Here is a 119,377-nt window from a genome sequence, read left to right on the forward strand (position 1 = left end):
GTTTGAGCACAGCTGTAAAATATGGCGCGTGAAGTGAAACAGAATCGTAGTTCTAATTTTTCCTCCTTCGAAGAAGAGTTGTTAATTGAATTAGTTAGTAAATATATATAAGTTATTGAGTGCAAGCGCACAGATGGCTTGACGATAAAAGAAAAGGACGAGGCGCGGGAAAAGTCCGCGAGGGTTTCAATGGGGTAAACAGATACATTTTTTTAGCGGGTATCCGCTGTCACCTAACAAAATCCTTCGTTAATTGTCCCACTTCAAACTGTGCTCCGATATGGGAGTTATTAAATATTGTATTGTCGTGTGCAGAACCAGACCACCTAGCAAGTATATCCCTGATTTGGAGGTTAGGCTCACTAATCACCTGAACATTAACATTAACAGAGAAATATCCCTTTCGATTACGATATATTTCGGCCCAATTTCATCCAGGTGATTGGATTCTTACATGTGTGCAATCTATTGCACGTAGAACAAACACCAGGAAAATGGCTTATTTCGTAGAAGTAGTGGATAATTTGCTGACGCTCTTGTACTGAAGGGAATGTTATATACCTCCTTCTCATGGATGCTATTGCTGCAGACACTCGACAAACAACTCTATTAACAGTGGCTTTAGAAATTCCAGCATTGTCTCCGGCCATTATGTGAAAATAACCAGTAGCAAAAACTCGTAATATTATCAGTACCTGCAACATTGGAGAAAGAGGCAAGTTTCTCTTCGTAGGATATTCTAACCTCACTTGAATTTCGTCAACAACCTTAGCAACGACTGTTTTCGATAACCTGTATCTATGAAGAAATTTCGGATCCGTCAAATTTTCAAAGTCATTACGTCGCTGAACTCTTCTTCGATCAGGATTGTTTTGTAAAAGATCTAAATAGAGCAATTCCACCTCGAAAGCGAGATTCACAGCAGCCATTTTGGAACAGGTTGCTAAATGCTAATGTTAGCCATTTAACATTGGAAATGGCTGATGTTAACTTTAATACGCAGTTTAACATTTGTTAATGTTAACATTTGTTGATGAAACGCAAATTTTCTTAAATCGTATGTTAAAATGATTTAACATCTTGTTAAGAACTAACATGTGTTGATGAAACCGGGCCTTAAAATCTAATTTGTAAAGTCTCTAAATATTATTTCCAATCATACTCCCTTAGGTACTGTTTCCACTTAAATTTGCTTTTTTTCATTTCCTTTTCATTTTATATTACAACAGGAACTGCAGATGTTCCCGTATTGAAATCATTAAAATAATATTACATATAATTTGCAAACTTCATTCCACCTACTCAATACTGTAAAATAATTGCAATGTCTATAAATACACTACAGTATGTTATCAAGGGACTAGCTTCAACCCTATGTGGCTCATCATCAGCCTAAGATACACTTATTGATTTGCCGATGTCCTAAAACAAAATTGCATTGTGGAAATAAAAATTAAAAGAGTGAACTGTGTGTGTGATGCAGTAATGTACATATAAAATGGTGGAGTGATGAATGTTGATAAATAAAATTATGTTGTACTGATCAATGACAGATAATATTTCAGGTTTTACATCAATTACAATTAGACTGTAAGGATAGTATCACATGATTTTTCACAATGATTATAAAATATGCCCTTGTTTAGTGAATACTCTAAAATTGCACATTAAAAGTATAAAATGCCGGTTGAATGCAAAGTCCAGATACTTCTATTGAGTTCTATGTTTCAAGTGCATCTTCAAGTAGAGAATTGAATGGTGAACATTGGCGCAGAGGGTGTCTGTCTTGCTTAAGATCCAATATTTCTGATACAGAAATTAAGTGTAGATATAACCATACGACATTCTTATAATATAATGGATTCTTGCTGTGATACGAGGAAAACTCCCAATCCAAGTTGGAACCAATAAAACCTGATGATGAAAAAGTTAGAATTAATGCAAGATTCTTTAAAGGAAAGGAATGGCAAAAAACGAAGAAAGAATATATGAGTACTCACCTTGCGTGCAATATGAATGACCTGACCGGTAGAGTGCAGCTAGGGTAATGGGATGGAATAGGAGGGGAAGAAAGTTGGTGAAGGGAGGAGCAACCTGGTGGAGTGGGTGGCATGCGAAGGGAGGAAGTGGCTTAAGGCGGGGCAGACAGGTGGGGGAATGATGGTGATTGTATCGACGGAGGACCTTTAATTAAAGAAAGATTTTTGATCCGCTACATTGTTTTTTCTGAAATAGTTAATGAATAAATCGAATAAAATATTGGACTTTTCCATTATTTTGTTAAGGTTATAGTTAGCATTAAAATACTGGTCCAGATGTATATAAAAATTCTCAATTATATTAAGCAGAAGGGCCCTTGTTAGCTATTTCGAGAATGTCCATGTCTAGTTTAAATATTCGTGAATTTATTATTGTAATCGGCCATATGTTGGCCGATAGCCGAAAATTTATTACCTCTATTTGACTGTATTGATGTGTTCCAAATATCTTATATTAAAACTTCTTCCGGTTTGCCCTACATAAGAAATATTAGTGCATGAGTTACATTTGAGCCTGTAAACACCTGATTTTGCGTACCTGTTTACCTTTGTTAATGTGTGACGTGTTATGTGGAATGTGTGTACTGTTGTTATTGGTCTTGAATGCTATTTTTACGCCTTTTCTCTTGAAAATATTAGTGATCTTATGAATTTCGTTATTAAAAGTGAAAGTGGAAAAGGATTCGTATTTAGGTAGTTCTTTCTTAAGCGTTGTTTTGGGACGAACTTTATTTTTATTGATAATACTTTCTATAAAGTGGCTACCGAAGCCGTTGAATTTTGCTACACCACGAATAGTATTCAATTCAATGGAAAGATCCTTCTTGGCCATGGATATGTTGAATGCTCGGTGAACTAGGCTATTATATGTTGCTCTTTTGTGAGGTTGGGGGTGAGTTGAATCTTTACAAACCATCACACTCATTTTTGATCCATATTGAAAACAGCGATCTCACTTAGTTTACCAAAAGAGTACATTTATTGTTCCACCTATTCAATACAATCAGTACCATGTTATGTGGTCAATTAGACATAGAAAGTCTGAATATTATGGGGACATGTTTCACCCTTCTTATTGGGCATCATCAGCCATATTAATTTAATCTTAAAACAAACATTAGTTAGAGGACAAATACACTTTATAATTTCTAAAAATTAAACTATGATTTCCTATGATATTAACTTTACAGAATAGTGGTTATAAAATATGCTGTTGGGACATGGCATGTACGAAACATGCTAAAATTATTGTAAAATTTAAAATCTTGTCTAAAAGAAAGTTTGTGTCTATATAAAGTTCTAAAAACGGCACATGTCTGGTCCTGAAATGGATCCTCTTCGTTATAAAAGTCAGCATATATCTGCTGAGGTAGTTGTCAACATAAGTTTTTAAAAAGACTAAAATGGTTGAAAACTTGAAGATGTAAACTTTTTCACATGTTGTACCATATGGAATTGAAATCTTAATACACTCTCAAAACAGCTGAGTTTAGGCGTGAATATTATTCTTTTCGCCCATAAAATTGACCAAACTGATGCGCACTGTAGATTATAGATTATGAATTTTGTCCTACTTTAAATATTTAACGTTGAAATTTGTCGAATTCACAAATTGCTTGTAGTCTTAACCAGAGTAGGGCAATACTATATACGTAAGTAGGGACTCAGTCAAATGGTGACAGACAAGCTTTGGTGATATGCAAGTGGTAATTTCATCCAAGTTTATGTAAGTAAGTCTGTTGACATATCTGTACCGGAATGTTTTTTCGTAAGAATATGCTGAATGGTTTAAAAGTTGAAGAAACTAACGTTGAAGGATCAGCACTTGCCCCTCTTATTCCAGCCTGCATTTACACTAGTGCACTCAGCTGTTTGACGACTGTTGTTCTACTTGCGCTCCTCGTGTTGTATACGTGTCTCCGCATCTGCAGGGCATTGGGATGGGATGGGAGGTAACAGAGGGCGACGTTCTAGCAAATGGCATGATTCATGGAGGGAGTGTTCAGAAATTATGTAAGGTGGGGTTGTGTATTCTAGATTGACTCTTATTATTATCCGGGATAAAATTGCTTGTAAATTTTGTGCTATCAAGTTTGAATATTCGTATTAATTTTGGTATTTGTTCTATTAATGGGTTTTTTATTTCTATTTCGTCATTCAGGTTATTATCTCTATTGAAGTGTTTGTCTAGGTGGATATGTATGTTCTCCAGCTCATTCCTTAATTTTCCTTTATCAACCTTTCTGATTATTTTTAAATCTTTTTCTGCCCTTTTTCTTGCATATGATTACTCATAGCAGAAAATTTGTTGTGTTTAGCAGCATTTACATGTTTTAAATATCTGGTTAGAAAACTTCTGCCAGTTTGGCCAACGTAAGAAAAACCATAATCTGAGCAAATCAGCTTATAGATTCCTGAACTTTGGTATTTGTTGCTGTGTGAATTTACACTATTATGGTTGAAAAATATTTTTCTATTTGTATTTTGTGTTCTAAATGAAATATTAATTTGCCTTTTTTTGATCGGATTGGTGATTTGATATACTGCTGGGTTGGTGAATGTAAATGTTGCGAATTTTGGTTTTTCAGTTTTGATTGGAATAAGGTTAGTGGCCAGTTTCGATTTCACTCTATTAATAATTTTGTTAACAACATCTATTTCATAACAAGTGACAGAAGCTAAGTTTAAAAAAAATTAATTTCTTTCTTTAAACTATTATCAGAGAGTGGCATTTTGAAGGCTCTGTATATCAGACTATAAAAAGCGGCTTGCTTCTATGATTTTGGGAGTAGGGAATCTCTTTTGATAGCTATTGGAACATTAAGATGGCTTTCTATAAATCTGAAAGTCAAATTTCTTTTCTGTTTGTGTTACTGTAATATCTAAAAAGTTTAATGAATGATTATTTTCTTCCTCCTTAGTGAATTTTACTCTTTGGTCTACGTTATTTAAGAAGTTTAATATATTGTCGCTGTCATTAACCCTTTCCCGCCCGCATTTTCACTCCGCTTATCCTCAGGTTTCAACCTATTATTTAGCAAAAACTGAAACAGACCGTATTGTTTCAGAAAAAGTTAAATACAGTAAAAACTATTGATCACAATGAATTCAAATTTTCAATAACATCAGAACACAGAACACAGAGACAGTCTGCATTTGTCACATTCCCATGTTGTCTGAATCTCTCAAAACCAATAATCACGTGATTTTGGAAGTGGAATGATGCCCATGTATATAAGATTTTATTTCATCTGGGCAAGGGTCTTCCCAATCTGTTTTTATCTTACCGGAATGTGACTGTTTGAAGGCTGCATTGTTATATGCGCAATAGGCTATGTCACTGAATAGTTTTTCTCCTCCTAACATACGTAAAAAAACAATCTCGTTCCCCTAAAACTCTTTCCGAATTATGCGCAGGTTCAACATCATCCATTTAATCATTCGGAGTAACGAAACGTAATATTTGTGTTACCTGAATTGCCATGCCATCCCCATCAGGTCCGATTTATCGATATTCGTTTTCATTCATATCACTGTTATCACTAAAATTATCTTCGTTGATACATTATTCACTCATTAAAAATTCACATGCACCCCTACTCAAGGATTCTGTGTCACTTTTTTCACCCATATTCAGCTCAGTTTCAATATATGCGATATTCAATCCTGCCATGTTTACGAATGAAACAGCTGACCTGCGCTCGCGGAAGTTCAAGACCGTTGCCTAGGCAACGTCAAGACAGATTATCTCTCTTCCTTTATTCCCTAAGACTTGTAGATGGCACTGCGTGTTCATAAATGCCTTATAAACACTTCACTGATGATAAAAATAAAAAAACTATTGCACAGATCGCAGACGAATGCAGATAATGCAGCCGGGCGCTAAGCACCAGAAGGCTAAATGAACAGTCGGACGCTAAGGGCCGGAAAGGGTTAAGTTTATAACAAATATTATAACAAAGGTATCATCTACATATCTCAACCACAAATATAGTCCTTTTATGCTTGTTTTTATTTTGCTGTGCTCAAGATGATCCATGTAAATATTGGCTAAAATTCCAGACATGAGGTCTCCCATCCCCAAACACATCTGTTTATAAATTTTATTGTTGAATGTGAAATAATTGTTGTTTAAAACAAAATTTAATAGATATATAAATTCTTCTACTTTGCATGTACGTAGCTTGCCCTGTTTGGTTAGATTAGACTTAATGATTTCAACGGTTTATTTAATAGGTATGCTTGGATACATATTAGTTCTATCATAGAAACACATCCTGTGATGCGATTTTAAGCTGAAACTATTTAATTTTTTGCAAAATTCAATTGAACTACTGATCATGGAGTCGCTGTTAAATTTGTAATGTTTCTTTAAAAATTCGTGTAAGAATTTTGAGATTTTATAAGTAGGACTTCCTCTACTATTGATTATAGGTCTAACAGAAATATTTGTTTTATGGATTTTAAGTAGAACTTTAGCCATTGGTAATTTGGGATTCATATTGATCATTTTTTGATACTCTTGTTCGTTAATTAGAAAAGTGGAATTTTTAAGTATATTCTTTAGGTTCTTCTAAATTTTATTTATAGGGTCTTTGTTAGTTATTACATAATTATTATCCGAAAAAATGCTTTTTTTTTTTTTTTTTTTTTTTTTTTTGCTAGTTGTTTTACGTCGCACCGACACAGATAGGTCTTACGGTGACGATGGGACAGGAAAAGGCTAGGAGTGGGAAGGAAGCGGCCGTGGCCTTAATTAAGGTACAGCCCCAGCATTTGCCTGGTGTGAAAATGGGAAACCACGGAAAACCATTTTCAGGGCTGCCGACAGTGGGGTTCGAACCTACTATCTCCCGAATACTGAATACTGGCCGCACTTAAGCGACTGCAGCTATCAAGCTCGGTCTTCTGTTTTGTTAATGTAATCGTGTTTGTTTAAACAAACTGTAGTTTCAACTTTGTCTGCTTTAGTTACTATTACATTGCTATTCTTAATTTTGGTTCTTAAACTATTGATTTGTTTAGATAGAGTAGAATCTGAATTGTTAATTCATTCTTCAACTAAGGTAGGAAGCTTCATTTTGATATCATACCTAGTACCATTTTGTGAATCTTCTGGTACTTGTCCTACATTCGACTCTGCTTCTGCTATTGTAGTTATCAAGTCTTCCATTATGTGTGGGTTAGGCCAGTTGAATTTAGATCCTTTATTGAGTAAACTTATTTCGTTCTCAGTGAAAGTAGTGCTAGACAAATTTATGATAGTGGGTACATCTTTTAAAGCTGGAGTATTTATTCTTGTTGGCTGATCCCTCAAATTTAATTTACTCTCATTCAAATGGAAAAGTTTGTTTTCTACAGTCTGTTTTTTCTTATCTAGTTATCTAGTATGTCAACAAGCTTCTCTCCAGCATACAGTTGGATTGAACTCCATTCTAAAGGGGATAACTGATGAGAAATTTCTAAATGCGTGCAGTATAGTTGTAGGTTCAAAAACTTTTTTTTTTCTGTAGTGCATTTTGATTTTGTCCAACTATATTTCATTCACCTTGCTTTGTGAGTGTACTAAGTTTTGTGTTGATAAACTACATCTTGGTGTAGGCTTTAAAAATGTTGGTATAAGTTTGTCTTTTAAACATTTCTTCAAAAACCATATATCTTTCGAGATCTTACCTATTTTAACCTTGAGATTTATGAATATGTTCTTAATGTTTACCTTAGTCTGGTTGGCCATTAGAGACTATCCTCAATTTTTCTGTATTGTAAGTCTGTTAAAAGGAGAACAATAAAACTTTGATTTCCACCTATTCAATATATTAAAAGCAATTATAAAATTAGGATCTCATCCTTATTTTATTGCTTAATTGTTAAAACATGGGACATGTTTCATTCATATTTTGAACATCTTCAGTTATAAATATTCTTACAAGGTTAAATTGATAACATTGTTCTAAAACTTACATTTATGGTTTGCTATTAACAAACTTATCCATACTAATCTTTAAAAAATCTTGTAAATATAAAGCGTGTATATATTACGTAGTCTTATTGAAAATAATATGACTAGTTTGAAACTTTAAAACCTTATTCTAATATTTAAAATACAATGCCTTTAGTTAGTCTCTGTATAAATACATTTACAATCTGTTAAAATGCTGACTGTCTTAAAATTATTTGTTTTATACACATTAAAACATTTCGTTACATGTTGTACCATATGGAATTGAAATCTTAATACACTCTCAAAACACCTAAGTTTAGGCATGAATATAATTCTTTTTGTCCATAAAATTGACAAAACTGATGCGCACTGTAGATTATAGGTTATTAATTTTGTCCTACTTGAAATATTTAACGTTGAAATTTGTCAAATTCACAAATTGCTTGTAGTCTTAACCAGAGTAGCACAATACTATAGACGTAAGTAGGGACTCAGTCAAATGGTGACAGACAAGCTTTGGTGATATGCAAGTGGTTTACGTAAGTCTGTCGACATATCTGTAAGGGAATTTTTTTTTTTTTAAGAATATGCTGAATGGTTTAAAAGTTGAAGAAACTAATGTTGAAGGATCAGCACTTGCCCCTATTACTCCAGCCTGCATTTATGCTAGTGCACTCAGCTGTTTGACGACTACTTGTCGTTCTATTGTGCTCCTCGTGTTGTATATGTGTCTCCGTATCTGCTGGGCATTGGGAGGGGAGGTAACAGAGGGTGACGTTCTAACAAATGGCATGATTCGTCGAGGGGAGTGTTCAGAAATTATGTAGTGGGGGGTTTGTGTACTCGTAGATTGACTCTTATTATTATCGGGGATAAAATTGCTTATCACAAAGTTTACACAAGGAGTAATTTTAATACCACCTATTCAATACAATTCAATACAATTTTCAATACGAAATAATGATGAGAATAATGGTTTGTAATAAAATGCTTGTAAATTTTGTGCTATCGGGTTTGAATATTTGTATTAATTTCGGTATTTTTTCTATTAATGGGTTCTTAATTTCTATTTCGTCGTTCAGGTTTTTATCTCTAGTGAAGTGTTTGTCTAGGCAGATATGTATGTTCTCCATCTCATTCATTAATTTTCCTTTATCGACCTTTCTGATAATTTTTAAATCTTTTTGTCAATTTTATGGACGAAAAGAATAATATTCACGCCTAAACTCAGCTGTTTTGAGAGTGTATTAAGATTTCAATTCCATATGGTACAACATGAAAAAAAGTTTACGTCCAGTTGCAACAAAAATGTTTTAATGTGTATACAACAAATAATTTTAAGACATTCAGCATTTTAACAGATTGTAAATGTATTTATACAGAGACTAACTAAAGGCATTGTATTTTAAATATTAGAATAAGGTTTTAAAAGTGTGAATCTAGTCACATTATTTTCAATAAGATGACGTAATATATAAACGCTTTATATTTAAGAGGTTTTTTAAAGTTTAGTATGGATAAGTTTGTTAATGGCAAACCAAAAGTGTAAGTTCTAGAACAATATTATCAATTTAACATTGTAAGAATATTTATAGCTCAAGATGTTCAAAATATGAACGAAACATGTCCTATGTTTTAACAATCAAGCAATAAAATAAGGATGAGATCTTAATTTTATAATTGCTCTTAATGTATTGAATAGGTGGAAATCAAAGTTTTATTGTTCTCCTTTTAACAGACTTTCAATACAGAAAAAATGATGATAGTCTCTTGCAACACTGGCGACGCCGACATTTGGCGAAAAAGTGTGACTCATATAATCAATTCATACGCACCAAACAATATTGTCAGTGCCGACAAAACTGCAGTTTTTTACGCCAAGCCCAGAAGGACTTATGTTTTTACAGGAGAAAAGTGCCAGCAGGGAAATCGTACAAGGGTGGGAGTTACTGTACTGTGTTGCAATGCACACGGAAGCGAGACACTTCCTTCCCTCGTCATATGAAAGTTTGATAGCCACAATGTTTTAACGGCGTCAGGCACTTTCCGTGCAAGTACAAAACAGACTTTAGAAAATGCAAACACTACAGTAATCCAAGAGGTAAAGTATTTGCACAGAGGAGCCAGTATAATTTGTCCTCGTCTTTGAATCTTTTTTTTTTTTTGGTTGCCTGCGGTTATGTTTGCCAGTGTTTTATCCAAGTGCATTATTTTAATAATATAAATGCACCTTGTTGAATATATTTTGGAAATAGTGTTTTCCATGGCATTTGAAAGGTTTAAACTGAGAATCAAGTTGATTGCATGCATTAATGGGTCCTAGAATACTTTGTGATGCAGCAAGGGTTGGCATTTCTGAATTACGAGAGAAATGCCATGGCGGGAAATTGTACAAGTTTAGTCACTGTACTGTGTTGTGAGAGACTTTCTCCCCTCGTCATACGAAATTTCAATAAGCCACAATGTTTTAAGGGCATTGGGTACTTTCTGTGCAAGTCCAAGACATCTAAAATGCATACAGTATAGTAATCCAATCAATAAAGCACTTGCACAGGGGAGCCAGTATAGATTTCTTCTCATCTTTGAATCATGTTTTCTTTCTTTTTATTTCATTGCGTGAGGTTGTGTGTGCCAGTGAGTTATCCAAGTGCATTATTTGAATACTGTAAAGGCACCTTGCTGGATGGATACATTTTGAAAATAGTCTTTTTCCATGGCATTTGAAAGGTTTATACTGTGAATTAAGGTTAATTGCATGCAGTAACGGGTCTTAGAATATTTTGTGACACCGCAAGTGTTGGCATTTCTGAATTTCGAGTTGGCGGTTAATTTAAAATTACGTAATTAGAAGTCCGATTTTTGCATCGCAACGACTTTGAATTAACAAGGTTTTACTGTACTTGTCTGTTATTAGTAATTTCTACCATGCATTGTCAGCCTGTTTCGTTACACTCCGATTCACTTCACGAAAAAATTGTTCTCTCTATCAAATCAGTGAAGTATCAGTTTGTGGCAACACTTGTCTGTCGTAACTTGTCATCACATCTCTGGGCTACCCTTCATACTTCTGCTGTCATACTGCGTTAACCTTCAGGGTCATTGCTACAAAGTCAGTCCATGTCGTGTCACTGAGACCCAAAATTGCCAGGCAATATTGTGTCATTTCTTTTACTATTTCTTCAAGTCTGCCACATTGTGTGAACATTCCAAAAACCATCCAGCCATTCTTGTTGTGGCTTCTTTGTTTTTGATATTCAGGTTAACTTCAGTTATTGGCCTAAGCCCAATGTCCCGGTGGGGGAACTGCTCCTTACCATTTAGAGGCATACAAGTTTATGAGAATTTTCTGTGGGAGTTCCCTTCCATAACGTTTTGGGAACCCCTCCCTCACTCACAAGGCAGCGGTTGCTCTCCTATTTATTCAGAAAAACTGGGGTGCCTCTTCCGCCTGCTCCACCATACCAATATCCACTCCTTCCACCTTCACCAGAGCCTCGTTAGCCATCACGTTTGAGTTGAGGATTCCTGTAGGTCCTTCACAGCTGCTGTAGCAATCCCAGGGCACACAAAGTCCCTGCTTGCTTCGCCCTCGGAGGCACTTCCCTACATCATGCCATTGCCCGTCTCCCACGATGTGGATGAGGGGCTGGACTTATGGGAGACAGTTCAGGCAATGCCTGCAGTAATTGTCAGCTGAAAGATCTTGCTGAAAAGGATGCTGTTGACCATTGGGAAGTTCCTGTATGTATGTATGTATGTATGTATGTATGTATGTATGTATGTATGTATGTATGTATGTATGTATGTATGTATGTATGTATGTATGTAATTTATTATTATTATTATTATTATTATTATTATTATTATTATTATTATTATTATTATTATTATCATTATTTTCCACACAGATTATCATTCCATTATTTTCAATAATCACACTCAATATGTTGAGTTCCCCTCATACTTCCTCTGTTTGCTCTCCACACCACAATATTGTCTGCAAACAGCTTTTCCTTCAATTTCCTGTCCCCACATTTTACCTTCGTCTAATTTATAATGGTTATGGATGAAATTGTAACACTGGTGACATCACACTTCCTTGTTGTAGTCCAGTTTCGTTCCAAAACCACGCTATCCTTCCCACATATCTCGACACTGCTCTCGTACCCTTTCAAATATTTTTGCTATCTGAAATTAATATGAGTATGATTCCTCGATACTTATAACATTTCTTCTTGTCCCCATTCTCAGATACACGTATATTACTACAAATATGCTTTGCTCTCTTGAACCAAGAACACTTGGGATGGGAGGTGGTGGTGGTTATTGTTTTAAGAGGAAGTACAACTATGCACCCATCCTCTATTAGCATTAATCGGAGTGGGAAAATGGAACGGGTCCCACACTTTGAAAAATGAAGGTATCGGCCAAAGAAAGATTAGGGCCACAGAGGGCATGAAAATGAAAGACTCCCAAGCATTCGCAAACCTAATACTGTCGGGGTTAGGAAAGAGCAAGAGTTGCCCAAGAGAGGTCAGGTAGGATAGATGAAAATGAGGAGTAAGTAAGTGGAAGCAATGCCAGGACTCAGCTAAGGGTACCGTGGCTGCCAACCCACAGTCCTAAGTTAGGAGCTCCTGAGGCCTATTTTAGTTGCCTCTTATGACAGGCAGGGGATACTGTGGCTGTTATTCTACTCCCCCACCCACAGGGGCTTGAGTTGGGAGCAGAGTGGTTAGATCTTGTGTTGGCATGCTTCCTGAAAATTGATGCCTCAGTTTCCTCTCAAGGTAAAATAAAGTTTCTGCAATGTTAAGTAGAGAATCCATCCTTGCTCTCAATAATTTCCAGAGATTTGTCTCACTCAGAACAGTTCAGTATCACTCTAACTGTGTTTGATGTTGAAATAGTCAGTGAGAAAGAGAAGATGACAGTCCCACAATATTATGGAAGTTGGTTACAATCTACCAACATTGTATACCATGTCTTGTACAAAAGAACATTTTGTGCTGCACTGCCAGTTGATTGTTACTATGGGTGTGTGGGCAGGCAAGTAATAGTGTAGTGGTAATGATATTAATCATACCTCTTTCAAACACATATACTAGTTATGAGTTTATATATTGCTTGTCTGTTATTTCTTAAGTTAATTGTATCTTTGTGCAGTTGTAAATGTTAATATTGTATCATCTTGGACAGCTGTTTTAGCATTAAATGTTAATGATGAAGTGGTGGCACCTATGAGACATTTTAATATTTCAAGAGTACTAGATCTTCTCAACAAATAATAATTTATATCTAAATTCTGCTTCCTCCATCTGGAGGCTACTATGTACAAAGTATACCACATAGAAAAAACAGAGATACAGAAATGATACGACATTTAAATTATTATTTAAACTGATAAAAGGTGTTTCTTTCTAAACAGGATCCATTTCCTACTGAATGCCATAATTTGATTTCTCAGAATTCAAAATGATCTTTTTAGAATACATAGGACCACTCGCTTGATGAATGAATTGTTCCTCAGGCTCCGATCAGCCATCATTGAACGCCTGCTGTTTCTCAGGGTATCGCCAAATGGACAGACCCTAAGGACATGAGCAAGTGTTTCAATCTCATGCAACGACGACGGCAGTGGCGACTGTCCTCAGACCTGTCTGGCACAGCCCTTACAGGCTTCAATGAAACTAGGTGGTATGTAAAACAGGGAGAGACAGATTCTTAAACTAATCTCTTCTGGAGGATAGAAAAGGAAAAGGAATAAAAGCTCAAATGTATAGAAATTATCTTTTGTCAACTGTAGAAACAAAGACATTTTTTCTAATTAGTTTTTCTTTCTTTCAAACTCATGGTTTTTATTAACTATCTCTTGACTAGCAGAAATTTATACAGGATGGTCGATAGGCTTAACTAGAATACACAGTGATTTTACTATGGGCGAGCATGCACTCGTTTGACGCATGCGGGTCAAGGTCAGTTGAGAAAGGTAAACCATACAGCAGATGGACCAATGATGAGAGGAAGCACAGTAGGAGTACATCATTAATATAAGTTCAAACATTTCAACAATTATTAGGAAGTATACACAGAATTTTAATATAAATGTTTTTTACATTTTTACCACTATCTGATCTGCAGTGAACTAAGTATCTCTAGGCCTAGGGTAGAGAAAGTGAAATCTGTCTGCAAACGAATAAGGGTAGAAAATCTCCAGGACGAGGAAATTAGACAGAAGTACATGGATATGATTAGTGAGAAGTTCCGAACAGTAGACAGTAAGCAGGTTCAGGATATACGAAGAGAATGTGTAGCATACAGGGATGCTGTAGTAGAAACAGCAAGGGAATGCCTAGGAACAACTGTGTGTAAAGATGGGAAAAGGCGAACATCTTGGTGGAATGATGAAGTGAGAGCAGCTTGTAAACGTAAAAAGAAGACTTATCAGACAGGGATTTGTATGTAGATGAAAGAAACAGAGCAAAACAAATAGTTGTTGAATCCAAAAAGAAGTCCTGGGAAGATTTTGGTAACAACTTGGAAAGTCAGCAGGGAAACCTTTCTGGACAGTAATAAAGAATCTTAGGAAGGGAGGGAAAAAGGAAATGAACAGTGTTTTGAGTAATTCAGGTGAACTCATAATAGATCCCAGGGTATCACTGGAGTGGTGGAGGGAATATTTTGAACATCTTCTCAACGTAAAGGGAAATCTTCCTGGTGGTGTTGTAAACAGCCAAGCTCATGGGGAGGAGGAAAATGATGTTGGTGAAATTACGCTTGAGGAAGTGGAAAGGATGGTAAATAAACTCCACTGTCATAAAGCAGCAGGAATAGATGATATTAGACCTGAAATGGTGAAATATAGTGGGAAGGCAGGGATGAAATGTCTTCATAGAGTAGTAAGATCAGCATGGAGTGTTGGTAAGGTACCTTCCGATTGGACAATAGCAGTAATTGCACCTATCTATAAGCAAGGGAACAGGAAGGATTGCAACAACTATCGAGGTATCTCATTGATTAGTATACCAGGCAAAGTATTCACTGGCATCTTGGAAGGGAGGGTGCGATCAGTTGTTGAGAGGAAGTTGGATGAAAACCACAGAGGGACTGTCAGGATCAGATTTTCAGTATGCGCCAGGTAATTGAAAAATGCCACGAGAGGAATAGGCAGTTGTGTTTATGTTTCGTAGATCTAAAGAAGGCATATGACAGGGTACCGAGGAAAAACATGTTCGCCATACTGGGGGACTATGGAATTAAAGGTAGATTATTGAAATCAGTCAAAGGCATTTATGTTGACAATTGGGCTTTAGTGAGAATTGATGGCAGAATGAGTTCTTGGTTCAGGGTACTTACAGGGGTTAGGCAAGGCTGTAATCTTTCACCTTTGCTGTTCGTAGTTTACATGGATCATCTGCTGAAAGATATAAAATGGCAGGGAGGGATTCATTTAGGTGGAAATGTAGTAAGCAGTCTGGCCTATGCTGACGACTTGGTCTTAATGGCAGATTGTGCCGAAAGCCTTGGAACTTGAAAATAGGTGCAATGAGTATGGCATGAAAATTAGCCTTTTGAAGACTAAATTGATGTCAGTGGGTAAGAAATTCAACAGAAATGAATGTCAGATTGCTGATACAAAACTAGAACAGGTGTTCTCCCAGGATGGTAATTTAGTAAGCAAGATTGAATCAAGGTGTAGTAAAACTAATGCAGTGAGCTCGCAGTTCCGATCACAGTATTCTGTAAGAAAGAAGTCAGCTCCCAGATGAAACTACCTTTACATCGGTCTGTTTTCAGACCAACTTTGCTTTACAGGAGCGAAAGCTGGGTGGACTCGGGATATCTTATTCATAAGTTAGAAGTAACAGACATGAAAGTAGCGAGAAGTTTTGCTGGTACAAACAGGTGGGAACAATGACAGGAGGGTATTCAGAATGAGGAGATAAAGTTTAATTTAGGAATGAACTAGATGGATGAAGCTGTATGCATAAACCGGCTTCGGTAGTGGGGTCATGTGCGGCGAATGGAGGAGGATAGGTTACCTAGGAGAATAATGGTCTCTGATATGGAGGGTAAGAGAAGTAGAGGTAGACCAAGATGACGATAGTCAGACTCGGTTTCCAACGATTTAATAGAACTAAATGAGGCCATAGTACTAGTTGCAAATCGAGGATTGTGGCAATGTTTAGTACATTCACAGAGGCTTGCAGACTGAATGCTGAAAGGCATAACAGTCTATAATGATAATGTATGTATGTCATAATATTCATCAATTCTTAATTTTTTTAAAAACTTAAAAGGTGATTTGATAGAATCCAGAACAATACATCATTCTATTTTTAAATATATTTTTCAGGTATAATCTGTTATACATTTTCTTTTTGTGTTTTACAATCATTTTATTAACCCTACAGGGACTGGGGTGGGGGGGTTCAGAGTCATAAGTTAACTCCAATAGTACTGTAAACTAAGTAATTTTGAAGTATTTTCTCACCTTAAAATGGTAGTTTTTTTTTCTCACCTTAAAATGGTAATCAAAACTGCTATTCTCAAGAATGCAGCTAAAGTCTTCCAACTAAGAAGATAATTTTTCATCCTTGAATTTTGGGATCCATTGCACGATAATGGTATACAAAGACATTACTTCACTTCACTTACGAAAGATGAACATATTCATCTTTGGAGGTGCTCCAGCAAGACATTTTCTTAACCCTCAAGAAGTGTAGTGAAGTCAGAGTAACTAACTACTACAATTTTCCCCAAATTGCCATCCCCAAAGGTTTTCATCACTACATACTAATTTATGTTACCAGTGGAGGCATGAGTATACTGTATTTAGTAAATTTAATCCTATAAGCTCCGTGCGTCAATGGGAGAAATGTATCGCTGCACTGCGAGTGGCGAATATTGTAAGTTACTGTGTGTCACTACGCAAATATCTGGTGTAGTCTCACCGTATGTTGACATGGCCAGCTAAATAACAACAGTGGGATTTCAGAGCATTTTATATGACAACAATTAGCCAAATTCTTCCAAATTGAAATAATTGGTCATGTATTACATTTACAAGAAAAACCGTTCAAAGGAAATAGCAATGTGATAAGAGAATCATCGGTTCACTAGATCCCTACCATTTTACAATAGAGGCAATGTAGCGATTTAGTGTAGTGGTGGTAACGAGATTTATGTTCGTGTACACATTCAACAATGTTGTCTTCAGGAAAATATTTTAGGCCTATTTCTAATACAGTATCAAGTTATTGTAACCTCCCCAGCAGCATTAACATACGCTGAAATTTTGTAAAGAGTTTTGTATTAATAAAATATGAAAATCCCAAATTACTTCACGATTTACTGCTAAAATCTACCATCTTTTCAAATCCTTTTTGTGACATCATAAATGAAAGCTCTATACTACAGTGTCTCTTACCGCAGCCAACAAGATTCACATAGTTTTGCAGGAACGTTATGACATAAAAAAGTAATCTGAAGATAGCACTATAAAATGATTGAATAAATTAATGTAAACATCACATGTACTCCAGCTTCTTACATGTACAAGTTGCTACTGTAGATCTTTAACAACTTGCTATACCTAGCATTAAGTTTTTATCACCATTATAATTAAATTATGCAAAATATTCTAGTTATCAAGTTGCTTCATAGAATGAACTTAACTACAATTTGTGTGTACTAGAACAAACTGTATTATTAAATAACACTCAGTGAATAAGATACATTCATTCATAATGTCTGTGAACAAGCAGATTTCTTCATTCGAAGAAAAGCTTAATGACATCCAAGCTCGCTTCAAGAAGGCAACGTGTGCCGTCAACAACAGTTCTACCAACCCTGGCGATGTTTCCCTAGATGCACTCACCCTTGAGTTCCAGTCTTTCAGAGCTTTGGTCACCGAGGAGGTCAAACAGGTGAAGTCTGAACTTACTGCAGTGCATAACCAGATCTCCAAACAGGACGATCAAATCGAAGAAGCCTGCCTATTACTCCAAGGGGTGGCAGAAGTTCCGAACGAGGGCGTGTATGATAAAGTGTTCGGTGCTGTGAAATTCCACCTAGGGATAGACTTGACATTGGACAATTTAGGTCGTTGTTACAGGATTGGGAAACCAAGGAGGAACAACAGCTGAGAAAGCGACGGGAGTGAAAAGGCACATCATAATAAAGTTCACACGATATCACGAATATGACCGTATCTGGCGTGCAAAGAAACCACCGAAGGGATTGGGTATGCTAATAACGGAATCGCTAACAGTAGCGAGAAAGGACATACTAAACGCTGCACGTGACCACTTCGGTCAGAAATCTATATGGACTCAGGATGGACGAATAAGTACAGTATTCTAAACTCTGAAGAGAATAAATTAAAAGTGACCACACGAGTTGACCTTAACAATGTTATTCATGCAGCTAGGGGGTGAAACAGTGTAATGAAGTAATGACAATGGGGATTAGCTTAAGTTTGTATTATAGTGTTTTATTTTCGAGTGTGAATGTGATTGATTCCATGAAAAGCCAGTGTGACATCAAAGGAGATTCGAAGGTAAGAATCATGTATTGTACTCTGTATTCTGCTTTGTGTGATGAGTACCGTTACAACCACTACCAGTGGTTGACCCGACTGTCCCTCTACCCTTAACCTCTCCTATCCAAGACCGGAGACACCCCGCTGCCAGAGTTCATTAGTAAAAGTATTTCAGGCCAACTCATGATCATTGAACTGCATTCACTTAAATTCTCAATCCCTACCTGCTCATCATGAGGAGCTAACAGCTCTCCTTGAATTTACAGGCATGACCGAATTAGATAAAAGAGGTGGAGGAGGAGCCTTCTTCTGTAGAGATGATATTAAATGTAAAATTGTATGCACTTCTGCCCACTGTGCTGACCCGAAACCTGAGTTCATTTTTGCCGAGATCACTGTGACGACAGTTAAAATCCTAATAGGAGTTGTTTATTGGCCACCACGGGTAGGTCACCTCTCGGACATTGAAGACATTCTACACCTGCTTATACACATATTTTGATATTTGGAGACTTCAGTACTAATTTACTGGAACAGACTGGAGATACTAAACAACTGTTAAGTATTTTCCATGTGACATGACAATTCTTCCACAAAAAAACGACAAATCATACCTCATTTTCACATACACTAATTGACTTAATGATCACTAACAACCCACAGAAAATAGTACCACAAGGTCAGATCCGTACTCCCAGCATATCAACACGACTTAATATATTTGTCTTACTTGCTCAAAGTACCAAAGTATAAATCAAGATACATCACATTCAAGGACATTAAACATACAGAGGGACCCAGAAAAATCTAGATTCTCTTTGATAGTCAGTATTAATGGAACAAAATGACATACCGTTACAATTCTTGCACAGGGGAAGGTTATCTTATGTGTCCAAAGTGACCCCCATCAACAGCCAAACAATGTCGATACCGCTGAACGGTTGTCAGTGTTGCTGGTGTGATAGCCACATAGGATGCCTCGATGGTTTCTTGTAGCTCGTTCAGTGTAGCTGGCTTCTGTCAATAAATTTCACTTTTCAAGGTACCCCTATAGATAGATGTCAATATGTGAAAGGTCTGGAGACCATGGTGGGCACTCACCAGCTCCTTTTCAACCTATCCATCGTCCAGGTAGATTTTCATCCAAGTAGGCTTTGACATCTTTGTGGTAGTGAGGTGGAGCGCCATCTTGTTGTAGATAAAATCTTTCATTTTCACACACCTCTCAGGTGGCAGGTAAAATCGATATTTGGAGCATACGAAGATATATCTCACCCGTTACAGTACCTTCAAAGAAGAATGGAATCAAACTGCGCAATGACAGACCACACTACATATTAAACCGGGTTGTTTGTCCACATGAACGCGAGGATTTTCAGGAGCCCAGTACACGCAGTTGTGGCGGTTTACAGTACCGTTCAGTTTGAATTGCACCTCATCAGACCAGATAACCATCCCTGCAAATAGTTCATCCTTGCGAAGCATGTCTTCAAACCACTCACAGTATTCCATCATTCGATCGGGGTTGTCCTCGTTCATAGTGGAACGTACACTTTCCTCTTTGTAACCTTCAGAATTCGTCATACAGTTGATTGGCTTACCCCGCTTTCACGTGCACCCTGCTTCACAGATTTTTTAGGTGACCTAGTAAAAATGCTGCAACACAGCAGCGCTGGAAGGTGGACTTGTTAATGTTTTTGGTCGGCCAGACCTTTCCTATGCATATCCTGAACAGTACCGTCAGCTTCAAATGTATCCTGAGTACAATAAATTTTTGTACAAGTTGGTGGCTGAGTTCCATACACATTACACCATTGCCGTTGTACCTCCATCGTGTTTTCGTACATCCAGTACCACTTCAGTACGGCCTTGATGATAAATTGTTCGATGTACTATCCAGGAAACTAACTTTAGATAGAAAGCTCAACACACTCAAAAACAACTCTAGGTCAAGAAAACCTGTTGAAAAAGTATCCAAAGAACTGAATAATCCTGACAATATGATAAGGCAATTCCACACCTCCCCCCCCCCGTAGTCAACTCATCAAAAACAATCATAGATTAATATAACTCAATCCTATCAAAGGGCCCCAAGTATAATTGGCGTCTTTAATATAATATAATATAATATAATTACTGAATCTGAAATAGCTATCAGTTAAATGCCCCTAGAATTACAAGATGAAATTAGACTAGATTTTAAAAGAAAACTTAATAAGATTCACACCTCTAATAATAAAACATCACACCCTAATGACAATAGCAACAGCGATTCCTTCGTTGAACGTGAACGCATTCTTAATCTTAAAAAAGAAAATTAAAGATTACAAAAGCAGACAAAGGTAACACGACAGTAATAATGGATAAAATTGAATACATCGAAAAAACCAAAAATTTCTTCAGTAACAGTTCCTTTTCTATAATAAAGACAGACCCAACTCAACAGATTCAACATCTCCTTAAACAAACTTTAAGAACTCTTCATTCCTATTTACTGAGCATGAAAAGATAAGGTTATTGAACATGAATCCAGGCCTGCCAACTGCCAAAGCTCCCTTAAGATTCATAAGGCTGATGTCCCCATTCACCCGATTATTAATTACAGACCCAGCCCATTATATAAATTTCGTAAGAATAATTACAAATTTATATCGAATAAATCTATAAAAAAACACCATAGACCTAACAGAGAAATTAAACAACTTTAAAATTCAACCATACCATTCTATACACTCTTTTGATATTGTCAACATGTAGGCCAGTATTAATATTGAAAAATTATTTCCTATTATTGAAATGAACTTAAACACATATAGTCGCCTAAGTAAACTAGAGATTCATGATTTTTTTGTTATTTGCTTTACGTCGCACCGACACAGATAGGTCTTATGACGACGATGAGGCAGGAAGGGGATAGGAGTGGGAAGGAAGTGGCCGTGGCCTTAATTAAGGTACAGCCCCAACATTTGCCTGGTGTGAAAATGGGAAACCACGGAAAACCATCTTCAGGGCTGCCGACAGTGGGGCTCGAACCCACGATCTCTCGAATACTGGATACTGCCCGCACTTAAGCGACTGCAGCTATCGAGCTCGGTATTCATGATTTTAGTACCATCTTAAAATTAGTAGTCAATAACAATTTTTTCATCTTTGACAATATAATGTATCAACAAACTGGCTTGGCAATGGGTTCACCAGCCTCAGAGATCTTAGCGGAGATTTACTTAGACTTTTGGAACACGCTGTCATCGATAACAACGATGATTTTAAACACATATTATTTTTGGCCAGGTATGTAGATGAGACCATAGTGATCCTATATGATAAATTGTTAATGCAACCTCCACTCTGAATAACCTCAACAAGATCGATTCACGTATTAAATTCACCCTTCAAATTGAGTCTAACAAATCAATCAACTTTCTTGATATAACATAAACAGGCTACCATCCTCATTATCATATATGATTTACTGAAAACCCACACAAACAGCTAATACCATAAGACAAGATTCTTTGCACCCACAAACCCATAAATGCTCCTCTTACAACAGAATGGTTAACCACGCTTTCAAAATACCGCTTTCCAATGAAAACTTAAATAAAGAACTGAATATCATCCGGTCCATCGCCAAATTCAATGGTTATAACAGATTTTTTATTGAACGAATAATTAACTAATTTAAACACCGTCCAAAAATGACACTCTTAGAAGATAATTCTAAACTAGTTGCTTACCCCACTTTTACCTTCAATGAAAACGTCTTCAGTATTGCTAATATCTTCAAAAAACATAATACCAAAATTTCATTTTGAACTAACAATAGAAGCTTGGAAGTATTACAGAACTCCAATTCAATAAACAAAACTAATGTCTTTTCAAAGTAAGGCATATACCGGTTTAAATGCAATAACTGCAACTCTTCTTACATAGAACAAACTGGTCGCAACTTCAAAATTAGATACTAATAATAATAATAATGTTATTTGCTTAACGTCCCACTAACTACTTTTTAAGGTCTTCGGAGACGCTGAGGTGCCGGAATTTAGTCCCGCAGGAGTTCTTTTACGTGCCAGTAAATCTACCGACACGGGGCTGTCGTATTTGAGCACCTTCAAATACCACCGGACTGAGCCAGGATCGAACCTGCCAAGTTGGGGTTAGAAGGCCAGCGCCTTAACCGCCTGAGTCACTCAGCCCGACAAATTAGATACTCTGAACACATTAATGCAATAGAATATAACAGGTTTTCGGCAGTAGGGTAACATACGCATGACGTAAAACATAGTTTCACTGCGATAGACCAAGATATCGAAATTCTCAGCACCCTAAAAATAGGCCCTCTCCTTGACATCACTGAAAACTGTTTTATACACCTTGATCAGTTTTTCAATCCCAACCTTAACCTGAATGATATTTCTGAGAAGCCAAACACCCTTTTCGAATTCCTCATCTCAATTTTGAATAACCTCAAGTTGACAAGTAGTCTATCGATCTTTCACGTCTTACACAACACTTTTTCATGATACATTCCCCTTCCGAAAAGCCTGCCTGAGCCACCTTAGACACCACTCTCCTATCCGCCACCCCCCTCACAAACTCTCCTTTATCCCTCCCCTATCTCTACTTATTCCTTACTTTCTTATTTGCTTCACATTTTGCCTCCCCTACACGTGTCAATCATCACGGCATGCTGATAAAGGTGAGCCTCATAATTTAACTTGTTCTAAATTTCTTACTCCCTTATTTCATTTCTATTTAAGTCTCCTTTTCTTTAGGCTTCATATATCCGCATCGAACTGAGCAACTTAAGCCCTACACTGTATCCTAGGACTTCATGTATGTCGCTTTCCACTCTTCAATGTGCCGATAAAACAAATGCCTATAAGACCTTGCTTAGCAACAACTGTACACAAGCTGCATCTCTTAAGATCAATCTTTTAACACATCATCCTTCAAGACTTTATGTTGGATCAAGCTTTTTAACTTATTATTGACCATCAATTCAACGTCTTTTTACGTGATTACAGCACAGCAGGAGAGGCTGTCACGTTACAAATGAACTTCAACTGAATTTACTTCTTTATAAAAAGTTATTATATTTCCACGTACACCCCTTTGACTGTGGATAACATCTTGTACTGAATAAATAGTGATTTAAACGACATAAACAATCTCTTTATTGACAGTCGCCATTACATCCAAAGCATAAACAACAATTCTCTTCTCCCTGATCATACAACACACACATCGCTCTCCTTCCTATCGATAGTACAGTACATCACTCCTTTTTTATTTTAAATCGTAGCCTGACAAAAATCCCGGGGGTTTCCTCTCCCGTTGACTTTATCTCGGTCCCGATTCTTGGGTCCCTTCTTCTTCTTCTTTCTTCTTTGGTTGATTTTCTTCTTCTTCTGGTTTCTCTTTCACACTCTCCGACTAGTCTTCAGACAACAGCTCATGAAAAGGCTGGAAGAAGGTAGAGTTGCAAGTTATTTGTCTACCATCCAAAGTCTCTACTATCACAGCGTTGCCATTCTTCTTGATGACTTTTAAAGGTGTGCGTCCAAATGTGGTTGACCCAGATTGGGGTCGAAACCGGTACCGCTTCCGCTTATAATTAAATAGGAATGTAATACTACATTTCTTATTTATTTGTATTGAATAGGTTGAACTATGTTATTTGTTATTTCAATTTAATTGTGATACAGTTCAATGCGGAACATCATGAAATTTTTATCTTTAAATACATCAAAACCTTGTCGCTCTCTGATAATTTATTTTCTCGGACTCCACGTCTATTGCCCGCGTATTCTCCCTTGGTCTCGTTCCACAACCTTTTCTAATGTTCTTTTCTGTTTTGTATGGGGCCAGACTGGGAATTTCGTCCCTCAATTTTCTGTTAAAAAATAACTCTGCCGGACTAACCCCTGTAGTCTGGTGCTCATGGTTCCAGTACATCAGTAGGTACTTGTTTAGTTCTAACTCTCAATCTAACTTCATGGCATTGGCAATCTGTAGTCGTTGAGTTATCCCTGAGTTCAGTCTTTCCACTGTGCCCATTTGCTTGTGGGTGTAACGGGGTAACTCTGTGGTGATGAATTCTGCACTGTTGCAGGTAATTTTCCGTCTCTGCGCTGACAAAGTTCGTGCCATTATCTGTTGAGAGAACCTCAGGATACCCGTATCTTGCAAAAATACCATCTAGGGCCTTTATTATGCTTTTAGTCAGTACTACTTAGTTTTGTCACTTCCATGAAACAGCTAAAATAATCTATCACGATCAATAGTTGTACCCCATTAGGAAAAGGACCCAGAATATCAGCAGCTATTCGTTCCCAAGGCTTTTTAGGAATTATTGTCGGAGATATTTTTTCGGGCTTCTCGGGTTTACTGGTAATTTGACAATCTAGACGTGTTCTCACTGTCCGTTCTGCTGCTTTGTCCATTCTGGGCCATCCTACTTTAGATCTGAGTTTGTTTTTCATTTCCATAATTCCCGGATGACCCTTGTGTACCAAACTAAGGACCCTAGTTTGTAAACTTTTTGGAATTACCAACTTAGTTTGTTTCAGAAATATATTGTCCATGACGCATAATTGCAACATCATCGCCCGAAATGGAAGGAGGTCAACGTCATTACGATCCCAACACCCCGTTTGTAAATGTGACCGGACCTTTTTTAGAGAGGTCAAAAACATATCAGATGTAAGGCTTTTCAGGCGTTTGCTCTATTACCCAGCGTTTTGTCTTAGGGTCTGACACAATTGACATGCTCTATTGGTGAAAAATATCTAATTCCCTCCATGGGAATTTAGAATTTTCCATTCAGAATTGCTAGGCAGGCAATGATTCCATTGTGGAGATTTGTCTCCCTTATGCAGTTATCAGACTGTGCCTCTTATAAGGGATTCTGATAAGTTCACCTCCATACACCCCAGCATCAGTGGGTAGGGTCTGACACATCCCACTCTGATGAGTCTAGTGTCAGACCTAAGACGAAACGCTAGGTAATAGAGCCAACGCCTGAAAAGCCTTACATCTGATATGTTTTTGACATTTTTGACGTGCTGTATTGGTGAAAAATATTTAATTCCCTCCGTGGGAATTTAGAATTTTCCTTTTTTAGAGTGCGATCAATTTTTGAAGCTTCATTTATTTCCTCCAAAGACAATGCAACTGGTGCCAAATACATAGCCAAGTGCATCTGATAATTGTCTTTCTTAGCTTCACCGATTGAATTCTCACTTAACCGTGATAAAAGATTTGCTATGTAATTTTTCCCCTTTACATACTTAACTTGGAAGTCAAAAGATTGGAGTCTCAGAAGCCAAAGTTCAATTCTCGCGCAGGGTTTTGATCTAGGCCCAAAAATTACCTCTTAGTGGTTTATGGTCAGTATATATGCAAAACTGCTTACCCGTCAGGAAAATCCTTAGACGCTCACACGCCCAGACAATCCCAAGTGCTTCTTTCTCCGTCTGAGAGTACCTATGTTCAACGTCCGACAGGCTGCGATTAACATGGCAAATTATGCGTGGGATCCCTTCGTTGTTCCGTTGTATCAGCACCGCACCAAGTCCTTTTGGGCCAGCGTCTGCCATCACTACCGTTTTGTCTTTGGGGTTGAAATATCCTAAAACTGAGCTAGATGTAAGTACTTCTTTTATTTTATTAAAAGACTCTTGGTGTGCTTGTTTCCATACAAATTGTGCAGATTTATGTGTAAGCTGTCACAGTGGTTCTGTCATGGTTGATATGTTAGGAATAAATCTACTTACGCAGTTCAGTAGGCCTAGAAAACCTCTCGGCTCAGGCACATTTTGCGGTCTTCTGTAATTCTTCAGAGCCGCCACTCTGTCTTCAATAGGCCTAATGCCATTTGCTGATATGATGTGACCCAAGAACTTAATTGAAGTTTTACCATATTCATACTTTTCCTCATTCAGTTCAATACTGTGCTTGCAAAAAACTTCAAGAACCTTTTTAAATCTTGAATCATGTATTTCTTTAGTTTCCCTATATACCAGAATGTCATCAATAAATACGTAAACTCATGTAGGAATCTTGTTCCTTATCAGATGTTTCATTATCTTTTGGAACTCAGGAGCTGCCCGATTCAAACCAAACATTAGCTGCTTGGACCTATATAAGCTTAAATGTGGTAATCTCCTGTGAGTCTGGATGCAACTCCACATGGTGAAAAGCTGACCTAACATCCAACTTTGAAAAGTATTTGCTTTCACTAATTTCAGGGTGTAGGTCTTCCATGGTTGGTAAGGGATGACTAGCCTTTAGTACAGCTTTCTTTACCATTTGCATATCGACACACAATCTAACGCTGTCATCTTTTGGAATAGGTACAAGAGGGAAAACCCATCTTGACGGTCCTTCAACCTTTTCAATTATGTCAGTTTGCTCCAGCTCAAGGATACGTTGTGCTACTTTTTGTTTCAATGCCAATGGCACCCTCCACAGAGGTTGAATAACTGGTGGGACTTTCGGGTCGATTGGTAATTTAAGCTGAAAATTCTTTATTTTGCCCACCTTCGATGTGTCAGAAACCACCATCTGGTTAACCTGCTCAGAAATTTGTAATATTCCTAGTTTTGTAGCCGAGGAATGTCCCAAAATAGGGGGTCCTCTACCTTTAATGACTACAACAGTTATACTAATTTTTCTACTGGAATGCGTTATGTCCGCCTCGAACTCTCCTAAAATATCCAACGGATCAGTTCTACCATAAGTGAAAAGTATTTCTGAACTATTTAGTAATTTTACTTTATTGGTTACCTGCTTTCTTTTAAATTCCTTCCAAGTTTCTTGGTCAGTAACATCGCAAGTAGATCCCGAGTCAATAATAAAAATGAAGGGTACCCCTGTCAATAGACAAGTGGTCTTCCCCGTTGTCTCCAGTTTTTGTCATTTGTAAGAAAGGTGTAGTCTAAATCACTACTACATCCAAGGCGACTTCATATTTGACGTTGCGCACGTAAGAAACTTCGTCATCAACAGTTGACTCCCACGATTCTAACGTATATGTCCTTTTTGTTCCACAACACTTCCGATAGTGCCCCGTTAAATTACAAGCCTGGCAAACTTTGTTTCTCGCAGAGCACTGGAGGTCACTCGCTAAGTGATTTGTTTCCCCACAGTGATAACATTTCCTTTCTCCTCTATTTTGATAACCATTATAACTAGTTTTCGGTGGAGCACCAGTGTTTTTGCCACTATTGGAAATAGTTCTTTGTGAAGTCCCATATTTCTTCCTATTTGACATACTATACACCTCTTGCTCAGAACCACCGTCCTTACTAAAATATGATGTATGCATGTTTATCATTTCGTGAGCCCATCCAATGTCAACCAAATCGTCTAGTGCAGGGCCTCTCAGGGTGCATGCGCGTGGTGCATGCACTGTGCACGGTGCAAAAGACGACTTCGCTTGGTTGACCAGAGTGCAGACCCCCCACTCCTCTCTCCCTACACCTGTCTCAACGTTCGGCCTGTCTCCGCGTTCCTCACCTTCACTGCTGTTTCTCCCCCACTGCGAAATGTTTACATGTGGTGAGCGGAGACGCACAGTTGTATGGGACAAGGTTACCAGTGTTATTAAAAAAATTAAAAAAGTGAATTAGAAATACACATACATGTTTGAGAGGAATGTAAACATAATTTTTAAAAAATGCAGAACCCGTAACCAAAATGAAAATGCTACAGTACTGGAACAAAACTCATTTGTGGATATAGAATGCTCTTCTTCAAGCTGTTTCAACTTCCTTAATTCTTTCTCTCTGACGTCTCCTATGATTTCACAATAATTTTCCGAATGTAGTCTGTTGTAGTGTCTTTCAATAGATGATTTTCTTACGCACGTAATTATCGTCCCACAAATTAAACATTTGGCGTTATCGTCACGACAAACAAACAAACAAAAAAATACGAAAGTTCCCAGTTCGATTGAAATGGACTTTCGGAAGTCTTTGCTTTCTTCGAAACAGGTTGCTCCATTATTATGTTGTTGTCGTGCGCTTGTCTATTTCACTGATAAACATGTCGTCTACCACCAAACGCTTCGCCGCTCTCAGCACACTACACCATCCGAGTCAAGCCGAGTTGAGGCGAAGCGTACCGATGCACAGTGCACAGAGCCTATGCACCTCGCTCTGCACGCGTGAGAGTTTGGGCGTTTGAGAGGCCCTGGTCTAGTGTGACAGAGGATTTTTCCAATATTCTCGACTTCAGCTGATTTGCAACCTTCTACGAACTGGTCACAAATAAACATGTCTTCCAATTCTCTCTCTCTCTCTCTTTTTTTTTTTTTTGGTATCGTTAAATTCACATTTGACAACTTGTTGATGCAACCTAGATATAAAGGCGTCAGATGTGTCATTAATATCCTGTTTCGTAGACTTCATAATATGCTGCTCAAATAGCAGATTGCTTTTCGGTAAAATATGCTTATCTAACAATTCTAAAGTATATTCATGCACAGCTTTACCTGTAGGAATAGTGTTGTGTTCAGGGATAGAAAAAAATATGTCTTGCAAGCTTTCTCCACCTGAATGTAAGTAAATTGCCTGTTTTCTAGCAGAATCTGTTATTCCTTTTGCAGCAATATACAATTCGACCGAATGTTTCCATTTTTCCATCTAGAAGCAAGGCTGGTTACATCTCCATTTGCATCGAAAATTGGTATAGTACTGTTTCCTTCCATTTTAATGTATTCTGAAGGTTTAGTTTATGGATTTTACCGACCGCCAATGTACTGAATAAATAGCGATTTAAACGACATAAACAATCTCTTTATTGACAGTCGCCATTACATCCAAAGCATAAACAGCAATTCTCTTCTCCCTATCGTACAACACACACATCGATCTCCTTCATATCGATTGTACAGTACATAACTTATATTTGTTATGTGTGTTTATAATTGTTTATGATTTAGTCCTTTTGCCCTGTTCTCTTAATCGGCTGATGATGACACTTTAAATGTTTAGTATTAAAAACTTCATTTTTTGTCCATATTGACTCAAGATTTGACAATGCTTGGTAAAGCTAAAGGTTCCACCTATTCAATACATTATCATAATGGTCTGTTTAGAACATCACATATTTATTTAACTTATTGTAAAATACATCTTTGGGACCGGTTTCGGCAATCCACTATGCCATCATCAGCCACTGAAAGTTTAATAGCAAGGAACATTCAAAAACATGGTCCGTGCTTGTTCGAGATTAATACTAATTACTGCCCACTTCCACCTGGCATATAAAATAATATTCAAGATCTCAACCATACTTTCGGCCTCAGCCATACAGTTATATATCTTGAAAAAATACTAGGAAGCAAGGTTTAAATACTAAAATAAGATCAAACATATCAGAAATCTGCTTCTCCTTATATTAGTCAAACATAAACTGTTTTGTCAATAATTTTTAAGAAAGAAGAACCTGTATATACTATCAAACAGTATAAGTCGCATATCATGAGGAACCAAAAAACTGTGCTTTAATAATGGCAGATGTTTTGTAGAATCATTTATCAATTTTATATGAACTTCCTGTACATCAACTACACCAAATTATAGACTTTTTCAATCACCTAAAAAACAATTTTAGATGCACCAAATAATACTGTATTTTTAAAAAGACATGTTACTTGTATAATACAATGGGTCAATGTTATCTAGCCATTTTTAATGTTTTTCATGTAGAATAGGACTTGCTGTTAAAAAACTGTGGTTTAATATGGCAGATGCTTTGTAGAATCACTTATCAATTTCATATGAATTTCTTGTACATAAGCTACACCAAATCATAGACTTTTTCAATCATATACAGTTACTCCCATAAATATTCGGTCAGTCTGATTTTTCACACACTTTTAATGGGTAGTTATTCTTACACTATAGTGATGACGTTTAATACAATGAAACATGTAGGAAAACATAGTAACACGTTCTACAAACATTGTGATGTAATTCAAAATCTTCTGACAGTCATCAGTACGCCCTCTGTCGTACATTAAATAAAAGCAATAATTCCAGTGCCACCTCAAAAATATTCGGCCACTATACAAAAACCAACATAAACTTGCATAATTCACAACAATGTTACACATTCAGTACTTTATAGGTTCACCTTGATGTTTTAGGACATATTCTAGTCGATTCGGCATACTGGCGATAACTTTCTTGATAGAATCAAGGCTTAATGCCGCCCATTCTTGTAGCAGTCTCCTCTTCAAGTCTCTGAAGGTACTTGGCCGCCGCAATTGCAGAGCTGCCTTCATTCGACTCCATACCTTCTCGATGGGGTTCAGGTTGGGTGACTGTGGTGGAGTTTCAAAACCTTCGGGCAGTTGTACAACAGCCACTCCCTGACAAGTTATGACTTGTGCTTGAGGTCGATATCTTGGTAGAACTTGAAAGTACAGTGTATACCAAGTTGTTCCGCAAATTGTTTTTGAAGATAGCCAAATACCCCCTTTTTTGTCAAAGTATCTTCAATGAAACTCAGTGCACCAACCCCGTTCCATGCTACACATCCCTACACGATTGCTCTTCCTCCACAATTTTTTTACCGTTGCTTGTAAATTGCTTGTTCTCAATTCCTCGTGACGTTTCCGCCACACAAATTGCCTTCCATCGGACCCGAAGATGTTGAACTTTGACTCATCAACAAATAACACATCCTCCCACCAAGCACTGGGTTTGCGTACGAAGGTTTTTGCGAACTCTAGCTGCTTGTTTTTATTTACTGCACTAATGTATGGTTTCCTCCTAGCTCTTCTCCGAAAGAACTCATTCCTTCGCACGGTATCAGTACCCACTTTCTTTCCACACTCCTCTGAAACAGCTGCTGCCAGCTGATACCATTCCGCAACACTGCAGCAAATGATTTCTGCACAACGCGTCTCGCGGCACGCACTCCTGAGCTGAACATTTTGCAACGCTATCTGCCCTGTCTCTGTCAATGAACACAACGACAATCCCGGCCTTTTCAGGTGACCGAATATATTTGAGGCGTGTCATTTCACCCATGTCCACTATGTCCTTTCTTTTACAGCATACTGTACATCAATGTTCCGTGATTCCTCTTCGGCCTAAGCAACCAAATATAGTTTCATTACTTGGACACATTTGGCTCATGGGTGCGTTATTGTCATCACTTTTTCTCATCATATCCTCCCACCAAGCACTGGGTTTGCGTACGAAGGTTTTTGCGAACTCTAGCTGCTTGTTTTTATTTACTGCACTAATGTATGGTTTCCTCCTAGCTCTTCTCCGAAAGAACTCATTCCTTCGCAGTGCTCTTCGCACGGTATCAGTACCCACTTTCTTTCCACACTCCTCTGAAACAGCTGCTGCCAGTTTCGGAGCACTAATTTTCGGATTTCGTTTTTCATTTTGAAGCACAACCGCTCCTCTCGTTGTGTCAGCCTTCTTGGTCTGCCTGTCAGGGGAATTGAATCAATTCTGTCTTCATTTTTGCATCGTCTTATTATATCTCCAATTGTTGTTCTGGTTATGTTAAGCATCTGCGATATCTTTCTATGCGATTTACATCGAGCATGATGGAATATCACGATCTGCGTTCTTCAAAAGTGGTATTGTGTTGTCTTTTGCACCCCATTTGATACCATTCCGCAACACTGCAGCAAATGATTTCTACACAACGTGTCTCGCGGCACGCACTCCTGAGCTGAACGTTTTGCAACGCTATCTGCCCTGTCTCTGTCAATGAACACAACGGCAATCCCGGCCTTTTCGGGGGACCGAATATATTTGAGGCGTGTCATTTCACCCATGTCCACTATGTCCTTTCTTTTACAGCATACTGTACATCAATGTTCCGTGATTCCTCTTCGGCCTAAGCAACCAAATATAGTTTCATAACTTGGACACATTTGGCTCATGGGTGCGTTATTGTCATCACTTTTTCTCGGATTTTATCAGTGGCCGAATATTTATGGGAGTGACTGTACATAATTTTTTTAGACGCACCAAATAATACTGTATTTTTAAAAAGACATGTTATTTGTATAGTACAATGGGTCAATGTTATCTAGCTATTTTTAATGTTTTTCATGTAGAATAGTACTTGCTGTTAAAAGTATGCCAAGCATACATTCTATACTGATTCTTTAGCATATTTTTACGTTATTGAATGTTCCTTGCTATTAAACTTTCAATGGCTGATGATGGCATAGTGGATTGCCGAAACCGGTCCCAAAGATGTATTTTACAATAAGTTAAATAAATATGTGATGTTCTAAACAGACCATTACGATAATGTATTGAATAGGTGGAACCTTTAGCTTTACCAAGCATTGTAAAAACTTTAAATGTGTCAAAACCGGTCCCAAAGTTAACATGTTGTAACTTAATATTGGTACAACTTAATAACAGTGTATTGAAAAGGTGGAACCTCTATACTTTCTTTTTAGTATTGTGATTCTCAGTTAAATACGGAACAATTATGAAGTTTTTGACTTTAAATGTTCAATTAGGCTGTTATACTCCACATGCAGCAGTAACCCCGACTATCGATGAGTGGCAGTATAAGAGACAAAGAATATAACAACATACAATGGCCAGTGTAATGTTATCATTGATCAATTTTATGAGCTTTCGATACTGTAGGCCTTCACATTTAGTTTTCTTCCAACTCTGAAATACCACTCGTCATGTCATAGTCAGTAGGGTAAAATTGAATAAATCATAAATGATACCTTTTGATAGGACTAATAACATGAAGAGCCCAGGGGAAAAAGGGGGAGATGTCCAGTTTGGATCATGTCTCAGGAAATGGTTTTAAAAGTTTAAAACAATACAATTCAGAAGCTAGTTAAGAACAGTACCTCATATTTATTCTGTGTATGAACAATAATATACTGAACTGGTGAAAAGTTGCAAGGACAATAATTGCTTATTCGAATAACAATAGTTGGAAAACTCACGTAACGTTTCACTCCACAGGAGGAAAAAAAGTGTCTCTGGCAAGACTGACAATGAATAAACGGGGCTCACTGTAAAAAAAACCTCAAAGAGCCACGTATGGAACACGACCTAGTATTACATAAATTATTGCAAAACAAATCACATCTCAACATTATTCATGAAATCACAAAATTGTCTACTTTATACAACAGTTTTCACAACAATAAACAATGGTTCTCTTTTCGAATGCCTCATTTCATGAAAATTCACTTTCTTGGCAATTCTGCACAGAACGTTTGGGATTCAGCTTCCCTGCAGATCTTGCTGATAACACAAGAGAAGTGGCGAATCACCTATAATGTAACAAAAATTGCAAAGTCGTGTCTGAAGGTCATATGAACTTACAATGTAAAATAAAGTTATATCCGTACCATTATATGCTCTGTCAGGGTACAGGAATTCCCCCATTGATAATTGTGCATTCATAGGGAGCTTCCTTCATGGGGGGCCACATCACAGAAGAGTACCAGGGACCATTGTAGGTGTCCCTATGAAATATCATTCATGGATGCTTCTCCTCTATTCACAACTCTCTCGTCCGATGCAAACAGTGGTATGGCAAACCGAAAAATCTATGTTTGAGGAGCTTGATCAATGCATGTTGGAGTGGTTTTCACAGCAGCAAGCTCAAGGGACTCCAGTTGTACCATTTATCATTTTAACTGAACTTTCAGTACGCATGTTCTGTTTTCAATTTTTTGCAGGTTAACCACCGTTTTACTTATCCGGGAAGCCTTAACCCTACATTATCCCGGTTAATCAAGAGTCGAGTGTAAAACAAAACCTTCAAAAATATCCGGGCAGCACATCAGCATTTTCATATCAGGACAAGTTATCTGACCTATTTATAACGAATGCTGCAGAGCAGCACGGGTCCTCTAGAAGAGTTGTATAACAATTAGATTGGGAAGAACAAGGATGTACCAATACAAATAACACAAAATATCTCTTTATTGCATTAAATTACATCACATTTAGACAAAATATACATTACCATAAATCTATTACATTCACAAAAGATGAAAATCATTGATAATATAACAGTTAACAATTGAAGATGTAAATTTAGCATTGCTAGGACGTCTCAAAAAAAAAAAAATTTAAAAATAAAAATAAAAATTACAACATGCCTATGTTTGCGAAATATGGTCTGCTGATGGCACTGGCACTAATTCTTCAGACTACTTTGACCAGTGATGAGTTACAACAGATTTCTGTTCCTGTTACACCTGATCGTTTTGATGACAAACAAGGAAACAGTACGGACAAACGCGTAGCAGTCCGTAAATTCCATAAAAGTTTTATCAGCAAGTGCAAAAAGAATTACAGTCTAGAGGAATCCATCACGAAGGACAAAAATGCAGATTCCTTTTCATGGACATTACAGGTTTGAACAGTTTATGCCCTGCAAGTCCACTAAGTACAGGCTAAAAATGTACCTGTTGTGTGACAACATATCTTTGTACACTTGGAACTCAGGGATTTATTGTGGGAAACAGAAAGCAGGCCCTTAAGAATTTTCAACAAGCCTCTGCTCTGGATGTCTGGAACCAATGGAAAAGTTAAGAGTGCTTGAATAAGCAAGTTTTACTTGGTGAGATGCTGACTAATTCTTCTGACAGCAGTTAATATTTGTTTGAGCCAATGTACATTCATGGTATGTTCAATAATTGCGCTGAATAAATTGATATTTTATCCCTTGTATAAAAATGGTTGGAATATACTATGAAAATATTTTATCCCACAGCAATTTACTGATAATTCTAAATATGTTTTATGCAAAACTGAAGTTTCTTAGCGAGCTGTGCCAAGACCACTACGCAGGTACTAGTGTGATGCTAAAGAGTGCAGATTCCAGAGGGTTAATATATTCTTGCTCTATTTGTAAAGAATCGGTGCATTAATATAGTTTTACAGAAAAGGGGTGTAAACTATTCATAATGATTTGGAACATGTTTCACAAACTAAAGCCAAATCTCAATTCATAAGTAATGAATTATTGTTATATTGAAAGCTGCTAAGTTACCCAAATGCAAAGAAAATATTTTAATGGGTAATTTCCATAACTAAATATATTTCCAATCGTACTTTCCAGAAATACACTTTTCTAATATCCTTACTCTATCAAACTCTCCAGATGTGCTAATATACTATACCGAGTGTATACATACTATAGCCATTCCCGATGTACAGGGGCAGTGAGCCTCTTTCTTACGTGAAGGCCCTGTGTTTGATTTCCAGCCAGGTCAGGAATATTTATCTGCATCTAAAGGCTAGTTCGAGGTCCATTCGGCCTATGTGAGAACAACTCAACTATCCAACGATGAGGATGATAGGAAAACTTAAAACGGTCCACCTTTTCAATACAAAAATGTTATAGTTTATTTATAACATGTATTTGTACTTGGAACTAGTTTCAACGCTGATTTGCGTCATCAGCCAAAATGTGGGAATAGGCAAGCATTTAGGCATTTATATTACACAAGGCGTTACATTAAACAATACACATCTTACAAGGAGATAAAAACAGGGACGAGTATAGAAACAAATGAATCGTTGAGAAAACAAAAGTTATACATATTAAAAATAACCTTAACCACACATCTTGCAGTGCGAAAGTGTTCTTCTTGAATGATTCCTGAATATAAAACACACGTGCACACATTTCTGAAGAGCCAGCAGGCAGGACAAAGTAAAGTGAAACCTTAAGAGTTCTCATTTTTCTATGTTCTGACTAACTAATGAAGTCTCCCTTGAGTTCCTGATAAACATACAAAACAGGAAATTCTCCTTCACTCTCAACAATAGCTATAAAGACCAACGGTAAAATTTCATTTTAAATATTGTGCAGAGACGTGAAAGCATGATTTTGAACATGATATAACTCCTTCATATAACCCAGTTTTTTTACACAAGGTGTTACATTAAATAATACACATCTTTTTATCTCCTTGTAAGATGTGTATTGTTTAATGTAACGCCTTGTGTAATATAAATGCCTAAATGCTTGCCTATTCCCACATTTTGGCTGATGACGCAAATCAGCGTTGAAACTAGTTCCAAGTACAAATACATGTTATAAATAAACTATAACATTTTTGTATTGAAAAGGTGGACCGTTTTAAGTTTTCCTATCATCCTTTCTCAGTTCAATACGGACAAAAATGAAATTCCGAGGTTTAAATATCCAACGATGAGGTAGCAGCCCCGCTCCATAAAACACAAGAAAAACAGCCAAGAGAATTCACATTGCCAGCAACTCATCACTTTGTAATCTACAGGCCCTCAGGCTGAGCAGTGGTCACTTGGTAGCACAAGACCCATCAGACTGCAGCACCATGAGTTTATACAGATTGTTATTAAAATTGTAATATATCTCACATTAACACATCAAATTGACCTACACATAGTCTTTTGGATTCATGTGGTATGAAACAAGGCAATGTCCCTCGAAACAAAGTTTTTGAAGACCTTGCTTTAAGTCCTGCTCAGATACATAATCACATAAAAAATTCCTTAGCATCAGTCAAAATTAAAATAAGATCTCAATTGTTTCCATTGGCACACATTCTAGCTAGTATTTGTGAATTTTAATTCCAAATTACAATGTCATATTTTCATTTTATAAAATGAGACCTGTTGATAAACATAATTACACAAACAGAATATCCCCTGTCTTCTAATATTTGTATACATTCCAACTCTTTAATTTCTTTTTCAAAGAATCTGTACTCCTGCTTTCTCAAAAATCGATCTGCAATACTCATACAATGTACTAAGCGCATTCACATATAGTTAACAGCTTCTAATGGCTTTCCCAACCATTCTGTAAAGCTATATTTAAATTGAGGGGGGAGGGATGAAAATTAACAATTTATTATCAAGACAACTCAGCAGACACCAGTACGCCACACAAGGGAATGAAGATGGTACACATTACAACACCTCGATGGGGCCTGCCTTCTGGATGGACATTGCTGAGTTGATCCACTTTCACTCTACTTGCAGTGACAGTACAAATTCCAATGAATATCCTCAAGGTACATGCTGCAGTCGCTTGTAATCCACTTTTTCAAGCTGTACTAGTGGCCTCAGCTGCTCTGCAAAGCTACGCATATCCTCAGCTATAGCATCTTGTCCACTAGGAGCCAGCACACTTAGCTCAACGAGATATGATTGTGAAAGAGCCTCCATGTTTTCCAACGGCTTTCCTTGGCCCATCTGAGAAAATACCAAATAGAAGACATCAGCATAATTTTTTATCAATAAGTGATCTGAAGAGAGGAAAATTAGTGTTAATGTAAAGTAGGAAAGATCAACTGGTCAGTCATTTGTGAGAATTTCTTGAATGAGAAGATTCTTCACCCATGGTTACTACCATATTATTTACATAATTATCACCCCTTTCACATGATTTTCTCTGCAAGATTTAAGACATATTTTCTGAATCTTGCATTATAATATTGGACAACCTTTGAACCTAAAGAGCATGTTTTGTGAATTACAAAAATGTATATATAGGCTACTGTCTCACATGAAAAATCCAAGGTCATTAACCATCCGTTCCAATTACCTGCTATCCCTGCCTCTCTCTGGCTAGGATCAAGGATAAGGAAACATGTATCGGCCCTTTCAAAACAGTTATACAAGTATGGTATACAGTGAAGCATAAAATGGGACAAAAGAAAAGTACTTGTAATGCACCGTTTAAACCTACAGTTGTTTAAATATATTCAGGTAGCTCAATCGTAAAAAGGAGGTACCAGTTTTGCAGCTTGGGCTCATCAGCTGGAAACCACGCCTCTCAAAGTCACTGGCAGGCTAGTACACTGCTGTGACACCACTGGATGTTATCATGTGATAAGTACAATGTAGTGCCAATTTACTAGGGGAGATACATCTCTCCACTTGCTAGCCACTTGTGGTGTACTAGCCAGCCAGTGTCTTGAAGAGTACAGTTTCCAAATTATGAGCTCAAGCTGCATTGGGAAGAAAACACTAGTACTTTCGAGCTACCTGAATTTATTTAATGTTCACAATCAGAAGCAATAAAGTTAAGTTCCTCTTCTTTTTCTTCTTTTCCCGTTCATGCAGGTTCGACATTTCTAACAAGCTGTTCTATTTCCCTCGGCCCCAAACAATATTTTCTGGTAACTGCTGCTCCCCGAGATCTTCCCGCATGCAAACCATCCATGTCAAGCATTATTTTCTTTCATAGTTCTCATCCATGTGCTTAATGTGGCCATACCAGAGCAATCATCAGATATTTCAAGTAACTTTAATCCTGCTGCACATCTAAAGGTATCCCTGATGTGATCTTTCCTTGCAACTCCATACATCTATCTCAGCATCTTCATTTCAGCTGTTGACCTAGTTTCTGCACTATATAGCATTGCAGGTCTCATGGCACATTTGTTGGGATATTTAGCCTCCTGTCACAGAAGACACCAGACAAACTTTTCCAGTTGAACCAGGAAACCTGAATTTGGAAGCTAATTTCTAGTCTGAGATTACCATTGGCAGACATAGTGGATCTCAAGTACTTGAAACTGTTCCTTGCCTGAAGCTGGTTTCCATCCATCTGAACAGTTTCATTCCCATTTCCTTCCAGGAACATGTATTTAGTCTTATTATGACTTTAAGACCTCTTTCCCTCTAGGGCTCTTCAGCAACATTTTAGTTTATGTTCAAGCTGTTCTCTATTTGTGCTGCATAATACAAAATCATTTCCAACACTCTCTCATCCACCTCATTTCTTGTATCATGGAGTTGGTTCTCATAGATTTTCAGAAAGAATATCCATTATCAGATTATAAATATAAGTTCTAAGTGAAGATCCTTGATGAAAACCAACTTGAACTGGTATGGCTTCTGCCAATTCTATGCTTCTTTTAACTTGAGTCTTTGCTCCTTGATATATGTCCTGAAAAAGGTGTACATACTTCTCTGATATTCTCTTGCATCTCATGCAGCTCCCGGGACACATGATCATGAACCTTTTCTAAGTCTATGAACACCATATGTAGTTCTTTCTGCTTTTTCATGACCTGCCTAAGAGCAAAAATAGCATCCATAGTTGCTTTCCCTGGCAAAAATCCCTAATTGTTCTTACGCTACTATTATCTCCTTCCTAAGCCTTACCTTCAATAATTTTCCACATTTTCAATGTGCAACACAAGTTTTATTCCTCTGTAATTTGCACAATACTGAATGTCCCCTATCTCCTTATATATATATATATATATATGAATTATAGTACTCTCCCAATACATTCCTTGGGCATTTTTCCTTCTTGAAATATCTGTTGGAATAGATTCTACAATATCTCTATTCCCTCTTCAACCAGGCATTTCTAAGCTAGGGTTGCCATTTTTTGATGTAAGAAATAAGGGACATATACCTAAAAATATGAACACCTGTTTCTGCTGTCATTAAGGAGAAAATGCATTCAAAAAAATGCATTTGACCCAGGAATACTCATTACAAAAGACACAAGTTTTTTTATAATTCTATTAGTTTCTATTGTCCTTCACGACTAGTAAACACTGACAACCACTTGTTTGAAGCACCCTCTGTACTCTCCGAAATACTGGCAGGAATATTCCCAATATGACAAAACACTTCATACAGTTCCTCCATATCAATTACGCCAATTTCTAATCACGTTAGAAATTGGGATGGAAATGCCGCTCAACAAATACAGATTTTAAAACATTTTTTGAGACAAGAAAAGACAAATGCTCGTTTTTACGGGATGCAAAATTTTCACCTCAAATACAGGATTCCACCTGTCCCACACAATACGGGACAGGTGGCAACCCTATTCCAAGCTTCCACCGGTATTTCATCAGGGCCAGTTGCTTTCTCACATTTCATTTTGCTCATAGTAGTTACAACCCCTGCCCTAGATATGCCAATTGTTACATTACAATTTGTTATACCATCCTCAAAAACAAGCCAAACATTCTCCTCAAAGAGCACCTTTTTAAAATATTCCTCCCATCCCTTCTTATGTTCTTTATTTTGAATGACCACTCCTTGTTCATTCTTCATCTGCCTGATGTGTCCAAGATATTTCGATGCTCTGTCATTTACCTTAGGAATTCTGAAAAGCTTTGTCTCCCCTTTTGTGTTCTCTAGCTCTTCATAGACTCCATTCCATGCAGCTGCCTTTGCTTTCCCTACCCCTCTTTTTGCAGCTTTATTTGCTTGTTTGTATTGTTCTCTGTCAGACAATTCCTTTTCTTTTTGGCTTTCCTTTTTACCTTGATGATATCCTGGACCTCTTCATTCCATAACCATGTTTCTTTGTCCAGTAGAGCACCTTTCCCAGACATCTTACTCAAAACTTCCACACTTTTCTGATTACTTCTCCATTTATCATCTGCCATTGCTTAACTCCTTGCACTACTATTTGTTGCAGAACCTTATCCTTAAATTCACATCCCAAACTTTTATCTTTTAATCTTCGCCATTTAATTCTTGGAGTAATTTTCTTTACTGCCCTTTTCTTTGCACCGGTACATTCATAGTTAAGCATCAGCACCTTGTGTTGAGATGTCACATCTTTCTCCATGATTTTACAATTCTTAACCTCCTTAAGATGGATTTGTCTGCATAAGAGAAAATTATTCAGTTTTCTCTTCCTCCACTTTTGTAAGTCATTAGATGCCTTTTGGTTTTCTGAAAGGTGTTACAAATCACTAGACCGATGCCAGGGCAAAATTCAACACACACTCACCCTCTTCATTTCTCACATCAAATTCCCAACCTCCAAGTTCTCTCCTCAAACATTAATGCCATGTCCATTCAGGTCTACACCTAGAAATATCCTTTCATCAGTTGATATATAGGGAAGTTCCTGTTCAGGTCCCTCCAGAATGCATCCTTCTCTTCTTCCTTACAGCCAACTTGTGAAGTGTAGGCAGTTACAATGGTAAACTCTTCCCCAAGACATAACTTCACACACATTGTGTCGCTTCTCCTGTGTACACTAACCACCCAGGTGACCATGTCTTTGGAGAGAATAAATCTGAAACCATGTCTTCCTGCACTATTTGATCTGCTGTACAGCAACTTCTTCCAAGCTCTCTTGCTTTCCTGCCCTTCCATTTAGTTTCCTGAACACATGGAATTGCAATTCTCATCATTAGTGTGACTTGATAGAATCTGATGATGTTCTTTCAAGAATAAAACATCATTGTTTAATAGTGTGCATTTTTATTCCTCATTTAATGTATTTTTCTACAAGAATGTTATAGTTGTGTGTTCAATAGACTGGAAAGCTTTTAAGTTACATGGGTGCAAATGACAATAATTTCACTGACAAAAACCATCTGTCAACTGGTATGTCTTACGATGAACGCTGTAGAGTAAAATACAGGTACACTGATTTTTTTATGCAAGCTGATGAACTTTGATATGCACACTTTATGAGCAATAGTTTTCACTTCAGTGCTGGGCTGAGTGGTTCAGATTACAGAGCACTCTCTGGCCTTCAGAGGGTGGGCTCGATTTTGGGTCAGTCCAGTGGCATAATATGAAGGTGCTTAAAGAGGCTAGTATTATGTCAGTAGCTTTACCAACATGCAAAAACTCCTGCAAGACAAACTTGCAGCACCTTGGCACCTCCAAATCTATATATATAAAATAACTTGTCCTGACTGACCGACTGACTGATTCATCATCGCCGAGCCAAAACTACTGGACATAAAGAAATGAAATTTTGGGGATATATTCATATTAAGATGTAGGTGCTCGCTAAGAGAGGGTTTTTGGATATTCCGTCGCTAAGGGGGTGAAAAGGGGGGTGAAATTTTAAAATGAGTGTACCTATATCTCAAAACTTTTAAAGTTTAGAAATGTAAAAATTGGTATTTAGAATCTTCTTTAAAAATAAGGAAACACGTATTTTTTTGTTTCCAGAAAATCCCAATAGAAGGGGCGAAAATGGGTGAAAAAGGGGTTGAATGCCTTTAATCAGGATACCGGTACTTATATATCAGAAACTGAAGATATTACAGACCTGAAAATTGGTAGTCTTGATCTCTTTTAAAAATAAAGGAGCATGTATTTTTTTATTCTTGGGAAATCCAATTAATGGGAGGGTGAAAAGGGGGTGAATTTTGAAAATGAGTGCATCTTTATCTCAAAACATTTAAAGGTTACAGATGTAAAAATTGGTACTTAGAATCTTCATTAAAAACAAAGAAACATGTATTTTTTGTTTTCGGAAAATCCCAATAGGAGGGGTGAAAAAGGGTGAAAAAGGGGTTGAATGACTTTAATGAGGATACGTATATCTCATAAACTGAAGATATTACAGACCTGAAAATTGGTGTTTGGGATCTCCTTTAAAAATAAAGAAATACGTATTTTTTTGTTTTTGGAAAATCCAATTAATGGGGGGTATGAAAAGGGGGTGAATTTTTAAAATGAGTGTATCTATATCTCAAAACTTTTAAAGTTTAAAGATGTGAAAATTGGCATTTAGAATCTCCTTTAAAAATGAAGAAATACGTATTTCTTTGTTTTTGGAAAATCCCAATAGGAAGGGTGGAAAAGGGTGAAAAAAGCGGTTGAATGCCTTTAATGTGGCGACTTATATTTCAGAACCTGAAGATATTACAGACCTGAAAATTGGTATTTGGTATCTATTTTAAAAATAAAGAAACAGGTACTTTTCGTTTTTGGAAAATCCAAATAATGGGGGGTGAAAAGGGGGTGAATTTTTAAAATGAGGGTGTCTACATCCTAAACCTTTAAAAGTTTACTGATGTAAAAAATCGTTTTTTAGAATCTCCTTTAAAAATACAAGAACACGTATTTTTTTGCTTTCTTTAAATCCAAATAGGAGGGGTGTAAAAGGGTGAATAATGGGTTGAGTTTTTGGAAAATCCAATTAATGGCGGTTAAACAGGAGTGACAAACTGGGGAGAATTTTTTGAAAGAGTATATCTACAGAATATCTGAGAAAAGTAAAATGTTACAGACGTAAAAAGTAGGTATTTTGAATCTCCTGTAAATGTAAAGAAAGATAGGCGATTTGTTTTTGGAAACTCCACTTAAGGGGAACTAAAAAGGAGTGAAAATTTAAAAAGAGTATTTCTACAGTATATCTCAAAAACTTAATATGTTACAGAAGTGAAAATGGTATTTTTTTTCTCTATTCAAAATAAAGAAACGTGTATTTTTAGCTTTCGGAAATACCACTTGGGTGGAAGGGGCTGAAAATGGTGTTGAATTAATTTAATTAGGCTACTGATATTTCAAAAATGAAGATATTACAGACGTGAAATTAGTTATTTGGAATATGCTTCAAAAGTAAAGAATTACGTATTCTCGGGAAATCCAATGAATGGGGGGGGGGGTGAAAGAATTGAAAAATTAATTGACTTAATTGTATGAGAATACATACATCTAATAAAAACTAAAGTTGTTACGGACGTGAAAATTGGTAGTTGAAACCCCTTAAACAGAGAAAAACGCGTTTGGGGCTGGGGGACCATCTTGGAGGGTGGGAGTGAAAAGGAGTTGAATTCCTTTCATGAAGACACATAAATCAAAAAGTGAAGAAGTTAGAGTCGTGATAATTGGTATTTAGAAGATTCTTCACTATTAAAGAAACAAGTATTTTTTGCCGGAAAATTCACTTACGGGTGGGGGGGTAGTATGAAAGGTAGTGAAAAATAGTGAATTATTTTTATGGGGATACTTATATCTCAAAACTGAAGGTAACAGACGTGAACATTGGTGTTTGGAATCTCCTTTAAACATAAAGAAACACGCCTTCTATTCATTTGGGGGGGGGGTAAATAAACTTAACGGCGGTGGGGTGTAAAAGGAGGTGAGACCAATTGCTTTTACTGTTCATAATGTACTTATAAGGAGCCTCCGTTGCTCAGGCTGGACAAAACGGAGGCGGGGCAGGTTTTTCTCCGGATACTCCGATTTTCCCTGTCATCATTCATTCCAGCAACACTGTCCAAATTTCATTTCATTTGTCATTCATCAATCATTGCCCCAGAGGTGTGCTTCGGCAGCCGGCACAATTCCTATTGTTGCCGCTAGATGGGGCTTTATTCATTCCATTCCTGACCCTGTCGAATGACTGGAAACAGGCTATATAGTTTCGATGTACTCATTCTGATCATAAACCGATCATTTTTAATCTTTCCTGGGTTCGTTTTCAAGAGCCATCCTTTTCTTCGGAGAACGTTCTTAGATTACAGTAGATTCTCCGGGCATATAAATAAAAATTTAAACACCTTTGAAATAAACGATAGGAATGAGATTGACCGTCAAATTGTTCACCTCTATAATAAGGTCAATAATGCACGGAAGTATGTAATTGGTATCGCCAGAAATCCCGCACACTTGCCTTCACGCGACGATGGTGCTGGTCACATTGTAACAATGACACTGGCAGCTGATGTAATTTACCGCCAAGTAGCGGTCTTGCATCTTGCTGTGGGGTCCAGAACATCTTTTAATAATAATAAAAATAATAATAATGTTCTGGACCGTTGTCAAATGTGCGGACCACCCTGGAAGCGGGTCGTGGACGGGTAATGACTAAGAATGCAGTGCGGCCGCGGGTTGAGTACCATACTAAAAACGCTTATAGGAAACGATGGCAAAGATTTAGGGACCCAACTGACAGGGAGGAATATCTGGACCTAGCCCGGGATGTACGAAATTGATTGCTGGAAAGAAAGATTGAAAAATGGGAGGAAAAATACCGTAATCTATTAGAAAACGAGTCAAATCGCGAATTTTGGCGGATTCTCGCAGAAAACGAGTCAGATCGCGAATTTCGGCGGATTATATATCTAAAACAATAAGCATTCAATTGTAAATTTCAGTATAATACCGTAGCGAAGCACGGGTATCTTGCTAGTACCATATAAGTAGTGGAATGTAAAACCAATAATATTTTTACTATTGCGTTGCAAGGGCAACTCCTAGGTAAAACTAACTGGTACTGTCATCGCTTCTGAACATGGCGTGGTGCTGAAGAAAAGCATCAGAACAGCTATTTTACATTATTTTAGATACTTAGCATTAAATATTAATTTGCTAACTGAAGTGTTTGATATTATTTATAACAAGTTTAATTCCAGTTCTTTTCAGTCACTGCATTCCCTGCCCCATACTCTTCTTGATATTAGCCCTTTACAATACAAGAAAAAACGGGAAAATAATGCGAGTAAATATGGCAATAAATTTTGAGAGCATGCATAGTACAGTGGAACCTTGATTATCCGTTCCCAGAAACTACGTTTTTCCCAGTTTCTTCGTTCAACTTCCATGGTCCCATGAGCATCCTAATTAAATAATTATCCGCATTATCCGCTCCTCAAAGAAACGTTTTCTTGAATCAATCGTCTAAAAATTTCAGTCCCATCAATGCTAAATCCTCGATGGACCTTGATGTTAACGTCTCAACATTGTGATAATTAGAGCACGTGGTGAACTGGGAAAGCGGTCGATTTCGGGACAGTCCAGTAGCATAATATGAAAGTGCTCAAGGGACCATTTTAGCATCACATTCGGCTGGTATTGGAGTTTTCACATCCAAGCCGTTCGCTAAACAGTGGATGCTATATTGAAGTCATTGATGAAAGAGCCAACTGGAGCCATTCATCTTACATTATAGAAATCAGTAACCCGGTCATCACCAGTTGGTTAACATAATGTTATCTACCAGTGGAGCTCAAACCTCTTGATGTTTGAGGCGTGTCAGCCCGCCCGGCACTGGCCAGTAGCAGCATCCAACAAGAGAGCTGCGTTGTCTTATACAGACAGACTTGTAAAACTAAAATCAAATACCACAAGCGCTCTGTGAAATGTTTTATTTTTGGGACTGAGTGCAACCAACAAGAATGGGGCCAATTTTGTGAATTCATAGAAATAAAAATCGTACTTTTACGCTGAGTGGTTCGCACTTTATCGTTTGTTAAACAAAACAGCAGTAGTCAATTTCCGTGATTATGCAAAGTTATTGCCATCTCAAAATTCGTCCAGCAACAAAACTGGAAACATACACAAATGAAATGCCTCAAATATTTACACGTGGTTTTTCACTTCAACTCCAGGCAAATATTGCAAAGAAATTTTTCATAACTCCACGATTATTTCCTTTCATATGTAAACATTAATTAACTGGGGGTATCCACCCGGCATAAACACCCCCTTAAGTAAATGTGCGCGAGTTACACACACACAGAGAGAGAGAGAGAGAGAGAGAGGAGGGGGGGGGGGGGGATGACTGATGACCAAGACGTCCTAATTCCCTAAATGAAGTAACAATTTCATGCTGCTACTAAAAGATCTTCCAGGGATGAAAGAGGTGATACAATAAGGTGGTGGGGTAATATATTGTAATGTTGTGGACTTAATATTCTATCATTATACTAATGTTTATATACTGGTATATGAGGAGCAACCAACCAAAACATATACAATCTTAATAATAAAAAACCCTTATACAGTTGTTTAACACTTGCATAGCTATACATTGAATAAACCCTGTATAAGCGTTGCATATTTTTCTTACTAATAAATGTGGTATACGAGATAGTCGTCTCACTCATCAAATACTCCGTTTTGATTCTTCGTCACCATTTATATGGAGTTCATGCCATTTAACATGGCTAATTGTAACCTATCATTTTTTTAAACATTAATCTTTTTATCTTCCCTCAAAATTGTTATTGTGTATTATTCTGTGTCTTATGGCAAATCTAGGATGTCCTGGATCAGACTAAATAAATAAATAAATATACTGCACGTATACACTCATTCATCACTGATGTTTTTCTTCACGTTCGTTGGTCGCCTATCTGTATATAAATCTGAATGTTATCGGTTGAAATAGGTGAATATCCAGTTATGTACAGAATTTCAAGCCGCATCTAATGTTGCTAACGAAAATAATGTTCAAAAATTAATAGAACTGAATGTTACGTCAAATAAAAATCTTCATTGCATGGGAAAGGAAATGGCGTATGACTTTTAGTGCCGGGAGTGACCGAGGACAAGTTCGGCTCGCCAGATGCAGATCTTTCGATTTGACTCCCGTAGGCGACCTGCGTGTCGTGATTTGGATGAAATGATGAAGAAGACAACATATACACCCAGTCTTCGTGTCAGCAAAATTAAACAATTTTTGGTTAAAATTCCCGACCCTGCCAGGAATCGAACCCGGGACCCCTGTGACCAAAGGCCACGCATTATGGTACTACTCACATGTAATACTGACCTATGGTGTTTCGCACCTTGCGGCGCCAGTTACAAGCAACGCAAACCTATGGTGTTCATCACATAATGTACTAACCACAGGGACCCCACACTATCCAGTGGTGTTCTTCATATAGAGGGTACTAATCATAGGCAAGCCAGAACCAGGGTGTCACTCATACAGTGGTACTAATCACAGGTACTGTAAAGGCTGGCAACACTCTGTGGTTACTAATCACAAACCTATTTTGTACCTAAGTGGTACTATGCGCAAGTAAAAGCGACTCATGGTGTTCCCCCGCACGGTGGTACTAATTACAAGTAGTCTCATGGTTCTAATTTGATCATCCCTTGGTCGCCCCTTTTAGTCACCTCTTACAACAGGCAGGGGCTACCGTGGGTGTATTCGTCAGTGGCCCCCACCCACAGGGGGTTGTGTGTTTGATCCGCGAGAGGTATTTTATTTCCCTCAAGTCTGCCGGCTACCTGGTGAGGAACCCCTTATCCGCCACCTGGACGCGGCACGTGGGAGTATCATCTCTCCCCCTGCTACGCCAGCGTAGTAGCTTCGTGCACTAGATGTGTCAGTAAGTTCCAAATTTGAAGTCTGATACTGAGAACAACAAAGTATAAAATTAGAAATTAAATGATTCAACATCAAGCACAATAGCCAAAACTAGATCAAGTTGATATGACCATGGAAATAGATGGGACAATGAGAAAACAGCCCAGGAATGGTTGGAAAAGGAACCTGAAGACAAGAAACCATGAAGTAGACCAAGATAAGAAAACCAAACACAAGGGGTCCTACTGTACCTGGACAACTGGAGTCAATTCATGACTATTAACACTCCTCTGTTCCTAGTTTCTTTTTCAATTTAATATCTTGTTTGTGGGTTCCTGTAGTCATGTCCTAGTTCGTGAACCATGGGCAACGGGTGAGTGGCCTAGTAAGTGGTCCTAAGAGTTGGGATACCAGTTGCTAAGGAATGGGAGTGGGCATCTCGAACATATTCTGAGTCATGGCCCTCCTTGTGCTCAGGCGGCTAGGACTATACAATTCACTGGTGGTCCATAACCCGTTAGAGGAGAGATCCTCACTTGGACTATGTGCAAGTAGGGTAGCATCCTGCTTCATGAATTTACCGAGCTCAGAACATATGGGAGTAACGGAGTCCCACTCCCATTTGACAGGCGAGGAACTCCTTGGAAACAACTTGGCGAACGAAATGAAATTCGATGGGGAGCTATCAATATTAACGGGGCTTATGGAAGGAAGAAAGAAAGAAAGAACTGGCTGAGTCAGTAAAGAGAATCCATTTGGATGTGCTAGGAGTAAGTGATATTCGGGTAAGGGGAGATAACAAGGAAGTGATAGGAGATTATCAGGTGTACTTGACGGGTGTTAGAAAGGGAAGGGCAGAGTCTGGGGTAGGGCTCTTTATCAGGAATACCATTGCACGCAACATAGTTTCTGTTAGGCACGTAAATGAGCGAATGATGTGGGTAGATTTGTCAGTTGGAGGACTTAGGACTAGAATTGTGTCCTTGTATTCACCATGTGGGGGCGCAGATGAGGATGAAGTTGACAAGTTTTATGAAGCATTGAGTGACATCGTGGTCAGGGTCAACAGCAAGGATAGAATAGTGCTAATGGGCGATTTCAATGTGAGAGTTGGGAATAGAACTGAAGGATACAAAAGGGCGATTGGTAAATGTGGGGAAGATATGGAAGCTAATGGGAATGGGAAGCGTTTGCTGGACTTCTGTGCTAGTATGGGTTTAGCTGTTACGAATACATTCTTCAAGCATAAGGCTATTCACCGCTACACATGGGAGGCTAGGGGTACCAGATCCATAATAGACTATATCTAAAACAGACTTCGAATTCAGGAAATCTGTTAGGAATGTACGAGTTTTCCGCGGATTTTTCGATGATACAGACCACTATCTGATCTGTAGTGAACTAAGTATCTCTAGGCCTAGGGTAGGGAAAGTGAAATCTGTCTGCAAACGAATAAGGGTAGAAAATCTCCAGGACGAGGAAATTAGAGAGAAGTACATGGATATGATTAATGAGAAGTTTCAAACAGTAGACAGTAATCAAGTTCAGGATATAGAAAGTGAATGGGTGGCATACAGGGATGCTGTAGTACAAACAGCAAAGGAATGCCTAGGAACAACTGTGTGTAAAGATCGGAAAAGGCGAACATCTTGGTGGAATGATGAAGTGAGAGCAGCTTGTAAACGTAAAAAGAAGGCTTACCTGAAATGGCTCCAAACAAGGGCCGAGGCAGACACGGATTTGTACGTAGATGAAAGAAACAGAGTGAAACAAATAGTTGTTGAATCCAAAAAGAAGTCATGGGAAGATTTTGGTAACAACCTGGAAAGGCTAGGTCAAGCAGCAGGTAAACCTTTCTGGACAGTAATAAAGAATCTTAGGAAGAGAGGGAAAAAGGAAATGAACAGTGTTTTGAGTAATTCAGGTGAACTCATAATAGATCCCAGGGAATCACTGAACAGGTGGAGGGAATATTTTGAACATCATCTCAATGTAAAAGGAAATAATCCTGGTGGTGTTGTGAACAGCCAAGCTCATGGGGAGGAGGAAAATGATGTTGGTGAAATTATGCTTGAGGAAGTGGACAGGATGGTAAATAAACTCCACTGTCATAAAGCAGCAGGAATAGATGAAATTAGACCTGAAATGGTGAAGTATAGTGGGAAGGCAGGGATGAAATGGCTTCATAGAGTAGTAAAATTAGCATGGAGTGTTGGTAAGGTACCTTCAGATTGGACAAAAGTAGTAATTGCACCTATCTATAAGCAAGGGAACAGGAAGGATTGCAACAACTATCGAGGTATCTCATTGATTAGTATACCAGGCAAAGTATTCACTGGCATCTTGGAAGGGAGGGTGCAATCAGTCGTTGAGAGGAAGTCGGATGAAAACCAGTGTGGTTTCAGACCACAGAGAGGCTGTCAGGATCAGATTTTCAGTATGTGCCAGGTAATTGAAAAATGCTACGAGAGGAATAGGCAGTTGTGTTTATGTTTCGTAGATCTAGAGAAACTATATGACAGGGTACCAAGGGATAAGATGTTCGCCATACTGGGGGACTATGGAATTAAAGGTAGATTATTAAAATCAATCAAAGGTATTTATGTTGACAATTGGGCTTCAGTGAGAATTGATGGTAGAATGAGTTCGTGGTTCAGGGTACTTACAGGGGTTAGACAAGGCTGTAATCTTTCACCTTTGCTGTTCGTAGTTTACATGGATCATCTGCTGAAAGGTATAAAATGGCAGGGAGAGATTCAGTTAGGTGGAAATGTAATAAGCAGTCTGGCCTATGCTGACGAGTTGGTCTTAATGGCAGATTGTGCCGAAAGCTTGCCGTGTAATATCTTGAAATTTGAAAATATATACAATGAGTATGGTATGAAAATTAGCCTCTCGAAGACTAAATTGATGTCAGTAGGTAAGAAATTCAACAGAATTGAATGTCAGATTGGTGATACAAAGCTAGAACAGGTCGATAATTTCAAGTATTTAGGTTGTGTGTTCTCCCAGGATGGTAATATTGTAAGCGAGATTGAATCAAGGTGTCGTTAAGCTAATGCAGTGAGCTCGCAGTAGCGATCAACAGTATTCTGTAAGAAGGAAGTCAGCTCCCAGACAAAACTATCTTTACATCGGTCCATTTTCAGACCAACTTTGCTTTACGGGAGCGAAAGCTGGGTGGACTCAGGATATCTTATTCATAAGTTAGAAGCAACAGACATGAAAGTAGCAAGAATGATTGCTGGTACAAACAGGTGGGAACAATGGCAGGATGGTACTCGGAATGAGGAGATAAAGGCAAATTTAGGAATGAACTCGATGGATGAAGCTATACGCATAAACCGGCTTCGGTGGTGGGGTCATGTGAGGCGAATGGAGGAGGATAGGTTACCTAGGAGAATAATGGACTCTGCTATGGAGGGTAAGAGAAGTAGAGGGAGACCAAGACGACGATGGCTAGACTCGGTTTCTAACGATTTAAAGATAAGAGGTATAGAACTAAATGAGGCCACAACACTAGTTGCAAATTGAGGATTGTGGCGACGTTTAGTAAATTCACAGAGGCTTGCAGACTGAACGCTGAAAGGCATAACAGCCTATAATGATAATGTATGTATGTATGTATGTATGTTAAGGTAAATTCTTATGATACAAAAAGTATTAGATTAGTAAAGCCTAGGGAATCTTTCATTTTGTTTTCCATGGCTATTCCCAATTCTGTGCCCAATACACTTAGTCTGTGAGATCCAAACTCATTCACCATCATCCCCAGAATGTTGGCCAGCAGGGTAGGAGAGGTAGTGAGTGGTATACAATTTCTATCACTAGATTGAGTACCAAACGCCTGATTAAATTCCAAGCCTCTCCACAGTTTTCATATGGAACCAGGGCATATGACGCTGCTGAAGGAGATTTATCCGTCAGATGGATACCTAAAACTTTGAGCAGACCCTTTGGTAATTTGACAGGAGTAGGCTACGTTCTGACACCAGGTTTCACCCTCTCCCTACCTCATCATCATCATCCCACAGTCAGATGCACAGGTCACCCATGGGCATCAAATAGAAAGACCTGAACCAAGTGAGACGAACATGTCCTCGGGCACTCCCGGCAATAAAAGCCATATAATAAGTAAGTACTGTGATAAGAAGTATTTCCAAAGCTGCACTTAAAGAATCAATTGCCATCTTGATGAACCAAAGTTTCCAATATTTAGAATGTGATGTAAATTCTAGAATTCCCTTCTCTCCACCTTATAATGAATCAATATTTGTACTTGCACTTTCATACACTGCCAGAAGAAAAACACTAAAGTGATGTCCAATTGAACTGGACTACAATTATCACACCATAGAGGATTGTAGTTAAACTAATGTTTCAAGGACATTGCCCAAAAGATGTAGTAGTACCATTCACTAACTGCACTGTGTCCGGCCATGCGCCAAACGGTATTGTGTGTGCATGGAAGACTGAATGTTCATTACGTGTATAGCAGTCCAGCTACCGCCATGCATCAAAGATAGTTGTGCAATCACAGCTGTTTGAAAGGGGTCACATTGTGGGACTTTGCAAGGTAAGATGGACACATCAACGGATTGCTGCACTCTGTCTTGATGGATCTGTGCTGCGATGATATCATCTGTGTACAGCTGAATAGGCCCACATCCACAAACCATGTTCAGGACAGATGCATAGTACAAACATAGTCAAGATCGGCATATTGCCAGGACATCACTAGCAGACCATAATATATCCACGAGAGAGATCCAAGTGAATGTAGCACCAGAGGTATGTTTAAGTACAATTGGAAATTGTCTACTTGCAGCAGGACTACAAAAACATGTGCCTCTGGCCTGGCTTCCACTTCTGTCACAACACAGTCATGCACATCTCCTGTGGTGCTTGTGATAGCAGGATTTGCCTTCATGCAAGTGATAATCATTTATGCGTGCAATGTCAACTTGATAGGAGTCATCTTTCAGACTGTATTTGCCACCAACATACAGACCCAAAAACTCCCTACATCATGGTGTGGCGTGCAATAAGATACCTTTGATGTTTGAGGAATGTTTATTAAACTGTACTCTTTTAAATCTCTTCAACCATTCCCACTGATCCCGCAACAGGGTGATGTACTGTTTCAATATGATTATGCTCGTCTACATACTACTTGCCAGCAAAATCTTCAGATCTATGCGACATGATGGGATGAGATCTGACCTAGTCTCTATGATCAACAACTAGACTTGCATAATTGTGAAAACAGGTGCAAGAGGTTTGGAACATACTACTGCAGGCTAATATTCATCACCTGCACGATCATCTACATGCAAGAATACAAACCAGTGTAGCAGTCAATTTTGGTTCCATCAAGCTCAATAGCTGCAGTCGCTTAAGTGCGGCCAGTATCCAGTAATCGGGAGATAGTGGGTTCGAGCCCCACTGTCGGCAGCCCTGAAGATGGTTTGCCGTGGTTTCCCATTTTCACACCAGGCAAATGCTGGGGCTGTACCTTAATTAAGGTCACGGCCGCTTACTTCCCATTCCTGGGCCTTTCCTATCCCATCGTCGCCATAAGACCTATCTGTGTCTGTGCGACGTAAAGCAAATAGCAAAAAAAAAATAATAAATTAGTTTGAAGGTGGTGACGCTGCAGCAAAAAACTCAAAGTGGAACAGCTGGCTCAAAAGCAAAAGTATGACTGTCACAAAGGGTGGCATTTGTAGGGGGGGGAGTAAGAATTAAATTCCTATACTGAACAAAATTTCCTTTCCTTTGAATTCGGGTTTAGAAATTTAGAATTCTTGAGAAGAAGAATTAGGAAGTCAAATAGGATATTGGGTTTTTCAGAAATGTTGTTTAAATTGAAATTAGGGTTGAAGTATTGGTCAAGGTGAATAAAACAATTTTCAGTACTGTTTAGGAGGGGGCCTTTGTTAACGATTTTAAGTATTTTTAAATCTTTTTCAATATTAGTGAAATTATCCTTGGAGTCTTATATGTGTTGTCCTATAGCGGAGAATCTGTTGTATCTGATGGCGTTGATATGTTCGGAGTATCTCATGTTGAAGTTGTGGCCAGTTTGTCCGATGTACGAGGAGCTGCAGTTGTTACACTTGAATCTGTATACTCCAGATTTAGAAAAAGCATTAGATTTATTTAGTGATTTAGAGTTGTGTAATATATCAAGATTTTTGTTATTGGTTCTAAAAGAAATTTTCATGTTGTGTTTTTTAAGAACATTAGTTATTTTATAAGCATCTTGAGTGAAAGTGAAAGTAGAAAATGCAGTGGGTTTGGTTTGGTCTTCTGATGACGTAGTTTTAGGACGGTGTTTGAATTTGTTGATGATACGGTTTATGAAAGAGTTGTTAAAGCTATTAAATTTGGTGATATTATGGATGGTGTTCAATTCGTTATTTAAATCTTTTTTAGATATAGGGGTGTTGAAGGCACAAAAAATTAGGCTGTTATACGTAGCACGTTTATGTGCTTGAGGGTGTGAAGAATCTTGCCGTAATGTGGTTGCTGTTTGGGTTGGTATTCTGAAAATTTTGTAAGTTAAAGAAGAAGGATGTCTAGTTATAGTTAAGTCTAGAAAGTTAAGAGTTTTGTTGTGTTCCGATTCAAGGGTGAATTTAATATTAGAGTCAATGTTGTTGAGAAGAAGTGTAGAGGCTGTGTTGGTTGATTCTTCATTTAAGATTACTAATGTGTCATCAACATATCTGGCCCAAAAGAGGATATTAGAGAAATTATTAATTTTTGTGTTTTCTAAGAAGTCGAGGTATATTTCAGCTAGAATGCCTGAAGTTGGTGATCCCATAGCTAAACCATCTTGTTGGTAAATGGTGTTATCAAAGTGAAATAATTATTGTTGAGAACCAATTTTAAGATAGACATGAAGTCCTGAATTTCTAGTTTACTCAGATTACTGAATTTGTTTAAGTTGTTGTTTATTCATCATCATCATTTCCCTTTATCCAGCTGTAGCCGGGTAGGGGCAAATATGGTTCCTCTCCACTTTCTTCGGTCTTTCCACCACTCCTCCTCCAACACTGTGTCCCAGTCCAGGTTTCTTTCCATAATGCTGCGTTGGATGGTATCCTGCCATCTCAATCGTGGTTGTCCACGGCCTCTCCTTCCTTGGATTTGCATTTCCATCACCTTTTTTGGCATTCTTTCGTCGCTCATTCGCTTTATGTGCCCAAACCATCTTAGTCGGCTCTTCTCTATTCTATCATTCATTTTTTCCACTCCAATTTCTTCCCAGATTTTCTCATTCCTTATTTTGTCTCTTCTACTCTTCTGTATCATACTCCTCAAAAACTTCATTTCAGCTGCCTGTATTCGACTCTCATCCTTCTTTGTCATTGTCCAAGTTTCTGCTCCGTAAGTTGTTATGGGTACGTAATACATCTTGTACATAGTATCCTTTGCTTCCGTTGGTACATCTTTGTCCCATAACATGTTTCTTACACTATGATAGAAACAACTTCCAGCTTGAATCCTTTTACTAATCTCAGCATCCAGTCGAGCATTCTCCGTTAATTCACTCCCCAGGTATTTAAACGTTTCCACTACTTCCATGGGCTTGTCTGCAAGTCTAATCTGACCATTCCCTTCTTTCTCCCCTCTAGTCATAACAAGAGTTTTACTCTTTTCTACACTTATTTTCAATCCACATTCTTCAATCTTCCCATTCACCACATTCAACTGTTCTTGAACCTTCCTGTCGCCTTCTCCCCAAATCACAATATCATCTGCAAATAACATCATGTTCATTTCTCTTCCTCCATATGCTGCTTTTGCTGTTCTCATGATGTCATCCATTACTATTGTAAACAGGATTGGTGATAGAACACTTCCCTGTCTCAGCCCACTAGTTATTTTGAACCAACTTGTCCTGCCAACTTGTGTTTTGTTGTTTATTATGGGGAATAATTTGGAAAATGGAATACTAGGATACATGTTTACGATGTCAAAAGAATGGAGAGAAAATTTTGGTTGGATGTCAAAGTTCTTTAATTTGTCGATTAATTCAGAAGTATTTTTGATAGATTTGTTGGATAAAAATCGATAATTTTTTACTAAAAATGTTTGGATGAATTTAGAAGTATTATATAAGGGACTGGGTCTGTAATTGATTATTGGGTGGATGGATTGTTAGTTTTATGAATTTTTGGAAGGGCTTTGGCAGTGGTTAGGCCTGGGTTCATGTTTATTAATTTAGTTTTTTCTTGATCTGTGAGGAGAAAGGAAGTGTTTTTTAGGTTTGTTTGAGCAGGCGTTGGATTTTAGTGGTTGGGTCTTTTTTTACTATAGAAAAAGAAGAGTCATTGAAGGAATCTTTAGTTTTAGCTATTTAGTCAGTTTTTTCCATTATGACAGTGGTATTGCCTTTATCAGATTTGTTACATTGATTTTCTTTTTAAGCTCTAAAATGAGTTTATTGTCATTAATAAAATTATTAATATTGTTGTTATTATTATTATGATTCAGGAAAGTGTTTTTGTTATTAATGAAGATTTTTTCAAGTTTTCTTTTTACTTCATATCAGATTTCATCTTGTTCTTCTGTTGGCATTTTGTCAATGGCTATTTTAGATTCAATTATTAAATTGGTGGCTATAATGAAAGTGTTGAGGTTGGGCCAATTGTGTTTGAGGCCCTTAGAAAGAATTAAGTTTTCATCATCACTGAGAGTTGTTTTAGATAAATTGACAATGGGAGGACGGAATTGTTCAATGGTTTTGGAGGGTGTGTTAATGTTCTTAATATGATATTTATGTGAAGAAGAGTTGTTCTTTAAAGTGTTGAGTTTTTTTTTTCAAGGGTTTGTTGCTTAATTGACAATTCATAAAACAATTTAGTATAAACTTGAGTTAGGAAGAGTTTCCATTGTGCACTTGGGAGAAGATTAGCATTTTCTAGGTGTGTTTCATATAATCTGTTATTTAAAAATGATTTTTTCTTGTATAAGAAACAAATTTCGTTTTTCAACCAAATTTTGTTAGTTATTCTTTGGGTTTTTAACGTGTGAGGGGAAGAATGGATTTTTCTAACAACTTTGAAGAAATTTAGGGGTAAGGTTTTAGGAAGTCTATATATTTTCCTAATTTAGCGATCTTGATCTTTAGGCCCATGTAAGAGAAGGCTTTATGTTTAGCTTGGTTAGCTTGTGCATTTAAAGATAAAAATTTCATAATGTTCCATATTGAAATGTATCACAATGAAATTGAAATAATAAATCAGGTAGTTCAACCTATTCAATACAAATAAATACAAAATGTAGTGTTACATTTCTATTTAATTATAAGTGGATGCGGTACCGGTTTCGACCCCAATCCGAGTCATCATCAGCCGAATAAAACGCATAAAACAATGCATAGGTAAGAAAGAAATTAAAGATCAAGTCCCCACAAAAACAGTTGAAGAGGCAAACTAAAAACAACAGGGATAGGCACTGTAAAATTCAGAAGAAGTAGAAGGTAAGTCACTTAAAAAAGCAAGGCGCAATCTTCTGAACAGCAGCATAGCACACGCAAAGTTTGGCATTGTCTCAATGTTTATGAGAAGCGGAGAACAGTTAAATGAGCCAGCTTGCATACACTATTAGGCGCGAAGTCACAACACAAACCAACAAATGTGAAGATGCAAAATCGTACAGAAGCCAAAGGCGAGTAGCACAATTGAAGTAAATTGCCAGCTCCCGAAGATCAGCGTGAAATATTCAACGTCAGGCACTGTGCTTTCAAACGCCGACTGAACTTGATGAATAGCTTAATGATCCAGTATTTGCTTCGGTCTTGAAAATGTACATATATATATAATACAATTCAATATAATTGAAATGTGTCACTAGGATCTTATAGATTTTTTTAGAACAGTTGACGTAATAAACAATTGTGAAGAGAAAAATTGTTAAAAGCGCAATACCGGAAACAAATGAAAAAGATATATGCACAGTGCGCTGTTTCTTGAAGATAAAAATTCAGGTCGTAATTGAAGTAGTAAAAGTCATCGCAAGGCACTAGTTTAAATTTGAATGTGAAAATCTTCTTCCTTTATTAACTTATCCTATCTTTTCTTTTCACCGCTCCTCTAAAAAAAAAAACACACCCTACTTTCCGAATTGAACTGTATACTAATATACTATAGCCACCTGCATTTTGGGTTTTCACATTCAAATTTAAACTCATGCCTTGCGCCGACTTTAGACTACTTCAATTACGACCTGAATTTTTATCTTTAAGAAATAGCGCACTGTACATGTATGTTTTTCATTTGTTTCCGGTATTGCACTTTTTACCATTTTTCTCTTCACAATTGTTTTTTACGTCTACGGTTCTAAAAAATCTACAAGATCCTAGTTACATATTTCAATCATATTGAATTGTATTATATATATGTACATTTTTATGACCGAAGCAAATACTGGACCATTAAGCTATTCATCAAGTTCAGTCGGCATTTGAAAGCACAGTGCCTGACGTTGCTTTGCGGTGGTCTTCGGGAGCTGGCAATTTACTTCAATTGAGCTACTCTTCGTCAGCTTCTGCACGATTTTGCATCTTCACATTTGTTGGTTTGTGTTGCGACTTCACGCCTGATAGTGTATGCAAGCTGGCTCATTTAACTGTTCTCCACTTCTCGTAAACATTATGAGACAATGCCGAACTTTGCGTGTGCTATGCTGCTGTTCAGAAGATTGCGCCTTGCTTCTTTTAAGTGACTTACCTTCTACTTCTTCTGAATTTTACAGTGCCTACCCGTTTTATTTTGCCTCTTCAACTGTTTTTGTGGGGACTTGATCTTTAATTTCTTTCTTACCTATGCATTGTTTTTTGCGTTTTATCGGCTGATGATGACCCGGATTGGGGGCGAAACCGGTACCGCATCCACTTATAATTAAATAGGAATGTAACACTATATTTCGTATTTATTTGTATTGAATAGGTTGAACTACCTTATTTATTATTTCAATTTCATTGCGATACACTTCAATATGAAACATTATGAAATTTTTATCCTTAAATACAGCTATCGAGCTCGGTAAATTTTTTTTAGCGAATAGTGATGCCAGTGGGCATTAACTGAGGACAAAATAGTGTTGTGGAAGGACAAGTATTTACAGCAAATAAAGAAGTTTTGTGATGATTCTAGGCCTATTTACTATCTTGACAAGATGTGGGTGAATGCAGGTCAAAAGTGTGTAACTAAATAAAATAATATTATTTGCTTTTTGTTCCACCAACTACTTTTATAGTTTTCAAAGACCCCGAGGTGCCGTAATTTAGTCCAGCAGGATTTCTTTTACGTGCCAGTAAATCTACCACCACGAGGGTGAAGAACTGGAGCACCTTCAAATAACATCGGACTGAGCCAGGATTGAACCTGCCAAGTTGCGCTCAGAAGGCTAGCGCCCCAACCACCTGAGCCACTCAGCCCCACAAAAGCGTGGAAGGACCTATAAAAAGTCCAAGAGCAGGCATTACTCGAGGGATTATAGAGTTGAAAACAATCCCTCCAGAAAGGGAAAGAGACACGTTCTTTACAGTGAGAGTGAAAATGAGTTTCTTGACAAAGGACTGCTACTATTCAAATCAAAATCCATAATGGATTACCAGAAAGAGATGGATGATAATGTGTTCGAATAGTGGTTTAAAGATGTTTTCTCTAAACATGAAGAAAATGCCCCTCATCAATCCCTTTTCTGGCTCTGGCTGGTCAGCCTAGTCACTTTCGGTTCAGGGGGTCCCAGGTTCGATTCAGATTGGAGATTTTAACCTGAAACGGTTATTTACCCTATCTCAGTGACAAGTGTTTTACTGTCCCCAATATTCCTGTAATTCTCACACCACACACAACACTATCATCCACTACAGAAACACACAGTTCCATACACAGCATATGCCGCCCACCTTCATCGGAAGGTTTCAAAAATCGGACTTCGAATTACGTGCCAATTCGCAATTCAGAAGTACCAACCCTTGCCGCGTTACGAAATATTCTAAGGCCCGTTACTGCATGCAGTTAACCTTGATTCACAGTTTATACCTTTCAAATGCCATTAAAAAGGAACTATTTCCAAAATGTATCCAAAAAGGTGCATTTACAGTATTCAAATAATGCACTTACATATCTCACTGGCAAATATAACCTCACGCAACGAAAGAAAGAAAAAAAAAGCACGATTCAAAGAAGAGGGGAAATCTATTCTGGCTCCCATGTGTAAGTGCTTTATTCATTGGAGTACTATACTGTATGCATTTTAGATGCCTTGTATTTACACAGAAAGTACCCGATGCCTTTAAAAACAAACTTTCCTATAACCCTATCCTTGTACGATTTCCCGCCATGGCACTTCTCTCGTACTTCAGAAATGTGAACACTTGCCGCGTCACAAAGTATTCTAAGAGTCATTAATACATGCAATCACCTCATTTCACAGTTTAAACCTTTCCAATGCCATGGAAAAACTATTTCTGAAATGTATCCAACAAGGTGCATTTACAATGTTAAATAATGCACTTGCACTGACGAACATAACCTCACGCAACGAAAGGAAAAAAAAATCACGCAATTCAAAGACAAGGATAAATTATGCTGGTTCCCCTGTGCAAATGCATTATTTTTTTGATATCTGTACTGTTTGCATTTTTAGATGCTTTGTACTGGGATGGAAAGTGCCCGACGCCCTTAAAACATTGTAACTTATCGAATTTTTCTCTGACGAAGGGATAAAGTTTCTCGCTTCCATGTGCATTGCAATTGCAACAAAGATCCCCGACCCTTGTAAGATTCCCCGGCTGGCACTTTCTCCATTAAAACCATAAGACCGTTTGGGCTGGCATTAAAATAAAGCAATGCAGTTTCATCGACAATGACAGTATTGTTCGGTGCCTACGAATTTATTATATGAGCCACGCTTTTTTGTCAACTGTCGGCATCGCCAGTGTTCGCGCATTCTGTTTTCCCGCACACTGCCTGTTGCGTGATATTACGGCGTTCCTTAAAAGGTTGAATACAAAAGAATTCCGATTTCATTCAACTTGGCAATCATGAAGCGAACTGTACACACCAAAGTGAGTGTAAGTGCGGAAAGCTACCCCTCCACGTTCCGGAACACGCGTTCTATTATGACGCACATAAATTTCGAGTTGAAATTACTCTGTAACATACTGTTTTAAAATGTAAAGGCAGTTTCGAATTAAGTCTGAATTTCGGTAATGGGGCCGACATTATACTTCGAATTACGAATTATCCGTATTTCGAATTAAACAATTTAAATAACAGGCAAAACTGTATCTCATGTTTCCGGGAACGAGAGCTTCTTCGAATTACGTGGGATTTTGAATTAACCGATTTTGAATTATCGAGGTTCTACTGTATTAGACTAAGGAAAATACTGAATACAAAAATGGCTAGAAATGAAAGGTACTCGCTATGAAGTAAAGAGCGTAAAATTAGAGCTTTCGTCTTTAATTCCATGACACATTTGTGCTGCTTGTGATGAGTACCATATAGATAGGGCCAGTGTATAATCTGGAAGACAAGTTCTGAGATTTTGTTCCTATCATTGCTCTTTAAATCCTACAAAACTTGTGTGGAACCAGGTTAAAAGGTCATGTGGCATGGAATAGCATTAGGTTTACAATTGGTGAAGTGGGGACACAGCTGACTGAAGGGTTGTAAAATGTCAGGCCAGTTTGGTGGAAGTAGTGTGTCCAACATACTATTAAACTTTGAAGAAACCAACTTGTGGAAACTATGACCTTGGAAAGAAGGTGATGGAATGCTTTATCATCAAGCTGGGTGGCAACACAGTCAGTGACAGCCCTATTCAGGGGATTTAAGCCATCATAGAGAGTGACTAATCGGTGTGCCAGTAATGTTATGTTCAGTTTGATTTTCTTCCCTTATTTTATTTATTATTAACAATGTTTATTTAACAAAACACATTGAGATGCTTTGGGCATGTCAAGCAGATGAAAGAAGAAAGACTGCGAAGACAAGCACTTGAAAGACAGACGACAGGGAAGAGAGAATGAGGAAGATTATGATAGACTCTGAAGAACAGCATAGGACAATGGAACCAGGACTGGAGCAGTGCTGGATGAGGAATGGTGGAGAGACAGGATGAAGGAGGGGAACCATATTTGCCCCCATGCAGTATCAGCTAGAAAAGGAGACATGAAGATGTTTTGAGGTGGTAAGTTTTTTTTTTTTACTTGTTTGCATATGCCTTTATTTAGAAAAACAGCTTACCTCAGCGAGCCAGTATATGTTTTCACAAAGGTTAATACATCCACACGTTTCCAGCAGTGAAGCAAGACAGCTGCTCGTGTTTACTTCATCTCACAAGTATGCTGGAATAGATTTCTGGTTGAATCATGAATAAAGTGACAGACACGGAGTTGCAATTTCTTTTTCTGACAGTGTATTCTTGGTCAAGTCGGCCCCACGGTCTAGGGGATAGCGTACCTGCCTCTCTCCCAGGGGTCCCAGGTACAAATTCCAGACAGATCAGGGATTTTTTTACCTGGATCTGAGGGCTGGTTTGAGGTCCATTCAGTCAATGCGATTACAATTTAAGAGCTATCTGACGGAGAGAGAGTGGCCTCAGTCTAGAAGGCCAAGAATAATGGCTGAGAAGATTCATTGCGCTGAACACACGTCACTTCATAATCTGCATGCCTTTGGGCTAAATAGCAGTTGTTTGGCAGGCCAAGGCCCATCAGGGCTGTAGTACCATGGAGTTTGGTTTGGTTTGAATTTTTGGTAGGCTACGTCTCAAAGACAACCTTGGAATCAAGAAAGAATTGATTGCATGCCCTAATTCTAAACCTCTCTGCAGCATTCATACAGAGCAAAGGCATACAATGCTGTTAATGGCGATTCACCCATCAGAGACATTAAGCCTTGAGCAGACCTCTTGGCGTTATTCAACAGGTATAGGCACCGGGTTTCACCCCCTCCCTATCTCAATCACCACCACACTCAGATGTGCAGGCCGTGCATGGACATCGCAGAGACCTGTACCAAGAGAACCAAACATGTCCTTGGACACTGTCGGCACTACTGTACACTACGATGTGCATTCAAGTTCTAAGGCCTCCGATTTTTTTTCTCCAGACTGGAAAGAAATAGAAACATGTGCATTGTTTTAAAAGGAGCCCGCGTTCGTTGTCAAAACGTCACAGAGATGGCAGCACTATACGACAGATGGATTTTTAGCGCCAGCCGCGAGAATGAGAACTGTTTTAGATATTTAAAATGGCGACGTTTTCCTTACGTGAACAGCGTGCAATCATTCGTTTTTTGAATTTGCGTGGTGTGACACCAATTCAAATTCATCGACAGTTGAAGGAGACATGTGGTGATGGAGTTATGGATGTGTCAAAGGTGCGTTCATGGGTGCGACAGTTTAATGAAGGCAGAACATCGTGTGACAACAAGCCGAAACAACCTCGGGCTCGCACAAGCCGGTCTGACGACATGATCGAGAAAGTGGAGAGAATTGTTTTGGGGGGATCGCTGAATGACTGTTGAACAGATCGCCTCCAGTGTTGGCATTTCCGTGGGTTCTGTGCACACAATCCTGCATGACGACCTGAAAATGCGAAAAGTGTCATCCAGGTGGGTGCCACGAATGCTGACGGACGACCACAAGGCTGCCCGTGTGGCATGTTGCCAAGCAATGTTGACGCGCAACGACAGCATGAATGGGACTTTCTTTTCGTCGATTGTGACAATGGATAAGACGTGGATGCCATTTTTCAATCCAGGAACAAAGCGCCAGTCAGCTCAATGGAAGCACACAGATTCACCGCCACCAAAAAAATTTCGGGTAACCGCCAGTGCTGAAAAAATGATGGTGTTCATGTTCTGGGACAGCGAGGGCGTAATCCTTACCCATTGCGTTCCAAAGGGCACTACGGTAACAGGTGCATCGTACGAAAATGTTTTGAAGAACAAGTTCCTTCCTGCACTGCAACAAAAACGTCCGGGAAAGGCTGCGCGCGTGCTGTTTCACCAAGACAACGCACCCGCACATCGAGTTAACGTTACGCAAACGTTTCTTCGTGAAAACAACTTTGAAGTGATCCCTCATGCTCCCTACTCACCTGACCTGGCTCCTAGTGACTTTTGGCTTTTTCCAACAATGAAAGACACTCTCCGTGGCCGCACATTCACCAGCCGTGCTGCTATTGCCTCAGCGATTTTCCAGTGGTCAAAACATACTCCTAAAGAAGCCTTTGCCGCTGCCATGGAATCATGGCGTCGACGTTGTGAAAAATGTGTACGTCTGCAGGGTAATTACGTCGAGAAGTAACGCCAGTTTCATCGTTTTCGGATGAGTAGTTAGTTAGAAAAAAAATCAGAGGCCTTAGAACTTGAATGCACCTCGTATATATGCTAAATAAAAATGAAGTTTAAAAATAAATACCACCTGAATAAATGGTACCTTGAAAATCTTGGAAACCGTGATTTTCATCCGTCCTTTTCTAAACATATATCCTCGAACAATGTATTCAAAGTCCATCCGGCACCCAAGTTCAGTTAGAAATTCTACTACTGTAGCACTCGTTCCAATATCGATGCTACTCCGTACAATAGTTGGTCGAGACTTGTCTCCTGCAAAACAAATTTTTTTATCAAGCTAACAATTAACACAGTAAAATAAAAAACAAGACAGTAACATAGAATCTCACTCCATATACAATGAAATAAACACTTGCTCAGATGAAGCATCAATTCAAGATCTATCGTCTAAACAAACAAGCAAGCTGGCTTGTAGTTTTATGACATTTCCTCTTTATTTATTTATTTATCGCACATTGAACAGAGCAGGCTTTCACCCAAATACATGTTCACAATACCCATAGAACAAAATGAACCATTCCTCCTACTGCCTCCTACCATATATCATTACTAATTTACATCTAACCCCAGAAAAATAAAAAAAGAGAAAAACAAAAACTATTAGCTCCTACTCTCAGACCTTGGCAATACTGCAACACTGTATAAGGGAAATAAATGCCTTTCGGTGATATAGGACAATGAATAAATAAAACACATCGGCACTCTGTGGGGGTACATGACCTGCCCCCATCCTTTGTGTCAGCAACACTCGCCTATTCACTTCCTCTTTACATGCACACATCTTAGCAAGCAGCCACTGTCCTTGAACCATGTTCCATATGCTTGAACCTGTCTGCTTGCTCTTAATCATGACTTCCTCTATTACTCCATTTTGCTGCACACACATATCGCTCCTTCAGCCTCCTTGAGTTGTGCACTAACTACTTTTAACTTGAAATATCCTAAACCACTGACTCACTATTGAAGAGTAGCACTTAAATCACCCACGCCAAGCCTTCTTTTTACAACTTTTAAGATACTTGGCCATTTTCTTCTTCCATTTTGACCACGCATAATTTAACAGCACATAAGTATTTATTTAAATTACCAGTCCTGGTCCATTCATTCGCTACCCATTTTATAATTTTCCGTTCAAATCCCGTGCTTAAGTAGAGCTTGTTCCTTTGGATTCAATAACTTACTTCTCATTTTTTCTAAGGCTATATATTCATTCACCAAGTGAAGGTCATTGGACACTTTCTCACACTTATCTGCCCTTCTAGTCCATCCCTTATTTTTATACAGCACCATAAACCACCATAACAAACCTCTTCTCTGTGCTCTGCTCATGCTGATATGGCTTATTCTTGCAACTTTTATGACTATTGTAAAGGCTAAGGAAACCCTTCTCCCTGCACTCTATCAGGCGCTGCCTTTCGATGTCTTTAACTCTCCCTACTATCTCCCTGTGCCTGCTGTTCCCCTTTCCATACCAAACTATCTTCCAGATATACTCCATACCAATCCTATCAAAATACACTTTAATTTTTGTAAGTCAACACCCTGTTGGTGATCGTCGTCGTCGGCTGTAACTCGATCCGAGTAAATATAACTTCTTCCTGCATACATTGACCAGTTCAACTCAGTTTATGGATGTGTTTACGATGACTAAAAAGACCAATCCTGACATAAAACATACGCCCACACAAATCACATGGATGGAGGAGGGTGGTGGTGTAATTGACCGAGTTTTCTTGCTTGTCACTTGGCCTGTTGATGTCTGCGGCGTTCTCTTTCAAACAAGTTGACAGCGGTGGATGTAGTGTTCCGTCACAGTGAGCGGTCCACAGCACATTCTTCCCATGTCTGTATATCTACACCAGTTGTCTTCAGGATGTGTTTCAGCAGGTCCTTAAAACACTTAAGAAGGGCTCCATGAGGTCTACTGCTGGAACAAAGTTCACCATAAAGAAGTTGGCAGGAAAGCCTGTCATCACCCATGCGTTGAACATGGCCTAACCATCTCAGCTGATGGGCGATGATTGTTGCCACAATGCTATTTAGCTGTGCTTTGTCGAGAACTGCCGTGTTGGTCACATAGCCCTCCCACTTAATATTCAAGATGAATCTCATTTTCTGTTAGTGGAAGCGCTCAAGTTTTTTGATATCACGGCAATAGTGTGTCTAAGTTTCACAGCAATACAGCAGCGTGGAAATGACAACAGCTTTGTACACATGAGTTTGGTATGCAGTTTTCGGTCATTATTCATGAAGACTGTGCATTAACCATCTGAATGCTGCATGAGCATTCCCAATTCCTTTATCGTCTTGTTCACAGGTACACCGTTCAGACAAGATGCTTCCAAAATATGAAGAGTGATCAACCTGTTCCAGTGCTGTGTCTAAGATGGAAAGACTGAACTGAGGAAGAGTTAATCCTGGGGCAGGTTGTGCAAGTACCTTAGTTTATTTTCGCATTAATGACAAAACCAAAGCGATCACATGCAGTTTTAAAGCAGTTGACTGACTGTTGTAGTTCTGCAGGTGTTAGAGCAGGAGATGCGGTGTCATCGGAATATTGCAGTTCTGTCACCCGGATAACCAGAGTACCGTCAAACGGGGCAATTTCAAACACAGAGGTGATTTCAGACAGTATGGTAGATTTGCCGTATTTTGTGGCATAGCAACGAACCGCCGGTGCTTTGCACTTCCGCGCGCGTTTTAGTTTGACCTTGAGGTTATGTTTCCCGCGTTCTGTGCTTTTTATTACGAATCGACTTCATAGTTTGGTAATTTTCCCGTGTGCACTGGCATTGTTGAAAGTTCATGCATTAACATTAAGTGGATACTTTCGATTGTCGCAGCTGGACGGAATGCATTATAATTATGGTTCTTAGTGAGATCAACTGACTGAAGTGTTTATAAATGATTGCTGTGGAATTTTGGTGTGATTTAGTGAAAAATGGTGTTTTACGCACATTTTACTGAAAACTGAACGCAGTTTGGGTGATTTCGGACAATGGCTAGAAATTATCAGAGGCAGAAAGAAGCTGCTTCGAGGTGTAATTGAAAACCTACAACCTGTTTTCCAGTCTTTGACCGGGTCAGGGATGTAATGAACGAATCAGATATAGGCTGTTATTACGATGGGGTCGCCACTCCCAAAGTGATTTATATTAATGAGTGATAGATGCTATGAGATGAGTATGGAGAGTGTTGCTGGAATGAAAGATGACAGGGAAAACCGGAGTACCCGGAGAAAAACCTGTCCCGCCTCCGCTTTGTCCAGCACAAATCTCGCATGGAGTGACCAGGATTTGAACCACGGTATCCAGCGGTGAGAGGCCGACGCGTTACCGTCTGAGCCACGGAGGCTATATTCGAGGTGTAATTACGAACCAAAATTATTAGAAAAAGCCGCACGTGATATTAAAAATGGCAAGTTGTCTTGTAGGAAAACATTTGATTTCTATAGTGTGCCTTGGTCCACCCTACAAAATAAAGTGTGGAATGTACACCCAAAAAAATGGTAAGACTACCAATGCTAAATGAGGAAGAAGGAAATGCTCAAGGAAGCTCGTCACCCTCTCCGGCCATGTTCCAACCCAACACAACCTGCTACTTCCCGCCGCCGCCGCAAATAAAATGTTCTTCCTGGGAAGTCGATTTTTGGCCGTGACTTCCGCCGAGATGAAAGCAGGAAGCAGTGCAGAAACAAGTGATGATGCTGGCAGCAGCAGTGAAAATGAATGCGATGAAGCACACTATGAATGTAATGACGTTCTGGTGTTGCAAGAAGAGGCTTTCCTTGTTGCAGATTATAAATACAAGTTGAGGAACAAAGAGCATACAGGCAGTATTTCGGCTTGGCCTGGCCTGAAATAGTCGTTCAAGGGATGTGGATGTCAAATACTTGTGCCCATATAAAAACAGCAGAAAAGTGTTTGTGTTACTTAACATCCCTGCTGAGGATACAATAGCTAAAGAACAAAGTTTGAAAATACTTCCAGTCCAAGTTGAGAAGAGAGGAGTTCATTGTATCGACCTTTTTCTTTTTGCTCTGAGATTTGTATCGTTCGTAAGAAAAATTGAGATTTCTCAGTAGGATCTCTGCGCAGTTTATAACCATTAATATTTCAATTTAGACCGAAAAACTCTACATTTACCTTGTCAGAAAATAAAGATCGATCAGTAACACATTCCATTTATCATTACAATGACATTAACCAGCTAATCATATTTTGGACACCCTCAGAACACTTTAAATATCACAAAATTAAAGTTAAAAGGACGAAGAATTGAAATAAAGGGCTATTTATGTCCGAAATCACCTAATACACTTTGAAACTTCGGACAGTGGTTTAAAATGCATGTGCGTCCGAAATCACCCCGAAGTACGGGGTGAATTCGGACACTACTTTTTGTTTTCTCAGGAAAACCTGCGTTGACGAATATTTTTCGTTTGTAGGGTATTATATTAATTGGATATATTCCTCATTATTAGGATGATAAACAATGCAATTTAAGATTACCTTCGTGAGTTAAGACTAAAATAAACTCAAAACCGTCCGAAATCACCCCGTTTGATGGTACGTCTCTGAGCCAAGTCTTACCAGATTGAAAAGGCCTCCATCACAACGAAATTTAATCTCCATGCCTAAGTTGTTTGCAGATGATTCATGCAGCATGGCAACCAAGCACAGTTTAAAGAGTGTAGGAGCAAGCACACATCCTTGTTTCAATCCATGAGTGATTGGGAACAAATCTGATACTCAGTTACCATGAAGAACCTCTCCAGACATGCCATCATGAAGAGCTTGAACCAATTCCACGTAACGTTCAGGACATCCAAAATGTCTCAATACTTTCCACATAGCAAATCTTGGTACTGAATCAAAGGCTTTTTCCAGACGATAAAAAACTAAATACAGAGGCTGCTGCTGTTCTCTGCATTTTTCCTGGAGTTGTCTAGCACAGAAGATCATATCTCTTGTGCCTCTGGAGGTTTGGAAAACACTTGAGACTCAGACAAAATCCTCTGTGAGATAACTCCGAGCCGGTTTAATAGAATTCTTGCGAGAATTTTACCTGCAATTGACAAAAGCGATATACCACGGTAGTTCCCAAATACACTACTACGATCCCCTTTCTTGAAGATAGTGATGATGGTAGCATTCTTCAAGTCGTCAGGTTCTTCTCAAGTTTCCCAAATCAAGAGGATGAGTGTGAAGAGTCTAGTCTTCAAGGGTATACCTCCATTTTGTATCAGTTCCAGAGGGATGATATTAGGACCAGGAGCCTTCATTGGTTTTAGTTGATTGAGTGCTTTGGTGAAGTCCTTGTATGTAGGTGGAAACTGCTATCCATGGTTGTTGGGGCTGCTGAGGGTCATTACGAAGAAAGTCCTCAAGGAACATTGGGGACACAATTTAGAAGTGAAGAGAAATGTTCCTTCCAACGCTCTAAAATTTCTCCATTATCAGTTAAAATGATGGGGTTGTCAGCAGTCTTCAATGACCCCGATGAAGATCGAATTGGACTATATATCTCCCATATGCCAGTATAGAAGTTTTGCAGGTCACAGGCATCAGATAGTCTTTGCAGTTCTTCAGCTTTTTGTTGCCATCAGTTATTCTTAATTTCCCTAATTTGTGCCTGACATGTTCCTTTAAGTTTCAAGAAATGTGATTTCTTCACATTGGAAGAATGATCTTGAAGATAGGATAAGTGGGCTTCCCATCTGGCACTGATCAGACATTTAATTTCTTCATTATTTCCATCAAAGCAGCCCTGTCTTCTTTTTTTCTCACAAAACCAATTGTTTTCTCAGCTGACACTTTTGAAGCGTGGCCCATTCCTGATTTGTACTATCACTGCTGACTGGATGACTAGCCAGTTTGTTTGAGATTGCATTTCTGTAATCTGTAGCAATGGATTCAACTTGAAGTTTAGAAGTATCAAATTTCTTTCTGGACAGGTGGTGGATGGATCTTTTTGGTTTGCGACAGACTGAGATTCTCAAACAGCATAAAAGGAGCTTATGATCTGTCCAGCAGTCATATACGTTTCTTGAGGTCCTTGTAACAAGGACATCTTTTTTATCACATTGCCTGGTGATAATATAATCAAGGATGTGCCAGTGCTTTGAGCGAGAATGCATCCAAGTGGTCTTGTAGCGATTAGGCAAGCAGAACTGAGTATTAGTAATGAAGAGTTCATGTCAGCACATAAAACAAGGAGCAGCAGACCATTGGCATTACAGTTGCAAGTCCATGTTTTCCCATCACACTGCCCCATAATTGGTGATCTTTATCAACTCTGGCGTTTAAATCGCCAATCTCTTGGTGTTACTTTGTGATGGTAGTGCTCAGCAGGGGGTTGGTGATATACTGCTTGCAAAACTACACCCCCTTCTCTTTTTAGTCTCATCCAGTAGTTCAGTACTCTTAACACAATCTGCTTCAATAAACTCCGCACACATTAGTAATGCACAGGCATTTGCCATACGCTGTGGTAATTCCATTATTATTTTTGCTAAATCTGCATATAATCTGCTACAAACCTGTTTTTTTTTTCGTCTTCTAAACCCCACAGTTTCACCCCATACAGTACTCTTCCTAGCACCAACGTCTGTAACACCAAAGCTGCTTCTGTGGATCAGTGGTAGAGTGTCGGCCTCCGGATCCCAAGATAGCGGGTTCAAACCCGGCAGAGGTGGTTGGATTTTTGAAGGGCGGAAAAAAGTCCATTCGACACTACATGTCGTACGATGTCGGCATGTAAAAGATCTCTGGTGACACATTTGCTGTTTAACCGACAAAATTCATTAAATCTCAGCCATGGACACCGAAGAGAGTTTCGGTTTACTTGGTCTGCCATCTAGTGGGCCTAGAGTAAAACGGAATGTCGAAATTGACGAGCAGACAGCCAGATGGCCTCAAATTGAAATGTCTGCACACGGTAGCTGAGGCCATACGACTATTATTATTATTATTATTAACACCAATCTTTGCAAACTAATTTATACCAGGGAATTTTGATTCTAGGATGTTGACCACCGAAAGAGCTGCAGCCCCCTTCCACTTCGCCCTCTTTAATTTGGTCCTCCCAGCCTCCTCTCCTGTTTACAATTACTCCCAAATATTCCAGATTGCTTACTTCTTCAATCTTCTCTCCCAGTACCACCCATATCATTTCATTCTTCCTTTTCTTAGTCTTACTACCATCACCTTCGATTTACTTCCATTAATTTTCAGGGACCACTTCCTTACAAATTCCTCGAACATGTTGAGACTTTTCTGTAAGCCCCCCCTTCCCGTTAGGGCTAGAAGCATCACATCATCGACAAATATTAAGCCTGGCATCTCCAACCCATTTACTACCCAGTTATTTCCTCTATGATCCTGGAGGATGTCGTTAATAAACAGAAGAAACAATATGGGCGATAACTTACATCCCTGCTTAAGCCCCACCTTACATTCTATTTGGTTGCTCAACAGATTTTCCTCCAATCTAACATAATATACCTTTCCATATAACGCTTGAATCACTAATTTTTCTATTAATGCACCTCTACCAACCGTGTCAAATGCTTTCTCAAAATCTACTGTAGCCTTTCCTATCCAGGTACTTTTCTATGATCATATAGATGGTCATTATACAATCTATTGTTCTTTGTCCTCTTCTGAACCCCCCTTGAAAAATTAACAATATCAACTGTCTCTCGGCCCAGACACTTAACCTGCTAGCCAATACTCTTGTATACACCTTATTCAGTGAGTCCAACAGTGTTATTCCTCTATAGTTCTTTGGTAAATTTCTGCTTTCTTTTTATAAATAGGGCATGTTACTCCAACTTTCAACTCTTTTGGGTACTTCCCCCCTTCAAAAATCCTGTAATTTTTTTTTACATAAACCATCTTATCTGATCGTGTTTGCCTATTTCCTTCCAAAAAACGTTAATACCATTATATCCTCCCACTGATTTGTTCTTAAGATTACTCAACACCCTTATCACTTCATCCCTTGAAATCTCTTTATCAAGTTCCTGAATTTGAACCTCTAAAATTCTCCCTCCTGCCATTTCCCTTTTTACCTGCCTCCATTTGTCTTCACCGCCTAACAGCTCCCGGAAATAGTTAAACCATTGGTCGTCCAATATATTCGATTTGCCAATCCTCTTCCCTCCCTTACTAATTTTGTTTCTTCTGTCCCATACCCTCTCCAATTGTTTCATCTTGCACTCCAAATTTATTAGCTCGGCTGGCTCTTTCATCCAGATTCTCTTTCACTCTGCAATTTTTAATTTGTATTTTTTTCTTAGGTTACAAAATGCCATTCTTTCTTCATACCCTCCCTTCTTATTAAAATTCTTTTAGCGCCACCATCATTAATTTTCTTTTTTCTTTACATTCACTGTTGTACCAGTCCTCTTCGTTCTTCTTTCACCTCCTAGGAACTCTGTTCGCCTGTGCTACCCTTTTAATTGGGTATTCGATTAGCTCTAATGCTCCATCAGTATTACCTCCTCTTAAGGCCTCTTCCCGTCCACAACTAATTAAATCCAGCTCCTTTACTAAAAGGGCATTTAGCTCCTGTTTTGTCCTTTTCATCCACCTGTATTTAGTATAGCTATTGCCCTTCTCCATGCTTTACCCCCCCCCTCTTCTATTTCTCTCTTACCTCTTTCTATCATCACTAGGGCTCGGATGTTTAGGAAAAGTCATATTTTTTTCTTTGTCTCTATTTTCTTGCCTGATTGGATTTTGGTGCAAATCAGGCGATTATCATCACAATTCAATGATTTTTATTGGTCATATAAATGCATATTTTGGCTTATTTTTTTGTCCTAGTCATATTTTGAGCTATTTTCATAGAAACGTCATATTTCGGCGGTTTGACGACAGCTTTAGCTCTACAAAATCATCTTCAACTTACCGAATGCGAACTAATGTTCACAAAACTGCTTCTCGGAATCACATCTGCAGTTAATACAAGTGGAATACTCTGCCACTTCTATCAAGATTGCGCAGAAATTGTTTTCCAACAGTTGCCAGAAAGTCTGGCATATATTAAGTCGAACTTTGAAAGTATATCTAATGCAATTACTCGTTTAGAAGCTACTAGCTTAGAAATTCATACAAATATTGAAATTGTTAGAAGTGTTGAACTTTCAGTACAACAATTACATGGAATATCTGACGACAGTATAAAACGGAAACTTCAATACGTGCTTAATCAAAATAACAGTTTTTGCTGTGCGTGCAAGGTAAATTATGTTCTTAGAGGAGAAGGTACCAGTACAGTTTAAGATGACTGCATACTCGACAGCAGTGATCTAACATTATTTAAATATGCACCAATAACGCCTTATGACGTACAAAGGAGCCTCTTCTTGCAAGAATGTGTTAAGTGATAATCGGAGGTCTTTCCGCCTGATGCTTTGAAGATGAATCTTCAGTTTCACCCGCGGAGAAGAACGAAAAAGATATGCGAGTTTGCACTATTTTCCCTGCTGCCCTACCAAAATGTATTGAAAGACATCTACTTAATTTGTTTCGTGGTGTTCAGTTTAAACTTTAACGCATTTAAGTAATATTAATAGAATCTGGGCTTAAACGTTCCGAAATATTTTTAAAACATAGATAGATTTCTAGTTTTTTTATACTTCAAACCACCACACGTTTTGACTTTTAAATTGTTGTGTGATCTGATAATCTTAACGATACTTTGTAAGTACAGTAGAACCTCGATAATTCGAAATCGGTTAATTCAAAATCCCGCCTAATTCGAAGAAGGTCTCGTTCCCGGAAACATGAGATACAGTTTTGCATGTTATTTGAATTGTTTAATTCGAAATACAGATAATTCGTAATTCGAAGTACAATGTCGGCCCCATTACCGAAATTTAGACTTTTAATTCGAAACTGCCTTTACATTTTTAAACAGTAGTATGTTACAGAGTAATTTCAACTCGAAATTTATCCGCGTCATAATAGAACGCGTGTTCCGGAACGTGGAGTGGTACGGTACCGTAGCTTACCGCATTTACACTCACTTCGGTGGATCTACAGTGCGCTTCATGATTACTAAGTTGAATAAAATCGGAATTATTTTGTATTCAAACTTTTAAGGAACGCCGTAATATCACGCAACGGGCAGTGTGCGGGAAAACAGAATCCGCGAACACTGGCGATGCCGACAGTTGACGAAAAAAAAAAAAAAGTGGCTCATATAATAAATTCGTAGGCACCGAACAATATTGTCATTGCCGATGAAACTGCATTACCTTATTTTAATGCGAGCCCAAACGATCATATGGTTTTAAAGGAGAAAGTGCCAGTCGGGGAATCGTACAAGTGTGAGGGATGGGGGTCATTGTAGTGCGTTGCAATGCACATGGAAGCGAGAAACTTTATCCCCTCGTCATAGGAAAGATCAATAAGCCACAATGTTATGGGCGTCAGGCACTTTCCATGCCAGTACAAGGCATCTAAAAATACAAACAGTACAGAAATCCAAAAATATAATGCATTTGCACAGGGGAACCAGCATAATTTATCCTCGTCTTTGAATTGTGTGATATTTTTCTTTCGTTGCGTGAGGTTATGTTTGTAAGTTATTTACCCAAGTGCATTATTTGAACAGTGTAAATGCACCTTGTTGGATACATGCTGGAAATAGTTTTTCCCCATGGCATTTGAAAGGTTTAAACCGTGAATCGAGGTGATTGCATGTATTAATGAGTCTTAGAATACTTTGTGACGCGGCAAGTGTTTACATTTCTGAAGTACAAGATAAGTGCCATGGCGGGAAATCGTACAGGGATAGTCATAGGAAAGTTCGATTTTAAGCACATCGGGCACTTTCTGTGTAAATAAAAGGCATCTAAAATGCTTTCAGTGTAGTAATTTAATGAATAAAGTACTTGCACATGTGAGCCAGTATAGATTTCTCGTCTTTGAATCGTGCCTTTTTTCTTTCTTTCTTTCGTTGCGTGAGGTTATGTTTGCCAGTGAGATATCCAGGTGCATTATTTGAATACTGTAAATGCACCTTCTTGCATACATTTTGGAAATAGTTCTTTTTTCATGGCATTTGAAAGGTATAAACTGTGAATCAAGGTTAACTTCATGCAGTAACAGGCCTTAGAATATTTTGTAACGCAGCGAGGGTTGGTAGTTCTGAATTGTGAATTGGCGGTTAATTCGAAATCACGTAATTCGAAGTCCGATTTTTGAGTCCCAACGACTTCGAATTAACGAGGTTTTACTGTATGTATTCACAAATGTTTGACAAGTGAATCAAGGACAATATTGACTGAATAACTGCTAAACATGTATATTCAGAAAATTAATGAAAGTAAGACTAAAGAATTTAGTTAATAAATATGAATCAAAGGGATTGCAGTTTCAATTTAAAATTTATTTTAAAATGGACATATTCAGATTAATCACTTTCAGGTCATATTTTGTCATTTTCACGTCATATTCTGTCACTTTTGAGGTCATATTTGCTTGCTTATTTGGGCTATTTTTAGGTCTTAAACATCCGAGCCCTAATCATCACCCATACTGGTGCATGATGGGATATGGCCCAGTAGCCAACCTGCATCTTTTTGATATTCTCTAAAATGTCTTCTGAACACAATACTAAATCAATCGCACCCCCCCCCCCCCATCCCACAATGAATGTCAGCTTACACCCCCCCCCCCCCCTTATCTCCTTCCCACCATCCATTCAGAGTATAAAATTTACCTGTGGCACATAACTCCAACAGCTTTGATCCATACCCATTCCTTTCTTTATCTGCACTTTGCCTTCTGACCATCATCATCTCATCTTCTTTACTGTAAACAGGGCACAGTTCTCATATTCTAGCATTCCCCAAATAACAACATTCCATCTTCATCAAATTTCTCACTTATGATACTTGTTTCTAGTACTAATTCCTCATAAAAACTATTGTTCGCTTAAAGAGTTCTGTGGGTGGCAATATGCAAAAGCCAGACATATCTTCTTTTCCCTCCCTTGTACCTTCCCCCTACTTCCTCCATCTGATTTTCAATATCCTCTACTAGCTCACTAATCTCTTCTTTTATCAATAACGCTATTCCTCCCAGAAATCTCTCCTTTCCGCTCTTTCTCCTTCTGGATTTATACTTCACCTCATACCCTTTCCATTTGATCTCTTTCCCGAATTCAAGCCACGTTTCTAGTAGTGCCACAATGTCAAAGCTTTCTACTGTTTTAATACTGCCTCATTACCTAGCTTATTTAGTAATCCTTCAATATTTATAAACCCTATCTTCCAGTCTAGCTATGACACCCTCCCGTTCCTCCCTTATTTTTACTTCTCATTCTTATAGCCCTATCCTCTTCTGTTCCCACTCCTTTCTTTGTCCTCTGGAGTGCACCTTGTCTTCTTTTTCCTCCACAATTTTACTTTCCTTGGCCCATAAATCTTTTAGACTTAAACTTCTCCCTCTATTCAGGGCATCTCGGCCTTTTATTTCCTCATGTATTCCTTGTTCTTTATTGAACACTTGCCTACTTACGTTTGGACTTTCAGGATCTTGTGAGTCAACTTCTGTCGGCACTTGCTGACTCCCCACTTCTGCTACCACACTGCTCGGTACACTGATCCCTGGCGTGCGTTCTTCACTTGCTTCGTTGTTCCGTGCTGCTTTCTCTTCTGTCCTCTTGTCTTGATTCCACGTTTTCTTCTCGCCTTAGCTCGTCGTCGATCATCTGCACTATCCGTTAGATACTATCAACTGCTGGCCCCTGATATGCGCTCTGAGACCTTGACGTCTTGCCCTAAATAGATGAGCTCTTAAAGTATTTAAGCACTTAGTGCCTTCACTCCCCATATCTCTTCTCACCCATAATTTCTTGCCTTGCAGATTGCTGGCATTTCTCACGATAATTTCTGCCATCAGAGTTGATAACCTCACTCTGATAGGCCTGTTCCCTCTCACTTTTCTGACCCTTTCAACATCGTCGATATCCACTTCACTAAAGTTGATCATCTTATTCTGGATTACCTCGACCACCTTGTATATGAGATCAACCTTAGTCTCTCACCTCTTCCTTCACACGCTCATGACAGCAGTTCGCCTCTCCTTTCTTCAGTTTCGTCACTTCTTCCAGATTTTTACTTTCTCGTTCAGTTTCACGATTTCTTCTTCATTATTTCCTGTCTTTGCTGCTACCTCTGTTTTGTCCTTTATTCATCTCTCCAGTTCTTCAAATTTCTTTGACTGGTTCTGGAACATCTCCTTTAGTTGCTCTGTTGTACAGACATCCTTCACCTCCTCTCTGACTATTCCTTTAATAGCCTCCATATCGTCCCAGCTCATATTGCTGTTAGCATTCGGGCCAGGATTAAGTTCCGCGCCCCCAATAACTAACAGCGTCGTTACTACCACAGCCACCAGCACCATCTCTCCTATCTTCCATAAATAACTCTTGTGTTCTCTTTTCTCAGTTTATTTCCATTTCATTCTCCATAGCCACTTCCCTATCGCTGCTCGGTAATGCTCCACACCAACCATTGTTCTGTACACTCCACTCAGCACATCCACTTCCTTTGCTAGCTTGAGTAAGACTGGATGTAGTTTTATGTAATTGGTGATAGTGAGATCATAACGACAGGGCATCCAGTTCTACACTGAATCCGATCCACAGAGATATGATTTTTCATTTCAAAAACTCAAAGGCACTGTCCAGGATTTGAATCATAGTCACATTCCTCAGAAGCTGATGATGACAATCGGCTATTGCCCCCTCCATTTTTACCGGCCATACAGTCATGGACTCGCAACACAAAGTATAACAAACTTACACTGGAGAGTCATTACATTATGACCACCTACCTAACACAATGTAGTACCACCTTTTGCCTACAAAATCACGGCCACTCGGCAAGGCTTCTATTCAATGGGGTGGCTGAAGTTGTTATGCATTAACTGGTACCACAAGTGCAACAGCAGGCCCTCCAGTTGGTAACAATGCTGAGCGGTGGTAATATAGCAAAAATCTTTCTCTCCAAGGCAAACCACAAACGTACAATGGGGTTCATTTGGAGTTATTTGGGGCCCTTGGCAGTAAAGCAAATTCACTATCACGTTCCTCAAACCAGTTTTCACAATTCTGGCCGTATGGCACGGTGCAATGTCCAGCTGGAAAAGGCCCTTACCATGACAGAATATTGCTGACATGAATGAATGGACCACCCCATATAGTTCATGAAGTCTAGCACCAACCATATTTAACTTTGCTCCTAGCCCAAATCTAAAACAGCTTAGTCCTTCTGGTAAAGAAAATTATCAGTAGAATGGGTAACTGGCAAAAGCTTGGGCACAATTTTCAAATTTCTTCACATTAATTCCAGAATGAGACCATAAAACTGGCTGATGGCAATTCCTCAGCCATGTCAGAGAATCTATTTTTCTTTTCGTTTTTTGACATTACAACGATATTTCACACTAACAAACTGTCATTACACAAAACACCTATAATACGAAATTCTTTACATGTGGTTATCTCACACTTAATAAGCAGAAGCCAAAAGAATTTAAACACAAAATAGGATAAACACAACAGGTCAGCATCAGAAGAGAAAGTACTAGCAAAGGTGAGGATAAATATGAAAACATCAAAGGACAAACACAATCTCCACAAATTCATCCTCTGCCATCTTCAAATACAGGGTCTGTCTTCATCAATCCCGACAAGCTCATTTCTGTTTCCCAGCTTCATCAGCAGGGCAAAAAATCCACAATCACTGAGGGTCTATCCTGACAAATTTTCCGTCTTCATATGGGAAGTGAGAGATAAGACGAAAGCCTATTCTTGTTCATATATAATTATGACTTAATTTATCACTTGTTAGTTCCTATACATCACTTAAAATTTTCTTATTACACTCATTTAAATACCATAGTCAAATATCTGCAATGTTTGTTTACCTCAGTCTAAGGATGGGATTCATTTCAATTCATTAATTCCATCAATACATTCTAAATTACAGTTGCAAATGATGTACTTTTTTAAAAAAAAAAAGTAACACTAACAAGGGGTAGATTGCACAGGGAAATCAATTAACAGTATGTGAATTATGGAACAGGCACTGAAAATGACCATTCAAGATTGTTCCTGGTTCATGAAGCTATGATCATATGAAAAAAAATCTCTCTTCACATTGCTTATTTGAAATTTATCACATTTCTTGTTGGGTATTCTTAGAGAATGCCATTCCTACTTGTATATAAACAGTGGGAGCACATGGTTGGCAAAGTTGAACTTTGAGGAAGAATCTAGGAAAACAGCAAGTAGATGAAGTGCCAAGTACCATCTTATATGAAATAGAAGCTGCCATCAATTCACGACCTTTAGTTCAAGATAACGGTGAATGCCTGTCACCAGCACACTCTCTGCATGGAGGCAAGCTGACAAGTCATCCCTACAGAATTAGAACCGATCACCACCATCAACTTACAAAACCTATTCCATCTCACAAGTCAGCCAAGAACTTACAGAAGATTTCTCGAAGAGATGGACGTTAGAATATCTGCTCCACCTCAGCAGTTATCATGAAGTCAGACGGCCACACAAAAGAGACATGGAGCTCCAAGTTGGTGACCTAGTCCTTCAATAAGAGGAGCTGCGTCTGAGGCATAAGTGGAAGCGAATGCCATTCCTACTTTTATACGCTCTTAGTGAATATCATGCTCACTGCAGACTACCAAGGATTGAACAATAAAATGTAAGTTGTGTTCTTCTGCACTCCAAGCATTGTTAAGAAACCCTAAATGTTCTTCGAAGATGTCAGTCAAGTTGGGTACATCTTACTACCGTATGTGACAGACTGCTACCTGAGATTGTCTGGCCGAAGGTTGGGCGGCCGTTACCAAATCTGACAAACTAAGGGAGAACCAACTTATGGGCAGAGTTCACCCTTAGGGAGCTTGTTGAAGCCATTGTGTAGGAAATGAAGCCTTCGAGTCGGAAACTTTAGGAACCAATGTATTGGCCGAACTGAAAACAGGGCTGTTGAGGGAATACCTTGAGAAGTTGCTGAATAAGTTCCCTGAGGTCATTACTGATAGGATTGGATTTACCACAACGGTAAAACATAAAATAATTTGTAAGGATAATGCCCCAGTTAAACAAAGGCCTTACCCACTTAACCCAGAAAAACAAAAATTTCTAATAGAAAAAGTCAAGGAAATGGAAAACCAAGGATTGACTGAACCTTCGGTATCAGGATGGGCTTCTCCAATAATAATACCTAAGAAGAAAAATGGTGATTACCGACTTTGCGTAGACCTACGCCAGGTAAATAAGACTATCAGATGCCTACCCCATGTGGGATCTCCGACATCTGATAAAGCAAGTGAGTGGGGCAAAAGTCTTCAGTACCCTCAATTTGAACTCTGGCTATGGCAAGTGGAAGTCGAAGAAGAGTCTCAACCGATGACTGCTTTTTCCACCCCAAGAGGACTCTTAATTCAGAGTCATGCCCTTTGGTCTTAAGAATGCTCCAGCCAGCTTTATGTGTCTGATGGGCGAAGTCTTGTCCGGATACACAGGCGAATTTTGCCAGGTCTATCTGGATGACATCCTCGTGTACAGCAAGATGTTTTCAGACCATTTGGAACACCTATCTTAGAGAGGTTGAGGATTCACAGACTTACCTGCCAAGTCACGAAGTGTCAGTTCGCATCAAACTCTGTTGAGTACTTAGGTCATGTATTGATAGACAAAGGCTTGGAGAGAAACTGAGAAGAATAGGGCCATTGAGGAACAGGAAAGGCCTCGCACGAAACGCCAGGTACGTCAATTTTTAGGCCTCTGTGGGTGGCACAGTAGCTTTGTACCACACTTTGGAACGAAAGCTGCTCCGCTAACCGACCTCCTCAATAAAAACATACCATTTAAATGGACCCGAAGGGAAGAAACAACCTTCCAAGAAATAAAAAGATCCATTTGTAACTCTCGAAGTCTAGCTTACCTGGATGCAAGCCCAGAGGTCTGTTTGCAGACAGATGCGAGTGACATTGGTCTTGGGGCTGTACTGTTCCATGAGAGACAAGGAGGCGGCAAGGATATAATTGAGTATGCCAGTAGGAAACTCTCTGCCCCCGAGAGAAACTATTGTACAGCCGAGAAGGAGGCATTAGCGGTTGTATGGGCGGTCGGGAAGTGCAGAGGATATCTAGAAGGAAGTTCAGACTCTTTACAGTCAACTGTTCACTTCAGTGGTTGAATCGAGTTTCTGGAGCTATGTCCAAACTGACGTGATGGGCCTTGATCCTTGCCGATTTTGACTTTGAAATTTGTCATGTTCCAGGCGTAGCCAACCAAGCTGCTGACAGCCTACAAGAAATCCTGAGTACGGACAGAAATCAACCATGAACTTACCAGAGAGAGAGATTCCTGGGCCAACTAAGAAATCTCAAACCGATCCTGTGCTTCTCGCAATCCGGCGAAATACTGAGATCGATGTAGATTTAATAAGGAAGTGGCAGACTGAGGACATCACCTGTAACAGAATGGCATCCTGGATCAGCAAACGCAGCACTGATTGCCGATCTGTCCCAGCTCAGTTTAAGATGAGCTACAAGAACTTTCGACTCGAAGACGGTATACTTAAGTATACTTCCCACCTGCCTGGTTCTTCCCCAGTCATCGTCATTCCAAGGTCGCAGACTACAAGGACTTTGGGAAAATACCACGATAATCCAGAAGCCTGTCATCCTAGTAAAGAGGAAACCTACTCTTCAATGCGGCGACTTTTCTCCTGGGTACACATGCGTCACGACATCAAGAACTACGTCCAAGCCTGTGCAAACTGTGCACACACTAAGGCGAACAACCAGAAGGCGAGTACCAGCATGAGAGGATGCCGACCGCATCAGCCTTGGGAGGTTCTCGCCCTTGACCTTGTGGGACCCTACCCTAGGACATCTCGGGGAAAGACTGGGATCCCCGCGGTGACTGACCTATTCACCAGATGGGTGGAAGCATTCGCCATCCCTGAAGCTACATCAGGACGTATCACACAACTCTTAAGGACGGAAGTCTTCAGTCGATATGGATATCTTCGATGTCTACTCACAGACAATGGCAGTCAGTTTACCTCGAGACAGTGGTGACAAGCTCTGTCTCAGTGGGGAATTGAACACTGGACGACACCGATATATCATCCGCAAGCAAATCCCACAGAACGGAGAAACCAGGAGCTAAAGAAGATGCTTCGGATTCACTTGGTCGACAGAGAACATACCAAATGACACCAACACCTACACGAGTCCCTTCTGGCCATCAGACAGCGATTTAACCGCATCAAGGGTTTCTCACCCATCAGAACTTTTCCTTGGACGTCCAATAAAGAGAACTGGTGACTGGAATTATGTCCATGGACAAAGAGAGGGACTGGAGGATCCTGATACCTGGCATACGCGGAACCAGCAGCAGAATCAACAGATGCACCGCCAGGCCGAAAAGCGCTCAAGGAGAGAAGGCTCTCAGAATTGCTGTCAGCCGGTCCCTTGTTCCAGGCATAAGTGGTATCATTGCAACGATAAAGGAAAATAAGAGCTAGAGAAGATAAAATGTCTGCTCAAACCAAATTGAAAGAGTGCTTTAACATCAGTAACATTGCCCCATACAACAGTGTCACCGCTCACTGCACAAACATTTCGCAGTGAGGGGAGAATCAGCGGGGAAGGTGGAGAAGGCGAAGACAGGCCGAACGGGTGAGACAGGCGTAGGGGAAGTGGAGTGGAGGTTTGCACTCTGGTCAACCTAGTGAAGTCATCTCCTGCACCTTGCGACATCGTATCTGATGTAAAACCTTCAATTACAGTATGATGTTTGGTATATTTTGGTTATATTTTATTAAATGCTAAATTATCATTTATTAAATATTAAATACGACTAATACATGGTTTCCCTGTAAATATGTATTATAAATTTGTGTAACCTCAAATACGTACTGTGTATAAGTTTAACCTCTAAATTTATATAGTTGAAAGTGGTAGAAAACTCTATAATGTTTGTATGTTAGATTTATTCTACTATAATTTGGTATATATGAAGGGTTCTGGAAACTTCCTTAAGGTTTATTGTCCAGATACATGTAGAGACATTAGGAATGTTGAAGAAATTTCCATGTGTATTGGTAAACAGTAAGGAAGGTTCTAGCTGGATCCATTACTGGAGTACTCCATTCGACTAGCTAGTCGATTGATGTTTCGAGTGTGTTCCATTAGATTGTTGTAAGAACCCTTCCAGAAATCGATAATTCTAGATGGTTGATCGAACAGTATATATACCGAGCCGTCAGTCAAGTGAGGCGGTGAGTTCAAGAGAGTATGTTACAGTGCGCGAGTCAGTGTTGTTGACATCTGTACTTGTCAGAATCGACTTCAGGGTACCCCGCTATTAAGTGTTGTGTCACTTGATATTGTGTGTAATTGTGTGTTGTGACTTACAGTGACAATAAAGTACACTGACTTAGCAAATGTCATGGGATAATCACCTAATAGCGTGTGGGACCTCCTCTGGCCCTGCGAACTGCAGTGAAGCGCCGTGGAAGTGAGTCGACAAGTCCCTGGTAGTCCTCTGGACACAGCTGACACCAAATCGTTTGTAGAGCAGCCGCCAATGCTGGTCTGTTCGTGGGTGCAGGATCCATGGCACGGAGCCTGCGTTCCGGGACATCCCAGATATGCTCGATAGGGTTCATATCAGGGGTCCTGGGTGGCCATGGCAGTCGTAGGACCTCCGCTGCATGTTCCTGGAACCATTCCCGGGCAATGTGGGAGCGATGTGGTGGCACGTTATCTTGAAACACCGCAGAACCATCTGGGCGCTGGAAGGTCAAAAATGGGTGGAGATGGTCTCCGAGCAGCTGAACATACCGCGTACCATTCAAAGTCTCTTCCAGAGCAACTAGGGGGCCCCATTCAATACCAGGAAAATGCACCCCAGACCATAACATAGACACCAACACCCTGGACCACACCTTCGAGGCAGGCGGGATCCATCGCTTCATGTGGTCTGCACCATACACAGTGCCTCCCATCTCGGCATGGTGCAGTTGAAATCGTGATTCGTCCGACCATATCATGTTACGCCATTGTTCCAGTGTCCATCCCTGGTGACTGGCGACAAATGCGCGTTGTTGTGCCCGTTGACATTGGGTTAACAGTGGCACCTGTGTGCGGCGCTAGCTTCCATACCCCATAGAACCCATGTTCCTACAGATTGTCCACTGGGAGACGTGTCTAGCACAGCCTGTGTTGAATTAAGCCGAGATTTGTTGCACAGATGCCCGTCTGTCACTACTGACAATCCGTCTCAGATGTCGCCGGTCACGGTCATCGAGGGTGGCTGGACGGCCGGTCGTTCGTCTGTTGTGGACGGCGACACCCGCATTCAACTATTCACAATACACCCTGGACACGGTTGATCGTGTGAAGCCGAATTCCCGCACCACTTCCGAAATCACACTGCCCAACCATCGGGCATCGACCACCATACCCTGTTCGAACGGTGTCAGCTCACGACGTTCCATGTTACACCTGTCACATGCACAGCCACTGTTCACAAGGTCTCCTACACAACTGCCGTTGGCACAGGCGACGTGTGGTACGCAGACAACACACCTGCGCATCAGTGCTCCGCTATCCCATGACATTTGCTCAGTCAGTGTAATTTACACAAGGAAGTGAACGTGTTCTCGTGTGATATTTATTTACGTCAAATAAAATCGCATTTGAGAACGATACTCTGGCTAATGAACACAAGGTAAAGAGTTGTGTACAACAGTTAGCTTTGCTCATATCGCAAACATGTATCTAAATAATTACCTATTTCTGGTTGACCAACATATCTCAGCTGCCAGGGCATGTCTTGACAGTCCAGAGCTCGACGAACTCTTAAAAGGAGAGGCTGCAAACTTGTTCCTCCTAGAAACATGAGATACTATTAATGTTTAGAATGCCAGACAACAACATATCGTTGTTTGGTACTTGTCCGTACAGTGCCAGCAACGATATATCGTCATTTGAACAGCACGCCTTAATATTTGCAATTAGCACAATTATGAATGGCAGATAGCAATATTTTATGTTGCGTTTCCAAAGGGTAAAGAACATAGCTTTTAATTTCATCACTATTTATTCACTTATTTACACACATTGGATTTCTGAATTTCATGTGTTTCTCTGGGGCCTATTCCACAAAAGTATGGTCTTGTACATTACAAGTAAATTCTCTAGTAACTAGTACAAATACCAGAGTTTCTGTTCCACAAAATAATTTTCTACAGTTGTACTTTACTACTCCATACTAACCAGTGAATTTTTATGGGTGTGTTCCACGAAAGTACTAGTACTTGTAACTTACTAGTGAACTGGGAAGTATTCTCTACCAGTGAAAGGACATTAATATATAAATGTACTAGTGCTATTTAAATACACTTATTTCAGATACATTTTTGATAAATATGTGGTCTAGCAGTAGTGATAATGCTGGTGATGAAAATAAAAACTACCATCTGTAAAGGGAAGAACAAATTTCCAGTTTAATACTGTATTTGAATACAATGAGCGTTTTAGGTTAAGCACAATACAAGTGGAAGAACTTTTGATAGACATTGGGTATTGGTTAAAACATCCTATGAACAGAAATAAATCTCTCTCTGCTAAACAACAGTTACTAACAACAGTACAATGTCTAGGAAATGTTGGTCAGTAGGCTACCATGGTATTGCAGATATGCATGGGATGGCAAAATCTTCGGTCTGTAGGTCACTACATTCTGTGGTAGCTGCAATAAATGATATAAAATTTCCTCAAATTGTTCGTTGGCCTGAAAATACTGAACAAACATGTTCCAAAAAGGACATTCCTGGAATCATTAATGAGCAGTGTATCTCTTACATACGTCCAACTTTTCCCCTCAAAAGCTCCATGAGCTTTTCCCAAGCCAAATATTTCCATCCAACCATTTATTTCGTCTTGTTTTTTCGGACTCTTGCTGAATGCACAGAAAAGAATATCTTTCCCTCTTTCTATTTCCTTCAAAATGAATAACTTCGTTTCTCTTGACACCACTTTAACAATTCATGCAGAGTTTGCAATTTCGTAACAAAGTTTGGCGGCCGAATATCGTTATTAGCGGCATCTGATTCCTAATGACAGACCAAGGTATGTCAGACTCACAGCCATCTCGATCCTCTTATACTGCCTGCTCTATGCCACTAGTTTAACACAGGAAGGCGCAACTACCGACATATTTCCAAGTCGCCGTAAGAGTGCAGCAGTAGACGCACAATCTTCGCTGTTAGTGTGGGTGTAGCACTGTGTTATTGGTGCATGAATGTGTGTGTAAACCTGAGTTATTCCGTACAATAAGTAAACGTGTCTGGTCACTTTCGTTCGTACAAGAGATATTTTGTATAGAACTGTGAAATGAATTGATCATGTTATGCTTATAGATATTTCAAAAGTGATTTTAAGGTGTTGGTACTTGTTTCTTTCCGTTTGTGTAAGTTATATTTTTCATATAACTGAAACTTCAGATTCTTTCCCCGAAATATTCAACTGTTGTGTACCATTTTGCAAGGTGGTTCACAGCCAGAAAAGATACGACTCCATGAAATACCGTCTAGAAGGGAATTGAGAAAAGCGGCTATCGGCTTTATCTAGGCAAGGGCCTAATAAAGGAAGTAATTAGATATCCTCAGATTACTCTCGCATCTGTGCCTTTACACCTTATTTCAGAAGGTGATGGAACCTCCGCGGCTCAGGCGGCAGCGCGCCGGCATCTCACCGCTGGGTTCAGTGGTTCAAATCCCGGTCAATCCATGTGAGATTTGTGCTGGACAAAGCGGAGGCGGGGCAGGTTTTTCTCCGGATACTCTGGTTATCCCTGTCATATTTCATTCCAGCACCACTCTCGAATATAATTTCATTTCATCTGTCATTCATTAATCATTACCCCGGAGGAGTGCGACAGGCTTCGGCAGCCGGCATAATTCCTATCCTCGCTGCTAGATGGGGGCTTTATTCATTCCATTCCTGACCCGGTCGAATGACTGGAAACAGGCTGCGGATTTTTTTTCAGAAGGTGATAAAAGCCGTGGTGGATAGTGGATTCCTTGTGATAAGAATAGTGACGGACTATCACAAAACAAACGTCTTCATGTTTAGACATTTTGGACTACCTCAGATATCCAGTCGATAATATTCCAATCAAACTAGAAACAGGAAATCAAATCCTAATTTGCGGGTACTAGGTTCATGTTGTTGAAGAGAGGATGGAGTGTGAGATTTGTGTCAGCAACATCTCACTGCCTAGAGCTTCGACACCGCTAAATGGAACTGATTATGCATAAGGACAGAGGAGGAGTTCGATACTCAAAACCTTGTTTTGTTGCTCTGGTGAAGCATCTGCAGGAGCTCGCAGAAGCTGCTGTGCCCTATTTTCGACGTCCTTCAAACGTACGAACTTAATACGAGGACTTGCGACGTCCTCCCTTTCAGAATACCAGGCGAGTTGGCTGTGCGGTTAAGAGCACGCAGCTGTGAGCCTTCGTCCGGGAGATAGTGGGTTCGAATCCCACTGTTGGCAGCCCTGAAGATCGTTTTCTGTGGTTTCCCATTTTCACACCAGGCAAATTCTGGGGCTGTATCTTAATTAAGGCCACGGCCGCTTCCTTCCCAGTCCTAGGCCTTTCCTATCCCATCGCTGTCCTAAAACCTATCTGTGTCGGTGCGACGTAAAACAACCAGCAAAAAAAACCTCTCAGAATGTGCTTTTTAAAGTGTGAGGTCAAAGAATATCAGCAAACTGTTAGTGATATTATCCTAACCAAGTTCATAAAACCTCTATTTTTTTATATTGCGTAGACAAGAACACAAAAAATATGGTACCACTCCAAGCCTTCGTCCAGGAAAATCTTTAAATTGTGCATGAAGAGGCCAATGGCGACTTCATACAGGTAATTTTGCCGATATTTAATATTACTGATGTAATTTACGAGCTTCGGTGAACATATGACCATACTGCATAGTGTTTTGTAGGCTGTCGTCATTAGAATAAATTTAGAACATTGTGCGTCTATGTCTACCATCTAGCGGAGAAATTATTTCGCAGCGTAGTCGCAAAAAGGCTCGCATAGAGCAGGCAGTATAGGAGGATCGAGACGGCGGTGGTCAGACTATCGTGCAACATACGCGAGGATCGCGCAGAACAGAATGGGTGATAATAACAGAGTAATTTCCTATCATCAAAGAAATAAACTAAAAAATAACATTGTACCATTAAAAAATTCACAGAAATATTAAGAGTCCTTTGAAACTTTGCTGCATAACTTACTTCAAATACGATATTACGATAAATGATGCAAGCATAACCTAATTCAACGAATGGAATACGAAGATAAACAGCTGATCCATGCTATGACGTAGTATGTTTATTAATATGTCGTCACTTGTAAAACTTTAACAATTCACTGGTAATATACAAGAAACTTTCAATCTTTTGTGGAACAGAAATGTACAACTCCATACATTACAAGAACCCACACTAGTAACTTGTAATGTACAAGACCATACTATTGCGGAATAGGCTCCTGGTCATGTGACGATTGGCAGTTATGTAATGGTAATTACCTTCTGAACTACTAAACAGATACTTTTCAAATATTCTGTGTTTATTCACTTGTATGGCTGCGTTGCAGAGATATTACCACATTTTTACTGTAATTAAAATTTTGAATTATTTTTATTGCTATGTTTGAAAATTTATTCTTTATGTTTTCAATGTATTCAGAATTTCTTTTTAAAAAATATTTTGAACAACGGTATTGTAATCATTGTCTGTAGTAAGTACATACCATCCTCAACATTTCCTGTATGTTTGAAGTCAAAATATTTAAAAATATAAATTATGTGGTTCTATAAATAGGAACTTGCAAAATGCTACTAATCAGCCTGGCATTCTTGGCACATTCTTAGCATGAGAGCATGGCACTAAGAGGGTTAAATACCGTATTTACATGAATAATCCCCGCACCCTAATATTAGGAAGGCTCATTTTGAAAAAATTAAATGAATAAAAATTCCTTACATTGAAAGATTAACACTGGCATAAACAAACATTTCATATCACTCCGCGAGGTCCACAGGGTCTTTACGAAAATATGAACGTGTAAATTTACGGATATAACTGCTTTGCCTGAACATATTTGAGAAATACATTATCACTGCTATGAAATATATTTGCCATGAAAGTTATCAAGTAGGTCGAGGTATTTCATTAATCTGAACTTGCAGTAGGCCTGATTCCCTGTAGATCGAAAGATTCGTTCTCTCTTGCATCACTCTCCTAAATGACTTACAAATTCATTACACACCACGTCTAAAACACTTTCTACACGCGGTCTTTTCTTTACGCGGATATTAACACGACCGGTGGTGGATTAATTCTTTTTCGTGCAATGTAAAACAGGTAAAACAGACACACCAGTGAACTCGGATGTTAGTTTTGCGATATGGTAAAACCTCGTTAATTCGAAGTCGTTGGGACGCAAAAATCAGACTTCAAATTATGTGATTCTGAATTAACCGCCAACTTGTACTTCAGAAATGCCAACCCTTGCCGCGTCAAAAAATATTCTAAGATCAGTTACTGAATGCAATTAACACTGATTCAAAGTTTAAACCTTTCAAATGCAACAGAAAAGAAACAAGGTGCATTTACAGTATTCAAATAATGCACTTGGATAACTCACTGACAAACATAACCTCACGCAAGGAAAGAAAAAAATATATATTCAAAGACGAGAAGTCTATGCTGGCTCCCCTGTGCAAGTATTTCCTTCATTTGATTACTGCACTGTATGCGTTTTTAGATGCCTTGTACTTGCACGGAGAGTCTCCGATGCCCTTAAAACATCGTGGCCTATCAAATTTTCCTATGAGGAGGGGAGGAAGTCTTTCGCTTCCTTCTATATTGCAACACAGTACAGTGACCCTATCTCCTTTTAAAAAGTCTGTTTGGGCTAGGCATTAAAAAAAAATCCAGTTTCATTGGCACTGACAATATTGTTTGTAGCGTACGAATTGATTATAATTATGAGCCGCGCTTTTTCGCCAAATGTCGGCATTGGCAAAGAGAATCGCCAGTGTTCACGGATTCTGCTTCTTCGCACACTGTCTGTTCCGTGATACTGTGGCATTCCTTAAAACACTGAATGCAAAAGAATTATGATTTCACTCAAACTTAGCAGCTATGAAACAAACTGTCAACACACCGAAGTGAGTGAAAGTGTGGAAAGCTACCCCTGCACGTTCCGGAAGACTCATTCTAGCCTGACACGGAGAAATTTTGAATTAAAATTACTGTGTAAAATAGTACTTTTTTAAGTGTAAAGGCAGTTTTAAATTGAAAGTCTGATTTGTTTTCCGTTTAAATATGACATATGAGGCAGTTTTCTTCCATCTGCGGTTATACACAGCATACCTGTACACCCGATATCAAAAACTAGGTGAGCCAGGAGTGTTACCAACATTGACGCAAATAAAACCTGCACCACAAATTCGTGCCTCAATTTCTTTTAAAAAATATGCGGGGATTATTCCCGTAAATACGGTATATCTATTCATATTCATGCCCAAAGTTACAACACTGACGTCGTGTGCTGCCCCCACTCGTCCGCCCAGGCATTCTATCACACACAGTGCTCTCAGGACTGCAAACAAGTGGCAATACTTCCTGCACGAGCCATATATTGCCCAGGCGGAAGAGTGGGGATAGCAACAGCTCTGTTCCTGCACTCACTTCACTGCTTGCTCCCTCTCTAGCCACAAAACTGCATGCCTCAATCGTCGTTCACAAAACAGTCCTTGGACCACATCTTCCCCACCTCCGGCATTCTCCAAATACACGAAGAAAAATCAGCATGATTTCCCTGGGCATTTTTAATTCAGAGCTGCATTGCCTCCAGATATACAGGAACTCAAAGTACAAATAACCAATATCTCCCTGGTTTTCAACGATTTCCACACAATCTTTGATGTTCTGGGTATGGATTTCAGGATCATCATGTTGCACAAACAGTCTGGTGAATGTCTCCCTCCTCTCAGAGATGGCTGTACTTATTAAAACCATCAGTACGTGAGGTGCGGTAATTCCAATAATGGGATATTTTCGTCCATCTCATTCACCTGTATAATGCATATGAAAACAATAAAACAGGCTGTTTTTATGGACTATTTATGTGCTCAATTTCACAGGAATACTAACTGAAGAAACTTACTGGTACACATTCTAACAGTGAAAGGGAGAAGTGGACAGAAATACCCCAGCTGAACCTATATACTTTAGCACCAGGGAGTAAAGAAAAATTATTGAAATCGATAATGATAATAATCATCGTATAGCATCAGCTACCATGTGCAGACATTTTAATTTGACACCATCTGACCGACTGGTTATCGATTTCAACATTCCGTTTTACCCTATTGACGGATTCAAAAGTATAGACACTCAACTTTAAGCTTCTATAAAAAATGAATGGGTGCTCCAATCTCAAACCTAATTGTACCTAATTGTAGCTCCACTCTTTCTGCGTTTAACAGTAGTATACAACTATCATAGTCTTATACCATTTTCATAATCAATATTTATAGAAAACCTACACGTATCCATAGACTTTATACAGTTTATCATTTGAGCAGGAAATTGCATGAACTCCAAGAGGGGACGACAGCTACACTGCAAGTACCCGCAGAGCGCTGTGTTGCCACGCTCACCGTAGGCTGAGTGTTATAAGGTAAATATGATCAACTCTCTCTAAATCAGGAATAATATTTAACAGCATTAAACACTGGCAATTTTCCATCACCTTTTTGCATGAGGGCTTTGAACCTCCAACGGCAGGTTGAAGCTGCAATCCTCTTGACCGACACCAAAAAAATTCCTAGGCACTCCAATACTTCCCAATAAACTGGGTATCTTTCTAATCATTTGCATTTTCGTCTTCAGCTTTAAGAAATCAAATTGCACTTACAATCACTGCAATCTCTCCTTCTTTTCTCTAAGGCATTTTGGCCCCAAATGGGAACAACAAATATCAATGAAAAATGTCTGTGCTTTAGATGAATTCCCACCGATTCAGAGCGGGATAAAAATAAACCAAGTGCGGCAATGAAGCAACACTCCACTCTCAACACACCCCAATATGTCGCTATTTGAGACTGCTACATTTCCTGCACAAATATTAACCAGTATAAAATTTATGGATACGTCTAGGTTTTCTATAAATATTAATTACGAAAACAGTAACTGAGTGCTCGTAACAGTGTTAACCACAGCTATGTCCAACTTTGCAGAACTGAAAAACCCATTACAAATTAAATTGATAACAGCTTAGCTATAGCGATACTTAGTAAGTTTGAAATGTTTGGGACACTTAAGGCTATGACACATTAACATTTTATTATGTTCGGATGACACAGTTTGAAGTTATGTAATTTTAAAATCCAGGTTTGTGTGCAGAATGCCAAAACACATTTGTTATTTTTCATTCAGAATACAACTGCAGAAATACACAAGACAAAAATAGTTGTATACAATAGTTAAATGCATAAAGAATGGAACTACAACTTGGTGCAATTAGGTTTGAGATTGGTGAACCTATGTATTTTTTATAGAAGTATCCATACTTTCAAAGCAAACAGTAGGTTTACTAGACGTCAGAGTAAACTGAATCTCCCTTGGGTGCCTGTGGCTGTGTTTTAATGAATTTTTTTGAGTAAACACAAATGTGTCTCCAGAGATCTTTTATATGCCAACATCATATGACAAAGAATGCCGAATGGACATTTTCCCACCCTTCAAAAATCCAACTACAGCTGCTGGGTTTGAACCAATAATCTTAGAAGTGGTGATGGTGGTCATTGTTTTAAGAGATAGTTCAGCTGGGCAGCCATCCTCTACACTATCTTAAAATTTGAAAGCAGACAGTAGCACTGATTCACAAAGGGAACTGAAATCAATAAAGGAAAAAGAAAATAGACAAAGCATAGGAAGTACAACGCAAGAAACTTTTACAAAAACTACTAAAAGACCAGCAAAAATCACACCAAAAATTTTCACATTCCACCACTCAGGCCCACAAGTTAACAGCCATTGGAAAAACCAACCGTCAAAATTAATTTTCAATTTCATAAGACCGATCCCATCAGGAGACAAGAAGAGAGAAAATCTATCGTTAGCAAATACATCAATATTACTTATAACCAACCCTTCCATAAGCTTAAAAATAGGATTATACTCCACACTGCTTTACTTCTAAATCGACATTTTGGCCAATTTTGGCTCTGTCTGGTGGTTATGTGCTGAAACACAAACATCCAACCAATCCCAAGCTGCCATTCACATCGACTAATATCGGCAGAGTGCTATCTCGAAACCTAGTGCCAACTAATATTTACACTCGCCAAGATGTTTTGCATTTTTCTTTAGTAATTTGTATTTTTCATATTAGTCTTTATCTCTCTAGTATAGTAGAGTATAGCGTAGTTTACAGTGTAGCATAGCGTAAGTCAGTACACTACAGGTTTAGTAGTTCAGGGTATAAAAATGCCTGTAGTCCGTGTATTGATTAGTGTACTTAGTTCTTGCGTATTTAGCATGTCACAGTGTAGTTCGGGAAAGACAAGTGGCAAGAAAGTGATTCTGAGATCAGTACAATGTTCGCTTTGTAGGCCATAACCTCCCGTACCAGCCATTAGCAGTGAGTGATGTGTTATTTCCTCATTCTTAATAATGTATTCTTTTTCTAGTGTCAGATGTTGTTAGTATATGTAGTTTTTGTGAATTTGTTTCCAATCCTGATTCATTAGCTTTTCTAACTACGGTATTACATTTTACAAGGGCTGTTTACCGTAGCCATATTGCATCAGAGGTAAAGCGATGCTCATGTGTTTTGCAAAACATCAATTTAGAAGTAAAGCCATGCGGAGTATAGTGAATTTCGTAATTTTTCATCGCATCCAGAACTTCACAATCCACCACCACACAAACATGCAACTGTGAATACATCCCTCCAAATAGGACTGGAGTCAGGAAAGACATCTGGCAGTAAAACAGTGTCAAGTCCATATGTTCACCAACAGTTGCCACCAGCAACCCCACCACATGTGATAAAAGTAGTGGAAGAAGACAGTACTTTGAAAGGAACAGGACTAGTCACTATTAGAAATTTTTACAGTGATGATAATAAGCATTAAGATCACTGTGCAATCTAACCGAATGCTAACCTAACCCTGTCACTAACAACCAGAACCTACCAATCACTAGCAGAAATTTTGCTACAAATGGAAATTTAACCATCACTATCAGTTTAGTAATACTGTCACTAAAAGTAACCTAACAAATCCCATCAGTAACTCTGACAATGACAGTAGCAAGTGTAAAGTATGCTGCATCTAACCAAACTCTGCCATTAACAGTGCATTCTGGTAAACCAGAACGTAAACAGTCACTAGCAACCACAGAAGGTCATGGTGGAGGGTTTGCTTCCTGGAGGTATCATGACTAACAGTAATATACATCCACACCGTATTAGTGCACGATGCATTCGTTATATTGCCAGCAATGTAAAAACCATCAGCCATCAGCATGTCGAGTGGAGAACAATCAAGTGAGGAAAGAAGACATGACGCCAATGTTGTTACAACGATAATTACCAGAGACAGACTGTCAGCAGCCCTGACTACCTGTGTCGGTGCAACATAAAGCAAATTGTAAGAAAAAAAATATTAAAAAACACCATTCATAATACTTACTGATACTGAAGCACATCTCATGTTCATGAAAGGTCTCTGGTCCGGAGTCAACATTATCGCACAGTCCTCTTAATCTGTGTAGCAGAACTTCTACTGCAGAATCTAAAACGCTTCCTTGTAACAGATATTCCTGGTTTGGAATTATGTTGTTCTTAAGAGCAATGGATAAGCTATCCATCGCTGTACTGACTGGTTGCGACATATTTTCCACCTGTAAAGGAAACGTATCATGCCATCAGTCCTGTGATTAACAATGATGAGAGAGACTGCAACTTATAAACTAGCAATTTTCACAAATAATAGGAGAGCTTGCCACAAATATTCCAATATAATTAGAAAGTTTCTAATCCAACTCCTGGGCTAAATAGCCAGCGTGGTGGCCTTCAGTTCACAGAGCCCTGGGTTTGATTCCCAGCTGGCAAAGAGATTGTAAACAGTTTTGGTTAATTACTTAACTTGAAACCTGGCTGTTTGTAATCAAAATACTGCATATACCTTCATTTACACACTACTAACCATCACAGAACATGCAATAGTGTTGTTTGTTTGAACTGTTATGCAACAATTTATAGAAAGAGAAAATTAATAACCTTTCAAGGGTCTTCTACAGAAGATGGGACAATATTTACATTGTTGGTTTTATAATTATCTGATCATAGGGTTGACATCAGTAAATGCATCAGGCTGTAAAAATAGGCTTAATCCACATAGGTGCTTACCGCAGATAACCGAGTTAATACCAGAAAAGAAAAAGAAGAAATTACTAAGTTTCTAATAAGTCTGAAGTAGAGACTACAAGATTCTTTCAACCCAATTAAAAGTATTATGTCCAATGAGAGGTATGATTTGGGAAGTGGTGATTCACTATGGGTCTATTGCATACTAAGACTAATATTTCCAACATTTTAAGAGATCTAACATCCAGATTATCTGAGAATAACCAAGCTACAAACAGCTCATAAAATGGTACACTTCCTGGCATAAAAACCGAGAGGACTTTTCTATGGAAGAATAAGTGTCAAACTTTGTATCATACCTGCCAACTTTACAAAACCAAAAATCAAGAGATTTGGATGTGAAAATCAGGAAAAATCAGGAGGAATCAGGAGATACAATTGGTCAAAACCGCGATACAGGATTACTATGGTATATTATAATACTTATTGTCTGAAAACACGACTGTTGCTATACGACACTACAAGGTTAAAAATTACACATTTCTAGTCCCTCACAGGAAGTACGCGAGCGAGATGATAGGTATCTGATAAGTAGAGCCCGGATTTCCATGCATTACCATTATCTCAAGATATGCATGCATTCCTGCACTATTGTATGGCAAAACATGCACAATAAAACTGGAAAATATGCACTATCAAAATTCAGTTTCTTTTGGAACATTGTACAACTACCGTAATTTCTCCCATTCGCCTTAATTTAAGCTCATCCATTTATTCGCATAAACTTAAACACAGAAAATGATCTTTCTACGTCACAAGAAGTGACAGGTGCACACTTAAATGAAAACATTTGGGACAAATTGAAGTCAAATTATGCGTCTTTTGCATTTTTACCACAATCCATCTTATATAAGCCTGATAAATTCAAAGTCAGGATTTGAACGCGGACCACTTTGTTTGACCTAAAGTATCTCCAGCTGACACAGCTACTTCTTTGTGCGATGATTGCAAACACTTTTGAATGTCCTCAATAACTGGTAACGATTGCCTGCTGTGATTACAAAGAAGTGTGGGGAGTGAGAGTTCCGGGTAGGAAATTCCAGGATAACAACGGAAGATTCAGTGCAAAACCAATGTTTGTAAGCTGCTATCTCAGTAATGCAGCGTCACAGATGTGTGATACAAGAGATACAACAAATGAGCTGTCAATGAGTAATGAATTTGAGGTTCAATTCATAGCAATGTACAGTATATAACTGGGACACCTTATTCCTAAGAATTATAGAGATCGAAGTGGGGACTTCAATGTTTACTCAAGCAACAGATAAAGTGTTTAGTTAATTAGATTATAGGACCTCTGCCGTATGTACAAACTCTGGTTGTCAGATGGATGCCAGGAATACATTCTCTCCATCTCTCAGTAATAGACATACTGTATAAAATGGAAAGATGATCCCAAATTCTGCACACCAGCATTCATAAAATGCTCTATCATACAAGTTAACATTATAGATGCACCAAAGTCAGAAGAAAAGTAATTTCGCTATTAAATCCAAAATCTTCAAAATATGCATTATGCATGAATTTTCTCCTAAAAAGGCCAAAACATGCAAATATGCACGGAAAAAGTACGGTTATTTGGAACCATTAAGCCATAAAACGAATATTTGCTAAGTTTGAGAAGTGTAACAAGCTTACTTAAAAACATGCATTTGCATGAAAATCCGGGCTCTACAGTACTGATAAGTCTTCCAATAATAGTATGAACTCATGCTCCACATGTGTGAATCAGTCATAAATTTACTGTAGATGCCATTACTTAGTGCATAGAACATATTGCATCATGTGCCCGCGCGATTATGCAAATCGCAATACTATTTTCTTTCAAATAACAAATTAAAATTTGCCAGAATTGTCTCCAAACGACTCCTAAAAATCGCTAGAAAAATCACTAGTCACTATCTTTGAAATTCTGTCACTAATTTATTTAAAAACTCCAAACCTAGCGACTAGACTCTAGAATCGACTAGACTGATGTGAACGAACATGAACATAGCACGCGAGAACAAGAGATTGACAATCTAAATATGCGTCGTGATATACAGGTTTCAATAAACATTGCACATTCGCGCGCATTTCTCATATTAATAAATGTCTATATTTAATTTTAAAGCGGCAATGAGCAAAGGACTTCCGGCCACTTGCGTACAATGCTGAAATGGCGGGATTTGAAAAAAAGTTTGAAATTCACAAAAAATAAGCTAAAATCGGGAGAAATAATAGAATAATCGGGAGGAGGGAAACTGTCGAAAATCGTGAGTCTCACGCCTAAATCGGGAAAGTTGGCAGGTATGTTGTATACACTGTCCTGTACTTCGGTCTTTAATAATAAAATATTTTGTCTTACTCTTCAGTAAACATTTGTCCAATAGACTCAGGATCTACGTTAGGAAAGTGATAAGCTGTATTTAGGACAACCTTAATGTTAAGAAGATGCTTCAACTATGGGGGAATAACACACCATTCTCATGGGCTTACCAGGGGAGTGTGACAGGCTTCAGCAGCTGGCACATTTCCTATCCTCGCCGCTAGATGGGGGCTTCATTCATTCCATTCCTGACCCGGACGAATGACTAGAAACAGGCTGTGGATTTTTTTTCTCATGGGCTTAAAATTCTTGAGAAAACCTTAGAGAACAGAATGTGAATCATCATAGAGCCACAGTTAGAACAAACAGTATGGCTTCAGGCCAAACAGGTGCACGAAGACCTAATCTTCAGCGTCCATATGTTAATGGAGAAATATTGGGGAAAAAAGCAAAGATCTTCCTTGAGAAGGCATATGACAGCATTGCAAGAGAGAAGATATGGGAATGCCTGAGGAAAGGGAAAAGGAAAGTTCAGATGCTGTATGAGCAGTGTACCAGCTGAGTGCGATTGGCTGACGGAAATTCATCCTGATTCCAGACCGAAAGTGGAGTCCAACAAGGCAGTGCAATGTCCCCATTATTATCATCATCATGGATGGCATAATGAAAATCCAGAAAATCTCCAGTGAACTAAACACAATGGCTTTTGCTGATGATGTTACAATCTAGGGAGAAACGAGGAACAAGTACAGTTGAGACTGAAGACTCAATGAATGGAAGGTTAAATTCCAGGAAGTCAATCTCAAGATGAGTGAACCCAAAACAGTGGTGATGGCAATAAACAGAGAGGGACAACCAGCAAACAACATGCTAGAGATCAGGCCAGCTAGGAAGACATCTGGTCGCGCATGCACTCTTTGGACGATCCAGCGTAGCGCATCCCCTCCTAACAGAGCAACTGCTACAAGGACAGTTCAGTGCAGCTGCTTTGTAATTTCTCATTGTGTAGTAACTGATTAGTGGTGGTGTACGTTAGGCCTATCTGTGACAGTATGGAAGGCGTTAAAAGTAGCCTGCATCGTAAGGTGCTAAAGAGTTAGACTCGTGCAGCAATCTCGAATGTTATAGACTTTATGGAAAGGGAGGCAGTGGAAGAAAAGTTAGCGACAGATTGTAAGAAAGTGCAGGAAAGAGTAGCAGCAGCTGTTGGAGTGTCAGAAAGTTCTGTGGCATGGATTAAGAGCGATAAACAAAAAGCGATAGAATTAGGAAAACCTATGGACGGCCAGTTTGAAACACCTAACAAAAAAAAAAAAAATGCGCACAAAGAATGTTACTGGACTGGATGACTTTGACGAAGGTGCCGTACGTCGTATTGTTAACAACTTTTATTTAGTTGAAAAATGTTTACCTACAGTTTCATAAATTCGTGCAAAGTTAGAGAAAGACATAAAGTTCAAAGGATCCAATACTAGTGTCAAGCGAATCCTTCGATAATTAGGATATCGTTGAAAAAAAAAAAAAAAACTAACACTAATAAGCGCATCCTAATGGAAAAGCATGATATAAAATACAAAAGATTTGTTTATTTGAAAAAAATTGCCCTGTATCATGCGGAGGATAAGCCTATAGTGTACACGGATGAAACCTATATACATACGTCCCATGTATCCAGCAAAGGCTGGTCTGATGATTCAATATCCGGTATATCAGCACCCATGTCAAAAGGAAAAAGACTTATAGTTGTACATGCTGGCGGGGAAATGGACTACTTCGAGAACTGTCTGCTAATCTGGAAGTCTGGCAGCAAGAATGGCGACTACCACGATGACATGAATAGTGATAATTTTTTTAAGTGGGTGAAAGATTTGCTTATTCCTAATCTTCCATCTCGCAGTTTTCTCGTGATTGACAACGCGTCATATCACAACAAGGAAGTAGATCGTGCTCCAACCTCCAGTTCACGGAAAGTGACGATCTCCTGGCTAGTGAATAGGAACATTCCACACCGTGATACGATGTACAAACACGAGCTTTATGAGCTTATCAAATTGCACAAACTGGCACACAAAACCTACATCCTAGATGAACTCATGGAGCATTACGGGCACTCGGTCCTTCGACTGCCCCCATATCACCCTGAATTAAACAGTATTAAAATAATATGGGCAGAAGTGAAGAACTGGGTAGCATCTCACGTCACCTTCACTATTAACAACGTAGAGAAACTCGCTAGACAGAAATTCGCTTTTAATGTAGATTCGTTTTGGAACCTTATATTTTCTTCATTAGTTATTACTTTAGCTGTTTGACCGAACAGTAAATTTTCTGTAATTTTTTAATTCTACCAAGTCCTTCAGTTTATTTCAACCAGTTCGGTTTTGTTTTGCGGTTACGGAAGAAGTCAAAGATTTGTTCGGGTAATCTATTAGAGTTCATTCTGAGGAGAAGATGACCGTAAAAATTATCCTCCTTTTTCGCACAGTATCTGAGAGTTTTTCAATTTTCTTATAGTGTGTTTCATTCTTGACGTATGTTATCTTATTATTATTATTATTATTATTATTATTATCACTGACTTATTTTACATGATGTGGCTCAGGTTATGAAGCCTACTGTTATAGAAAACCATATTCTACACTGTGCATCTAAATCGTCGTAAAGTTAATTTTATATTGAATTTTTTTTTTTTTTTTTTTTTTTTTTTGCTATTTGCTTTACGTCGCGCCGACACAGATAGGTCTTATGGCGACGATGGGACAGGAAATGGCTAGGAGTGGGATGGAAGCGGCCGTGGCCTTAATTAAGGTACAGCCCCAGCATTTGCCTGGTGTGAAAATGGGGAAACCACGGAAAACCACTTTCAGGGCTGCCGATAGTGGGGTTCGAACCTACTATCTCCCGAATACAGGATACTGGCCGCAATTAAGCGACTGCAGCTATCGAGCTCGGTAAATATAATTTAATATAACGAGTACGCATATTGATACACGGAAATGATTTTCACAGCTACTATAATAAGAGGTTAAATTATGTTCTAACTCCTTACATCTATCTATCATCTGTAGCACTTGCAAATAAATTCATTTCGGCTAGGTATGTCTGTAATTTACAGCTGGAAGAGAATTCCACTAACTAAAAATCTGCAAAGTGTTACACGTCAGTTATAACAAATATTTCGGGTCAACTGTACGTCGCCACAACACAGAGCGAGAAGGGGAAGTCAGCGTTCTCGCTCCCAAGGCTCTGCGTTCTCACTCGCACACTTCCCCTCACCAGGTGTCTTCCTAGCTGGCCCAATTTCTAGGAAGCCATCCACTAGAAAGTGTGGAAAACTTTACATACCTCAGCAGTGTAATACCTCGAGCTACACTAGCCACAAAGGAGGTGGCAAATAAAGTCCACGAGAGCTCTCACTTTTACCTCCTATGCCGGAACAATTTCGCCAAAGCTACCTTGTGTCTATCTTCAAACATAAAAGAGAATGCGGGAACTATAGAGGCATTCAACTCACCTCACACACTAAAAATTTGGGAACATATCATTGCCAATCGCATCAAGAAAATGCGGCTTCACAAGTGGAGTCTCAACTAGTGATGCGATTTAAACTCTGTGTGTATTGATAGAGAAACATGTTCCTAGGGAAATAATTTGAACTGCACTGCGACACCAAAATGTTCCCAAGGAGCATGCGAGGCTGATCCAGGACATGTACGTCCGTTCTTCTGCAAAGGTGAAATCTAGTTCTGGTATCTCTGGGAGTTTCCCTGTTGAGCTTGGTGTTCATCAAGGTTCAACTTTGATCCAATCTTACTCAATATAGTTATTAACTACCTCACAGAACTATTACCATGGACCCTTCTATACGCAGACGACATCGTCCTAGTTGGTGAAACACACAAAGAAGTCAAGGCAGCCTTAGAACTTTGGAGACAAATGGAGTCAGAATAAGTTGTAAGAAGACAGAGTATAATGTGTAATGGCGTCTTCGACAGTCGTTATATATTTCCTATAAGCTACTTTAATATCTGCCTTAATTTTGCTTCCAAGTTGCTTAAATTTCATATCACTACATTGGGAGATGCCTTTACGCTTTCTATGGAAATCTTTCTGTTTTAGGTCCCTAATAATTTCTCTTGTGAACCAGGAGGGGTATTTATTAAGGCCCTTTGAATTAGACACTGGAACGTTTCTTCGCAATACCGTGTACAGTTTACTGTAGAAAGTATTTACTGCCGAATTTATTTCCGTGCTGTTGTATAGCTCATTCCAGTCAGTGTCCCTTCAATCTGTGTACAGCTGCTCAAATTTAGCTTTCCTAAAATTAAGTCTTGTTTCCATTTTTAGCCTGAAATTCTCTTGAACACTTTTTAGCAGTAAATTTAATTTTAAAGAAGGGTGGTGTTTATCTTCCAGTAAGAGAGGGAATGTATCCCTGGAAACTTCTAATTGCGTATAGTTGGTAAGAATTAAGTCAAGAGTTTTCCCAGTGCAATTTTGCACACTATTTTGAGATGTTAGTTCGAAAAGGTTCATAAATTTTTTTATCTGACATTGACTGTTACCATCATAGGGACCGAGGACTGTACTTATCATGGGAATGTTAAAGTCCCCTGCTGTGATCATGTTATTATTGTAAATTTCATAATGGGCTCCCAACCACTCTATCACTTCCTGGTATGACTCAAGATTTGAGGTTTGGGGGGGATGTAGACGGCACAAACAAAACGTTTCCCTGTAGTTCTAATTTTAACAGCAAGGCCTCTGCCCTCCGTACAAAGCCTTTGGCCTTCAGGACCTTAATGCTTTCCTTCACTGCTATGAGCACTCCACCCCCTCTCCTGCTGTTACCTCTGTCTTGTCTGTACACTCGGTATCCAGTGCTCCAGACCTCACTGTCATATATACCATCCTCAAGCCATGTTTCACCTAATATACACATATCTATATTATTAGATAATAAACTTTCATTAAAGAGTCTTATTTTGGTTCTCATTTCTCACACATTCTGATAGTAAATATCAATTTTAGCTCACCCTCTACAGTTTTTCAAGGTCCTCGATACAATTAATAATCACTACTGGTAAACCCTGACTTTCTCGCATTCCATTTCTTACCCATAGGAAAACGTACTGTTTCTCCCTCCTCTTCTGACGGGCAGCAGCTGGAAGCTTCCTCTTCTCCGAAACCAGGCTTTTGTTCATGTACACAATGGAGTCCCCAGGGAGTCCAATATGATTAGTAGAGAGGTTCCTCTTCACCCGGCGATGTTCGATGAATTTCTCCTTGTTGAAGCGCCGCACGAATTTCACCACAATCGCTCTATGCTCTTGGCTGGGTTGTTTAGGAAGTCGGTGGCACGTGTCAATCATCTCGTCCTTAACTACCACGTCCAGAGCTTTCCCAATCTGCTTTACAGTTTCTAGCACGTTTTCATTCGCGCACTCAGGAACACCCTGTATTTCAAGAGTGTTCCTTCTGGAATACTGTTCTCCCTCTAAAACACGGTTCTCCAGAGCCTTCACTTTGGCACACAGATTGATATTCTCCTGCATTAAAAATTCAATTTTAGCCAAACACTGAGCTATATCACTCTGCTGTTTTCTCAGAAGGCTGGCGTTATCATCAAGTTTAGTGTGACACACTTCTAATGAATTGCCTAGGTCTATTTCCCTCTAGCCCTGTACCTTCTTCATTTCCTTCATTCCTTCCCTAAACTTGTTAATAAGTTCGATCGCATGAAAAATTGATGGAGATGTTTCTTTGTTACAATGTTTAAATGATTCATCACTCCTTCCATCAACACTGAAGCACTTCACATGGTACCAGTTTTTACACATTTCGCACTGTACTTTGGCACACGATATCACCTTTATACAAAGGTCAACTGACATTGTGACTAGTAACGTCACACATGACCTCAAGTTTTAAAACATGGCAGAGACTTAATCAAAAATCAACATTTAAATGTTTTCATTTTCATTGTTTTACACTGACTACCAAGATCTCTTCTTGTTATAGAGGGCCTTTGCCTTCAAGCACAATCAGTTCTTGTATTTTATCTAATTATTGATCTTTAAGTGTAAAGGGTTATGTACTGTATTTTATATTGTGAATATTTCTTGTATATATACCATATTCCAAGATCGGCTGATGATGATGTCTAATAACGTCAAAACAGGTATCAAGTAACCGAATGGAAATGTTGTAATTCAAACTGAAAAACATTTATTTTGTATTGAAAAGGTGGGCCTTTTGCAATTTATATTGCTTTTTATTATCTTTATTCATAACTTTACACAGCAAACCATGGAACTAATGAAAGAATCAAAACAAACTCAGTTGGAAATAGAGAAGGGAAGGAGGCACTCAAGGTCAGAGTCCACACATTCTCTTACTCATCCCGTTGTCGTAACATAACATAAACAATGTTCCTTCAATTCCTTTTTACCGAAAATATTTTTTTGGTTGTTTCGGTTAAACAGTATTTTGGCTGAAAGTGTTCTGTATACCAAAGGTTCTACAGTAAGTAAGAATGTCCCTAGCAAGCATAAAGAGACCTTTCTGCTACTTGATGCATTGCTATATTTACATACTTTTCTATGCTTTTCCCCTCTTTTCTAAATATGCAAATACGATACAGAAATGCCACCAAGAAAGGACAATACTTCCCACCGAGTTAGGAATTTATTGTAGGTAAATTTGCTGTGCAGTAAAAAAATAAACTTTCAACCGAGTGAGTGGCTGCGCGGTTTGGGTTACATAGCTATCAGCTTGCATTCGGGAGATAGTGGGTTCGACTCCTCTGTCTGCAACCATCAAAATGGTTTTCTGCGGTTTTGCAGTTTCACACCAGGCTAACTGTTGGGCTGTACCTTAATCAAGGCCACCGTTGATTACCTCACAGTCCTAATCCTTTCCCATCACCGCCATAAGACCTATCTGCGTCCGTGCAATGTAAAGCATATTTATGTACTACTCGTGCAACTTTTAGTGATAGATGGATACCCCGTGCTGAATCAGTCGACCTCGGTTATCTTCGAGATTCGTACTGGCAACCTTTGAAACACAAACTATGAATCCCTGTGCAACATCTGGCGTACACTTTACGTACTAGTACTGTTGTTGTTCACACAGCAAAGCCGAACTATAGAATTCATGCTAGGAACAAGATTCGCATTGAGAAATGTTATGTTATATAATGTGTGTGACACAGTTGTTGACTTCAGATAATAAAGGTTTAGAAAATTCATATTGATCGATCCTATTATCAATTCAATTCATATTTCATTTCCATTCAGTTGGCAGTATTACCAGAACTGAGATAGCTCCCTCCTTACTTCTCACACCCGTGCAAAGAACTATCACTGAAAGTTGTGCGTGGAGTACTATGATTACAATTATATAAATACAGCTACAGGACTGGTTGATTGGGGTTACTTGTGTGCTATAAACCGACTGTGTTACATTTTCTGTAGTTTATTAACTATGAAAGGCAGATCAACAGAAGCAATAAAAGCAATACATAATATAAGGAACATTCAACAGCTATAAGAAGAAACAGTTTTGACATTTTACACAAATTCTGACATATGGACTTTAAATTCTCAGGCTCAATTTATTTGTGAAAAACCTAAATACTATAGAGGTTAAAACTAGCTAACTAAAAACTGTTCTTGGCCTATCAAAATATATGCTCTCAACATTGGCCCATGAATTAACAAGGGAATCCCTATTCGAAGACCTCAAAATAAGGTACAATCAGCCATCTACTGTCAACTCACTCAAAGTGCTTGAAGAAAGGCAACAAAAAAGTGAAATCTGTAGTGAATTTTAAGCAACAGATGCTATGTTAATGACAGATTAGAATGGATTGAATGAACTATGACTTAAGACATAGTACTGTCACATACTTCACTGTACATGGTTCCCCCCTATGCAAGACCAAATATTTTTATGATCCAAATATAGAATGTATTAGTAAATTATACAAGAAATACCAAGACCGGTATCAGGTCAAGAACTGCAAATTATGAGTGGAATCGCTGTTCAAGTTTTGTACCTCTGATTACCTTAAGCTTGTATAGTAGGATATTTACTGGCCACAGGTTGTGTTCATTAAATTAATAACTGGTGTACTGCATCAGACGACTAAAATATGTAACTTAATAGCCTATAAATATTTAATTTTTGCACACTAATTTTTATGTTTTATTAATGGTATCCCAGGAAAACAGAGCAACTTCACAGGTACTTGAACAGCACATCTGTGCATTTGAATGGAAAATGTTAAGGACTGTACCAACGGTTTAAGAAAACCGATATTGTGAGGTTGATCACAAGAAAAAAACTGCAGTGGCTAGGACATGTTTTTAGATCAGAGGGTACCCATCCCAAACGTATATTTATTCATCAACTGACTGGAAGACGTCCTAGACGTCCACGGATAAGGTGGAAAGATAAAGAGTACTGTTGACATTGGGCCAAAATCTGTGAAAAATACTTGCATGATGTGAATGACCAAACAGTGGATATCTTTTCATGATTGAACTTGCACTTTGCTAGCTTTTGTAAGTTTTATCCTCTTCCAGGGCCTTTAATGGCCTGTTTAAGTGATGATTCTTTAGCAATGTAGCCCCCCGCCTCTCTTCACACAAATCTAGCTATAAGCCCACTACTTACTGATGATAATCAGCATAGAGCGCTTCTAACAACAGAAAAGGGTACTATAAATTTATACATCTAAATATCAAACAATATTAGTTTACCTGCTAAATTACAAGCAAAACAGTGGTAGTTGTAGGGGGTGGGATTTTTGGCCCTCAACCCACACTTCTGATGCCCATAAATAAAAAATTACTCAAGTGCAAGCCTTTTTACACTGTGAGAGAGAGAGAGAGAAAGGTGTGTGTGTGTGTGTGTGTGTGCGTGCGCGCAATTATTTGCATTTACGATTATAACCAATGTCAGGGTCAGAACTGAACCGAACCGAGGATCTGCAGGATCACACCTAAATGGTTACCGAACGGTAGGCCTACTATCACTGACAAACTGCACTTTAATTTAAAAAGAATTACTGTGAATACAAGTCTCTGTTGTCTTCGTATTGTCCTTCAGTGGAAGGTTATAATGTTCTGTGACAAGTTACACAATAACCTGACATAACGGGCAAGTTTAACCACGAGGAGTTGAAATTAAACAATAAAAATATTAAAGACAGTAAACCAGGGTGGTAAATGCAATCTCACTTCTGACAGATCATTATTTAATAGATGAATACTCTTCGGAAGTAATTACTATACATGCAATGTATCAAGAATTTCTTTCGGAATTAAATGAGCCGTTTTTAAACTAAATTATTAGAAGTAATGAAGAGCACAGCGATAGCGCAGGACAACCAAACACAACCCACTTTATTCTTTAACCAAATACTTACCATGACTGAAAATGGTAAGTTACACACAGTTAACTTGTTGCTAGGCCTATCGTATCAATCTGTTACTCGTAGTACATACCAACAACAAACGTAATCGCCCTGTAAAAAACCCTATTTGTAATACCGGTATTTATTCACAGAGTTACACCAAAGTGCGCCTGAGCAGATGACGCAGGAATAGAATAACAAGAACTCCCAGCTTACAACTTGAATAAGTTCCGACCGCCAAACATTCTTCCAATTCAAATGTCTGTCATTATTATCATTACCTCTTATGCACACAGCAGAAACGAGTAGAAATGTCTAATCGGGTATTCAAACCATAGATTAACAGTCAAAACGATGAGAAACCATGTTAGAAAACTAGGAAAACTAGTTTCGAACAGTCTTGAATATCTAAGAAAAAAAACTCTTTGAAATAATTACTCTTAGCAAATACAGTAGAGACAATACGCGACACCACGGCCGACTTGATGCGTCGCTCTAGCTAGCTCCTTACGAGGGATCCAGGCGGCCGTGGCGACACTTAGGGATTTAGCCTTGATAAAATGGGAGACAATTCGACGGTGGCGCTCATAGTGACTTGACCTGAAAAGTCGCGCTAAATTCAAATATCAATGGAAATGCATATACGAAAATGGATAAATAAATTATGTCTAGAAAGAAAGTGTTATTGAGATATTAACTTCGAAGTTGCTAAAGCAATTCTGGATAAATGAATGAAGAATTATTTAAAAGGTTATTATTTAAAGACTGAAATTAGACATATAAACAAGGTGTGAAATGGCTTGAGCTTTCATTTATGCATTACTCTTTTTTGCTTTAGCATTCCTGCCTGAACTTTTACGGTTATATTTGTATTTTTTCTCATTGAAAGAACATTTTATCATCACATTAAGACACTTGTCAATAAAAATATCACCACATTCCTTAAACACATGATGCAATGAATTAACATTTTTAAAAGCTGGACAATTTTCCTCTTAACATGAAGCCTACTAACAGAAAGAAAAACTATAAAATTAGCCTCAAAAATATTCAAAACTTCCCTATAAGCAATACATTAGGGTAAAGCAAATTTGCATCATCATACTGCTTCAACAAAATGTGTACATTTCTTAAGTCACCCATATTTTGTTCAGTGCTTGACAACACATTACAACAATCCAGGTTCAAATCACCTAAAAAACAATTTTAGACGCACCAAATAATACTAATTTTTTAAAAAAAGACATGTTACTTGTATAATACAATGGGTCAATGTTATCTAGCCATTTTTAATGTTTTTCCTGTAGAATAGGACTTGCTGTTAAAAACTGTGGTTTAAAATGGCAAATGCTTCGTAGAATCACTTACCAATTTTATATGAATTTCTTGTACATAAGCTACACCAAATCATAGACTTTTTCAATCATATACAAAATAATTTTAGACGTATTAAATAATACTGTATATTTTCAAAACAAGACATGTTATTTGTATAGTACAATAGGTCAATGTTATCTAGCTATTTTTAATGTTTTTCATTAGAATAGGACTTGCTGTTAAAAGTATGCCAAGCATACATTCTATACTGATTCTATAGCATATTTTTACTTTTTTGAATGTTCCTTGCTATTAAACTTTCAATGGCTGATGATGGCATAGTGGATTGCCAAACCGGTCCCAAAGTTGTATTTTACAATAAGTTAAATAAATATGTGATGTTCTAAACAGACCAATATGATAATGTATTGAATAGGTGGAACCTTTAGCTTTACCAAGCATTGTAAAATTCCAAATGGGGTAACTTGGAACACAACCAGCCACACGCATATGCTAAAAGAATTATGAAATTAATAATTTTCAGTATTTTAGAACGGAGGTGCGTAAACTATTTCTTGTGAGTGAATATGAGGATACCGTTCTTTTTTTTTATAAATTACACTTCCGGAGAGTTTTAAGATGACTAGTGAGCTTGCATTCGGGAGGTAGTGGGTGCGAAGCCCCTCTGTCGGAGGCCGTGAAGATGTTTTCCCGTGATTTCCCATTTTCACATCTGGCGGGTGCTGGTGCTGTATCTTAGTTGGGCCTACGGGCCTTTCCTTCCCACTCCTAGCTCTTTCCTACCCCATCGTTGCCATAATAAGACCTGTCTTTGTAGGTGCGACGTAAAGAGACTTCTAAAAATAAAGGTGACTATTGCTTTAGATGTTCAAGTGTATCATACATAATAATGTCACAGTACCTACTCAACAATTCAGGTTGATTTTGGAGAGTTGAAATTTATTTCCTTGTTTTACATAATGGGATGTAGTTAATGGTGATGTATAGTATTTCATGTAGAGATAATAACTTTTTTGTTAACATCTTATTTATTTTATTTCCTGACCGGAGATTCTTATGTGAATTATTTTATAGTGTATGTCTGTTTCAACCTGACGATTAATTCTCCCTTCATTGTTTTCCCACTGAAATTACAATTACAATTAGCTTACAACATAATTACGCGATAATAATTTGGTTTTAGGAAAGGTTATTCCACTGAAGCTCAACTTGTAGGATTTCAGCAAGATATAGCAGATATCTTGGATTTTGGAGGTCAAATGGACTGTATCGCAATTGACCTGTCTAAAGCATTTGATCGTGGGTTCGAGCCCCACTGTCGCCAGCCCTGAAGATGGTTTTCCGTGGTTTCCCATTTTCACACCAGGCAAATGCTGGGGCTGTACCTTAATTAGGCCACGGCCGCTTCCTTCCCAGTCCTAGCCCTTTCCTGACCCATCGTTGCCATAAGACCTATCTGTGTCGGTGCGACGTAAAGCCAATAGCAAAAAAAAAAAAAAAGCATTTGATAGGGTGGATCATGGGCGACTACTGGCAAAAATGAGTGCAATTGGACTAGACAAAAGAGTGACTGAATGGGTTGCTATATTTCTAGAAAATAGATCTCAGAGAATTAGAGTAAGTGAAGCTTTATCTGACCCTGTAATAATTAAGAGGGGAATTACTCAAGGCAATATTATCGGACCTTTAAGTTTTCTTGTATACCGTATATATAAATGATATGAGTAAAGGAGTGGAATTGGAGGTAAGGCTTTTTGTGGATGATGTTATTCTTTATAGAGTGATAAATAAGTTACAAGATTGTGAGCAACTGCAACGTGACCTCGAAAATGTTGTGAGATGGACAGCAGGCAATGGTATGTTGATAAACGGGGTTAAAAGTCAGGTTGTGAGTTTCACAAATAGGAAAAGTCCTCTCAGTTTTAATTACTGCGTTGATGGGGTGAAAGTTCCTTTTGGGGATCATTGTAAGTATCTAGGTGTTAATATAAGGATGATCTTCATTGGGGTAATCACATAAATGGGATTGTAAATAAAGGGTACAGATCTCTGCACATGGTTATGGGGGTGTTTAGGGGTTGTAGTAAGGATGTAAAGGAGAGGGGATATAAGTCTCTGAGTATGGTTCCAGTGTATGGGACCCTCACCAGGATTACCTGATTCAAGAACTGGAAAAAATCCAAAGAAAAGCAGCTCGATTTGTTCTGGGTGATTTCCGACAAAAGAGTAGTGTTAAAAAAAATGTTGCAAAGTTTGGGTTGGGAAGAATTGAGAGAAAGAAGAAAAGCTGTTCGACTAAGTGGTATGTCTAAAATATTATTATAATATCATAAGACCACCTGTTCAATACAATACATATTATAATAATATTATAATAATATTTGAGACATACGTCAACTTCAATACGGAACCAAAATGAGAATAGTTACTTGTAAGTGGTATGTTTCGAGCTGTCAGTGGAGTGATGGTGTGGGATGACATTAGTAGACGAATAAGTTTGAGTGGCGTTTATAAAAGTAGGAAAGATCATAATATGAAGATAAAGTTGGAATTCAAGAGGACAAACTGGGGCAAATATTCATTTATAGGAAGGGGAGTTAGGGATTGGAATAACTTACCAAGAGAGACGTTCAATAAATTTCCAATTTCTTTGAAATCATTTAGGAAAAGGCTAGGAAAGCAACAGATAGGGAATCTGCCACCTGGGCGACTGCCCTAAATGCAGATCAATATTGACTGATTGATATAATATGCGTATGCATTTTCTTGAAATAAATCAAAACCCACAGATCACACTTACAACACATCGCTATTGAAGGTTAACTGCAGCACTTTAAAATAAAATATGCGTATTATATTTTAAGCCAGTTAAAATATGGGTCGAGCAGGTCAGAAGATTATGAAGTACTATAAAAATCTCTTTGTCACTGGAAGAATATATGAATGGATGAAAACCATAACGGTATAAGTAGCATTTTGGTCATTCAGAGAAAAAGGCATTTAAACATAGTCACCATTCATATAAAGCATGCTATTTGTAGATACACCACACATCACTAGAGCGCAGAATATTACCGCTATCACTTGTATCTCTTTGCTGGTGAAAGAATTCATCCTCCCGGAGTTACATCCTGCACTTAATTCATTTTTTTAATGTCACTTATACCGTTATGGTTTTCATCCATTCATATATGCAAACACAATATTACTTACATTTTCTTGTCACGAGCGAAGCGAAGGAAAGACCGTGCATTCTTCTCTACTTCATAGTTACTGCAGCCAAACACAACACATACCTTTCCCCTCATATTGAGAGGAGATATCAAGGAATGACACATGCTACTATTTAATTGTGTCAACTCACTGAAAATGCATAAATAACACCAAAAACTTCACACACAAATACACGTGCTCTTATGACAGAATCAGTAGTTCTCAAGTCAATCCGCTAGAGAGAGCTCTAATAGCTGTCCATCGATATCTCGCCGAGTGTTGCGTATTGTCTCTACTGTATTTGCTCTTAGGTAGAGATGGGGGTAATCGAATGCAAAATAATCGCTTATTCGATTATTTAATTGTAATCGATTATTCTTTCGATTCGATACCTTCGGGGGTACCAGGGGAACCTGTCAACCCAAGGATCATGTAAGAGAAATTGTCAACCCTTAGAGGGCGCGTCCCCAGGTGGCGGATAGGGGGCCTACAGAAATGTGGGCTGGTGAAGATACCTCGGAAATGAACCTGCGGACCAACAGGCCGCCCTACTCCCGGGGCTTTATAATAATGGGACACCCTACCACCATGGGTCATAAATATGGAGGGCCCCATCTCAGGGTTATGAGTGAAGTCCACAACGGTAGCAACAACAGTGCAGAAGCTGGAAGCCAGAACATGCGGCTGGTGGAAGTGGCATCCTAGTACTCAGGAATAAAAAGAGTAAACGGTATTTGTCCATAAATATGGGCATATACCAGAATTAGCGTCTGCTCTCCATGTTAGGAGTGGCTACGAAAGGTGTCTGCTCTCCATGTTAGGGGCGGCCTAAATTCCTACTGACCGAACTCGATAGCTGCAGTCGCTTAAGTGCGGCCAGTATCCAGTATTCGGGAGATAGTAGGTTCGAACCCCACTGTCGGCAGCTCTGAAAATGGTTTTCCGTGGTTTCCCATTTTCACACCAGGCAAATGCTGGGGCTGTACCTTAATTAAGGCCACGGTCGCTTCCTTCCCACTCCTAGCCCTTTCCTGTCCCATTGTCGCCATAAGACCTATCTGTGTCGGTGCCGACGCAAAAAAAGGTGACAAGACGGTCGGTAATGCTGTAGCAACCCATGAATCATGTCTACGTCAATTTTGTCGAATAATGCTAGGACATCACCCAGAAAGGACGCACGTCTGCCTCGCCTGACCGCCATGATAAATGGACAAGGGCTACTGGTTCAAGGGATGAACCAGCTAAAGAAGCTAGCTGAATGCAAACAACATTTACGCATCGCCATGCTCAAGATTGGGACTCTTGCTGGACGCAGTCGCGAACTAGCAGTGATGCTGAAAGAACGGAAAGTGGACATTATATGTGTACAAGAAACATATTGGAAAGACCAGAAATCTCATGACATCGGAGATTGCTATAAACTGATCTACCATGGTAGATCCAACAGGAATGGTGTTGCCATCACCGTCTGCGCCAGCCTGTGAGATCGAGTTGCTGAGGTTCAGCGCTATTCAGACTGCCTTATGTCAGTTACTATCGACACCCTATCTTCTCGACTCCGTGTCTTCTCTGCATATGCGCCACAATCTGGCTGTGGAGACCTAGAAAAGGAACAGTTTGGCAGGAGCTCCAAGACAATGTTTCAGCATGTCCTCAAGATGAGTTTCTACTTCACTGTGGTGATTTTAATGGGCATGTTGGTCACACCAAGTAAGGTTATAATTGCCATGGTGGTAATGGCTACGGTATCCGAAATGGTAGTACTCAAATTTTGAATTTTGACGAGACAAATGACATGGTTATTGGTAACACATTTTTCAAAAAGCGCATCAACCACCTCATTACCTACACTAGTGGTGACTATAGCAGCCAAATTGGCTTTATCCTTGTTCGACGCTGTGATCTCAGACTAGTATTAGATATGAAGGTCATAACATCTGACCGTGTAGCCCCTCAACATACGCTGCTCTCAGCAGACTTAAAGATCTGTAAACATCATAGACGCGGAGAGATAAATGCATCAAAAAAAAGATCAAGTGGTGAAAGCTTAAAGACCAAAAGGAGACCCTAACAGGCAGTGTACATTTTCCTCCCATCGACCTGAATGTGATTGACACGTGGACCACATTCTGCAAATCTGTCACTGCAATCGCCAAAACCTAGTTCCCGCTGTATTGACAAGCAAACTTGGTTATGGATGGCCCAAGTCCAAGAAAAGGTACATGAAAAGAAGAAGGCATATAAGTTATTGTAGAAACTGGGTTTCACAAAAGGCTCCAGAGAACAGGGAAAGATGTGTCATAGCCAAACGTGAGGCTAAGAAAGCTTTCGTTGAATCTAGGCACAGTCACTATAATGACATGTATGCAACACTGGATTCAAAGGAAGGAGAGAAAACTATCTTCCGTCTGGCCAAAGCTAGAACAAAGTCTGGACAGGATATTGAGCACTATGTGTGCATAACAGGTAAAGATGGTCAGCGATTACAAGACAAACAGGGCATCCTCAAACGTTGGCAAACAACACTCTGAAGAGATTTCTAACATCGAGTTCCCATATCCTCTTATTCCAGAAAGTAATCCAACAGCAGCTCCTATCTCACACATCACACCATAGAAAATCACTGACGCCATCAGGAGTATGAAGAACCAAAAAGCGCCAGGATTTGATGATCTTCCGGCAGACTTCTGGAAAGTGCAGGAGTTAAAAGAACCCGCGATCACCTGGCTGCTTTTTCAATGCCATAGTTGATTGGACTACAAGCATCACTGTGCCTATCTTTAAGCAAAAACGTGACCCATCAGAATGTGTAAATTACCGTCCAATTCGCCTCCTGTCGCAAACAGCGAAGAATTTTGAGAGAATCCTTGATCGACGACTGCGTGATATAGTCAGCATTAGTACCAACCAGTGCAGATTCATCAGGGCTGCTGGAACAAACGACGCCATCTTTGCTGCCAGAATACTCACTGAGAAGCATCGAGAGAAACAACGGCCACTGCATATTGCCTTCCTTGATCTTGAAAAGGCTTTTGACTGTGTTTACAATAGAGTAAAATAATATATTATTATTGGTCCACCTTTTCAATACAAAATGAAAATTACATAGGGACTAGTTTCGACCTAGTAATAGGTCATCATCAGCCTGAAGTAAGTTAAAGATCGAAGAAAACATAAACAATGTAAACACAAGTACAGTCTCTTTAAAGGTACATACCAAGTGGGAAGTTGAGTAGAGATATATTAAAAATAATAACTCATCCAAATTGACGAAGCACTGAGCGGAATTTATGTAAAGTTCGGTGCGCCGTATATTATAAAAGACCACTGTGCACTAAATGATGCAATAAAGAAGAATAGTAGGTTGAATGCTGGCTTCTTCTTAGCTGTTGTATAATCGAAGAAGATTACGTCGTGTTTTATAAGGTATTGATAGACGTCGATTATACAACAGCTAAGAAGAAGCCAGCATTCAACCTACTATTCTTCTTTATTGCATCATTTAGTGCACAGTGATCTTTTATAATATACGGCGCACCGAACTTTACATAAATTCCGCTCAGTGCTTCGTCAATTTGGATGAGTTATTATTTTTAATATATCTCTACTCAACTTCCCACTTGGTATGTACCTTTAAAGAGACTGTACTTGTGTTTACATTGTTTATGTTTTCTTCGATCTTTAACTTACTTCAGGCTGATGATGACCTATTACTAGGTCGAAACTAGTCCCTATGTAATTTTCATTTTGTATTGAAAAGGTGGACCAATAATAATATATTATTTTACTCTATTGTAATCACAGTTCAATACGGATCTATCATTATGAAACTTATTTCTTTTAATAATTTTGACTGTGTTCCACATCGTGTGATCTGGTATGCACTTCGTGACCATAGTGTACCAGAAATGCTTATCAATTGGATCAAGATGCTTTACACAGACACCACAAGTTGTGTATGTTGCGCTGTCGGCATCTCGGAAAGCTTCCCAGTGAAAGTTGGTGTATACCAAGGCTTCGCATTGTCCCCATTGCTCTTTGTTCTTGTGATGGACACAATAACACGGAACCTGCAGAGGAGTGTCCCTTGGACTATCTTACACGCAGATGATGTCGCACTTGCTGATACCACCAGAAGTGGATTGCAGCGTCAAGTTGAAGATTGGAACAGCTGTATCTCACAGTACAGTCTTAGACTGAACAAAAAGAAGACTGAATACCTGGAGACCATCCCAAGCAACGGCTTAATTCAAGTTGATGGACTGAACAAAAAGAAGACCGAATACCTGCAAGCAACGGCTTAATTCAAGTCGATAGAGAGACCTTAACGAAGATCGTAAGCTTCAGGTATGTAAGATCTCACCTATAGACTGAAGGTGGGATACGTGATGAAGTCCGAACTAGGATACAGGCAACATGGATGAGATGGAGGGAAGTCACCGGCGTACTCTGTGACAGAAGGATGCCACTACACCTGAAGTCCAAAATATACATGGTAGTACGTCCTGTTGCTTTATACGGTGTTGAATGTCGACCAGCTGACAAAGTTACAGAGCGCCAATTACACACCATGGAAATGAACATGCTCCGCTGGTCGATGGACATCACACCCCTGCATCATGTCAAAAACGACACCGTCCGCCAAAAATGGGCATTGTACCCATCACTGAGAAGGCACGGGAAAAAATGTCTCCAATGGTATGGTCACATCCTGCGTGCTGCACCTGGAACAGGAGCCAATTTCCCCCATACCTTTGAAATTAATGGGCAACGACCACGCGGATGTCCAAAGCAGTGCTGGCATGACACAGTGAATGCGGATATGAAGACTCTGGACTTAAGACCACTCGATGCCCAAGAACGTACAAAATGGCGAGCCAAACAGCGGACCCTGTACCAGCGGGAAAATGCTAGGAAGCAGAATAAGAAGACTCTTTCAATTCAATTATATTATTCATTTATTTGATTATTTTTGCGATTATTCATTTAAATTTCCATTCAATATTCGAATGATTGGGACAATTGAATAGTGCACGCTTTTGAAATAAATGAATGAAAAGTAATCCTAATGTCATCAATGAAATCAATCTCATCACAGGGTAGGACAAACGGTCCCTGATAAGCCTTGCGGAAATAATAAGAACTCATGCTCCACATGTAGGCCTACGAATGAATCATTGTCATTGACTCAAGATACCATTACTTAAATTCATAAGATTAATATATACAGTAGCACCACGTGTCTATGTGGTTATGCGAAGCGCAATGCTATAGTATTGACTACTTGACTCACCAAATGTATCAATTTATAAATTAAAATTTGTCAGAATTTTCTCTAAAATATGGCGAAGTCACCAGTCGGTTTGAAATTCTGTCGCTAAATTACTTCAAAAAGGCTCCAGATAGCTGCTCCTGCTGATGATAATGATGATGAAGATATTTTGTGATAGTAGTTCTTTCTGCAGCCAGGAAAATGTGGAAATGCCAATACAAATCAATAAGAGTTGAAAACAATTAAGGAAAAGGAGTACAACTGGGAAACAACCCTCTACTAATCAGAAGGAAAAAAAATGGAAGGTGTCCGACACTTTGAAAAATGAAAGTATCGGCCAAAGAAAGATGAGGACCACAAAGGGCGTGGAAATGAAAGACTTCCTAGGACTCGGAAACCTAATAACGTCGGGGTCAGAAAAGAACAAGAGTTGACAAAGGAAGGTCTGTTAGGATAGATGAATGTAACAGGTCTGGTACAAGTGGGTGGAGGCAATGCCTGGACTCAGCTAAGTTTCCCGGAGTCACCAAACCCCGCCAGCTCACTCAATCAATCACCACTGCTATGCATTTACGGCAGTTGCCCAGTTGCCTATCAGTTGTTTACCTAGTATTTTCTTAAATAATATAAGAGCCCCTCAGGCTCCTTTTATATCTTATGACAGGCAGGCGATACCGTGGATGTTATTCTAGCACCCCAACCTAGAGGGGGAAAATAATGGTTGTGAATGAGACAGAAGTTTATTATTATTATTATTATTATTATTATTATTATTATTATTATTATTATTATTATTATCAAAATGTCTGACTCGTTGGCTGAATGGTCAGCATACTGGCCTTCAGTTCAGAGTGTCCCAAGTTCGATTCCCAGCTGAGTTGGTGATTTTAATCGCTTCTGATTAATTCTTCTGGCTCGGGGACTGTGTTTTTGTGTAAGTCCCAACACTCTTCTCTTCATATTCAGACAACATACCACACTATCAACCACCGCAGAAACACGCAATAGTGATTACATCCCTCCATATAAGGTTGGCATCAGGAAGGGCATCCGACCGTAAAACAGGGCCAAATCCATATGTACGATGCAGTTCGCATCTGCGACCCCACAGGTGTGGGAAAAGCAGTAGGAAAAGAAGAATTTTCAAAATATTTTGCTGTGGTCTCAAAGCTAATATAATGTATTTTTTCCCTTTGATATAAATTTATAATAATGGCGTGTGACTTCCGGAGAGGCCTGGTGCAGGTCTTTTGAGTTGACGCCGTATAAGGAACCTGCATGTCTGTGAGGGTGAGGCCCTAAGAAGAAGTCTAATGCTGAAGTCGGCACAAGAACCCAGACCCCAAGCCATGGGAATTAACTAATGAAAAATAAAACCCCTGACCTGATCAGGAATCGAACCTGAGACCCCTTGGACCGAAGGTCAGTATGTCACCCATTTATGCATGGAGCCGGACGACATCAAATGAAAGTAGATATATTGCCTGCTGCTAGTTGTCCGAC

The 119,377-nt window shown here is 38.9% G+C and overlaps 1 protein-coding gene across 3 annotated transcripts; it reads right to left on the reverse strand.

Moving 5' to 3' along the window:
• Window positions 1-33,399: 33,399 nt before the first annotated feature.
• On the reverse strand, window positions 33,400-108,461 carry MED18 (mediator complex subunit 18). 3 transcript variants are annotated; one of them, XM_067144455.2, is made up of 5 exons: window positions 108,333-108,461; window positions 95,583-95,793; window positions 85,590-85,688; window positions 64,796-64,980; window positions 33,400-37,752 (listed from the first exon to the last, which is right to left on the reverse strand). In XM_067144455.2, the coding sequence occupies exons 2-5, from the start codon at window positions 95,782-95,784 to the stop codon at window positions 37,567-37,569; spliced, it is 672 nt and encodes a 223-aa protein (XP_067000556.1). In that variant the 5' UTR covers window positions 95,785-95,793; window positions 108,333-108,461; the 3' UTR covers window positions 33,400-37,566. The 3 variants fall into 3 exon arrangements, with proteins under 3 accessions (XP_067000556.1, XP_067000555.1, XP_067000557.1); XM_067144454.2 differs by lacking the exon at window positions 108,333-108,461 and adding an exon at window positions 108,064-108,245; XM_067144456.2 differs by lacking the exon at window positions 108,333-108,461 and adding an exon at window positions 108,064-108,241 and having other exon boundaries at window positions 33,401-37,752; window positions 64,811-64,980.
• Between the last annotated feature and the right edge of the window lie 10,916 nt (window positions 108,462-119,377).

Source organism: Anabrus simplex, chromosome 3 (genome assembly GCF_040414725.1).
Source record: "Anabrus simplex isolate iqAnaSimp1 chromosome 3, ASM4041472v1, whole genome shotgun sequence".
Classification (NCBI taxonomy): Eukaryota; Metazoa; Arthropoda; class Insecta; order Orthoptera; family Tettigoniidae; genus Anabrus; species Anabrus simplex.

What these genes read in the sequence shown, in the direction of transcription:
- MED18 (XM_067144454.2), bottom strand. An exon ending in TGTTGGTCAACCAGAAATAG is followed by an intron (nt 64,981 to 85,589) that starts GTAATTATTTAG and finishes TTTGTTTTGCAG; the next exon opens with GAGACAAGTCTCGACCAACT. An exon ending in TCAAGGTACCATTTATTCAG is followed by an intron (nt 37,753 to 64,795) that starts GTGGTATTTATT and finishes GTATTTTCTCAG; the next exon opens with ATGGGCCAAGGAAAGCCGTT.